This window comes from Castor canadensis, chromosome 6 (genome assembly GCF_047511655.1).
Source record: "Castor canadensis chromosome 6, mCasCan1.hap1v2, whole genome shotgun sequence".
In the NCBI taxonomy this organism is placed as follows: Eukaryota; Metazoa; Chordata; class Mammalia; order Rodentia; family Castoridae; genus Castor; species Castor canadensis.
In genome coordinates this window covers 11,781,658-11,920,101 of record NC_133391.1, presented here as the reverse complement: position 1 = coordinate 11,920,101, position 138,444 = coordinate 11,781,658, and the positions used below count along the sequence as shown (strand labels likewise).

General features: G+C 52.0%; 7 protein-coding genes and 1 non-coding gene across 21 annotated transcripts; 5 read left to right on the top strand and 3 right to left on the bottom strand.

The window, feature by feature from the left end:
- Nucleotides 1-9,986: 9,986 nt before the first annotated feature.
- Nucleotides 9,987-11,443, top strand: Cldn3 (claudin 3). Its single transcript, XM_074075733.1, has one exon. It carries the CDS (start codon nt 10,398-10,400, stop codon nt 11,052-11,054), a length of 657 nt encoding a protein of 218 aa, XP_073931834.1. The 5' UTR covers nt 9,987-10,397; the 3' UTR covers nt 11,055-11,443.
- Nucleotides 11,444-32,689: 21,246 nt separating this feature from the next.
- Abhd11 (abhydrolase domain containing 11) lies at nt 32,690-35,041 on the top strand. Its single transcript, XM_020181354.2, has 6 exons — nt 32,690-32,897; nt 33,059-33,194; nt 33,755-33,928; nt 34,121-34,291; nt 34,393-34,574; nt 34,776-35,041. Exons 1-6 carry the CDS (start codon nt 32,770-32,772, stop codon nt 34,906-34,908), a joined length of 924 nt encoding a protein of 307 aa, XP_020036943.1. The 5' UTR covers nt 32,690-32,769; the 3' UTR covers nt 34,909-35,041.
- Nucleotides 35,042-46,935: 11,894 nt separating this feature from the next.
- Stx1a (syntaxin 1A) lies at nt 46,936-65,088 on the top strand. Of its 3 annotated transcripts, none has more exons than XM_020181350.2 (10): nt 46,936-47,043; nt 55,464-55,541; nt 55,777-55,876; nt 58,693-58,767; nt 59,417-59,490; nt 59,575-59,683; nt 59,799-59,872; nt 61,109-61,246; nt 63,393-63,503; nt 63,802-65,088. In XM_020181350.2, exons 1-10 carry the CDS (start codon nt 47,014-47,016, stop codon nt 63,877-63,879), a joined length of 867 nt encoding a protein of 288 aa, XP_020036939.1. In that variant the 5' UTR covers nt 46,936-47,013; the 3' UTR covers nt 63,880-65,088. The 3 variants fall into 3 exon arrangements, with proteins under 3 accessions (XP_020036939.1, XP_020036938.1, XP_073931833.1); XM_074075732.1 differs by having other exon boundaries at nt 47,025-47,043; nt 55,720-55,876; XM_020181349.2 differs by lacking the exon at nt 63,802-65,088 and having other exon boundaries at nt 63,299-63,430.
- An 879-nt stretch (nt 65,089-65,967) lies between these two features.
- Nucleotides 65,968-77,659, bottom strand: Bud23 (BUD23 rRNA methyltransferase and ribosome maturation factor). 2 transcript variants are annotated; one of them, XM_020181351.2, is made up of 12 exons: nt 77,513-77,659; nt 77,374-77,411; nt 75,181-75,276; nt 75,007-75,089; nt 74,809-74,905; nt 72,651-72,747; nt 71,299-71,349; nt 70,566-70,651; nt 70,395-70,440; nt 70,034-70,092; nt 66,357-66,446; nt 65,968-66,240 (listed from the first exon to the last, which is right to left on the bottom strand). In XM_020181351.2, the coding sequence occupies exons 1-12, from the start codon at nt 77,558-77,560 to the stop codon at nt 66,186-66,188; spliced, it is 846 nt and encodes a 281-aa protein (XP_020036940.1). In that variant the 5' UTR covers nt 77,561-77,659; the 3' UTR covers nt 65,968-66,185. The 2 variants fall into 2 exon arrangements, with proteins under 2 accessions (XP_020036940.1, XP_020036941.1); XM_020181352.2 differs by lacking the exons at nt 77,374-77,411; nt 77,513-77,659 and adding an exon at nt 77,189-77,358.
- LOC141424554 (small Cajal body-specific RNA 20) lies at nt 66,783-66,912 on the bottom strand. Its single transcript, XR_012449455.1, has one exon.
- Nucleotides 77,660-77,763: 104 nt separating the features above from the next.
- Nucleotides 77,764-79,890, top strand: Dnajc30 (DnaJ heat shock protein family (Hsp40) member C30). The gene has a single exon (XM_074075730.1). It carries the CDS (start codon nt 77,771-77,773, stop codon nt 78,449-78,451), a length of 681 nt encoding a protein of 226 aa, XP_073931831.1. The 5' UTR covers nt 77,764-77,770; the 3' UTR covers nt 78,452-79,890.
- Nucleotides 79,891-84,386: 4,496 nt separating this feature from the next.
- Nucleotides 84,387-88,655, bottom strand: Vps37d (VPS37D subunit of ESCRT-I). Its single transcript, XM_020181353.2, has 4 exons — nt 88,482-88,655; nt 87,036-87,207; nt 86,117-86,199; nt 84,387-85,447 (listed from the first exon to the last, which is right to left on the bottom strand). Exons 1-4 carry the CDS (start codon nt 88,617-88,619, stop codon nt 85,088-85,090), a joined length of 753 nt encoding a protein of 250 aa, XP_020036942.2. The 5' UTR covers nt 88,620-88,655; the 3' UTR covers nt 84,387-85,087.
- A 9,391-nt stretch (nt 88,656-98,046) lies between these two features.
- Mlxipl (MLX interacting protein like) lies at nt 98,047-136,549 on the top strand. 11 transcript variants are annotated; one of them, XM_074075723.1, is made up of 19 exons: nt 98,053-98,192; nt 119,852-120,074; nt 120,415-120,521; nt 124,581-124,661; nt 125,076-125,158; nt 125,303-125,392; nt 125,671-125,715; nt 126,163-126,364; nt 126,456-126,536; nt 130,255-130,427; nt 132,396-132,984; nt 133,076-133,143; nt 133,220-133,373; nt 133,514-133,605; nt 133,699-133,818; nt 133,927-134,054; nt 134,354-134,477; nt 135,562-135,691; nt 135,938-136,549. In XM_074075723.1, exons 4-19 carry the CDS (start codon nt 124,601-124,603, stop codon nt 136,060-136,062), a joined length of 2,265 nt encoding a protein of 754 aa, XP_073931824.1. In that variant the 5' UTR covers nt 98,053-98,192; nt 119,852-120,074; nt 120,415-120,521; nt 124,581-124,600; the 3' UTR covers nt 136,063-136,549. The 11 variants fall into 11 exon arrangements, with proteins under 11 accessions (XP_073931825.1, XP_073931824.1, XP_073931822.1 ...); XM_074075722.1 differs by lacking the exon at nt 98,053-98,192 and adding an exon at nt 116,104-116,243; XM_074075725.1 differs by lacking the exon at nt 98,053-98,192 and adding an exon at nt 116,104-116,243 and having other exon boundaries at nt 124,581-124,668.
- The last annotated feature ends 1,895 nt before the right edge of the window (nt 136,550-138,444 follow it).

The following is a 138,444-nucleotide window of genomic DNA, read 5'->3' as shown; positions in this document are numbered from 1 at the left end:
GAAGGCCAGCTGGGCAGCCTAGACTTCCATCCTGACATGGCGGGAGCACAGCACCCCAACACCCCAACAACATGGTGTCAATCCTGCAGCATCCATGGAGACCAGGTGGGAGCTTGGCCTTCCTCGCCCACCAGGTAGTGACAGACCTCTGTGCTGCCTTCACAGGAAGTCACCATTGCTTGGAAACCACCTGCAGCCAGGCCAGCAGTGATGAGGAGCTGCCCCCTCCCCTGTCCCCGTGTCGTTCAAGGCCAAATAGGGAACGTGGACTTGTACTTGTACCTGGCAGTAATGAGGAAACACCTTGCTCTCCTCCTGCCAGAACGATATGCCACAATAAAACGTTGGGCCAGAAGGTGAAATGGGATCAGGAGACTCAGCAGAAAGTGGTAATGGCCAGGATTCAAGTCACACTCAAAGAGGGCTGGGGTGTCACAGCAAAATCCTGGGAGAAAAGGAAGGAAAGAACGAAGGGAGGGCCAGAGGGAATGAAGGAAAGAGAAAAGAGAAAGAAAGAGAGAGAAAGGAGAAAAGGAAAGAAGGAAGGGAGGGAGGGGAAAAGAGAAAGAAAGAGAGGGAGGGAGGGAAGAAATGGATGAGGGAAGAGAAAGAAAGGAAGAAAGAAGAAAAGACAGAAAGAAAAGAAGGAAGGGAGGGAGAGAGGGAGGGAGGGAGAAAATCACTCATTGAACTAAGAACTAGGAGAGCCTCAGAGCAAATGAAAAAAGACAACCAACGACCAACATAGGCCAACACCAGCATGGCAGAAACGCTGGAATTCCCTGGCAAAAACCATTTTAAAATAGCAGTGATGAAAAAAAAATGATGCAATGAGCAACGTGAACACACGGAACAACTAACAGCTAGAATACTTCAACAAGGAAGTAAAGAGATGGAAGACATAAACAACTGATTTTACCAGGAAAATATTACAGTTTGAAATTTGTATGAGCCCAATTTAACAGTATACTATATAAAGAAAAAAATGACAGAACTACAAAGAAGGATAGAAGTCACCATCATTGTGGCTATGCTGAATGAGAGTAGCGAAGGTATTTAAAGATGAAGAACTAGGTCAGAGGACTTGCTCTGTGGCTATCACGTCTTCTTATAAAGCTATAGTAATAACAACAACACGCACTGATTCAAGGATAAACAAATAGTCCAAGGGAAAAAACAGAAAGCCTGGAAATGCTCATTTGAATTTGTTCTTGATGCATTGCAGAGGAGGCACTAAGATAAAGGATGAACTTTCTAGACCATGAATATGCATATGGCAAATGTAATGTGACTGTCACTTTACACAAGACATAAAAATCAATTGCAAAGGGATTAAAAAGCTTACATATGAAAATCCTCTAATGATTTTGGCTGATAACATAGGAGAATATCTTCATGATCTCTGCATAGGAAAGAACTTCATAAATAATACACAAAAACTTGTTTAAGAAAGGATGAGGAAACTAATTGCATTACAATTAAGACTTTATTTAAATCCAAAGCCACTCTGAAAACAATGAAATAAAACAATGGGATAATAAATTACAGCACTGTAAAATTAAAAAAAACAATAATAGTAATAAAAAGGAGAACTGAAAGTGCAATAGTTGGAATAAAAAGCTCAATGGATGGGCTCACTAGCAGGATGGAGAGGACCAAGGAAGGAGTCAAGGAGATGGAAGACAGAATAATACAAATCACCCAATTTGGTGCTGGATGCAGCAGCTCACGTCTGTAATCCTAGCTATTTGGGAGGCTGAGATCAGGAGGATTGAGCTTCAAGACCAACCTGGGCAAACAGTTCTCCAAGCCCCATCTCCAAAATAACCAGCACAAAATGGATGGACTGGAGGAGTGGCTCAAGTGGTAGAGCGCCTGCTTTGCAATTGTGAAACCCTGAGTTCAAACATCAGTCCCTCCAAAAAAAGAAAGAATAATGTCACACAGTCTTCCAGAAAACAGAAGAGCAGGTATCCCCCTGATACCAAAACCAGACAAAGATGTTACAAAACAATTATTAATTGGACTAATATCTCCGTGAATATACACTCGGAAATTCTGGTTTTTTTCCTTTCCTTCTGGGTTTGGTTTTGTTTTGTTTTTAGTGGTGCTAGGGATGGGACCCAGGATTTCACAAATGCTAGACAATTTTTCTACCCCAGCTCTTAGCATCTTTTCTTTTTTTTTTTTTTTTTTTGGCAGTACAGGGAATGGAACTCAGGGTCTACACCCTGAACCACTCCACCAGCCCTTTTCATGATGAGTTTTTTTGAGATAGGGTCTCACAAATATTTGCCCAGGTGAGATTTGAACCACGATCCTCCTGATCTCTGCCTCCTGAGTAGCTGGGATTACAGGCATGAGCACAGTGCCCTGTGCCCTTAGGTTCTTGATATGTAGCTCAGGCTGCCTCAGCCTCCTGAGTGCTGGGATTACAGGTATACAGCACCCCACCTGGTGTAGGTTCAGAATTTCTTTTCTTTGACAGCACTGGGATTTGAACGAGGTCACTGCATTGCCACGCAGGCACTCTACCACTTGAGCCATGCTGCCAGCTCTAACACTGTGTAATGGTCCCCGTAGAATTGGGGCAAAGCAAGAACGGCTGCTCTCCCCCAACTTATCCAACTAGTGTGGTCATGCTAGCCAATCCACTAACACAAGACAAGAAAATGGAGGGTCTGCAGATCCAAAAGGAATGAATAAATCCATCCCCATTTGCAGATGAAATGAGTGCCTTTGTACCAAATCCGAGAAATGTAAAAAAAACTCTTAGAACTGATAAATGAGTTTAGCAAGGTCACAGAATACTAGATAAACAAAAATCCTTTATATATAATCAGAGAGAGAGATGTTGAGATTTGAACTCAGGGTTTTGAACTTGCTAGGCAGGCTCTCTACCACTCAAGTCACACCCTCCAGCCCTTTTTGCTCTGGTTATTTTATTTATTTAATTTTTGGTGGCACTGGGGCCGGAACTCAGGGCCTCAGCCTTGCTAGGCAGGCGCTGTACCACTTGAGCCACACTTCTAGCTCGCTGTGGTTATTTTGGACATAGGGTCTCACTTTATACCTGGGGTGGCCTGGACTGCAGTCCTTCTATTTGTCTTCTCCCAGATAGCTAGGATGACAGGCATGCACCATCAAGCCCAGCCATCAGTTGAGATGGGGTCTCACACACGATTTGCCTGGGCTGGCCTCAAACCACAATCTTCCCACTCTCTAGTGCTTTGCTCTACCACTTGAGCCACACCCCAGTCCTTTTTGCTTTTAGTTTGTTTTTCAGACAGGACCTCACACTTTGGCCCAGGGCTGGCCTGAGACAGCAATTTTCCTACTTCCGAGTAGCTGGGATTACAGAAGGGCACACACTCAGCTTGATGTTTGAGATGGGGTCTCACTAACTTTGGCCCTTCCTGACCTGGAGCCTCAGTCCTCCTCTCTCTGCCTCCCAAGTAGCTGGGATTACAGTTGTGAACCAGCATGCCAGGCTTGGCAGTTCCTCAAAATGGTAAACATACAACTATTCTATAGTCCAGAAATTGTACTCCTAGCACTGATCCCACAAATGAAGAGTTACATTCACACAAAAGTGTGTACATGAATGTTTAGGATCACTTGGGTTTTTTGAGGTTTGTTTTTTTTGCAGTACTGGGGTTCAAACTCATGGCCTTCACCTTGAGCCACTCCACCAGCCCTTTTTGTGATGGGTTTTTTCGAAATAGGGTCTCGTGAACTATTTGCTGGGGCTGGCTTTAGACCTCGATCCTCCTGATCTCTGTTTCCTGAGTAGCTGGGATTACAGGGGTGTGTCACCGTACCCAGTGAGGAATGGACTATTGAGACAGATAGCAATACCTCCTGAGAACCATACAGAGACACCAAGACCAACACCAGGAGCAAGGTCTATGCCATATTCATTCCATGAATATTGCATCCGTGAAATGACAAAGTGTAGACGTGGACAGCAGCTTAGTGGCCGCCAGGGCGAGGAGGGGCTGGGGTCAGGAGGAAGGTGGGTGTGGCAATGTCAGTACCCTGGTTGTGAGGTTGTGTTACAATTTTACAAGATGCTTACCACTCAGCAAAACTGGGCAAAGGGCACAGGATCTCACTGTGTAGCTCGTTTGGTTTTATTTTATTTCTTGGTTTTGTGTGTGTGTGCTCTCCCACTAAGTTACACCCCCCCAGCCCTATGCGATATTTTTTAATTGTATATGAATCTATAGTGATCTCAAAATAAAAATTTTACTTAAAACCAAAAAAAAAAAAAAAAAAAGATAATAACTGCCAGGAGTGGTGGCTCATGCCTGTAATCCCAGCTACTCAGAAGATCAGGTGGATGTTGGTTCCAGGAGCTGATAATCCAGCTAGGATTACAGGCAGAAGCCACTGATGACTGGAATTGAATGCCATAGTTGGATTTTGTCACCTGTCACATACACAGCTAATCACACAGGCACACACACCATTGTCACCCAGAGGCTGCAGCCATGGATGCGTGGAGGGGGGCACCCTGAGCACCTCACTCCTGGGGCTACATTATCTGTCCCCCCAACCAGGGCTCTGGAGCCCCCAAACTCCTCGGAGCCCAAGCTCCTCCCCAGTGTCACTGGCCACAGGCCTAGAGCGTGCAGGGTTGGGATGGCCCTCTCTGGAGGGGAGAGGGGGCTGGGCCAGGAAGAAGGTGAGTGAGCTGCTGTTGCGTCCACAGCGGGGGTCCTGAGGCTAAGTCTTTGGGGGTGCACACTGGTGTGAGGCAGGGAACACGTTGATCTCCTGGCTGTGGGTCCTTGTCTCTCTCTCTGTTCCTGTTTTTCTGTCCTTTGTGCCTTGGAATCTCAGAGGTGTACATCTACCAAAATGCACCTGGTCGCCTCCATCAGCCAACATCTCCTCTACCTGCTCCTACCCATCCTCCTCCTACAGGAAGGCCTCCAGACCAGTTCTACCTCAGAGTAACTGCATCCTGACTCTCACAGGGTCCAGCTGTCCAGCTGTCCCCCCGCCCTTGGATCACGCTTCTGCTTTAAGACAGGAGGTTGGAGGGGCAGGGTGTCCACTACACCTTGAGACTCCAAGGTTCCTCCTCCCCCTCCCCCCCTTCTAAACCTGTCACAGCAACATTCCATTCAAAGACACCTTGTTCCCACACATACTCAGGAAGCACACCTGGGCAGACAGACACAAACTGGGAGCAACCCCCGCAAAGCAGCACAGTGCATTTTGAAAAAAGGGTTTTTTTCTCTTTCTTTCTTTTTTTTGGTGGGACTGGGATTTGAACTCAGAGCTTCACACTTGCAAAGCAGGAGCTCTACCACTTGAGCCACACCTCCAGTCCATTTTGCTCTGGTTATTTTGGAGATCGGGGTCTCAAGAACTATTTGCCTGGGCTGACTTTGAACCGCAATCCTCCTGGTCTCAGCCTCCCAAGTAGCTGGGATTACAGGCATGAGCACCAGCACCTGGCTGAACTGTTTTTTTTTGTCTTGGGTAAGTGTCTAGAGTGGAGTTGCTGAGTCACTTGGTGACAGTAGGTCCAATCTCTTGAGGATCTGTCACGCCGTTTTCTTTTCTTTTTTTCTTTTTCTTTTGCCGAACTTAGGGTCTACACCTGGAAACACTCCACCAACCCTATTTTTGTGATGGGTGTTTTCGAGATAAGGTTTCACAAACTATTTGCCTGGACTGGCTTTGAACCGCAGTCCTCCTGATCTCTGCCTCCTGAGTGGCTGGGATTACAGATGTGAGCCATGGCGCCCGGCTATTCTAGCTTTCTTTGAAATATACAATACATTAGTGTTATCTGTAGTCACCCTACTGTGCAACAGAACATGAGAACTTATTTCTCTCCTGGAATTATAGCTCAGTCCTTGTGGACACGCTCTCCATCTTTCCCTCCCTCCCATCCTCCCCAGCCTCTGGTGACACCAATCTACTTCTATAACACAGAAGTTTTAAACTCCATATGTGAATGAGACCATGCAATATTTGTTCTTTCTAAGTCTGGCATAAGCGGACACCAGAAATCACCTGAAATCCTAGCTACTTGGGAGGCTGAGATGGGGAGGATCGTAGTTCGAGGCCAACCTGGGCAAACAGTTCTCCAGATCCAGCTCCAAAATAACCAGAGCAAAATGGACTGGAGGTGTGGCTCAAGTGGCAGAGCGCCTGCACTGCCAGCACGAAGCCCTGGCCTATTCATTTAGCATAATGTCACCCAGTTACATTCATGTTGTCACACACAACAGGATTTCATGCTTTACAGCTGAGCTGAATTCCACTGTGTATTTTCTTTATTTGTCCATCTGTTGACAGACTGCTGGCTACTGGCTATTGTGCGTAGAGCTGTAATAAACATGGACGTGCAGGTCTGACATACCGGCTTCCTTTCCTTTGGAAATATACCCAGGAGTGAGATTGTTGGATCAGAGTGTTGTTCTAACTTTAGTTTTTATGTTTGTTTGTTTGGTGGGATGGAATTTGAACTCAGGGCCTTTTACTTGCAAAGCAGGTGCTCTACCGCTTTAGCCACACTTCCAGTCCATTTTTTTTTTTGTAGTATTGGACCTTGAACTCAGGGCCTACACCTTGAACCACCACTCCACCAGCCCTTTTTTGTAAAGGGTTTTTTTCAAGATAGGGTCTCTGGAACAATTTCCCCTGGCGGGCTTCGAACCGTGATCTTCCTGATCTCTGCCTTCTGAGTACTCTAGGATTACAGGTGTAAGCCACCGGTGCCGTGCCTGCTCTGGTTATTTTGGAAATGAAATCTCTCGAACTATTTGCCTGGGCTGCCCTTGAACCACGATCCTCCCCATCTCAGCCTCCAAAGTAACCAGGATTACAGGAGTGAGTCACTGGCACCCAGCCCTACTTTTAATATTCTGAGGAGCCTCCATACTGTTTTCCATAACGTCTGTATTAATTTTCATCCACACCAATGGTGTGCAAGTGTCCTTCTTTCTCCACATCTTCACCAGCACTTGTTATCTTTTTCCTTTTTGTAATAACAGTCCTTGTAAGGAGTGAGGTGATATCTTGCTGTGGTTTTGATTTTCCTCATCCAGCTTTCTACTGGTTCTATTATTAATTTATAAGAACCATGACAGATACTGAACTAAAAGCTGATTGGTGCTCTGCTACTTAGAGCCAAAGTGTTATTTGCGAAGTCCCTGAAGTTTGGCCTCTGGGCACTGAGCTCTCTGTCCTGTTTACCTCTTCTCTAGGCAGCCCTGCCCAACAGGTCTCCTTCACCCAGGCTCAAAAACAAGTCACCGCTTCCTGCCCCTCCCCCTGCCCCAGGAATCACTTCTCACAGATGCTAGGCCAGAAAATGACTTGTTCAGGGTCTCACGACCCACGACAATAAAGCTAGCGTTAGATTCAGATCTGTCTGACTCCATGCCACACTGTCTGTCCCAACACAATATTTCTGTACCTTTTCGTGCCCTACCCTGGTTGTTTCTGTGTTACAGGACAATCCCGAATGGTGAGTCATGGAGACACCATTTTTGTTAGCTTACAGGGGAAAAGTAGGTTACAAGAGGAGACATGACTTCAGAAAGTCAGTTTATGACCTCCAACCCTGGCCCAGTTGGCAGATAAGCAAGGTCTCCCTCTCTAACCAAAAGCATATGACCAGCGACAGCCCAAACCCAGGCACACTGCCTGGGGAAGGGGTGTCCACCTTTTTTCTGGTTCAAAGTCACACCCACTAACCTGAAACTCTACCTGGCCAACAGTCTCCAAAGAAGACCTGGGCTATACAAACTTCCTCCAGGGGGCCCCCCTGACCCCCCAGCACCAGCTGGGCCCTCTAGCCAGGCACTCCCAGCCCTACCCAACCTGCCCAGCCCAAGACCTTTGTCCCTGGAAGAAGTAGGACCCTGGCTTCCATAGGCCTCTGGCCCTGCTAACCTTCATCCAGGACTTGGGCTCTTACGGAAAAGTGCACCTCTCAACTTAAGAGGTGGGAGACAATTTCCAGAATCCCTTGGGCCCTGTTCCATGAAGTCCTGAATCTCAGTGGAGGATCCTTGGCTCTGAGCCACAAAACACACAGCAGTACCCCATTTTCCGTCATTTACACAGTGCAGGGGCCCTGGCAGGTGGGGTGGCAGGAGCAATGTCTTCTTGTCACTCAAGTCACTAAATCAAATATCTCTTCAGTACCCAGCACTGTTGTAGGTACTGGGGTTGCAAAAATAAATGAAACAAAGGTCCTTGCCTGTCTTGGAACATTCTGGATGCCCGGTGGAGCTGACAGACTGGAGTAGAGAGAAACAATTAAAAAATAAACAGGCAGGGTGCCAATGACTCACTCCTGTAATCCTAGCTACTTGGGAGGCTGAGATCGGGAGGATCACGGTTCGAAGCCAACCCCGGGCAAATAGTTGAAGAGACTCCCCCCACCCCACCCACTGCCATCTCCAAAATAGCCAGAACAAAAGCTGGACTGGAGGTGTGGTTCAAGCAGTACAGCACCTGCTTTGCTGTAGTTCCTGAGCATGAAGTAATGAGTTCAAATCCCAGTCCCACCACATTAAAAAAGATGGTCCGATACAGCACTAAATGCTAAGGAAAATATAGAAAGAGGCAGGAGAGCAGGATGTGGTAGCATGTGCCTGTAATCCCAGCTACTTAGGAGGCAGAGGCAAGAGGATCCTGGTCTGAAGCCAGCCAGGTGAGACCCTATTTGCAAAACAAAATAAACAGGGCTGAGGGGGTTGGATCAAGTGACAGAGTGCCTCCAAGAGGCCCTGTGTTCAATCCCCAGTATGGGGGGGGAGAACAGGTAGTATGGGCTAGAAGCTTCTGTTTCCCTATGGTCAGGAAAGCCATCATGGGGCACAAAATCTTGATGGGGAAAAGAAGTAGGCCACGTGGACATCTCAGGAGTGTCCCATGAAGTGGCATATGGTTATTTATTTGTGTATTTCTTGACGGGGACTGGGGTTCGAACTCGGAGCTTCACACTTGCAAAGCAGGTGCCTTACTACTTGAGCCACAATTCCAGTCCATTTTGCTCTGATTAGTTTTGGAGATGGGGGGTCTCAAAAACTGTTTTTCTGGGCTGGCCTGGAACCTCGATCTTCCTGATCACAGCCTCACAAATAGCCAGGATTACAGGCGTGAGCCACTGGCGCCCAGCTGCACATGACATATGTAAGCAAATCCAAGCACTGAGAGGAAGACAGGACTCCAAGGCCAACTCTGAAGGGTTCTAAGGGGGAAGCTGGGAGGAAGTACCCAGGCAGGATTTGTAGATGGTTCTGAAAAAAAAAAAACAAAAAAAACTTCTTTTTTTTTTGGCTGGATCAGATCACTCCATTAAGCTGCACTCACTCCAGACTGAAAGGGCGGAAAGACCGGGCTCCAAGAGGGGAGGGGACTTAATGGTGGAAGGCAGCTTCTGCGAGGGGAAGGCAGCTCAGCTTAGGGCCTCCAGACTCAAGGACAATGACTACAGGGAGCTGGAAGAGGCTGGATGGAACTCAGCACTGCTCCCGAGACACGTCTGCATGGTAACCTAGCTTCTGAATCCAGCACCTCCACGGATGGCCAACTCCACCGGCTTGGAGTTGCTGGGCGGGAGCAAGACGTCTGCTGCCTGGGAGACTGGGGGGACCCGGAGCAGGTGCACAGCTTCAACCACCTACTCTGACTCTGACAAGCCCCACCCCCAACCCCTCTGCGCCCTCCCAGTCCCTGTTGTCCCGGGTACTTGGCCGCGCCCCTAGCCCACGCCTCCTGCGCCTGAGACGTGCGGGAAGGCTGCCACAGGGAAGGAGCTCAAGCCCTTTGTGATTTACGCCCTTAAATCCCTGAAAAGCCCCTCCGCTGGCTTGTCCCCGGGAATTCGTTTCTGAGCATTGGGGACAAGGAGCGGGAGGGGGAAAGGAGGGGTGCAGGCCCCGCCTTCATCAGCACACACTCACACACACACACACACACACACGCACACGCACAAACGCACCCTCCGCCCAGGCGTGCACAGCTCCTGACCAAGTCTCCTCCCAGGACGCTCGGTGAAGGTGAGAGGGGAGCCACGTCACTGTCCCCAGGCTGGGGACAACGCAGCTCCGCCCCTCCCGCCCCCGCCGAAGTGCTGGGCACCGAGCTAAGTTTAACCAGCCCCAGCCCAGGGCCAGCCCAGTCGCCTCTGCCTGCCTTCAAAGCCACAGGCAGGTGCCAGGGGCAGCCACGGCGCCAGCGCGCAGAGCGGAGCCGTTAGCGCGCGCCGTCCGTGCGTCTGGCCGTAGGTGGGTCCTTCCATCGGAGCCACTGTCTGTTGGGTCTGCGATCGGCAGCTCCAGCCTAGGCCCAGCGGCCGCGGCCCGTCGACTCCCCAGCACCCGGATCCACCCGGTGGAACCGGCTTTGGCGCAGCAGCCATGTCCATGGGCCTGGAGATCGCCGGCACCTCGATGAGCGTGCTGGGCTGGCTGTGCACCATCTTGAGCTGCGCGCTGCCCATGTGGCGCGTGTCGGCGTTCATCGGTAGCAGCATCATCACCGCACAGATCACCTGGGAGGGCCTGTGGATGAACTGCGTGGTGCAGAGCACCGGCCAGATGCAATGCAAAGTGTACGACTCCCTGCTGGCCTTGCCACAGGACCTACAGGCAGCCCGCGCCCTCATCATCGTGGCCATCCTGGTGGCCGCCTTCGGGCTCTTCGTGGCGGTCGTAGGCGCCCAGTGCACCAACTGCGTGCAGGATGACACGGCCAAAGCCAAGATCACCATCGTGGCAGGGGTGCTTTTCCTGCTGGCCGCCTTGCTCACCCTTGTGCCAGTGTCCTGGTCGGCTAACACCATCATCCGGGAATTCTACAGCTCCCTGGTGCCAGAGGCCCAGAAGCGGGAGTTGGGCGCCGCCCTGTACGTGGGGTGGGCGGCCGCCGCGCTGCAGCTGCTGGGGGGCGCGCTGCTGTGCTGCTCGTGCCCGCCGCGCGAAAAGTACCAGCCCTCCAAGATCCTCTACTCCGCGCCGCGCTCCACCACCGCGCCTGGCGCCACCACCGCCTATGACCGCAAGGACTACGTCTGAGAGAGGCCAGGTGCAGGCAGAGCCCGCCGCCGCCACCACCGCCACGGCCACCACACCAGTCCAGCGTGAAGCCTTGCATCGGAGACCACCCCCAGCCCCCCAGATGCCAGGTGGCCCTCTTGCTGGACTAGGAGAAGCCGGCCCGTCACCCTCCTTCCCCAGTTGCCACCTCCCTCTTTCCCTCCCCCCAACTCCGCGGGTCGGGGATCAACCCGCCTGGACAACGAAACCTCGCCCTTCTTGGAGCGCGGGGCTGGGGGTGACCGCCACTACTACTTGCCAGCCCCGTCGGGCCGTGGCCCCAAAGCCCTCACTGTAGTGTGCAGGGACCCACAGCCACCAAACGGGGCCACTTGATATTTTTCAATAAAAGGTTTTTTCGTTTTGCAGTCGCCGGCGCCTCCTTGTCCTGAGCGATCCGGGCTGGAGTCCCCTCTGTCGCCTGCTGGATGGAGCTTAGAGCAGGACAGAGGTTCAGTAAGGAGAACGTGGGGGTGGAGGGAAGCTGAGCTTGGTGCTCACTGGATGGCCACTTGCCACCGAATCACCCAGAGCCTGTGTGTGCAGCCAGGCCGAGCGCTTCTAGTCGGTTGGCTGGGGAGGCGAGGGGAGGGTGACAGGGACTCTCTTCTCCAGGGTGCACCTGTTGCGCGCGGGTCCTCCGCGCGCTTGGCACATTCACAGGCCTACTGCGGTGTTGAGGAGCACATTTTCATTCTGTGATTTCATGTTCGGAAGGAAAACAAACCTATTGTTTGGCTCAAGCTAGCCAAAATCCGCTCACCTGGAAGATAGATGAGAAAGGGGCCTCACATTTCTCCTGGGACCCTCAAGGGAGGGAGAGTGGGAGGAGTGGGAATATTGGTCTCTAAACAGTTAGACGCAAACAAGGAAACGCACTTGATCTTGGAATTGGGTAAGGGGGACTGAGGCCCCGCCCCCTGAGAGGACGAGAGGGTTCCCAGGCTTAGAAAGGGTGAGAGGTGGGTGGGGGGATCTTAGAAGACGATCTCCAGCCATCACCAGCTGAGATGGTGTTGGCCAGGGGCAGAGGGTGCGGGCAGAACCCCGGGATCTGTTAGAGAAGCGAGATTCGGTGGGGGCGTGGCTCAAGGGTTAGAGCGCTTACGCAGCAAGTGCAGGGCCCTTGGGTTCAGTCCCTTCGTGTGGTGGGGGTGGGTGATCAAGATTCTTAGAACTTTGCTGGGCCTGAAATCCTACTTGGGAGGCAGAGATCAGGAGGATCGCGATACAAAGCCAATCCAGGCAAACAATTCTCGAGACCCTATCTCAAAAAAACTCAACACAAAAAAGGGCCGGTGGAGTGGCACAAGGCGTAGGCCCTGAGTTCAAACTCCAGTACCTCAAAAATAAATAAATAAGAGTCTCAGAACTTTGCTGGATGCTCGTGGTTCTCGCCTGTAATCCTCGCTATTTGAGAGGCTGAGATCTGAGGATAGCTTGGAGACCAGCCCAGACAAACAGTTTGCAAGACCCTATTTCCAAAATAACTAGAGAGAAATGGACTGGAGGCGTGGCTCAAGAAGTAGAGGGCTTGCTGTGCAAGTTCAAAGCCCTGAGTTCAAATCCCTGTCCCACCAAAGACATTTCCCACCTATGTCACTGACAGGATGGTAACATTTACTCAAACAGCAGTACAGGTTTCTGGGGGAAGCTGACAAGTTCCTTTGTGAGTGTACTGAGTTTGATCAACTTCCGGGATGTCCATGTAGGGACATTCATGTAAGAACATCCAGGAAGCAGGTCAGCAAATGCAGGCAAATCTAAGAGTCATTAAGGTACAGATGGAGGTGTCAACAAAACCAGCCAAAGATGAGGTCAGTCTAGGAACTGAAAGGAAAAAAATTTTCAAAGTAGCAGGTATGGGTAAGGGTGTCTCAGGAGGCAGAGGTGGCAGGAGACAGATCTACACCCTGTCTCAAAAAAAAAAAAAGCGGGGTAACTGGTTGGCCTCCAGTGGCTTAAAGGTATCAGGGGTCACACAAACATCTGGAAGTTGGGGACACCTGAACTGAGAAGCGGTGGCATCTCAAATGTTTTTGGCTTCAGCAAAACTAAAGCAAAAAGGTTTCTATTTTATTTTATTTTTATTTGTTTTATTTTCTTTTATTATTTTATTTTATTTGAGAGTGAGACCAGGCTATGTGGTACAGTCTGGCCTTGAACTCGATAAGTCACCCAGGCTGGTTTTGAACTTGTAACCCCACCCACCCAACCATCCACCCCTTCCCCCCAGGCCAACCTCCTAAATGCTGGGATCACAGGTACATGTCAGTGTGCCCAGTGCAGAAAAATAAAATTCTTAGGAGAACAATCCACTTAGTTCCAGAAAATTTCTCCTATTGGATAAGTAATGTCAACACGTCACCAGGATGACCCAAGAAAGAGGAAGTGGGTTGCTATTAATAGTAAGTGTACCCTAGCTTTAGGTCACTCTGATAAGATCCTAGGGAAGGAGGGACTGAGTGTGCAGATGACTCTGGCCCTAGGGGACAGAATCAGGGAGAGAGAAAGCAAATATCAGAGCAGGGAGGTGACTGGTGGAGATAGGTCCTGGAGAGGGTGGGGCTCTGAGGAGGGGTCTTCAGGATGGGAGAGGCTCTGCAAAAAGGAGGAGGCTCAGATAACTAGAGAGCTTAGGGCTGGGAGGGCAGGTGGAGGGGAAGGAGGAGAGGAAGTTCTCTGGTCCTGCCTAGGATTTGGAGAAGAGGACCAAAGGGTTGACTTGCCTCCAGCCCCAGCAGTTCCTGGCCAAGGGAGCCAGGTTGGGCCAAGCGGTAACTGAGAGGAATTGGATGGCCTGTTGGCCCTGGAGCGCCCCAGAGGCAGGCACTGATGGACCACCAGCATCAAGAAGGGTGCCTGGACACCACCCCTCCCAGACACATTGAGACCTAGGGCCAGCATGTCCCCTGTAGCCCACGCCAGTACACAGGCTAGAGGGATGTGACAGGGAAGGGAGACAGCCCTAGTCCTAGGTGGGTGTGAACCGGCCCTGGGGTCCAGACTTTGCCTACTTGGTCTCTCCCCCAGCCTGGAAGTTTAGAGGGGAGGGAGGGCTCCTTAGGTGGTAAGAACAATGAATAAGTACCTTTCGCCAGCCTATACCCTCCCCACATGCACATGCATCCTTTCCAGTTTCAAAAACTGTCCTACCTCGATTTATTTTTGGTGGGATTGCGGTTTGAACTCAGGGCTTCAGGCATATGAAGCAGGTGCTCTTCCTCTTGAGCCACACCTCCAGTCCATTTTTCTCTGCTTATTTTGGAGATGGAGTCTTGAGAACTATTTCCCCAGGTTAGTCTTGAGCCTTGATCCTCCCGATCTCAGCCTCCCGAGTTGCTAGGATTACAGGGTGATCCACCAGCACCCAACTTCTTTTTGTTTCTTTTGTTTCTAAGACATCCTCCTGCCTCTGCCTCCCCAGTGCTGGGACTATAGGCACACGCCATTTCTTTTTAATCCTTTCTGAAGTCTAGCACCTAAGTAGAGGCAGCACACAGACCACAAGCTGAGGACTGTCTCAAGTGAGGGGTCCCAAGAAGTCTTTGGAGGAAAGAATGACAGCAGTGTCAAGAATACACCCTGAAGCCAGGTGCTGGTGGCTCACGCCTGTAATCCTAGCTACTCAAGATGCAGAGATCAGGAGGATCCAGGTTCAAAGCCAGCCCATGGCAAATATGTCTGAAGACCCTATCTTGAAAATACCCAGCAAAAAAAAGGGCTAGAGGAGTGGCTCAAGTGGTAAAGCACCTGCCTAGCAAGTGTAAGGCCCTGAGTTCAAACCCCAGTCCTAACAAAAAAAAAAAGGGAAAGAGTAGGCCTGCTTGCTTTTACAAAGAGCACCTGACACCGTGCTGGGTACACAGTAGGTGCTCAATTAATGTACATTCATATCATTAATGAATCATTAATTTCAGCGAGGCAGAAATGCTGGGACATGAAGACACTGGGTTGGGAGAACCACTTGAGTTTCTTGAAAATTCACAGCCCTGGAGCTGGCCGCCAGGCCCTGGCACTCTCCCACGCTACCTCCTACCTGTGCCTCAGGCCACCTGGGTCTTGCCACACCTGTTCAGCTCTTCCTCCTGCTCACACCAAACGCCAAGTGCTTTTTCAAACAAAAACAGCATTTATTGTGGCTGCCTCAAGGTCTGTGGCAAGCTTGAAAGGACAGACAGTACCTTCCTTTCTCTTTCCCCAGCCAGGGTTCCAGGAAAGGTTGCCTGTGCCAAGTCAAATTCGCCCTGCAGAGCAGGTAAAGAAGCTTGTCTGATGCTCGCTGAGGGACCTTTAGCAGGCCATGTGCCTTCTCCAGCTCTCATCTGTATTTATTTGATCTCTGCAGAGCTGGCATTACACAGAGAGGCCACTGAGGTTTCTGATGTGATGGGACAGGCCTTCAGGGCCCCGCCATACCTCGTCAGTGACCAGCCCCTCACCCCTCAACCTTGCCTGCTTGCTTGGCAGGTGCTCTACTATTTGAGCCATGCCCCCAGCATCTTTTGCTTTTCAGTTTTTTAGATAGGGTCTTGCACTTTTGCCTGAGCTGACCCTGGACTGTGATCCTCCTACCTCCGCCTCCCAAGTAGCTGGGATTACAAGCGTACAGCACCACACCTGATTCCTTCTGGCATTTCTATATGTCTTCACCTCTCTTTTATTCCACTCGCACTGTTATGACTCCAGCTAGATTACCATCCACGTTCTTCCTGTAAACAGCCAAAAGCGGGTCTCAGGGCTCCAGGCTCTCTCCCCATGCCCACCACCCAGCATTTATCTCTCTATAGTCCCAAATCTGACCATGTTGCTTTGCTACTTAAAATCCTTCAGGTCCTGCACCACAGATGGCTCTCAGATTTCCAACCAGACTTCATGACACGCTTTAAAAGCCCCTGAACGGTGAGGCCACACTTGCCTCTCTAGAATACATCACCTCCTCCCCACCCCAGCCACAAAGGCTAACCCTACTAGCCATTCTTCCCTTCCTCCAAACTCCTGTCCCCCCTAGACCCCGGACCACAGCATGAGGGCTCTTCTTCTCCTTTTCCTTCTCCTTCTCCTCCTTCTTCTCCTCCTTCTTCATGGCACTGGGGTTTGATCTCAGGGTCTCACGCTTGCTAAGCAAGTGCTCTACCACTTGAGCCAGTCCTCCAGTCCTTTTTTGTGATTTTTGTTCATTTGTTTTTGTTTTTTTGAGATAGGTTCTCTCAAACTGTTTGCCTGGACTGGTTTCAAACTGTGATCCTCCTGATCTCTGCCTCCTGAATAGCAAGGATTGCAGGTGTGAGCCACCGGCACCCAGTGAGGTCTCTCTTCGTGATAGTTTCCCCAACTTCACCTCTCCCCATAGGGCAAATTTACAGGTCACTTCCTGTCTCAACTGGGAGAAAGTTCTCAGAACCCCATGCATCCCAGACCACAGCATGGCATTTGTCACATGAGTTCACAGTCACCTCTTAGCTTGTCATTCTCCTGTCCCTGCACTGTCAGCTTGGCCAGGGAGGGGACAAGCATCCTGTTGACTTTCAGGTGGCCTGAGCCTCGCTAATGTCCTGCAGTGGGCTGATGTTCAGAAAGGAGAAATAAGGCATTCAGTGCTGATGCAGTTGGAGAAGAAACTTATCATGCCTCGTGAGCAATCAGGAAACAGCCGACTCTCAGGTGATGGTGATGCACGTCTGTAATCCAGTCTCTTGGAAGGCTGAGATTGTGACAATTAAGGTTAGAGGCCAGTCCAGGCAAATAGTTCTCAAGACCCCATCTCCAAAATAATCGGATCAAAATGGGCTGGAGGTGTGGCTCAAGTGGTAGAGTGCCTGCTTTGCCAGCATAAAGTCCTCAGTTTGAATCCCAGTCCCACAAAAAAAAAAGAAAAGAAAGAAAAGAAAAACAACAGACTGGTTGCAGAAGAATTTAAAAGGTGGCAAAGGACTGCCAGTGTCTGGGAAGACTTCCTAGATCAAGTCTTTGGTTTTGGTTTTTGGTTTTTGGTTTTTGGTTTTTTTGGTGGTACTGGGGCTTCAACTCAGGGCCTCACACTTGCTAGGCAGGTTCTATATGACTTGAGCCACTCTGCCAGCCCTTCAATCAAATCTTAGATAAACAGGTTGCAGATGGGCAGAGCCAAGAGGGGATGGCTTTCCAGCAGAAGTCACCAAGTGGACAGCAAGGAGGTGGCACAAAAATGCTGCATGTAATTGTGATCAGAACACCAGCCTGGCAGAAACCTATAATTCATATCTAGGAACCATAGGGAAAAGGTTGAAAAAAGGGAATAACGGGGAGGGGGGTAGGGGTGTAGCACAGTGGCAGAGCACTTGCCTAGCAAGTGCAAAGGCCCTGGATTCCATCCCAGCACCACAAAAACAAAAAACTGCAAGCTACAACTTCATAACCATTAGGATGCCTACTCTTTTTTTTTTCCCCTGTGGTTTGAACTCAGGGCTTCACACTTGCCAAGCAGGCACTCTAGTTCTTGACCACTCCTCCAGTCCATTTTGTTCTGGTTGTTTTGGAGATGGGGTCTCCTGAACTGCCTGGGCTGGCCTCAATCCCCCGATCTCTGCCTCCCAAGTAGCTAGGATTACAGATGTGAGTCACCAGTGCTGGGCCTTACTATTTCAGAAGCACACACAGAGAAATAAGTATTGGCAAGGATGTGAAAGTTTTGGAATCCTTGTGCAAGGTTGGGATGGCAAAATGATGTAATCGTAATGGAATACAGTATGGGAATTCTCCCTAAAGCCAAAAATAAAACTAGCAGCTGGAGGCATGGCTTAAGTGTACAGCACCTGCCTAGCAAGCACAAGGCCCTGAGTTCAAACCTCAGTACTGCAAAAAAAAAAAAAAAAAACTACCCAGCCAAGCACTTACTGGTAGCTCATGCCTATAATCCCAGCTACTCAGGAGGCAGAGATCAGGAGGATAAGGGTTCAAAGCCAGTCCAGGTAAATAGTTCAAAAGACCCTATCTCAAAAAAAAAAAAGGATCCAATGAAACCCATAAGAATAATCTAAAAGAAGAAATACTACAGGTACTCAATGAGAATTTTATAGAGATGATACTGGATAGGGTCAACCAAAATGTACAGGAGACACTCAAGAAATTCCAAGACAACAAAAATAGAGAATTTGAAAAAGCAAAAGAAGAAATAAAGGAAACCATAGAAGCACTGTATAAACACCAAAGTGAAAGAGAGAACATGATTAATAAAGAGCTAAATGAGCTCAGGACAAAAATAGACAACATTAAAGAGGAAACCACCCAGGATATGGAAAACCTCAGAAAAAAGAATGAAACAGAACTGCAAAACAAAATGGAAGGCCACGCCAGCAGAATAGAACAAACAGAAGACAGAATCTCAGAACTTGAAGATGAAATGGTAATTAAAGGAAAAACTGAAGAACTATTAATTAAACAACTCAAGACCTGTGAAAAGAAAATGCAAGAACTCACCAACTCCATCAAAAGACAAAACTTGAGAATCATGGGCATCAAAGAAGGAGAAGAGGTGCAAGCGAAGGGAATGCGTAATATATTCAACAAAATAATAACAGAAAATTTCCCAAATCTAGAGAAAGATATTCCCATACAGATGCAAGAGGCCTCCAGGACACCAAACAGACCAGATCAAAATAGAACTACCCCACGACATATCATCATTAAAACAACAAGTTCAGAAACTAGGGAAAGAATATTGAAGGCTGTAAGAGAGAAAAAACAAGTAACATACAAAGGTAAACCCATCAAAATCACAGCAGACTTCTCAACAGAAACATTAAAAGCAAGAAGAGCATGGGGTGAGATCTTCCGGGCACTGAATGAAAATAACTTCAACCCCAGGATACTCTACCCAGCAAAACTATCATTCAAAATAGATGGAGCAATAAAAGTCTTCCATGATAAGCAGAAACTAAAACAATATGTGACCACAAGGCCACCACTATAAAAGATTCTGCAAGGGATTCTGCACATAGAAAGTGAGACCCAACTTAACCATGAAAAGACAGGCAGCACCAAACCACAGGAAAAGAAAAAGCAAGAAGGTAGAAAGTAACCTCAACTTAGATACACACAATCAAACCTTCAAACAACTAAGACAACTAAATGACAGGAATCCCCACATACCTGTCAGTACTAACGCTTAATGTTAACGGACTTAATTCACCCATCAAAAGGCACCGCTTGATGAAATGGATTAAAAAGGAAGATCCAACAATTTGTTGCTTACAGGAGACCCATCTCACCGACAGAAATAAGCATAGGCTTAGGATGAAAGGCTGGAAGAAGATTTACCAAGCCAATGGCCCCTGAAAACAGGCAGGAGTAGCAATACTTATCTCTGACAAAGTAGACTTCAAACCTACATTGACCAAACGAGATAAAGAAGGACATTCCATACTAATAAAAGGGGAAATAGACCAAAAGGAAATAATAATCATCAATCTGTACGCACCCAATGTCAATGCACCCAATTTCATCAAACATACCCTGAAAGACCTAAAAGCATATATAAACGCCAACACAGTGGTTGTGGGAGACTTTAACACCCCATTATCATCAATAGATAGGTCATCCAAACAAAAAAATCAATAAAGAAATCCAAGATCTAAAATATACAATAGATCAAATGGACCTACTTGATGTCTACAGAACATTTCATCCAACTTCTACACAATATACATTCTTCTCAGCAGCCCATGGAACCTTCTCCAAAATAGATCATATCCTAGGGCACAAAGCAAGTCTCAGCAAATATAAGAAAATAGAAATTATACCGTGCATACTATCTGATCACAATGCAGTAAAAGTAGAACTCAACAACAAAAGTAAAGACAAAAAACATGCAAACAGCTGGAAACTAAATAACTCATTACTTAATGAAGAGTGGGTCATCGATGAAATAAAAGAGGAAATTAAGAAGTTCCTGGAAGTCAATGAAAATGAAAAAACACTACCTACTGGAACCTATGGGACACAGCTAAGGCAGTCCTGAGAGGAAAGTTTATAGTCATGAGTGTATATATTAAAAAGACTGAAAGATCCCAAGTCAATGACCTAATGATACATCTCAAACTCCTAGAAAAACAAGAACAAGCAAATCCCAAAACAAATAGAAGGAGAGAAATAATAAAAATAAGAGCTGAAATCAATGAAATAGAAACCAAAAAAACCATACAAAGAATTAATGAAACAAAAAGTTGGTTCTTTGAAAAAACAAACAAGATTGATAGACCTCTGGCAAACCTGACTAAAATGAGGGGAGAAAAAACCCAAATTAGTAGAATCAGGAATGCAAAAGGGGAGATAACAACAAACACCATGGAAGTCCAGGAAATCATCAGAGACTACTTTGAGAACCTATATTCAAATAAATTCAAAAATCTTAAAGAAATGGACAGATTTCTAGATACATATGATCATCCAAAACTGAACCAAGAGGAAATTAATCACCTGAATAGATCTATAACACAAAATGAAATTGAAGCAGCAATCAAGAGTCTCCCCAAAAAGAAAAGTCCAGGACCTGATGGATTCTCTGCTGAATTCTATCAGACCTTTAAAGAAGAACTGATACCAACCCTCCTTAAACTGTTCCACGAAATAGAAAGGGAAGGAAAACTGCCAAACACATTTTATGAAGCCAGTATTACACTTATCCCAAAATCAGGCAAAGACACCTCCAAAAAGGAGAACTATAGGCCAATCTCCTTAATGAACATTGACGCAAAAATCCTCAACAAAATAATGGCAAACCGAATTCAACAACACATCAAAAAGATCATTCACCACAACCAAGTAGGCTTCATCCCAGGAATGCAGGGGTGGTTCAACATACGAAAATCAATAAACGTAATAAACCACATTAACAGAAGCAAAGACAAAAACCACCTGATCATCTAAATAGATGCAGAAAAAGCCTTTGATAAGATCCAACACCATTTCATGATAAAAGCTCTAAGAAAACTAGGAATAGAAGGAAAGTACCTCAACAGTATAAAAGCAATATATGACAAACCTACAGCCAACATTATACTTAACAGAGAAAAACTGAAACCATTCCAAAATCAGGAACCAGACAAGGATGCCCACTATCTCTGCTCCTATTCAACATAGTACTGGAATTCCTAGCCAGAGCAATTAGGCAAGAAGAAGGAATAAAAGGAATACAAATAGGTAAAGAAACTGTCAAAATATCCCTATTTGCAGACAACATGACCCTATGCCTTAAAGACCCAAAAAACTCTACTCAGAAGCTTCTAGACATCATCAATAGTTATAGCAAGGTAGCAGGATATAAAATCAACATAGAAAAATCATTAGCATTTCTATACACTAACAATGAGCAAAATGAAAAAGAATGTATGAAAACAATTCCATTTACAATAGCCTCCAAAAAAATCAAATACCTAGGTGTAAACCTAACAAAAGATGTGAAAGACCTCTACAAGGAAAACTATACACTTCTGAAGAAAGAGATTGAGGAAGACTATAGAAAGTGGAGAGATCTCCCATGCTCCTGGATTGGTAGAATCAACATAGTAAAAATGTCTATACTCCCAAAAGTAATCTACATGTTTAATGCAATTCCCATCAAAATTCCAATGACATTCATTAAAGAGATTGAAAATCTACCGTTAAATTTATATGGAAACACAAGAGGCCACAACTAGCCAAGGCAACACTCAGTCAAAAGAACAATGCAGGAGGTATCACAATACCTGACTTCAAACTATATTACAAAGAAGTAACAATAAAAACAGCATGGTACTGGCACAAAAACAGACATGAAGACCAGTGGAACAGAATAGAGGACCCAGATATGAAGCCACACAACTATAACCAACTTGTCTTTGACAAAGGCGCTAAAAATATACGATGGAGAAATAGCAGCCTCTTCCACAAAAACTGCTGGCAAAACTGGTTAGCAGTCTGAAAAAAACTGAAACTAGATCCATGTATATCACCCTATACCAATATTAACTCAAAATGGATCAAGGATCTTAATATCAGACCACAAACTCTAAAGGTGATACAGGAAAGAGTAGGAAATACTCTGGAATTAATAGGTATAGGTAAGAACTTTCTCAACGAAACCCCAGCAGCACAGCAACTAAGAGATAGCATAGATAAATGGGACCTCATAAAACTAAAAAGCTTCTGTTCATCAAAAGAAGTGGTCTCTAAACTGAAGAGAACACCCACAGAGTGGGAGAAAATATTTGCCAGCTACACAACAAAGGACTGATAACCAGAATATATAGAGAACTTAAAAAACTAAATTCTCCCAAAACTAATGAACCAATAAAGAAATGGACAAGTGAACTAAACAGAACTTTCTCAAAAGAAGAAATTCAAATGGCCAAAAAACACATGAAAAAATGCTCACCATCTCTAGCAATAAAGGAAATGCAAATTAAAACCACGCTAAGATTCCACCTCACCCCTGTTAGAATAGCCATCATCAGCAACACCACCACCAACAGGTGTTGGCGAGGATGGGGGAAAAAGGAACCCTCTTACACTGCTGGTGGGAATGTAAACTAGTACAACCACTCTGGAAAAAAATTTGGAGGCTACTTAAAAAGCTAGACATTGATCTACCATTTGATCCAGCAATACCACTCTTGGGGATATACCCAAAAGACTGTGACACAGGTTACTCCAGAGGCACCTGCACACCCATGTTTATTGCGCACTATTCACAATAGCCAAGTTATGGAAACAGCCAAGATGCCCCACCACTGACGAATGGATTAAGAAAATGTGGTATCTATACACAATGGAATTTTATGCAGCCATGAAGAAGAACGAAATGTTATCATTTGCTGGTAAATGGATGGAATTGGAGAACATCATTCCGAGTGAGGTTAGCCTGGCCCAAAAGACCAAAAATCATATGTTCTCCCTCATATATGGACATTAGATCAAGGGCAAACACAACAAAGGGATTGGACTTTGATCACATGATAAAAGCGAGAGCACACAAGGGAGTGGTGAGGATAGGTAAGACACCTAAAAAATTAGTTAGCAGTTGTTGCCCTTAATGCAGAGAAACTAAAGCAGATACCTTAAAGCAACTGAGGCCAATAGGAAAAGGGGACCAGGAACTAGAGAAAAGGTAGGTCAAAAAGAATTAACCTAGAAGGTAACACCCACGCACAGGAAATCAATGTGAGTCAATGCCCTGTATAGCTATCCTTATCTCAACCAGCAAAAACCCTTGTTCTTTCTATTATGGCTTATACTCTCTCTACAACAAAATTAGAAATAAGGGCAAAATAGTTTCTGCTGGGTATTGAGGGGGGTGAGAGGGAGGGGGCGGAGTGGGTGGTAAGGGAGGGGGTGGGGTCAGGGGGGAGAAATGACCCAAGCCTTGTATGCACATATGAATAATAAAATTTAAAAAAAATCACAAAAAAGGGCTGGTGAAGTGGCTTAAGGGGTAAGACCTGAGTTCCAAAAAACAACAAAAACTGTTAAGATGGCAAATGTTACACTGGGTTTATTACAACAATAAAAAGATTAGTGTAAAAGGAAAAAATAAATTTCAAAGGTAGGGTTGGTGGAGTGGCTCCAGTAATAAGCACCTGCCTAGCAAGTATGAGACCCTGAGTTCAAACCCCAGAACCACTAATAATAATAATAATAAATCAAGCAAACAAAAAAAACCTAACAGTTTTGGAGAGCAATTGGGTCATTTCTATTAAAAATAAAGTCCCTTAGAACTGGGGGGAGGGGGGTAGGTGATTGAGCACTTGCCTAGCATAGGCAAGACCCTAGATTCAATCCTCAGCACCTCAAAAAATGTTGAAAATAAACTTCTTTGTAAATATAAAAAATACTATGAGACCTTTCAATTCCATCTCTAGGTAACATTTTTCAGAAATACACTACGGGCAAGGATGAGGGCTATTCTTTCTATGCCGTCATAGGTAACTGGGGACCAGCACCAAGGATAACAGCCAATCACGGCTGTCTCTTTCTCTCTACGGTGATTGGTTGAGAGTGGGCACGTGACAGTTCCGGCCAATGAGACAAGAGGGGAGGGGGAGTTAGGTTTCCAGTTGCTAAGCAACAAAGTACTGTTGTTTTCTCTTAGCTATTACATCCTGGGGTGGGAACACCTGAGTTCTAGCATCAACTTGAGCCTCAAAGGAATGAGCCCAAGGATGAAGCCAATGACATACAGTCGTCCAGGACCCTCGGGGAGTCATTCCAGGACCCCACACCAAAATTTAAGATATTCCAGTCCCTCCTATCAAGAAGGGAGAGTGATTGCATAGAACGTGAGCACGTCCTTCTGAAGACGTTAAATCATTTCTAAATTGCTTCTGATACAATGTAAACGCCACGTGAACGGTTTTATACTGTGCTGTTTAGGGAATAAGAACCAAAAAAAAAAAAAAAAAGTACGTACATGTTTGGTGCAAACTATTTTTTCAGGGTTTGTTTGTTTTGGTGGGACTGGGGTTTGAACTCAGGGCTTCATGCTTGCAAAGCAAGTTCTCTACTGCTTGGGCCACACCTCCAGTCCATTTTTCTCTGGTTATTTTGGAGATGGGAGGGGAGGGTCTTTGGAACTATCTGCCTGGGCTGGCCTCTAACCTTGATCCTCCTGATCTCAGCCTCCCAAGTAGCTAGGATTGTAGGGCCACCAGCGCCCAGCTCGCTCTTTCTTTCTTTCTTTTTTTTTTTTTGCAGTACTGGGGTTTGAACTCAGGACCTACCCCTTGAGCCACTCCACCAGTTTTTTTTTTGTGTGTGTGTGTAGTGAGTTTTTTCCAGATAGGGTCTCGTGAACTGTTTCCCCAGGCTGGCTTCAAACCTTGATCCTCCTGATCTCTGCCTCCTGAGTAGCTAGGAGTTCAAGTGTGAGCCACTGGTGCCTGGCCAGCTCTTTCTTTTAAGACAGGGTTTCATTATGTAGTCCAGTCTGGCCTCCAACTCTCAATCCTCCTGCTTCTGCCTCCAGAGCACTGGAATCACAGGCCTGTGTTGTAAGTTCAGACTCAGCCACAGTTTTTGGTTTGGATTTTGTTTTTTGTTTTTTTTTCATTGCTGGGCCTTGTGCATGCTAGGCCAAGTAAGTGCTCTACCCCCCAAGCTACACCCCAGTCTTTGTTTTTGTTTTATGTTTTTTGAGATAGGGTCTCACTATGAGGACTGACCTCAAACTTGCTATGTAGGCCAGACTGACCTGGAACTTTCAATCCTCCTGCTCAATCTAATAAATGCTGGGATTATAGGTATGCACCACCATGCCCAGCCTTGTCTGAATATTTCTGAACTGCAATTGGCTGAATCTGAAGACACAGAACCTCAGAAGCAGACAGCCATCTGTATAAACAGGTTGCAGGTTCCTTTCATCCTGCAAGAGATGTTTCCTTGACTTCACCCCCAACAGAAGCCTCCCCACTTCTCCGAGTGATTGTAGCACACATACCATGTGGCCACTCCTGCCTGCCCCTGCCCACACCCCACCTCCACGCCAAGGGCCACAAACCAATGATCACTCCTTCCCTCTGGAGTTTACTCACTGTCTCAGTGGCATTTAACATGGACTGCTTCATCCTCCACACCACCTTTACCTGTCCGCCCTTTGGGACTCTCCCTGTCTGGCCTCCTCCTTCCTCTGCCTACTCCTCCTTTTCCCTTTCTGGTCTCCTCTCTTCCATTCCCAAGGTCCTCTATCAGGGCCCTTTCTTTACGGTATTCTCTTTGATCACCTCGCTGCTGTGTGACCCTGGGCAGTTAATTAACCTCTCTGAGTCTCTCATCTCTAAAGGGATCTAGCATAGCATGTCCTCTCATAGGTGTTATTGAATGATATAAGCCACTGAGAACAGCGGTTGGCACATGGCAAGCCCCCGATAAATATGACCTACCATGATAACATGATGCCATGTCTCAAACTGAACATAGCCTGAGTAGAACTCTGCGTTCTTCCTCATTAGTTCCCAAGAGATGAAAGCAAAAACAAACAGAAACTTCCCTGTCTCAGTAAATGGAGCTACAACCCACCCACATGGTCAGTCCGCCGACCTGGGACTTGACTTCAGTTTCTTTCTCTCCCTCACCCCCATTCTCCTCCCTACCCAGCCAATGGTTCAAGTCTGCAGACTCTAACTCCAAGATATACCCACAAACTACCTGCCTCCCCCACCCACTTCACAGATACCCCTCTGTCAGAAGTTACCATCAAGGATTCAAGCAGCAGAGCGCCTGCCTAGCAAGCACAAGGTCCTGAGTTCAAATTCCAGTACTGAAAAAAGTCTCACAAACTCAGATAAGCCATGGCATTACTTTGTGTAATTCCCCTTAGGGTCCATTCTCGATGCTTCATTCTGCAAGGGCAGCCACAAACAAATGTAACTTCTATCTGCCTGAGGCTGGCCACAAATCCAGGTCATTCTGCAAGACCAAATTTGGTTGGGGGAGAGGAGGGTTGAACAAAATCTCAGTGGTCCCTTGGGCCCTGTGTCTGCTGAGCTATCCCCTTCCCCAAAGGACTTCAGCTTTGGAAACACAGAACCAGCTGCTGGGGCCAGGCATGGTAGCACACACCTGTGGTCCCAGCTACTCCAGAGGTGGGGGTAGGAGATTCCAGATCCAAAGCAGGCCCAAGCAAGTTTGAGACAATATCTGAAAAATAACTAATGGCAAAAATGGTTGGTGGAGGGGCTCAAATGGTAGAGCACCTGCCTAGCAACCCAGAGGCTGTTAGTTCAAACCCCAGTACCACCAAAAACAAACAAACTACAACAAAAAAAGCAAACAAATAGGTTTTCTGCTCTGAGTGCTGCCACATGCATCCCCGGGGGCCAGAACCTGAGCACAGAAAGAAGAATGTAGAAAGAGCAAAATAAGCCAGGTACCAGTGGCTCACCCCTGTAATCCCAGCTACTCAGGAGGCAGAGATCAGGAGGATCGCAATTCAAAGCCAGCCTGGGCAAATAGTTCTTGAGACCCTATCTCAAAAAAACCCATCACAAAAAAAGGACAGGTGGAGTGGCTCAAGGTGTAGGCCCTGAGTTCAAGACCCAGTACTGCAAAAAAAAAAAAAAAAAAAAAGCAAAATAGGTCAACATGGAAATGTATTCTGTGTTCTGGACAGATCAGATCATGCAGATTACTGACTGTGCACAGAAATGGCTGGAGGGGCCAGAAGGACATGTTCACTGAGAACACTGCTACACGGTGTAGAGAAATCAGAGCCATGGAGAGATGAAATGCAATACACATAGGTGGTGGATTGAATTGGAGAGGCAGGAGACTTAAGGAAAGAGGAAGCATATAGAAAGACTGAAAGCCAGGAGTGGCTCATGCCTGTAATCCCAGCACTCAGAAACCTGAGGCAGGAGCATAGTGAGTTTGAAGCCAGCTGGGGCCACATAGCAAGACTCTGTCTCAATAAGGGGGTGGTGGTGGAGAGGGAGGCAAGGTGACTCACACCTGTAATCTAGCTATTAGGGAGGCAGAGACCAGGTGGACAGAGGTTTGAGGCCAGCCTGGGCAAAACAATTAGAGAGACCCTCCCCCCCATCTCATCCAATAAGCGAGGTGTGATAGAACAAATCTGTAATCCCAGTTACACAGTAGGCATAGATAGAAAGATCTCAGTCTGGGGCCAGCCCAGGGAAAAACTGATACCCTATTCAAAAAAAATTAAAGCAAAAATGACTGGTGGAGTGGTTCAAGTTGTACAGTGTCTGCCTTGCAATGTGAGGTCCTGAGTTCAAATCCCAGTACCGCCAAAAAATACTGCGAAGGTCTGCCTGGGGACCTGAATGGCTTCACTTATGCACATGGTGTGCTGGCTTCTGAAACTCTCTCTTCAGCTGTAGGCCTTCACCTGGACAACTCCTGCTCAGCCCTCAGGTCTTCATTCAGGCGACTCCTCTGCAATGCTGCCTCACGTGCCCAAGGTCAGGTCAGCTTGCTTGGTTTTGCTCTTTTATCATCTCTTACACATTTACTCAGCATACCATTGTACACCCACTAGAATCTGCTGCACCTGAGTTGACTGGGGTCCCTCTTGCTTTGGCCGGCACACAGCAGGTGCTCAGTAAAACAAAAAACAAAAACCCTCCAGCTATGTGATGGTGGCTTACGCCTGTAATCCCAGCTACTCAGGAGGCAGAGATCAGGAAAATCGTGGATTCGAGAGACCCTGTCTTGAAAAACCTCATCGCAAAAAAGGGCTGGTGGAGTGACTGAAGGTGTAGGCTCTGAGTTCAAACTCCTGTACTGCACACACAAAAAAAGCCTCCAAAATGTGAAGACCAGGGGAGACCTGACTGCATCCTGGAAGGAGTGGGGTTGCTAGATTTCTGAAGATGTGCGCTGTCTCCCTCTCTGAGGCAGGCTAGATTAGAGACATTGAGGCATGGGACCCAGGAACCAGGACTAAGGATAAGCACAGTAGTCAGAGGTAAGTTGAATTCTCCCACTGCTCATTTGACTATAGCAGCTGGCTATGATCTTAACCTTGCACTAATGGTTCCCCCGAGCTCTGGATGAACACACTCTGAGTAAATATATCAAGAAAAACATGTGCAAACTCATCCAACGAGTAAAAGGAGGCCTTGTTAAAGGAGAATAAATATCTCCTACTGATGGTCTCTCTCCCCTAAATACACATCTAGAAGAAAACACCTGGTAGATTCTCGAACATATGTCACCTGTGTCAATTAAGGAGCCTGGGGCTCTGGGGATCGGAAAGTTGTTGGTTCTGATAATATGTAAGATGCAATTACAGGAGGGTTGTCCCGCAAGTCATTACCATGAAGTCTGTAGAGAGGCCAGAACCAGAAGCCTCCAGACTGATGTGAGCTTTGTCAACATGCCTGCCATCAAGGACTGCGCGTGTGGCCCGTGTGACCACCTCTCCAGTCTATGGGGACGGCATTGTTTCCTGCCTTGCTGCTTTGCAAAATAAATCTTCTATAAACTCCTCATCTGACTAAACTCATCCTTCAGTTCTTTTCTGTGACGGTGTCATGAACTCAGTATCAGTGCCACCAACACAGCAGCCGGTGTCACAAGCTTTCTGGTAACTTCCCTGGGTTTGAGGCAGTCCTGGCTCCTGTGACCCACCCACCAGTCCCCATCCAGTGCAAAGTGGAAGGTGTCCCCCACCCTGCCTGCTGTGAGAATCTGTGTGTCTGACATGTGCGGATCCCTGGGAGGTGGTGGTGGGGCTCCACAGCAGGACCGTTGGAGGCTCTGAGTACAGGTTCAAGGGGATAAAAACAAGGGATGACTCTGTGGGTCTGGCAGGAAGCCTGGGAGGGGAGGAAGAGACAGGGGGGACATGGAGATGGTAGACAGGGTCCCAAAGATGTTCTTGACACTAGCGCTCAGAGCTGTGGGAGGATTGAGTGCAGAGGGTCACCCCTTCTGTGGATGGTCCTGAAGGGCTACCCTAACCTCTGAAGAAAACAGGTGCTCCATATGAGATGTAATTGTGTGGATCGCTGATTTGCTGCTTGGTCCTTCCACGTGTCCAGGAAGGTGTCTGGCGTGCAGCAGAGGGTACAGATCTCTCAAGAAGAGAATGTTCTCAAAACCGTCAGTGAGTCATGGGAGAGGCCCAGGAGGGTTAATCCGCTGCTATGCGGATTAAACCATAAGGTTTATGGAAGTCCTGGTGGCTTAATCAACTCAGGTTCAAAATATGACAAGAGAGAAGCCAGAACAACAGGGAAACAGGTCGGGAGGAGGTTGAGTGGCAAGTCACACCGGGATCCCAGGAAGGACAGCCCCACAGGAGACTTCCAGGGGTCTACAGTGAGCCCCCCTAGCCCCCTCACAAGCCACGAGCAGCTGACACCCCTGGCTCACCCTCCAGCAGGCAGGAATTTGCCCCCAGTGACCTCCCCAGGCACACTCCTGTCACCATAGCAACTTGCTGCCGAACAAGTGGCCTGATTGTCCCAGCTCAGCAGGGCAGGTGAAACCCTGATCACGTGACCGATACTGGGCCAGGTGCGGTTATGGGACACCCGCCACCTCTCCACCTTAACCCATTAGACGCCACCACCGTCAAGGTGCAGTGTCCCTGCCACCTCGGGCCACACCTCTTTGGCCTTGGTCCCCAGTCAGAAAGGCAGTGACGAAATACAGGAATCCAGCCTGGGTCACAGCTGGCAAGGGTAAAATGACTATGAGGCCTCCTAGGGAAGGCTGGAAAGCTGGAATCACAGACGTCCAAGTGTATTCTAGTAGTGCCCAGAAGGCAGCCCCCGCCCTGGCGTCTTGACACTCACTCCCAAAGGGAAGCCCTCCAACCAACAGCAAGTCCCCTGGCCTGTCCAACAAGCTGGGGAGGGGGTGGGCAGCTGGGGATGACCATTGCCCAACACACATTCCCAGAGTTCTTCTCAAGTAGGGGAGACCCTTCCCCCTGTCCCCACCCACCACTTTCTCTGGAATGTTCACACGGAGACCACAAACCAACTGGCTTTTCTGCTTGCCAGGTTCAGCCCTGACCCACCATGTGACAGGGCTGGGACCTAGGACTCTGACTATGTTAAGGTGCTTCTACTCCCAGACCCAGGGCTCTTTTGGCTCCTGACAGATGATCAAAGGTCACAGGCCAAGCTCATATTACCCAGCTGCCCAGCCAGCTGGTGGGGTGGAGACTGAAAACACCTTTGGAACACTTCATCCTTTTCCCTCCATCTCCAGCTCTAGAAAAAACATCCTCTAAGAACCCCTCCCAGACCTTGGGCCAGCCCCAACCAGGGCTCAGGTGTCCCCATCGATTCTCTAATAACTGCTGGAAATAAATGATCACACCACCTGGGGTGTTTAGAGTCCCTGGTGACTTCAGAGCCCTCCTTGGATTAGAACAAAACACCTGCTGGGTCTCCCTAAGCAAATGGCCCTATAGAGTGAGAACTCAGCCTGCCCTTATGAGGTGGGGGGGGAGGAGCTGTGTGCCCCTGGCTGCCAAGTGTCCTTTGTTGGAAGAGGGCAGTAAACCATCCTTTTCTCAAGCTTCACCTAAGTATTCAAGGGTGCTGTTGAACCTCTCCCCCTTTTTTGTGGTGCTGGGGGATGGAACCCAGGCCTGCTAACATGGTAGGCAAGCATTCTACCCCTAAGCCACATCCCCAGCCCAACAACCTTTGAGACACTAAATGATCTTTCAGTAAAATCACTGTCACATTTTGTGCCAGGCGACCAAAATGTAGTTGGGGTCCTCCAAGAGCCCATGGACTAGGGCAGACACCGTGAGGGTCAATGCTTCAGACTGATGAATGCTTTGAGAATATGTGATGGAAGAGATTCATTTCAACTCAGGAAATAGGAGGAGGTGGCAGTTATCCTGGACTTTAAAAGACAAGTCTGGTGTAGTGGTGCAGGCCTGTAAAAAAGCATTCTGGAGGCTGAGACAGGAGGATCCCGAGTTCAAAGCCAGCTTTGGCTACACAGCAAGACCCTGTCTCAAAAAACAAAATGTATTGGACACACTACCCAGATAGCAGGATGGCAGGCAAAGCAGCCCAGTAAACATCTAAAGATGGGATGTCTGGTAGGAGAGACTAGAGGGAGGATCTACTGGAGGAGGCTACCATATAGTGTCAACGCTCAACTTTACGGACAGGAAGTCCCCAGAGGGCTTTTAAGCAGAAGAGCAGCTACTCTTGTAACAGCTGAAGGGTGGACTGTAATGAAAACTGTAAACAATGTCGCCACCACCGCCGCCGCCGCTGGGAGAGTACTAGCAACAGCCCAGGGTTCCCAAAGGGAAGCGATTTCCAAGCAACATGGGCGAATTCTGGAGGTGAAAGAATTGCTTATTTCTCTGCTGGTAAATGCAAATAAGTTGACGGCGGCCATTGAAAGGAAAATTCAGTAAATGCCCGCAACACTACAAACAGCTGGCCGCGGTTCGACCCTGAGCTCCTATCCTGACTCGCAAAAGGGACAGGTGAGCACGTGGAGATTTTGGTTCTGCTTCTTGGACAAATCATTTATCCTCTGTGGACTTCCACGCCCCTCATCTGTAAAGCGGACAGAAGCGTTGAAGGTAACCTTGGTAAGACCCTCCTTGCGCTGTCTAGAGAGGACTTCAGGATGGATAATGCGCTCATGCTCCGTTGAACCAGCCAGGAGCTTGGAGCATGGCGCCACTAAGCTGGCGCCCGGACAACAAGAGCCACTCCTGGCGCCTCTGGCTCGTGCCGGAGGCACAAAAAGCATGGCATCCACCCAGGGCAGTGCGTGAAGCCAGATGAGCAGGCCAGGTGGGTGCTGGGCACCGGCCAAAGCAAGGCCTCCTGGGTTTGCCAAGGAGCGGCGCAGAGCTCACGCCCAGAACTGAGGACATCTGGACAACGACGACCGGATTCCCAGACTCCAGGGCGGGGACTCGCGCTGCACCGAGAGGGGACGGAGCCAGGGCGGGATTCCCCGCCCTGGGCGGGGCCAGAAGCTGCACTCCAAGAGGGCGGCCCGAGCCTGCGGGGATTACGTAATGGCGCAAGGGGTGGGGCTGTGGGTGGGGCCGGACTCTTCTCTGGGATTACGTAAGGTAACGTGACCAAGGGCGGAGACTCAGTGAGGGAGGGGAGAGAGGCGGAGCTCTAGCTGGAAAGGGGCGGGGCTCCGGGCGTAGGCCGAAGGCGGAGCGTGCGCAGGACGACCACGGCGTGGCGCGCGCTGGGTAGCAGGTGCCGGCATGCACTGCTGGGCCCGAGCCTGGAGGGTCCTCCGTGGGGGGCTCGGTTCCCCAACTCCCAGCTTCTCCAGGGCACCTGTCGCCCTCAGCAGCAGCAGCAGCAGCACACGAGAACACTCCGAGTCGAGGTCAGTGAAGGGCGCCAGGACGGAGACAATCTACCGCTCCTCCTGCTCCCGCCCTGCCCCATGGCCCCTCCTACACCTCCCCTTGGTCCCACCCCCTTCTGAACCCTACCCCTACCTCCATCTCAGACCCTCTCCCATCCTGGCCCCTGCCCGCCCGCCAGGCCTCTGCCACTGTCCTACAAGCTTCTGGACGGGGAGGCGGCCCTCCCGGCTATCGTCTTTCTGCATGGGCTCTTCGGCAGCAAAACCAATTTCGCCTCCATCGCCAAGGCGGTAGCCCAGCAGACAGGCCGAAGGGTGAGCTTCCGGGTGGGGGCGGAGTCTCGTGGGGCGGGGCCTGAGTGGGTGGGGTCAACTTTTTGCCCTCACTTCTGGGCTGATTGCTGAGTAGCGGGTTTCCGCACAAGGTAGAAATGGAAGAAGTCTTTCCACGGATGGAGGCCGCACAGGCATACCCAGACCTTGCATGGACCCCTCTTCATACTCCCTCATGATGGCTTCTGCAGTCCATGTTGATCTCCACCAACACCCCCTCCCCTCCATGAAGGGGCGTGTTCACCAGGAATGACCAGGAGCTCACCACCTCTTAGTGTAGCCCATTCTTCCTAGCTCCGAGCGTGTCTTTCCTGGCTTTCTCTAGGGGATGCCACCTAGCCGTCCCAGACCTGCAGAAAAGTTGTCAGACCCCTTGGGCCTTTCTCTTCTTTGGCACAGTGACCCCAGTTTCTGCATCCTAGCTCTGGGCACTATGTCCTCTCACCATCAGGGTCTATCGCACTGTCATTCTGCAGTCCCTACCAGGCCTTTGGCTATCTACATCTTAGACTAGTGCCCTCCCATCTCACTCCACTCCCCAGGTGCTGACTGTGGATGCTCGGAACCACGGTGACAGCCCCCACAGCCCAGATGCCAGCTACGAGGCCATGAGCCAGGATCTGCAGGACCTCCTGCCCCAACTGGACCTGGTCCCCAGTGTCCTTATTGGCCACAGCATGGGAGGAAAGACGGCCATGCTGCTGGCACTGCAGAGGGTGAGTCACCCCTAGCTAGGACCTCCTCCCATTCAGTATAGACTCCAGGTGTCCAGCAAGTAACCTGGGACTCACAATTCTTGGATGACCAAGTTCAGATTCCGGGGACTGGGGCTGGTGGAGTGGCTCAAGTGGTGGAGTGCCTGCCTGTGCTCACCTTGAGACTGGTTCTAATCCAGTTCTCTCCCACAGCCAGAGCTGGTGGAGCGTCTAATTGCCGTGGACATCAGCCCAGTGGCGACCTCGTCTGTCTCACACTTTGTGACCTTCATAACAGCCATGAAGGCCATAGACATCCCGGATAAGATGCCCCGCTCCCATGCCCGAAAACTGGCGGATGAGCAACTCAGACCCATTGTCCAGGTGACACACCCTAGCCCTCTGATGGTTAGGACTAGTCAAGGCAAGTGTGGTGGGCCCCTGGGCCTCACAGGGAGCCAGCCACAATTGCCAGACTTCCACAGGACTTGACTGTGCGGCAGTTCCTGCTCACCAATCTGGTGGAGGCAGACGGGCACTTTTCATGGAGGGTGAACTTGGATGTCTTGGCCCAGCACCTGGACAAGATCATGGCCTTCCCACAGCAACAGGAACCCTACTCTGGGCCAACCCTCTTCCTCCTCGGTGGAAACTCCCAATATGTACAGTAAGCCAGCCTGAGCATGGGAGGGCCGTGCCTTCTTCGCTCAGCCCCCAGCCTGGGTAGCCTGAGCAGGGGGCAGTTTGGGGTGTGGGTAGGGACTGCCCCAGAGCACCATTGGGCATCTGTCCCCACTCTGCCTCTGTCTGTTTCTCTTTCCATGGTCCCACTTTGACGTCTTCTCAACGTGCTTATCTGCGGTGACAGACCCAGCCACCACTCTGAGATTAGGCGACTTTTTCCTCGGGCCCAGATGCAAACCGTGCCTAATGCTGGCCACTGGGTCCACGCTGACTGCCCACAGGACTTCATGGCTGCCATCCAAGGCTTCTTGGCCTAAGAGTTGCTGTGCCCTCTTCCTGCATCCTGCCCTATGTTCCCACACAGAAGGACTCAGGAGGGTGCTGAGTGGGCACAAAAATGCAGAGGCAGGCAGACTACTAGTTTTAATGAATAAAGACAGTTTTCCCACAGTCTTGCACCCAGTTCTCACCACCATTGCCCCCGCCAACCAGGCGGAAATTGGGCCCAGTGGCTTCTGGCAGCACCAGGGTCCCCATGGGCACTCAGAGCACCCCGGGACTCTGTCTGCAGTTGACTCTGGATCCTTTGTCTCACAAGCTGCTGCATGTCCTCCTGGGAACAGGAAAGCAGATTCAGGGCCAGCGCTGGGACATCTCCTGTGCCTCCCAGGCCCCACTGTCATCCCCACCCCTACCTCCCAGGCCTCCACCTCCTGCCTCAGTCTCAGTTTCTCCTCCAGGACCTCCAGCAGCTGGGCCTCCACCTCACGCAACCTGGCCTTGCACATGTCCAGCTCAGCCTCCACTGCTCTCTTCCTGCAGGCGACAGACAGCAGCCTGAGGCTCTGGGCTCTCGGTGTGGGCAGGTGTGGGTACAGCTCCTTTCTTAGTGACAAACCCAGTATTTTGGTGGCTTGTCTTCAGAAATGCCTGACTTTCCTCTCCCCCTCTTCTAGCAGGACAGGGCCCTGTGGGTGAGCCCCCACCCCCCTCTCACCCCTGGCCAATGGCTCCCTCACTTGGCAATGGCTTCATCTCGCTCCTGGAGGACTTGGTCCAGGGAGGGTTCTGTCCGAATGTCCCCCAGTGTGCTGCTTGGGATTCTGGGCTCTGTTGGAGGGTGACACAGGAGGGGACAGGGATCTGGGGCTTGCCTGAATGAGGGGGCCCACCACCCTGTGCCCTTCCTCCCTGGCCTTGGCCATGCTTCTGGTGCTAGGAGGGGAAAAGGCTCAGGCCTCCAGTGTCTAGCCCCAGCACCTAGTCTCCTGGACCGAGGGAAAATAGAGTAGACAGGGACTTTGGCCATCCTGAGGAGGTGGCACTGTGGCTATGACCTGGCCTAAGGGCCAGCAGAGTGGGCAGGGTGTTTCACTCCCAAGGAGGGAGGAATTCTCACCCAAACCTCAGGGAAAGACAAGGTTAGTAGGTTCGTCAGGGGACACTTACCCCTCAAGGGCCCTGGGCAGAAAGGGTGAGCTGGAGAAGCAAGAGAAGGGCACTGCCCTTTGCCTTGCCTTCCGGCTAAGGCACTCGGCAGGCCCCGCCCCAGCAGGCCAGCCCAGGGCAAGGAGCAAACTGTCCTCCCTGCTCCCACCCCGGAGTCTCCCAGGCTCTCTGCATCCAGCATCGCCTCCCTTCCTTCACCCACAGGGCGCTCAGCCACATCTTGTGGCCCCCCAGGAAGGACAGCCAGGACCTGGCCAGGACTCTCCAGTGCTGAGACCTAAGATGCTGCAGCCCCCAGCCTGAAGGGTTGGGTCCTGGACACTTATTTTTCTTTGTGGTAATTGGGTTTGGACTCAGGACCTTCACCTTGAGCCACTCCACCTGCCCATTTTTGTGATGGGTTTTTTTGAGATAGGGTCTTGTGGAAACTAATTGCCAGGGCTGGCTTCAAACCTCAATCGTCCTGATCTCTGCCTCCTGAGTAGCTGGGATTACAGGTGTGAGCCACAGTGCCCAGCCCAACAGTGTCTTTGATTGGATTCCAGGTGAAGAGGTGGGCTTCAGCTGCACCCCAAAAGTATGCCCCTTTTGTTACAAAGTACTCTTGAGAAGCTGCTCCATGCTGTTACCCACACAGGGATCCTGTTCTCAGGGACATCCAGGGCTAGCAAGAATGAAGTATAGACATGCTGGGATTACAGGTGTGCACCACTACACCTGGCAGCATTTAACTTTTTTTTTTTTATGGTACTGGGGTTTGAACTCAGGGCCTCACACTTGCTAAGCAGGTGCTCTATCATTTGGGCCACTCCCCCAGCCCTTTTTTGTGTTGGGTTTTTTCGAGATATGGTCTTGAGAACTATTTGTGTGGGCTGGCCTCAAACTGCAATCCTCCTGATCTCTGTCACCTGAGTAATTAGGAAAACAGGTGTGAGCCACTGGCACCCAGCTAACTTTTTTTTTTAATCTCAAATCAATTTTACATTGCTCTTCAGTGTCCAAAAAAGCATCCTTTTAAAAAAAATCAAATATGGGGGCTGGCAGAATGGCTCAAGTGATAAGAGCACCTGCCTAGCAAGTGTGAGGACCTGAGTTCAAACCCTAGTGCTGCCAAAAAAAAAAAAGTATAGTATTAAACATTGTGCCCAATTGTGACATGTCTTTGATCTCCCTTAATCCAGAACAATTTACAGCCTTTCTTTGAGTTTCATGCTGGTGGCACTTGTGAAGGTTACATGGAGGTTAGTCTGTAGATGGCCCTTCCCTTTGATTTGGTACAGTCTTTCCTGCTCCTTGGATCACTGTTTCATCTTTTGGGCAGAAACTCCACAGAAATGGTGCTACATTCTCATGCACAGTGTGGATTTTTTTTCGCTTTCCTTTTGGGGGCCCTGGGGTTTGAACTCAGGACTAGTTAGGCAGGTGCTCTATCACTAGAGCCATGGCCCCACCCCTTTTTGCTTTAGGTATTTTTCAGATAGCGTCTCCAGTTTTTGTCCAGACCAACCTCAGACCATGATCCTATCTGTCTCCTACATAATTGGAATTACAGGCACGTACTGCCAAGTCTGGCTTATTTGTTGAGATAGGGTCTCACTTTTTGCCTGAGCTGGCCTCAAACTCCATCCTCCAGATTTCCACCTCCAAAGTAGCTGGGATTACAGGCAAGAACCACCGTTTTTTGTTTTTGGGGGTTTTTTTTTGTTTGTTTTGTTTTGTTCTTGAGATAGGGTCTCACTCTATACCCCAGGTTGGTCTGGAACTCTTGCTCTCCCTGCCTCATCTTCCAGCGTGAGTGCTGAGATTACAGGCACGTACCACCATGCCTGGCTTTGCAATGTGAATTTGAACTTGAAGATACTTAAAAAGTGCCAGGTGCCTGTGGCTCACACCTGTAATCCTAGCTACTTGGGAGGCTAAAATGGGGAAGATCAAAGTTTGAGGCCAGCCCAGGCAAATAGATCTTGACAATCTCCAAAATAATCAGAGCAAAATGGACTGGAGGTGTGGCTCAAGCAGTAGAGTGCCTGCTTTGCAAATGGGAAGCCCTGAGTTCAAACCCCAGTCCCACCAAAAAAAAATCTTTCAGTCATCCGTTGATGTTTCTTGCTGAAATTATCAATACAGCAATTTGATTTATCTATTTCATCATTTATCTATTTCATCATTTCTCCTACACTTGTTAGTATCCTATCATAAAGAACTTTCACTTCCCTCCCACTTATTTGTTCATTTAATTACACAGGTGGTTTCCTGTTTTAGTCACTGGATTTTAATCCATCCCTGTCATTTATTTTGGTGTTCCACATGTCCTAGCTTTGGTCAGTAGGTGTCCCTTCTTGTTTTGGCACCTTCCATCATTCTTGTTAAGCCATCTGTCTGGCTCAACAAGATATTTGAGGCTCAGCTGGGCACAGGTGGTTCGCACACCCGAAATCCCAGCTACTTGGGAGTCAGGGGTCAGGAGGCTTGAGGTTTGGGACCAGCCCTGGCACAGAGTTCTTGAGACCGAATCTCAACCAATAAAAGCTGGGCATGCTGGGAATGCCTGGTATCCCAGAAAACATAAATAGGATCTTTGCCCAGGCTGGCCTGAGCATAAAAAAATGGAGACCTTATTCAAAAAACAATTTAAGCAAAGAGAGCTGGGGGGGGGGGTGTTGTTTAAGTGGTAGAGCACCTGCCTTGCACCACAAGGCCTTGATTTCAAACTGCAGTACCTCCATTAAAAAAATATACATATATATATATATTCCAAGCTCATGTTCTTTTTCCCTGACCCAGCCCTGAGGTTAGCCATGTCTTGAAGGACACCTGGCTCAGTGTAGAAGGAAGGGGTACAGCGGGCCCCTCTGTGTCTGGAGTGTGCATCCAGGATTCAACCAGCCAGGTCAGAAGTACTCAAGAAGGGTTCTGGATGTGGCTGAGAGGTAGAACGCTGGCATAGCATGGTGAGACCCCAAGGTTTGATCCCCAGCATTCAAAAAAAAAAAAAAAGCATCTGTACTGAACGTTTTTCTTTCCATCTCAATACAGCAGAACAAGTATTTACATAGTGGGGTTTGTTTTTTGTTTTTTGCAATACTGGGGTTTGAACTCAGGGTCTACACCTTGAGCCACTCAACCAGCCTTTTTTTTATGAAGGGTTTTTTGAGACAGGGTCTTACGAGCTATTTCCCAAGGCTGGCTTCAAATCTCCATCCTCCTGATCTCTGCCTCCTGAGTGGCTAGGATTACAGTCGTGACCACCAGCACCCGGCTTACAGTGTTTACATTGCATTAGGTTTTTAAAATGAACTTCGAGGCTCAAGGACACATGCCTAGCAAGCACAAGGTCCTGAGTTCAAACTCCAGTACCACCCCTCCCCCCAAAAAAATCATCTAGAGATCTCCAAAATACACAGGAGGATGGCAGGTTCTGTGCAGATAGTACTCCATCTCATACAAGGGACTTGCACAGCCTTGGAGTTTGGCATCCACATCGGTGGGGAGTGGTCCTGGAATCCCCCTGTCTTGAAGCCCAGGGACAACTGTATTTAGAAAGTGCAGTCTGAGTGTTAGGTGTGGTGTGTTGCCGTTGGGGCAGTTGTCCCAGGCCCACTCAGCAGACACGTGTCTACACACCCCAGTAAACATCAGTGTTTACGCCCATGTTCTGTTCTTTGTCAAAATAAAGTACACATTTAGACTTTAAATTTCTGTCCAATGCACAAGTTCATCCAACCTCCCCACCCCACTTTTTGTAGCACTGGGGTTTGAACTCAGGTCCTCACATTTGTTAGTCAGGTGCTGTACCACTTGAGCCACTCCACCAGCCCTTTATTGTATTGTGCTTTTTTGAGGTAGGGTCTAAAGAACTATTTACCCAGGCTGGCTTTGAACTGAGATCCTCCTGATCTCTGCTTCTTGAGTAGCTGGGATTACAGGCGTGAGCCACCAACACCCCATTCCCTTCCCATATTTTTGTTCTCTTCTTCCAACAATGAGAAACCTAGCTCTGATTGTCCTCCATGTATTTCATAATTTGGTCAGTCTCCTAGTATGTAGCTAATCTCTTCACAAAATTAGACTCCTCTCAACTTTTTTTGGAGGGTGGAATTGAACCCATGGCCTTGGGCATGCTAGACCAGCACTCTGCCACTGAACCACACTCCAGCATGGGCTCCCTTCACCCTTGATCCCTCCTATTATGGGCCTGGCTCCCACAGAGCTGCCTCCCACCCCACTCCCATGTCTTCCTCTTGTGTGGCCTGGCTATCCCTGGGCTGTCAAACTTTCCAAATAGTTCGAAAGACCCTATCTTGAAAATATCCAACACAAAGCAGGGCTCAAGTGGTAGAGCATCTGCCTAGCAAATGTGAGTACCTGAGTTTAAACTCCAGTACCATAAAATTAAAACACAAAAAAAAGATGTCTCAAAAAAAAAAGAGGTGCTGTGTTTCCAGACAAATGTGAAGATATGTTCAGGAAAACCGTTAGGAGCCAGGCACCAGTTGCTCATGCCTGTAATCCTAGCTGTTTGGGAGGCTGAGATAGGGAAGGTCATGGTTTGAGGCCAGTCTGGGCAAACAGTTTATGAGACCCCCCACCCCCCCCCGTCTCTAAAATAACCAGAGCAAAATCGACTGGAGGTGTGGCTCAAGCAGTAGAGTGCCTGCTTTGCAAGTGGGAAGCCCTGAGTTCAAACCCATGTCAGCAAAAAAAAGAAAACTACAAAAACCTATTAGAGAGGCCTAGCAATAGCACAGGATTGACAATGACTACCAGAGACAGAAATGCCAGAGAAGGATTTGGATAAACTTTCACAAGCCGAGAGACTAGCCAAGTATTGTTTTGACATAAAATTCTCCTTTGAAAGATGTGATTTTAAATATTTAAATTTTCAATATTTGAACTACTTATTACAGTCGATTATTCATCTCCATCTCTAAAATTTTAAATTAGGCTGAATTTCTTGTCTTTTTGTCTTATTGCTAGGAAAAGGAGGGAATAAATCAATACTCAGGCATATAGTAGATTTCATCCAAAGGACTATCCACACCGGGTACTCCAAGTGTCAGGGCTCATTCCTAACCTGCCCCACCTCAGGATCCCCAGAATGACTAAGCTGAGGCCTTGGGGAAAGCTGGAAGATGGCTCTAGAATAATGGTGGACTGGGGTGAGTGGGGAGAACAAAGGAGAGAGAGAGAGAAAGTCCTCCCCTTTGAACAGAGGACTAAACTGTGGTCAAAACATCTGGGAGGGCAGGACGCTGGTGGCTCACATCTGTAATCCCAGCTACTCAGGAGGCAGAGATCAGGAGGATTGGGGTTTAAGGCCAGCCCAGGCAAATAGACCCCATCTCAAAAAACCCATCACAGAACAGGACTGGTGGAATGGCTCAAGGTGTAGGCTCTGAGTTCAAGCCCCAGTACTGCAAGAAAAAGTCTTGGGAGGGTATGGAGGGGTGTGGTTCAAGTGGTAGAGCACCTGCCTAGCAAGCTCAAGGTCCTGACTTCAAACCGCAGGACTGCCAAAAAAATCAAAACAAAACATCTGGGCAGCTTACAAAGAGTGTATGTCACCCAGCCCTTACGGTGTTGTCTGCGTGTGCCTCCCTGAACCTCGTCCTCATCTGTAAAGAGGGGTGAATTTGGGGGGTGGGGGAGGGACTTCCTGATAGGGCCACAGTAAAATTAAATAAGGCACCAGACACTACGGGCAGAACTTCCCGCAAGAATACCAACCAAGGCGGCAGCAGCAACAACGTGTGGTAATACCGGCCTTGTCCAGCAGGTGGCGGCAGCTCCTAACACCGGGGATGCAACGGGCGGTGGGCGGGCCACGCTCCCAGCCAGTGGAATGGAAACCCCAAAATGACCCAGGGGAGTTGGCAGCTCCCAAATGATCACCCTTTTCCCCAAGCGCTGCTTTATAGAAAAATTGCTCATTCACACGTACAAAGGTTTATCATGAGACCCACTTAGGGGGACACAGCTAGCACCGACCATATGCGTATATGACAGCAAGTTCTATTAGGATAAAAATGAGGTTTTTATATGTCCCTAATAATAGAGGGATGTATACAAGGAGGCCAAAACACATTCGTGGGCATTCCCAGGAAAAGTGTTGCAGGAGGTGATATGCAGGTAGGAAGGAGTAGCCAGCAGTTGTCATGGGGGCAAGGACACAGGGAAGAGATCGCTCCCGGCCCGGGACACTAACGTGGGGCAAGGCCTGAGTGGAGGGCGTGTCGTGGAGTGGGCATTGCTCACAGGATGGCTGGAAGGCAGTTCCAAGAGTGTGACAAGGCCAGATCACAAAGAACAAGGCAAGCCAGGGTGGAGACATCAGGACCTCCCCCTGCCTAGGGCAAGAGGAAAACCTCTACTGCCCTGAACAAGTAGGAGTGGAGACAGGTGCCAGTAGCGGGGTTTGGATACGCCCTTTTGACTGCGGCAGGGATAGGACTTCAGAGAGTGTTTATGCATCAGCTGCATCAAAGAACGGAAGGGGGGCACACACCTGTAAGCACGGCACTTGAGAGGTAGAGGTAGGCCAGCCTGAGATACATAGCTATAAAAACAAGATAAAAAAAGATTGTAAAAATAAATGAATAAATAAATAAAATAAAAAGATTGCGAATTATGGGGATCACCCAGTTCCCATTAAGCCCTTCCTGCTCACATATCCCTGCCTTGGTTCAAAGAATCTTTCTCTCTCCCCACCTGGCCAGTTTTCTTTTCTTTAGTGTTTCTTTGTTTGGTTTGTTTGTTGTTTTTGGTTTTTTGTTTTGTTTTGTGGCACTGGGGTTTGAACTCAGGGCTTCCCACTTGCAAAGCAGCAGCTCTACCACTCGAACCACACCTTCAATCCATTTTGCTCTGGTTATTTTGCAGATGGGGGGGTCTTGTGAACTATTTGCCCAGGTTGGCCTCAAACCTCGATCTTCCCAATCTCAACTTCCCAAGTAGCTAGGATTACAGGCATGAGCCACAGTACTCAGTCCCACTTGGCCACTTTTCAATTTGGACACTGGCACCTCCACCCTGTGAAGAGGTCTCCAACTCCAGGAGCTTGGCTGCTCCTTGCACAGTAGTGCCTAATTCAGCCCCTGCCATGTTTCTGCCTCCTCTGTCTTAATCCTTCATCTGCCAGGAAGCATTCCAGGCTCATCTTCAGGCCTTGTTCTCTTCCTGGGGAGACACACACACACACACACACACACTCTGTACTGTGACCCACAATTTCTACCTCCCGCCAGACTATTCCTGACTCCCAAGTCTCCAGCTGGCACTCCACATTAACTCTGCACAGACCATCTGGGGTTTCCCCCAGGTGTCAGGGTAGAGACCTTGAATAATCCATACGCCAGTCTCTGACACCCAGCCTGCCCCATTCCTGCTCCTCCTCCTGCAAGACCTCAAGACCTTGCCCTAGTTCACAACATCTGTCTATTTTAAGTTGAGCATTGAGGTACACACCTGTAATCCCAGCATTCAGGAGGCAGAGGCAGGAGGATCAAGAGTTCAAGGCCAGCTTGAGCTACATAGTGAGATCCTGCCTCAAAAATAAAAGGGCTTGCCAGGTGCCGGTGGCTCACGCCTGTAATCCTAGCTACTCAGGAGGCAGACATCAGGAAGCTCATGGTTCAAAGCCAGCCCGGCAAATAGTTCACAAGACCCTATCTCAAAAAAAAAAAAAAAAAAAAAACCTTCACAGAAAAGGGCTGATGGAATGGCTCAAGATGCAGGCCCTGAATTCAAATTTCCAACTCTATGACTGTTCCAGGGAGACCTCCTCCCTTGCTGGGGAAACCATCTGTGCTGGTGGCTGCCAGCCTGGACTGAATTCTGGGGGAGCCCTGAATTCTGTCTACTTGCCTCCCATTGGGCTGTCAGGGAAATCCCAGTTTTGGACTAGAAGGCCAGACAGAGCCTTGCTGAAAAGGTAGTATTTGGCTTTTTTTTTTTGTACTGGAGTTTGAACTCAGGTTTTTTTCAAGATAGAGTCTCGAGAACTATTTGCCCAGGTTAGCTTCGAACCTCAATCCTCCTGATCTCTGCCTCCTGAGTAGTTGGAATTACAGGCGTGAGCCACCAGCACCCAACTTGCATCACTGTCTTTGTGAATATTCAGACCAAAAGCCTCACTCTAATCATACAGAGTTCCTCAGTCCTCAGTCCTTTTGCCTCCCTAACTCCATTCTGTTGGTGCCACCTTTAACAGCTATCCAGAGTATGATCATTGTCACCACTGATGTCACCCTTATCCCTCCTCCGTCTTCTCTCTTGCCATATCCAAGTGACCTCCTTGCAGTGTTGGGGATGGAAACCAGGGCCTTGCACGTGCTAGGAGAGCGCTGACCACTGAGCTATTCTCCCAGCTCTCCCCTCTTTTTAAGACAGGATCTCACCATGTAGCCCAGGCTGGCCCTGAATTCTCCATCCTCCTGCCTCAGCCTCCCAAGTGCTGGCATTGCACTCATTCACCAGGTTGGCCCTGAATGGCTTGTTCTTCCCAATCTCCACCTCCTGAATAGCTGGGATTACAGGTGTGAGCCACCACACTCAGCTCCCTGGCCATCTAATTTAAAATTGGAATTTCCCTGAACCCCTGAAGGTTCTCACCCCTTCTTTCTCACTTTATCTTTTTCATAGCGTGTTATCACCACTGTGATGTTATTTCTTTATTTCTCATCTTCTCTGTGTTAGAGCATGAACTCCACCAAGGCAAGGATTTTTGTCTGCATACCCACAGCATCTAGACCAGTCAACACCTACTAGATGTCATTGAAAAGAGTTTTCAAACAAAGCGGTGAAAATTCAGTCCTCAAGTGTCTCCTTGTGGGCAAAATAAAGTTCGGCATTCCAGGTCTCCCTCCCTGACCTCGTCCGCCACCTGTGCCAACATAGGCCCACCTGAGTGCCACAGCAGGTCCTTGAAGTCTCCGATCACAGGACTCTATTTTATTTTATTTTGTAGGACTGGAATTTGAACTCAGGGCTTCGCACTTGCAAAGCAGATGCTCTACCACTTGAGGCAAACTTCCAGTCCATTTTCCTCTGGTTATTTTGGAGATGGGGGTATCACAAACTACTTTCACGGATTGGCCTCATGCCACAGTCCTCCCGCTCTTAGCCTCCTAAGTAGCTAGGATTACAGGCCCAGTTTCTTTCTTCATTTTTCTTGCTACCATTTGGCATGTATTTATGAGTGATTCTTGGCTGTCTGAAGGCAGGAGTTGTGTCTCCCCTCCTTGCCCTCTGTCCCCACAGGGCCAGACCCTGAGCTCCAGGGAGCATCCATGACCCACCCCACCGGCTTCCCCTGCACACAGGAAACTCACGGTACCAGGAGTCAGATAGCCTCTGTTGCTACTGTGTCCTCATAACCCTGGGCAAACCCCTTCAGCCGGCAGGGGGGGACCACCAAGGCCTGCTCTGTAGGCCACTCAAGGTTGGAGGCTGGACAACTGGGGGAGGGTGGCTGTCTGTCTCCCATACCAGGACATTTCCCGCCAGATTTTCCAGAGAAGAAGGGAAGGCTGGCCCAGTGTCCCCAGGCTGCCAGCCAGCTACTCTAACCTGTGCTGGAAGTCTGGGAGAGGTGTCAGGCCCAGACACTCTGGGCAGTAGGGGGCTGGACTTGGTCCAGAGCAATGCTTTGACAGCCCTGGGGAATGGGGGCTGTTGCTTGGCTGGGGTGGGAGGGTCCAGAGGACCTGGACCACTGCACAGAAGAGGCCAGGAGGAGGTAGGATGTCTGTGGGTAAGAGGGGGCTGACTGCATTTGCAACAAATACTGGCAAGGAGCTGAAAGGTCCACCTGCTCCTCACTAGCACCCCATGCCCACCCTCCACAGGTAGTGCTAAGATTCTCGCATTGAAAGGGCCCGCGCTGAGTTGTCTCTAGCCTCTACATAGAAACAGGACCTCAGGCCTGGCTGGGGCTGGAGCTCAGGGCTTGGGACATGGGGAAGACAGGGTGTTGCAATCTTTATCTACCTTTCTCAAAGACAGAGGGATTCCTGCAGCCTGCTGAGGGCCAGGGAACTAAAGGAAAGGGGTGGTTGCCCAGCTTCTGTCTGGATGAGAGGATGGAAGAAGGGGAAGGGTAGGGGTAGAACTCCCGGATGGGGATTTTGTGTGTGTGTGTGTGTGTGTGTGTGTGTGTGTGTGTGTTACTGGGGTTTGAACTCAGGACCTACACCTTGAGTCACTCCCCTAGCCCTTTTTTTGTGATTTTTTTTTTTTTTCTGAGATAGGGTCTCTCCATCTGTTTTGTCAGAGCCTGGCTTTGAACCTGGATCCTCCTGATCTCTGCCTCCTAAGTAGCTAGGATTACAGGCGTGAGCCACCGGCTCTCGGCAGGGGGATTTTGAGAAGGGAATTCCCCTGGGAAGGGAAGGATGTTGGCGGTCCCAAGGCAAGAAAGTCAAGAAGGGAATTCCAGCCAGGCACTGGTGGCTCACGCCTGCAATCCTAGCAACTCAGGAGGCAGAGATCGGGAGGATCGCAGTTTGAAGCCACCCTAGGCAAATAGTTCTAGAGACCCTATCTCGAAAAAAATCCCACCACAAAAAAGGGCTGGTGGAGTGGCTCAAGGTGTAGACCCTGAGTTCAAACCCCAATACGGCAAAAAAAAAAAAAAAAGGAGGGGGGCGGAGTTCCAATCTCCAGCAATTCCCGGGGACGCAGGGGTGCTGAACGGCTGGATGCTGGGGTTGGGAGGGTTGTGAAGGGAGGAACGGGGGCTCTGGAGGCCGATTCCCTGCAGGGATCACAGGTGGAGAAGGTAGAGGGTCACGATCCCGAGGTCTAAATAAAGGGGCGTGGCTCCGGGGGGCGGGGCCGGGCTTGGCCGGCGCTGGGCGGGGCCGGCTTGGGCGGGGCCGGGGCGGGGCCGGGCTGGCGCTGCGCAGCCGCGGGGCGGCCTCCGCGCATGCGGGGCTCACTCGGCTGCAGCCGGCGCCGCTGCCACTCCCGGGAGCATGAAGGACCGAACCCAGGAGCTCCGCACGGTAAGTCCGGCCCGCTGCCGGGCTGCTGAGCGCCAGCGCGCTGCACACTCCAGGTTCGGATCCCGCTGCCATCGATGGGGAGGGAAGGAGGGGGGGACAGTCTGGACATCCCAGCTGGAGCGAAGGTGGCCGTGCGTGCCTGGGGGGACCCTGACCCTCCCTCCGGATAACGCCCCTCCGACCCACTCGGGGTCACGGGCTTGCTGGAGCTCGGCTGAGCTGACCAGTGAGCTGGCAGCTGGAGCCTTGGGGTCCTAGATAAACTTTTCGGGGCCCCCCTGCTTTTTGAGTGGGATCGGAGGATTATTATGGGGGATCGGGGACGGGACAGAAACCTGATCTCTCCCCGGCCTGCCGAGCGGGTCTGGTCTCTGATGCCCCCCCACTTGCCTTGTCCCCGAGTCTCCTGTGTACCCCTCCTCCCTAATCATCACCACCTTCGGTAGAGACAGATGGTGGGGACCGGCCGGGGACGACCCCCTGCCCAAAGCCCCGCTGCGGGGCGCGCTGCGGAAGCCCAGCCGCCGGATGGGGGTGGCTTCCTGAACTGGAGCTGTCTTGGGGTGCCGCGCCCCCGCATCACCTGTGGCTCCCCATCACCTGTGGCTTCCAGTCTGCCCGATCGAGGTCGGGATCCTCCGATCGCTCTGGGTTTGGGAGGTGGGGATCACACCTGCCCTCACCCTCACCCTCACCGCTCCCCCCCACCCCAAGTCCACCTTTGGCGGACTGCCCAGGCTGGCGTTTCCAGACCCTTTCCTGGGTTCCCTGGTCTGACCGCGACCTGAATCTATTTTTCTACCTGTGTCTCCGAGGCCCCTTGGGGTGTGGCTCTTGGGGCGGGGTTTGGAGGGGGTAGGAGGATGCACAAAGGTTCTGAGTTACAGCCCACATACCATCTCCCAGCCCAGACAGAGACCCCAGCCATCAGTTTCTCATCGGTAGGGGTCCTCATCTCCTGGCCTCTGCCTTTTGGGAGGACACAAGGATAATGGCTGGGGGAGGGGCTCATAGTGGAACTGAAGTCTCCCAGTGGGAGGGGGAGTCCAGGCTCTGTACCAGGTTGACTCAACTGATCCTGTGTCTGACCACTGCTGGCAGGCCTTGCCCCACTGATCTGAGAGCCCCCCAGTTCAGTAACCCCCCTCCCCGCCAGAACACTTCCCACTTAGAGCCAGAGCCCTAGGACCCCCGAACAAGAAAGTTTCAAGTGTCCTCAGGGTTTTGACCCTGTAGCTTGAGCTGTCTGGGCAGAAGCTCCCCAAATTTGTGCCTGGGATTCCCCTGCTATTCTACTGGTCTTCTTTCCTGGCTATGGAGTCAGGCCTTGTTCTCTCCTCTGTCTACCAGCTTCTCAGCCTGCCTGCCCCCACCTGCCTGCAGACCTGGGTTATTCCTGGCCCAGAGCCCAGCCCTCTGTAGTAAACCCCAGGAGGTTTCAAAAGATGGTCCCTCAAGTCCCGTATGGTCTCCAAACACGTCCCCTGCCAGCCCTTGTGGTTGCCCTCAAATGTCCTGTGCCACTTGAGTCTGACAGCATGCTGTCCTGGTGATGGATGGCCCTGTGTTACTTGAGGTGCCAGGTAAAGAAACTGGATGGTTGGGAAACAAGGTTCTTTCCATCTGCTGGCAGCCTTTCCACAGGAGGGGAAACTGAGGTACCGAGGAATAACTGCAGCTTGTTTGGTAGAATGGGGGCTAGTAGAGAGGGGGCTTTACCTAGTCTCTGAAGATGGTCAGACTTAGGCTTGGCTGGAACTGGGGACCCCAAGGAGAGCTTGGGTTGTGAGGAACTTGACCCAGGATTTTGATCCAACTGGCCTTGAACCTTCGATCCTCCTGAGTATCGGGATTACGAGTGTGCACCATCAGACCAGGCTCTGGCTTTGCCATGAATTGCCTGAGGCTCCCTCTCAAAGCACACCACCTCACCCAGGGCATTCAGAGCCCCGTGACTGTGGCCATGCCCCGTGACGGAGGGCTTCTAGCTGCCTTCGGCAGCTGGCAGACCACACTGGCTGGGGTGGAATAGTCAGTCTTGGGGACTTTGCCTTTCCTACATAAACTGTTTTATTTTAACAGTTTTTTGCCAGGTGCTGGTGGCTCACGCCTGTAATCCCAGCTACTCAGGAGGCAGAGATCAGGAGGATCATGGTTCGAAGCCAGCCTGGGCAAATAGCTGTTTAGAGACCCTATTTCAAAAAAACCTTCAGAAAAAAGGGCTGGTAGAGTGGCTCATGGTGTAGACCCTGAGTTCAAGCTCCAGTACCACAAAAAAAAGTCTTCTTTTTTGCAGCACTGGGATTTTGAACTCAGGGCCTTACATTTGCTAGGTAGGTGCTCTACCACTTTAGCCTTCCACCAGCTCTCTGTCTTTCCTAGAAAGTCCTTTTTGGGCCTGGGGCTCCCATCTGTGAAGCAGAAAGAGGACAACCTAGAACTCAGATTCTCAGGCTGTGGGGTATGGCCCCAGGTCTCCTGACTTAGGCTCCACATTTGGGGGAGTCAGACTTTGCAGCTCAGATCCCCCAGGAGTGAAGAAGCCAGGGCTGGCCAGCCTGGCCAGACATGGGCTCAGGACAGCAGCTGTACACGGTTCCCAGCCCTCCCTCTCTCCCTCTCTTCCTCCTCCTCCTCCTTCTCCTCCCCCACCCAGCGCCACCACATTTGGAAAGAAGGGAGCTTATTTATAAAAGTCACACTTGGGGAAGGAGCTGGCGTGCTTCCTCAGCGCTCTGCAGGCCCGGCCCAGCCCTTCAGCCTCCTCCAGCCCCCACCTTTCACCGAGCCACTTCTCCCAGTTCTGCAGAGGGGCAGTATAGAGGATCATGGGTCCAGCGTGAGGCCTCAGCATGGTAGGCAGACCCTGGGGGTCAGTTAACTCCCCAGGGTGCAGGTGGATCATGGGGACCCAGAGGGGCAAAGACAGGACCATATCACCCACTGAGGAGAGACTTTTAGGGTAAACATCTCCTTGGTGTGGAGCTGCCCAAGCCCCCCTGATTTTCTTTCTGGGGACTTCCTGGGCTGTTCATGTCCATTCTGAGCCAGCAGCACACATGAAACCTGCAGGAAGGAGAAGATGGGCAGGGTGGCCCAAATGGAGGATTTGGTCCTCATAGGAGGAGACAGGGTGACCCAGAAGGAGGGACCAGCTCAGGTGAAAGCAAAGAGTAGAAACAAAACAAGAAAGAGCAGGGGTCCTGACTCCCAGCCTCCAGGGTCCCCTGAGGTCCAGACAGGTCCAGCTCACTGAAAGCAGAAGCCAAGGTACCCCTTGTGCCCACCTAACCTCTCTGCTCATCTCCTTATCTGTAGACCTGAACTGGTGTCACCTGAGACAGGAAGAGGCCCAAGTCAGGGTCTCCCTCCATCCCTCCTTTCCTTAGAGAGAGTTCTCAGACTAAACAATGGGTTTGGGTCCATTTTTATCTGGGATGCATCTGGGGAATGGTTTTGGTTTTGGCTGTACTGGGGATGGAACCCAAGGTCTCACGCTTGCTGGGCAAGCACTCCTACCTGTATTACACAGCCCAGCACTGAAGATCAGAGACGGCTAGGGTTTATTCAAGGTCATGCAGCAGAGCTCAGCCTCTTTCCAGGGCTTCCCTGAGCTCTCTGGAGCCCTATGAAGGGGATGATCTGGTGTGGGAGGCAGGGAGGACACAGCTCCAGAGGTGGAGAAATGGCAAAGGGGCCCAGACTGTGAGCTCGCCTTCCTGGAAACCAGCCTGGCCTCTCGCACACCCCTGACTCGGCTCAGGGCCTCTCTGCACTAGTGATATTGACTTTGATTAGCCATTAAAAAGAGGAAGGGAAAAAAATAGCCCTCAAGGCAGACAACAGCCCTGGCTTGGCTCAGTGGTGATGAATCAACCCTGCTGGCTGGCCTGATGCCATCACCTGGGACGGGCCTGGAGGCCGCCCAGCCTCTTGGAGCAATGAGACTTTTGTTTCTGGGAAGGTGTCCTGGAATCCCGGACTCTTCCAGGAAGACCACCAGGGCTGCCTGACACTCACCAGGGACAGCTCGGCTTTCTGCTCACAGTGGCACTGGCCAGGTCTTCTTCCTGACCCGTTAGCTGGAGCAGCATTCCAGCCTCCCGGCATGCTCAGGCTGAAGGCCTGAGCTGGGATAGCCAGCCAGAAGCGGGGAGGCCAGATAAGGGCCTTCTTGAGATAGAGGGCACCTTTTATTTTTGTAGTGCTAGGGATGGAACCCAGCAACTCTCCATCCTTCTGTCTCTGCTTCACAAGTGCTGGGATTACAAGCCCACACCACCATATCCAGCCTGGGGGGAGGCTTTTATAACCTAAACCTTGTCAAGTGTGGCAGCTCACACCTGTAATCCCAGCTACTTGGGAGAGAGCTGTAGGGAGCTACATCAAGTCCAGCTGTGATCCCAGCTGCAAGGGAGATGTAGGTAGGAGAAGCTTGGTCTAAGGCCCCAGCAAACATGAGACCCTATCTGAAAAAAAGAATTAAAGCAGAAAGAGCTGAGGGTGTGGCTCAAGTGATAGAGTACCTGCCTAGCAAGTGCAGGTGCCTGAGTTCAAACCCCAGAACTACAAAACCAAAAAAAAAAAAAAATCCTGAGCCTCACCAACCCAACCCCCTTAAACTCTTAAACTCCCATTCAGCCTGCGGTGGGGGGGGGAATTGGTTTTTTTAAGTCTCCCATGGGGTTCTGGAGCTAGACTAGGGTTGAAAACCTCAGAACAAGGAGCATGAAACCCTAGGACAAATTGGATGTTAGAGGGACCGAGAAAGGGAGAAGTATTGTGGATGCCCAGGCTTCTGGCTTGGGGGTCCTGAGGCACAGGGGAGCTGAGCTGGGGAGTTTGAGGAGGGGTTCTGGAGAACAATGGAGCCAGGCATCGTGAGCCAGGGAAGGTGCCCATGTGGTGCCTGGGCATGTCTGACCAGAGGGCATTTGGGCCTTTAAGCTTATAACTGCCCTGTGGCTCTCGCTGCCACACCACGCAAGGCTTCCCACGACCCTAACTCCCATCCCAGCCCCTTCTCCAGGGCTTTGGCTGCGCTGGTGACCCCCTCGTCACTCCACAAATGCCTGGGTATATGTGTACGATGCCTAACCTTGGCAAGACACCAGGAAGACAGACAGCATGGCAGGCTAGCCGCCATGCTAGTTCTATTTTGGTCACAAATGTGTCTGAGCATGGTGGTGCACACTTATAATCCAGCACTCAGGAGGCAGAAGCAGGGGTATCTGGAGTTCAAGGCCAGCTTAGACTACATAGCCAGATGCTGGGAGACCCAAAGGGGCCTGCCTCTGATATTCTACATCCTTGTTTAACTCAGTGTCCAATGACAACTGATTAAAGATTTGAGTTAATAGGGGGTATTTCCAGCAAGGTGCCACAGGCCTCTGGCTTGTAAGAGGATGAGGTTGTGGTGGGGCAACAGAGTGAGGAATCATTAGGCTCTCACCAACCAAAAGGAAGATCAGAACAAATGAAGAAATGAAACAGGAAAAAGGTTCTTCACTTGAACCCAAAATCCAACCACAGAGACCACGGTGGGGGAAGGGCTTGGGCTTTCTTACTACACGATCATCTGTAGCCACATTAATAGAGGTAGACCAGCTAGAAGGAGGGAGGGGATGGATGGGCCCTTTGGCACTGCTCAGACACAATCAGATTCAGTCTGTGTGCTGTGCTGCAGGAGAAGACAGAGGCAGAACGGAACCAGGGAGGGGCCCCTGGGGAGTGGAAGCAATGCTTAACTCAGAAAGAGAAAGCCAGGCAGGATATGGGTGCTGTGTTCAGCTCTCTGGCAGGGTTGTTCTGGGGAGAAGGCACAGGCTTTTTATGGCCTGGAGCCAAACAGCAGGAAAGGGAAGGACTTGCTCACGGCTGAGGCTATCCGAGGTGGGCAGAGCTGCCTGGGAAGCCAGTGATGGTCAAAGAAAGTGAACAGTGTGGACAGTCAGACAAGCAAGAAACTGGTGAGGAGAGAAGCTTCCAGAAGAAAGAGGTACTTAATGAGGAGGGGTTAGTGGGCCTCATGGGATCAGTGAGCCCTTCCATGCTGAGGGCAGCTGGCAGAGAGCACCAGGAGTGGACTCTGGTGAGTCTTGCCTCACTCGGAGCAGTGGATGGAGTGGACGGTGGGCTGAGACATCCAGCCATCCCAGAAGGAGGCAGGGGTCCTGGAGAGAAAGGCCCCTTGGTCACCTGTGGGTTTCGCCGGGAGCTTCAGCTGGGTTGATCTTGGCTATGAGGTCAAGCCCCAAACTGTCTCATTCCCTTTGGGGTCACGCTGAATCAGACCCTGGCCCTTGGTCTCTGCTTCCCAGCTCCGCCCTAACAAGAGGGAGGTCCTGGGTTTGTTCCTACCTGCCCTTTCTGGAAGAATCTTCTAGGTCCAGCTTCACCCCTCTGGGCAGGGGGAGTGGAGGTGACCACACACCTGGAGAAGACAGGTCCCTGTTTGACAAATGGCAGGCTCAGGTCCACGGGGGTCTCAGAGGGCAGGGCAGGTGGCTCTGCAGGCCTGGCATTAACCCTCACCTCAGACACTTTTGTTTTTTTTTGCGGTTACTGGGATTTGAACTCAGGGCCTACACCTTGAGGCACTCCACCAGCCCTTTTTTTGTGATGGATTTTTTTGAGAGGGTCTCACGAACTATTTGCCCAGGCTGTCTTTGAACTACGAAGCTCCAGATCTCTGCCTCCAGAGCAGCTGGGATTACAGGCGTGAGCCACTTGATACTCCTCTTGCTAGAGGAGTAACTAGAATATTCTCTTTCCATCCTTTCCCGGCCTCCCTGGCCTTTGGTGCAGGACATGGAATGACAATACTCTGTGGTCCTCCAGGACCCACTTCCCAAACTGTGTGACTGCCCCAGATAGGCATCTGGGACCCTGTAGGCTCCCTGTGCCTCAGTTTTCCTAGAGAGTGCTCCTCTGACTCAACTTCTGGGCCTGACATGGTCCAAAAGTGTGGCAATGGCTCTCAGCTTCCCTGTGGCTATGGGGTGGGCTTGGAGTGGGGGAGGGGCTGCCACCTGGCAGCCGCCACAGATGCTAGGGAGAGGGAAGGGGTTATTTTAGCTGGCGGGGGAGGAGGTGTGATTTTAGATAGAAGGAGCCCCTCTGAGCCGCCTCCAGCCACCCCACACTCTCTCTCAGTGGGACCCACTTTGGCGGGGTGCTGGGGCTGTGTACGCCTCTGCTGCCTCTCCATTCTCTGCCCCTCCCTCCCCTCGGCCAAACATCATTGTCCGCATTCCACAGAAGGCCATCTGAACCAGAGGGAGGACCCTCAGCCCCTGCCCTAGGTCCCCCTGGCTATCCTTGCCTTGCTATGCAGAGGGAGGCTGGCCTTGGCAGCAGAATGGGCTGACCCTGGCCATCTCCAGGTGTGGGCGGACAGTAATAACTCTGAGCAACACTCTGGGAAGGTAACAGAATGGTCCCCAGCCCAGGACAGTGGCTTTTGTTACAGTTGCTCCTGGAGCCGTGGAGGGTGGGAGAACACCCCTGTCTGTGGCTGAGAACTAAGACAGGCCTCCAGCCAGTGACAATTCGTCCTGCCCCTTGCACCTGCTGGGCCAGCTCTGGGGTTGGAAGGAAGGAGCATCAGGTCCAAGGTCAAGACTGGCAAGGGAGAGATGACCAGTAAGGCCTTCTAGGGCCAAGCTGATGCTCAGCAAGCCCGACACGGACAGCCTGTCAAGCCTGGCTGCGAGTGTATGGGTCTCCCCGCGTCTTGGGGCAGGTTCAGTGGGCCTGGGATGGAGCAGCAGACCTCCCCCTTACAGGGCCCCCTGAAAAGGGTGCTTGGGAACTCGGTGCACGCCGACACAGGGAGGCTGACACAGGAGGATGGAGAGTTCAAGGCCAGCTTATGCTACACAGTGAGACCTTGTCTCAGAAAAGAAAGAGAAGCCAGTGGGCCTGAAGAATAGACAACGTGGCCTATAGGCTGACTGTCTCAGGCAAAGCCTGTGACGTGAAGTAGTCAGACAGGCCAAGCTAACTTGCACACATACCAGTCCACCAGCTGGCCTCAGTCTTGGGGAACACTGACTGGGAGGTGGGGGCACCAAGCCTCGAGGCTGGATGGCTCCCTATGGCAGGGCCTCCCTAGCTGTCAGGAGGAGACAGGCAGCTAGGCTGGGGAGAGGGTTGCTGCCACACCTGACAGGCAAGGCCCCTGTCCTTGTGCTACATGCCCAGGACTTCCCCAGGTCTCGCTGTGGCGGGAGCTGAAGGCACAGGCAGGTCTGTCCCTGTCTCTGCCCAGATCCTCCAGGAGGGAGGGGCGGTTCCGGCGGTGGGGCTTCCCCCTGCATGGGTTTGTGCATACAAATACCGTGCAATGTGGGATCCTGGTCCAGCAGGGCCCAGGGGTCCTAACAGCAGGTCCGCTCACTGTACACAATCCTGTGCAGGCCAAGGACAGCGATGACGATGACGATGTCACTGTCACTGTGGACCGAGACCGCTTCATGGATGAGTTCTTCGAGCAGGTAGGGCAGCCACTGATCTCTCCTGCTGTACCTGGGGGCCACCTCTGAGCCATGCCCAGGGTTGTCGCCCACTTGTGCCTGGCTCCACAGCCCTTGGGCTCCCCCAAATGAACCTTTTTGGAGGGTGGATAGAGCAAAATTATGGATGGGAATTTCACACACCTTTCCACCCCTCTAGAAGGACCTGTGGGAGTAGCCAGCCCCTCTTGACCTTGACCTTGACCTTGGTACCCAGGTGGAGGAAATCCGGGGCTTCATTGACAAGATTGCAGAGAACGTGGACGAGGTGAAACGGAAGCACAGTGCTATCCTGGCCTCCCCCAACCCCGATGAGAGTGAGTGGGGGGGCACCCACGCCTGCCAGGGGACTGGGCTTAGGGTACGGTGTGCTAGCCAGGCTGGGGAGGAGGGTTCTATAGGACTGTCCAGGACTGGACAACTGGACCCTGCTTCCATGCAAAGACTCGGGGACACCAGGCGCCAGTGGCTCACGCCTGTAATCCCAGCTACTCAGGAGACACAGATCAGGAGGATCTGGGTTCAAAGCCAGCCCAGGCAAATAGTTCTACGAGACCCTATCTCAAAAAACCCTTCACAAAAATAGGGATAGTGGAGTGGCTCAGCCTCAAAAAAAAAAAAGACTTGGGGGACTGGACCAGGTATAGTGGTGCATAGCTGTAATCCCAGATACTCAGAAGGCAGAGGTAGGAGGATCTCCAGGGAAAAGTGTGAGACCCTATCTAAAAAACCAAATCAAAAAGGACTGGGGGCATGGTTCAAATGGTAAAGCACTTGCCTAGCAAGTGTTGTGCCCTAAGTTCAAACCTCAGTACTGCCAAAAAACAAACTAACAAAAAAACCAAAAACAAACTTGGGGGTGGTGAGGTGCTCTCCTGGGGCCTGGGTAGGGTCAGGCAGCCAATGTGACCCTCCCACAGTACCTGACTTTTCTAAGGCCACAGGGCTGGCTGCAGCCTGGGGTTCTGGGAAGGAAAGAGCTGGCTCTGATCAATTGGAGGCCGCCCCGCCTGGCCCCTCCCTGTCCCGCCTCCCCAGGGAGCAGATGGTGGCTCTGAGGCAGCAGTGGTAGCACTGTGGGAGGGCTGGCCGGCCAAGAAAGCAGAGCTTCCGGCAAGAGCTGGCAGCCCTGGCACCCAGCCACTTGGTACCCTGGAGCCAGGCATTCTCAGGGCTCCAGGAAGTAACCTCTCTCCTTCTACACAGAGAGCCTGCATGAGTCTGGACCCCACTCTGTCCCTAGACAGGGTCCTCTGATCCAGCCTTACATCCTGTTGACATGGGTGACCACACCAATATGTGCCAGGCTGCCACACCCAGGCCCCACCTCGGGCCCTCTTCCCTAGCCACAGACCCAAGGAGGCAGTGATGGGCTCCCTGAGGCATCTGCATGGGGAAAGAGCAGGCCACTGGGTCAAGCTTGCTCACCTTCTGTATTTTCAGCCCCTCTGGGAGACTCTAGCCACATAAACGCCCAAGGAAGTCCGAGAGATGACTTGGGGGACAGCTGGTGCCATGGGGTGGATTTTCTGGTCTCCAGCATGGCCCCCTGTCCGGGGCCCCTCACCCCCAGCTCACTGGTGTCGTTGAGCCAAAATAATGTTCTCCCGTGTCAGAGCACATTTGAACTGAGGCCTGTGCCAACAATTGTTTCCAGGGCTGGAGAGACGCCCCAGAGAGACATTTGCCCAGGATGGTGGCATGTGTGCATCTGGGTGTCCTGGGTGGTCAGGAAGTGGTAACTGGGGGCGGGGGGGTGTGTGAGAAGTGAGTACTCTGAAGAACTGGGGAGGGGGACCTCAGCTGCTGGGATTAGGGTAGGCCTGGGGTGACAGTCATTCCATCTCCTCTCCTGGGGCCCCCTGTACCACTGTCCACACTTCTCCCCCTGTGGCTGCACAGTGGGGACAATGTCTGTGAGCTGAGCAGCAAGACCTAGTGGAGCCTCGGACACTCACCATGGGGAGGGGGTGCCACATTAGGGCTCTAGGGCAGAGCAGAGCTGAGGAGGAGGAAGGCTGGCAGCGGGTGGGGGACTTTCCTGGCCCAGGCTGCTCTGCCTCCTAGGGGGGCTGCCATCCGGCTGGGCTATTTTGGGTCTGAGCAAAAGAGGCTGAAACGTCAGAGCAGCTGGTAACCGAGTTTGCCTTTGTTCGTGTGAACGAGGCACCACCCTCCACTCCACGGAACCCCCCCACTCCAGCCCACTCACGCTGCACTTGGGAGGTGGCTGTCCGGATACACCACTGTCCACACCTCTCCCCAACCCCCTTGGGAGAAACTCAGTTGAGGTGACTGCCAGGAACCCCAGGCCTGGCTTTGAAGGGCATCATAGGGACCACCTGTGGCTTCAGTGTTGCCAGGAGCACCCCAGGGGGGAGGCAGCTAACCGCCTTCTAGGGAAGGGACAAACTGGGCACCCCCATGGCTCTGCCAGCTTAGGGAAATGGTTCTAGTTGGAACAAGAACTGGAAACACCAGGCTGCTGGCCTTCCCCACCTTGACCTTCATGGCTACCCACCACCTCTGGGGACTCTGTCCCTCAGGGTCACCTCTTTGAACTTCTCCATCACTCCCACCCAAGCTAGGCATCTCCTGTACCCTAGCACTCCACAGAGCTCAGCACCTTTGTGAGGACAAAGTGCCCCACCACTGGGCACTTGTGGCTGCCACTAAGGGAACAGGAGGGGATTGGGGGTGGTGGTAGCTGTGACTTTGGCCCCCATTATCCTTCTGAGTCACCAGGTAAGGCCAGGTGAGCCTAGCACAGCCCAGCTCAGGCCAGCTCAAGTATCCACCCTTAGTGCCAACTCCAGCCTCACCAGCTGCTCGACAATTATCCCTGTCTTAAATTTAGACCCATCTGTTATCTGCAGGGGGTAGGGAAGCCAACGAAGGAGGAAGGAGGCTCCTTGCAAGGAGCGAGGTGGGGGATGGGGGGGCGCTGCAGCTGGTGTGGCCCTGGCCCAGAACTGGGGCTGTACACAGAGCCTTAGCCAAGGTAAGAGGGGAGAGACCCAAGACTCCGGCCTGCCCACAGTCCCCATCCGGCCCTGGTACAGGAGGCAGAGCCTGACCATCAGGCAGTGGGGAAGTAGGGGTGCCTACACCCCCATCCCTTCTACCTCCCCAGAGACGAAAGAGGAGCTGGAAGAACTCATGACAGATATAAAGAAGACCGCCAACAAAGTTCGTTCCAAGTTAAAGAGTGAGTGCCGCTTCCACTGGGCCGAAGCGCTCACCTAGGCTAGACTGCTTCCGCTGACTGGAGGGCACCCGGGTCTTGTTCTCCCATAGGACGGTGGCACCCTGCGCTCCTTCACACCCGACCATGGCCGCAGGTCCTTAAGCCAATGTTGAGGGTGTGCTACCTTCTGGTCACTGTCCCGCACTTCTGCTACAAAGAGCTAAAAAAGTGACGGGAAAGCTGGGGGCGCGGCTCAGTGGTAGAGCACTTGCCTAGCACGCACCAGGCCCCAGGTTCCATCCCCAGCCCCGCAAATAACAGTAACAGTGCTGAGGACATGGTGGACTTCAGGAGTGGCCGCAGCGCTGGCATTTTACTACACAAGGTCATGATGTCAGGTGGTCAGCGCCTTCTGGTCCCATGGACACCACAGCCTCTGCGCCACCTGCTCCACATTCAGGGCATGACCCTTGTGCACAGGTCGCTCCGGGCCACCAGACCCAGCACACAGTAGGTGCAGACACCTGCCTCCCACCATTGCTGCATCTCGACTCTCCCGAGTGACTCCATCCCTTAGGTCTCCCCCGGGGAGAGGGGAGCCCCATGGGGCGGGTGTGGGGGGAGGTGATGGCTCAGAAGCCACCTGCTCCCCTGCCCCCCGCCGCCGCAGGCATAGAGCAGAGCATCGAGCAGGAGGAGGGCCTGAACCGCTCGTCCGCAGACCTGAGGATCCGGAAGACACAGGTGTGCAGGACACTGGGGTGGGCACGCACCTGGGACTCGGGCCCGGAGGGTCCTGACACCCGCACCCCTCTCCCGGGCTCCCAGCACTCCACACTGTCCCGGAAGTTTGTGGAGGTCATGTCCGAGTACAACGCCACGCAGTCCGACTACCGCGAGCGCTGCAAGGGCCGCATCCAGAGGCAGCTGGAGATCAGTGAGCTGAAAGGGCGGGGCCTGCGGCTGGTGGGCGGGGCTTGGGCCGGCGGGGCGGGGCCAAAGTCCTAGAGCTCCCTAAGAGGGCGGTGCGCTCAGTGTGACCCCGCCCCCAGCCGGCAGGACCACGACCAGTGAGGAGTTGGAGGACATGCTGGAGAGTGGGAACCCTGCCATCTTTGCCTCTGGGGTGAGTGTGGATCCCACCCCTTAACCGTGCCCCACTAACCATCCTTGTCCCCGCCCCCACCGAGACCACAGTGTGCGTGCAAAGTCCTGGGTCAGGGTAGTTCGTGGGCACAGCCATCCAGTGACACAGGTTTTAGTCTCAGAGAAGGGAAGGGACCAGGCTGAGGTCATATAAATGTTAGTGACAAAGGTGGAATCAAGACCTATGTCCCTGGGCTGGCGGAGTGGCTCAGGTGGTTAGAGCATCTGCCTAGCAGGCTTGAGACCCTGAGTTCAAACCCCAGTACCCCAAAACAAAACAAAGCAAAACCTTTAAATCTCTGGTGCCTCCCAGACTGATTCACTTCCTTGCTGTCCCTGGTCATTTATAAGGGCCAGAGTCTCCTGTTGTCTTTGGGGTCTTTCCCCTCCTGAAAGACATCTCCGCTTTCCAGGGAAGCAGCACGCTCTGCGGAACAGAAGGCACCATTTTTTTAAATTTTTTCCACCTTTGTGTTTTTGAGACGGGGTCTTGGCTGTGTAGCCCAGGCTAGCCTCAAACTAGCAATCCTCCTGCCTGAGGCTCCCAACTGCTCAGATTACAGGTGTGCACCACCATGCCCAGCTAGAAGGTGGCACACAGGTGGGAGAGGCAGGTGTGGGAGTGGGGGTTCCAGGAGGAGACAGGGAGGGGCAGTCACATTCAGTGAGGAGATAAGCAGCGAGAGGCAGTTCAAGGCCTGCGCCCCATGGGACAGTGAACTTGGGCTCTAAAACGCTGGTGCTAAGAACTGACACTTTAAACCGGGAGCCGGTGGCTCACGCCTGTAATCCTAGCTACTCAGGAGGCAGAGATAAGGAGGATCACAGTTCAAAGTCAGCCTGGACAAATAGTTCTCGAGACCCTATCTCAAAAAAAACCCTTCACAAAAAAAAAAAAAAGGGCTGGTGGAGTGGCTCAAGATGTAGGCCCTGAGTCCAAACCCCATTACCGCAAAAAAAAAAAAAAAAAACTGACACTACTTGTGGCAGACACAGGGCAGGGGTGAGTATTACAAGTAGGTAGGAAATTGGGCCACCCAGAAATCAGGTGACAACTGATGGAGCTAAACAGGAAGGTGGGGGGGGGCTGTGCCTGTTGCTTCTGAAAGAATGCTGTCCAGCCCAGCTAGCTGCCTGCCACCTTGGCCTTCTGCCTACCTGGTCCTGCCTGCCCCTGGCCAGGCCTCGGGTCCCAGCTTCCTGCTCCACCCCCCAGATCATCATGGACTCCAGCATCTCGAAGCAGGCGCTGAGCGAGATTGAGACCCGGCATAGTGAGATCATCAAACTGGAGAACAGCATCCGGGAGCTACACGACATGTTCACGGATATGGCCATGCTTGTGGAGAGCCAGGTGAGCACCTGAGTCCCTGCTGTCCCCACCACCCCCAGCTGCACCCAGGGCCGCACTAACTGTGCCCTTTCTGCCCAACACGCTGCCCAACCTGGGAGGGACTGAGTCCTCAGGTAACCACGCACCTGCCTGCCCAAAGGACCCTCTCTGCATGGCTCTGCTTGGCCCTGCATGGCCCCCCCACCTCCCCACCCCATCCTGTCTTTTTCACCAGCTGTTTATAAGGGATCTCTGTGTAGGAACTGGGGGTGTAGCAGTGAGCAAGACAGCTGAGGGGCCTAAAACAAAGGCAGCTTCAGTAAAGAACAAATGGAGATCAGGAGTGGTGATTCATGCCTGTAATCCCAGCTACTCAGAAGGCAGAGGCAGGAGGATCGCAGTTCCAGACTAGCGTGGGCAAAGTTAGCAAGATTCTATCTGAAAAACAAAATACAAGGTGGGGCACAGTGGTTCAAGCCTGTAATCCTAGCTACTTGGGAGGTGGAGATCCCAGAGTCCAGCCCAAGCAAAAATGTTCACAACACCCCATCTCAACAGTGGCTGGATGCAGTGGTTTAGGCCTGTCATCCCAACTACACAGGGGAAGCACAAATAGAAGCATCACAGTCCAGGCCAGCTCAGTCATAAAGTGAGATCCTGCCTCAAAAATAACCAATGAAAAAGAGCTGGTGGAGTCACTCAAGTGGTAGAGCTCCTGCCTAGCAGTGAGGCCCTGAGTTCAAACCTCAAGTACTGCCAAAAACAAACAAAACAAAATGGCTGGGGACCTGGCTGAAGTGGTAGAGCACTTGGCTAACAAACTCGAGGCCGAGTTTAATCCCCAGTATCACAAAAAAACAAACAAACCCAAATGGAAGTCTCTGGGGTGCCGATGGCTCTGAGGACCACACTTGAATAACACTGTGACAGAGTGACCAAGGTGGCCACTTTGCACTGGTACCAAAGAGGTGAAAAAGAGCCAGCTATGAAGACTTCCCAGGGACAGTGAAGAGCTGGCCCTAGGCAGAGGGACATGAGCTGGACTTACTTGAAGAGCAGAAGGAAGGTCCGTGTGATGCCTGGCCAGCGACACTGAGCACCTGGAAGCTCTTGGTTATTATTATTATTTTTGGCTTTGTGAAACAGAATCTCACTGGATAGCCCGGGCTGGTCTGGGACTCTCAGTCCTCCTGCCTCCTCCTACTGAGTGCTGAATTACAGGTGTGCACCAGCAGGCCCAGCTTGACTTGGGGGTTTTGGGTATGGGAGTAGTGTTAACCTTAGGAGGTAGGGAGGCTTTGAGGAAGCTGCTGCCGCATCCAGTGACCATGGCGACCTGGACACCAGCAAAGGCATTGAGCTTGCAAAGGAACGCGCACCTCTTGTGGAAGTTTTGTGGGACAGTGCCATGGTCACATTGCCCCCTGGGAGGAGCATGGGATCAAAGTGTAAGGCATAGAACAGCTGCGGGAATCTTAGGGTTGAAATGGAGACAGCCAGAACTGGATGGGACTATTGTGCCTGAATCGGATGGGCGGGGACTTAACTGTGGTCACTTCATAAACTGTGGCCACAGCCCGCTTTTTTTTCTTTTTGCGGTGCTGGGTTTGAACTCAGGACCTTCACCTTGAGCCACTCCACCAGCCCTATTTTTGTGATGGGTTTTTTGGGTTTTTTTCTTCTTTTTTTTTTGGGATGGGTTTGTTTTTGTTTTTGTTTGAGATAGGGTCTTGCAAACTACTTGCCCAAGCTGGCTCCAAGCCTCGATCCTCCTGACCTCTGCCTCCTGAGTAGCTGGGATTATAGGCATGAGCCACAGCCCCCAGCATCAGTCCACTTACTCTTGCTCCTGCCTTCCTCTGTGTGGCATTTGCCCTCTGCCAGCACTGGGGGTCAGATCCCCAGCTGGACATCCTTTTGCATGGTCCCCACTTTGGCTGAGCCTGCATGGCCAGTGTCACCCCGGATGGCTGCTCTATGCTGTGTGGGAGCTGGCCCAGGAGCCTCCAGTGGCCAGGCACAGGTGAGAAGCTGCAGTCCACCCTCCTCACTCTGTCTTTCTCCCGACTTCAGGGTGCTGTCCAGGAGACCCTGCCCTGAGCCCCTCCCGAACTCAACCCTAACCCTGAGGGATAAGCCCTGGAGCCCTGGTGCCCTGGCCCTGCAGGGGGAAATGATCGACAGGATTGAGTACAATGTGGAGCACGCCGTGGATTATGTAGAGAGAGCCGTGTCTGACACCAAGAAAGCCGTCAAGTACCAGAGCAAAGCACGCCGGGTCAGTAGCCAGCTCTGCCAAGCCCTCGCCTGCCAGAGCCCCCAGACCACTTCACACCCCTTCCCATCCATGGGAACCTTCTCCTTCCCGTCACAGTCTGACCCCTGGTTGTCCCCAAACCCTGACCCTCCAGCCCTCAGCCTTCATCTTACTGCACAGTGCAGAGATGGAATCCAGGGCCCTGCCTATGTCAGATGAATGCTCTGCCACTGAGCTCCTTCCCCAGCCCAGCCCTTATTTCTGCCCCTCCCCCGCACCCCTCCCTGCCCCCTCTGACTGAGGCCCCTCCTCCTTGCAGAAGAAGATCGTGATTATCATCTGCTGTGTGATTTTGGGCATCGTCATTGCCTCCACCTTTGGAGGCATCTTTGGATAGAGGCCACCTGCCTGCCACTCCACCTTGGATGGGTCACCCTGAGAAGGCACCCCTGGCCCCCGGTTGCCACCGCCTGGCTGGGTTGCTCTCCCTACTCCTGCCTTCTGGCTCCGAGCACCCTCCCTCCCACCCCACACTGCTCCTCTCTGCCGTGGGCCCATGTCCCCACCCTGCCCTGAGCCGTGTCGTGTGCATGATTTTGTGACAGTGTGTGTCTGTGCAGAGGAGGCAGCGGGGAAAAGGGCCGGAAACAGCCAGGGGACCTGGGGGTGACTTCCATGCAGGGAGGGCTCAGGCCCCCAGCCCGGGCTGCCCCACCCTGACCAGGAAGGGCTGTTCGGGTAGCAAACGCTATCCTTCCAGGCTTGGGGTCCACCGTGCCCTGGCACCCAGGCTCTCTCTGGATCCCAACATCACCTCCGTTGACCTGCCCTTTAGCCTCCCCAGCTGTCCCCCCAGCCGAGCCCTCTGAAGGGCAGGACTCGGCTAGCCACCTGGTGCTGCTTTTCAGGCTGGGGAGGGGTGGCTCTGAGGGACAGCCCCAGCAGCAAGCCTCTGTTAGCTGAGCACTGCCAGGGCTGTGGCTGCTGGGCTGTCAGAACAAGACCTCTTTCCCCACCTGAGGTAAAGCCATGGTCTCCCTCCCTACAGCCCCAGGACCAACCCCTCTGGGCGAGCCTGAGCCCATGAGATCATCTGAAAGAGGCTGCATGGTGCCCAGGCTGCAGCCAGGCCTCTGCCCGGGGAAGGCTGTAGCCTGGGCCAGTGTCCCTGACAAGGCCTCGGCTGGGTCTGCAGGACACTGCTCCCAGGTGCACTCCAGGCCTGCAGGCTCCCCGTACCCTTGCTGTCTATGTTGATGTACCACATGGTGTCAGGTGTCCCGGATGCAGTATTCAGCAGCCAGCCAGGGAGGGCCTCCCCCAACCCTTGCCATCGTGGGGCTTCTCCAGTCCAAACGTGCCGCCCCCCCAAGACCCCTTTCTCGTTGACAGGCAAGGAGTGTGCATGCGAGCGCACGCAGTGGGGACGGGGCCGTGTCTGTGGGTCCCACCTTCCTCAGCTTTGCTCCTGCCCAGTGACTGTGACCACTGTCCGTGTTGCCTTTTTCCACAGCGACTTCTCCCTCTACCCCCTCACCAAAGGTCTTGGTACAACCAGCTGCCCATTTTGTGAGATTTTTATGTAGAATAAACATTTGTATCTGTAGCAGCCTCTGCTTTGCACTTTTTTTTTTTTGTGGTATAGGCATTTGAACTCGGCTACACCCTGAGCCACTGCACCAGCCCTTTTTTGTGATGGGTTTTTTTGAGATAGGGTCTTGTGAACTATTTGCCCAGGCTGGCTTCAAACCGAAATCCTCCTGATCTCTGCCTCCTGAGTAGTTGGGATTACAGACGTGAGCTTAGTGGCGCCCTGCTGCTTTACACTTATATCTGCAGCACCTGAGGACTTGGGGACGATGTGTGGGGCACAGAGGGGAAGGGGCTCCAAGACAGAGGATCTCAACCTTCTCAACACACCCTCAACCACCACTGATTAGCCAGCAAGTGACACCCAGGCCTGAGGTCCACCCTCACCAACCCTGGGCCCCTCCCTGCACCATGTCCAGTTCTACTTTCTTCCGTAGCCTGGCCCACCCCCAGACTTCTTGGCCTACTAGACAGGCCACCATCCCCGAGCAGGACCCCCTCCCCCTTTCTGAGCACTTATGATGAGACAGGAGACAGTCCCTGAAGCGACCAAATGCCGAGGTGGGGGTGGCCTACAGTGGTGACCTCAGGTCAGTGGGTACCACTGACACAGGTATGCCTGACACCCTTCCCGTCCAGCACAATCAGTGCAGTGTATGCCAAGGTCACATGGCAACAAGCCCTGGACCCTGCCTGCAAGGCAGTTGTTTATCCACTTCGTTGTCTGTCAGGAGACAGGCTTTCACTACATAGCCCAAGCTGGCCTCAGTCCTCCTGCCTCTGCTTCCTGGCTCACCATACTCTTAAAAACCACTTTAATTCTTTAAACCCGATTCCTTTGTCAACAAAGGGACCTGAGACACTGGATTACAATCAGAGCTGGGAGAGGCCAGAGTCACAGGTCCCCACAAAGTCATTTATTCCTTTCACAAAATAAAATGTCCTTGGAAATTTGTAGTGGAAAAGATACTTTGGGGACTTTAGAACTTCTCTAAAGTACCACAGAAGCATCAACACAGAAGAGTCCCTAGAGGCAGGAACCTGGGCGGGACGGCACAGCTCCCATCCTGGGGTGACTGTAGGGCTGTCCCACTGGACTGGACACGGCTCGGCTCAGAAGCGGGGCTTGCGCTTGCGGCCAGTATACTGAGTGTCGGGTCTGACCTCCCTGTGGAAGACACAGTGGTAGTCTCAGAGCACAACACAGTGCAGTGAGATCTCCACCCTGCAGGGCAGTGAGCACCAGTGTCACAGCACCCCGCACTGCCCCCGCCTGGCACTCACTTGCCCTGGCGCCTGCGCCGCTCCTTCTTCTCCAGCACCCACTCGCGGCTCTTCCTCACCACACTCCGTCGCGCCCTCTTGTATGGAACTCTGTACCAGAGACAGCCATGAGCTCCAAGGGGGTCTCAGATGCCCCTACTTGCAAGAGTTCCCTCTTCCCTTCTACAAGTCCCTACTCTGGACCCCTCTGTCCTGGTACGACCACTGGGGCTCTATAGTCCTGTCACACACAGACCTTGCCCTGGGCAGGTGACCCCATGTTAAGTGTGCATCCATCCTGCCTGTGGGAGCCACACTGCTGGGGGGCAGCCGAGGCCAGAAATAGCCCACCAGAGACTGGCAGTGGCTGAGGAGAGCCCAGTGCGGCCACTCAGGTCAAGTCTAGCTTTGGCATCAGCTCTCCTGGGGGTCTCCTGGAGACCCTACAAATGTGTGAGGGAGGAAAACAGGGCTGCTTGGCTAGAAGCAGTCCTGACGATGGTCCTCAAGGCTGATCTTGGCCTCCTGCCCTAGCTGAGGAGAAAAATAACCCCCACAGCCTAATGGGAGAGAGGGCCTGGGAAGATGGGGCTGAGTCCCCCAAAGCCACCCTCTTTTCCCCTGATCCCCAGCAGCTGGGACCAGTTTCCAGCACAGCTCATGAGGGCTCCTCGCCACCTGAGCATCAGCATTTCCTGGGCTCCTGCAGCCATGGTCTGCTGGCACTCACCGGGGCCGTGAACCAGCCTTGCCCTACAACAGCCCTGACTGTGCTGGGCAGAGACCACTCTCCCCCTGCAGAGAGAATGCAGAGGTCTGAGGGCTGCTCAGAGTGTCAGAAAGATGGGCAAGGAGAAGGGCTGGACTCCCCAGCAGAGCTGGGCAAAGGAGCAGCAGCCAGCCAGCCTGGCCAGGCAAGGGAAGCAGACACTGCAGGAGGACCCAAGGGCACTGCGGGAGGTCTGGGTGCTAGCAAAAAGCGTGTTCTTCCGCCAGCGGGAACCAGTGACGTTTCTCCATGCAGCAACTCACTATCACTCAGACCTCAGGGTGTACAGAGAGTAATTCCTGAGAGACCTGGGATGGTCGAAACGGGCAGAAGACAGGGAGGGCATGAAGGCACTGAAGAAAAGGAAGAGGACTGGAACAGCCCAGAAGACCCTGGCCAGTGCAGAGCACTGCGGTGAGCCATGAGCAGCAGGACGCAGCTGCAAACACAACAGGATGGGGCCCAGGATGCCCAAGACAGAGGACAGCCAGCACTGAGAGAGATCAGGGAATCCATGAAGCCACTGCAGGGGAACAGCCCAAACCACAGATGTGGAGAGCAGCAGCAGTGGCAGAACTGCACAAGCCTTCCAAGGAGCAGTTTAGAGCAGTGGGAGGGTGGAGGTCAGGCAGCAAGAGCGAAATGCACCAGCAGAATAAAGTGAACAAAAAAATGGAGCATAGGAGCTGGGTGCCAGTGGCTCACACCTGTAATCCCAGCTACTCAGGAAGCAGGGATCAGGAGGATTGTGGTTTGAAGCCAGCCTGGGCAAATAGTTCACAAGACCCTATCTTGAAAAAACTTCACAAAAAAGGGCTGGTGGAGCGGTTCAAGGTGTATATGCCCTGAGTTCAAACCTCAGTACTACAAAAAAAAAATTCTTTCCTTGCAGGACTGAGGACTGAATCCAGGTTCTCGCTGTGCAGTCCAGGCTGGCCTCACACTCTAGGTCCTCCCACCTCTGCCTCCTGAGTGCTGGGATTACAGACTTGCACCACCATGCCTGGCTTCATCATCGCCCTTGTAAACAGGTAGGGGGTGGACACTCAGGCCACTCAACTTTCCCCAGCATACAGTAAGGACATGTCACCACAGACATCAGCATGAGGACTAGATGGATTGTAGTTCCACAACAAGGACTTCCTCTGAAAAGGGAGATTGGCCACTGACTGGGAGAAAGTAACAGGCACCTTAGCACAGAAGCATCTAGAAGAGCTCCAAGGCTCCAAGCAGAATGAGTTGGGGAAGAAATGGTGTGGAGGGTCAGGGGTCAGACGGCACAAGCCTGTCACGGACAGTTTTCACCACTGGGGAGCCTGCCAAACTCACTCCTTCTCAGTCCACCTTCCCTCTTAAATGTCTTCAAGATCTCAATACCTCACACTCACATCATGCAGAACCAAGAAATGACCTCCTCCTTTGCAACTTGATAATCAATTACTCATTCAACAAACATTAAGCAACCTTTACTAACAAGACACTATTCCTGACATTAGGGACACAATACCAGTCCTACCAAGGTTTCATTCTAGTTGGGGATACAAATAATGACGAAGTAAACAAAAATATGTAATGCAGAGCAGTGAGATGTGTAAAGGGGCAGAACAGTGGATGCAAGAGCAAGACAGAAGGAAAGGCTGTCTTGCTGCTGCCCAGAAAGTGAACTGAAAGATGCAGAGGACAGCAGCAGGGAGCAGCTGGCGGCTATTTAGTAATGACAGCAGGGTGTGGTGACAGTTCAGTGGGGCACACACTGAGGGGAGGGATGGAGGAAAGAGGGGAAGGGTGACATGGCAAAGGATGGGGAGGAAGTGGCAAGGCCCAGGGCTTTGCACCTGAGTCCAGGCATGGACACGGCAGCTGCTGGGAAGTCAGAGGTGGGGCCGAGACTCAAGATAGAACTTTGGTGCTGGTTCACACCTGTAATCCCAGCTACTCAGGAGGCAGAAATCAGGAGGATTGTGGTTCAAAGCCAGCCTGGGTAAAAAGTGCTTGAGACCCTAGCTTGAAAAAAACCCACCACAAAAATAAATAAATAAATACATACATACGTACATACATAAATAAATAAAAAGAATTAGGAGCTTCCATTTGCCTTTTATCAGTGGTGGCACTGGGGAGGAAGCCAGGGCCTCACACGTGCTGGGCAAGCTCTCTCACTGATACTTAAAGACCACAGAGAAGGAAGGAGCCAGGTTGGGCTGCACAGCACTCCAAACAGGAGTCAGAGTACCCTGGGAAGGGGAGGCAGCCAGGTGAGGAGGAGACCAGGACTGTGGGAGGAAGGCGAGAAGGAGAACAAAGTGCTAAGGAGGTCGCTGACTCAGACCCGGCTGAGCAAGTAGGGAAAGGCAAGGATGGCAGAGAAGGAAGAACCCAGAAGTCAGCACAGAGCTGGTGAGAGGGCAACTGGGGGTGACCCTGACAGGACAGTCTGTAAGGAGACACACTGGCTAGAAAAACAGACTGGGAGAACCAGGCAGAGGAGGCAAGTACCAGGAGCAGCTGTTATGGGGAAGCAGTCAAGCTTCCTGGGTGGCCCAGGTAGATTCCCAGGTGACTGTTGGGGCACTGTGCTGGGCTTAGGACAGGACCTTTCCTGACACAGGAGAAACGATGAGTGCTACTGGAAGGAGCCCAGAGCAAAGAGGAGGATACAGGAAAGGGCAGCTTCAGGGAGGATGGCATGGCAAGAGGAAGAAGCATGTGCAGGTTCACCAGGGGAACCACGGCAGCATGGCATGGATGGCTGCCAGAAGGGCCTCAGGCCTCAGCCCAAGGTGGAAGCAAGACCAGTCCAGGAGGAGTTCTGTTCTACCAGCACCCTGGGCCACCGTGGTGCCTCACCCCGGGTTTGTGAGGCGGACAGAACTGTCCGCAGCCCTGGTGGCAGTTACCCCAACTTCCACGCAGCTGGCAACAGCCTTACCTCTCATTAGTGAATGGAGACTCAGTGGCCTGCTTTGCATCCTGATTTTCAGTCAGCCCCTGCAGGAAGCAAAGTTCTTAGGTCGCCCTGGAATGCTCTCAGGTCTGTCCCTGTGCAGAGGCCTGGGCACCAGGCCTGAGCCCCACTGACAGGCACGTCTGCTCCCATTCAAAGGCCTGTGCACCAGGCTTCAGCCCACCGACAGGCAAGAGGCCCAGCCTCCAGATCTCATAGGACTCGGTGTGCTGGGCTCTGCAGCTCGCAGCACCCTCACCACCAGTTCTCTCAGCATGCTCCTCGGCCTCAGCCCCACCACAAGAAATCCAAGACAGGAGGCTGCAAATAATCCGGGGCCCCTCACCTTTGGAAGAAAGGTCGAAGGCCCAGAAAACAGGCAGAGGTAGAACCTGAAACAAGAGTGCAGCATGGAGCCCCGTTCATAGCCTCCAGGGAGGGACAGACCTTAGTCCGCCTCCTGTTCGGCCCTTGCCCACCCTCTCCCCTTGCTGCAGGCAGCCCTGGCAGTACTCACTTCTTTGCTTTGGCACTATTGGGGTAGTCCACCACCACACCACCAGTGAAGCCAGCCCTGGTGGCTTGGGTCGTGATCAGCTCCAACTGCAGAGAGAAGAATGGGAAGTTGGCCAGAGAGAATGGAGGGACAGAAGCTTTGCTCTCCAAGCAGCCAGGCTGTACCCCAACCCCTAGAGCTGCATCTTGCCTGGACATGAAATCCTTCACAACCAGACCTTTCAAACTGAAGCCCCAAAAGCCAGGAGAGCACAGATGACACTCAGTCACCACACAACCCTCTACTGGGGGAGCTACAGAACACAGCAACTACCAGGGACCCATCTCTACTCAAGTCTCAGGAAATGAACAGCCACCACTGGGCTCAGGCATCACTTGTCACTTGTCTACCTGGGCCCACACTTCCTAATTTCTAACCCACATCACATAGGACAGATATTGCTCGTGTCCTCTTGCCCCTCCCTTCCCATTTATTTACTGAGTGATGGAAATGAGCCACAGCCTAGCACATTACCTATAATACCACCTAACCTATCAAGGCAAGATGACACCCTACCCCTCCCAGACGCCATCCCTCTCGGGGCCACCAGAGCCCATAGGGCCACTCTTTTCCACCAGTCAGCATGAGCTTCCTTGTGTGCCACCTCCCAACAGCATTGCAGGTGAGTGAGGAACAGGATAGCTTCCCAGCTTGGGGGTCCCCTTTCTGTACCTCCAGCAGCCAAGAGCCTCACCTGCTCTGAGTTTTCAGGATACAGCTGCAGGACAGCTCGGGCCCCTTGGACCTGCAAGCAACAAAGCGTTACAGCCTCCCTCGTCCAGGACCAGAATCACACACTCCTTCACACTCTCCTTCACTCACTAAATATTTATGGAGTCCCCGTTTCAGGCAAGCTCTGCCCCTGAGGCTGGGGTTACTGTCACAGCCCTGAGCTGCTGGAGCGCACATTTTGGTGGAGGGCAGGCAACTTCCAGCAGTGAGACGTGCAAGGCAGAAGAGTAGGCAGAGTAGCACAGACTGCTGAGTTATCTTTGGTTCATGGCAGTCTCTCTAAGGGACACTTGAGCAGACCTGAGGACAGTGGGAGCTGGTAAGTTAAGGGTGTGAGGGGGAGCACTACAAAGAAGAGCAATGCAAGGCACCTAGACCTTCAGGATCAACCCCAGTGCTAGGGGAGAAACCAAGCCATGCACCCAGAAAGACCGTGCACCGTGAGAAGGCCAGGGTGAGGTGGGGGGACTTCAAAATGCAACAGGACCCGTTTTCAGGACTTAAAATGTCAAGCCATCATCTGAGCTGAGTGAGCAACTGATATCAAGGCTAGCCCAGATGTAAAACAGAAGAAAGCTTATTAATAAAGTCTCCCTTGGAGCTAGGAACCATCCCGGCCTCCCACTTGAGAAACACTGGAAGGGAGGAGGGAAGAGAGGAATTGGAGGATGTGGGTATTTTGGACAGTGTCCCCTGTGGGCTGGACAGGATGATTCTGTCCTCACTCTGCTCAGTCTATGCCCCAAACTTCTGATTAAAACGAAGCCAGGGATGCCAGGTACAGTGGGCACACCTGTAATCCCAGCACTCTCAAGGCTGAGGATTATGAGTTCCAGGTTAGTTTGGCCTATATAATGAGACTCTGTCTCAAAACAAAAAAAAAAAAACCTGGTGTCAGGGCGCACACCTGTGATTCCAGCACTTGGGAGGCTGAGGCATGAGGATCTGGAGTTTGAGTTTGAGGCCAGCCTTGAACTCAAGGTCAAAACCCTGTCTCAAAAAAACCCAAAAACAAACAGACGAAAAGTAGCAGGAGACCCAGGAACTGCGGTCTTCAGAAGCAGCTATTTACTATTCCAGCTTAGTAACTGCAGGCAGACATTGACATCAGCATCTTCCAGGTTTGATCGGAACATTGGCCCATTGAGCCTGGACTTCAGTTTAGGCTGATCCCTGCGCAAGATCCACAGCAAGTTCCCACCACCCTGTGCAGTCCTATCCAAGTGGCCTTCCCACCATGGAACCCTCCACTTTACTCAACCTCAGGGCAAGGGATGGACCAGCAGCCGGCCCAGGTGGGGACCTCATACTCACAAGAGCGGAATAAAGAGAAGAAAAAAAGCAGTAGAGGCGCTTGGCAGGGATGTCGGATTTCCTGTTGGCATTACAGAGCCACTGGACAGCAGAGATGCTAAAAAGGAGAGGATCTGATCAGGAAAGGCACCGATCTCTTCCCCTCCTCCCTCTCACAGCCACCACCCACCACCAATCTCCTGCCTGTGGGTCCCTCTTCACAAACAGTACCCAGGAGGGCTGCACTCCTTCAGCCAGTGCTTGTTTCCTATGTACCTCACCTGGGTGCCAAACCCATCTCTGCCACCTGCCCCTTCCTGGGGCTTGAACCAGGGCCTACAACTTGAGCCACTCCACCAGCCCCTTTTGTGTGTGTGTGTGTGTGATGAGTTCTTTTCAAGATAGGGTCTCTCCTTTTTTTTCTTTTTGGTGGTGCTGGGAGTTGAACTCAGGGCCTCGTGCATGCCAGGCAAGCACTCTACCACTGAGCTATATCTCCAGCCCCCGATATGGGGGTCTCTCTTGAACTATTTGCCCAGGCTGGCTTCAAACCACAATCCTCCTGATCTCTGTCTCCTGAGTAGCCAGGATTATAGGCGTGCCCCTTCCTTCCATTCAGTCAACCAAAAACACTCACATACAGCCGCTCACCCGCGTCCTGTCACTTCTTCCCATTGTCTGTCTGAAGACTCAGAGGCACAAACCTCCAGTAATCTGTCCTTCTCTCTGGCACTCTCACCCCAGAACCCACCCCACCCACCCCACCCACCCCACTGGCTGGTCCACCTGCCACTCTCAGCTTTCGCCCTCCCCACCATCCCAGCCCTTGCCACCTTCTCTGACACTTTGCCAGTCTCCCTTCACTTTGCAGTTCCACCTGAAAATAACACTCCTAAACAGTTTGGATGCCCTAGCTCCCCAGCTCCCAACTGTCTACTGAATACAGCCCCAGTAACTAGGACACACCTCAAAGCCTTCTGGGAAGCAATCCTGACTCCCGTGGACTTGCACACTCACCAGATTCCTTCCTATGCACGCCTGTGCCTTTGCTCACTGTTCCTTCACTCAGAGACCTCCCTGACTCCCAGATTCCACTTCCCCTCTACTTCTCAAAGCCGCCCTGGCCAGGCCTGTCCCTCCTCATGACTTTGGCAGGTCCTGCAGTGCAGACACCACACTCAGCCTGGAGTGCTCTCAGGTCTGTCCCTGTGCAGAAGCCTGGGAACTAGGCCTGAGCCCCACTGACAGGCACGTCTGCTCCCATTCAAAGGCCTGTGCACCAGGCTTCAGCCCACAAAATAAAATAACTGCTACCTTTGAGCTTTCCTCCCTGCCCCAGCCCCAGCCTTACTTCTGCATGTAGTAAAAAAACTCAAATCTAAGTGTCTCCATCTTCACCAGATCCCTCCACTCACCAAGACCAAAGGTTTCCCCACAATGATTCATAGCTTCCTCCCCTATTCCCTACCTCCACTCTTCCAGCAGAACACTATCCCAGTACTAAGCAGAATTTCACACAGAAGCCAAAGACAAACTTATTTCCAACAGCAATTTCATTGTTCTAAGACCTGTTATCAAAGTACTGTGCATGTGCTCAAATCCTGACCTCAACAACCAAGAAGGAAATCAACAGCTGACAAAGAAACTGGCGTGGTCCCAGGTACTCTACTAGAGTTGCCTGAAAAAGAAGAAAACACCAAGCTGGCTGCTGGTGGCTCATGCCTGTAATCTTGGCTACTCAGGAGGCAGAGATCAGGAGGATCACTATTCAAAGCCAGCCTGGGCACATAGTTCAAGAAACCCTATCTCAGAAAAAATACCTTCACAAAAAAGGGCTGGTGGAGTAGCTCAAGGTGTAGGCCCTGAGTTCAAGCTCGAGTACCACAAAAAAGAAAACAATGTGGCTGCTGGGGCCCTAGATGCTCAAAGACCACCCCCTTGTCCCAGCATACACAAAACAGACACAGAATCCACCCCAGGAGTGCCTGAACTCACCAGTGTAAGATGATCTCAGAAGTAGAGCTTTGAAATGTAAAAACACATGTATTTTTGAGCCTTCTCTGACCTTATAAATCTGAGCATCTCAGGAGATAGGCATTTTTAAGCATCCTGTGACTGCCCAGCCAGGTTTGAGAAGCACTGGTCCACAAGATTAAAAGCAGGAAGTGAAGACCCTTACCTGATACAACCATCAAAGGAACCTGGTCTAAAAGGGATTCCCTGGCCCATGTCCCCCAGAAGCAGGTCTCCCTCTGTGTCACGGTCCAAGGCTGCATCTGCATCACAAAAAAAAAACAGGAAGGAAAGAATGTCAGTACAGTTCCTTCATACTCCTGAGGGCAGCACACCCTGGTACAAAACAGGGCTACTTACTTACCTAGCATGGCCGGGCTGATGTCAATGCCCACCCAATAGTGCCCCTCCTCCGAGAGATAATCTCCACTCAGTCCAGACCCACAGCTGAAAGACACAATCAAACGGGACCCCAGTGGTGAGCGGCCAAGACCCTCCACCACTACCCAGATGACCTGAACCAGGCCCCAGGACTCACCCAATATCCAACAGATAGCAGGGCTGACCCTCAGGAAGACAAAGGAGCTCTAAGGCTCGCCCCGTCATCTTGGTCTGGATATCAATCATCCGTGAGCTGGGAAGGCAAAAACACCAGCAAATGGTAAAGCACTCCTGGGCCAGGTGCTGGTGCTCACACTTGTAATCCCAGCTACTCAGGAGGCAGACATCAGGAGGACTGCAGTTCAAAGACAGCCCAGGCAAATAGTTTCTGAGACTCTTTCTCTAAAAAAAACACAGGACTGGTGGAGTGGCTCAAGATGTAGACCCTGAGTTCAAATCCAGTCAGCTGGAGGTACTTTTTCCTGATCCTCTTACCTTGTAATTCTAACTCGAGATCAACAAACAGCTATGACTATTCAGAAGTGGTCCCAAATGCCTACATGATATAGCAACAAGTTATTTTATTGTGACACAGTTATTATTTGTTTTAGTTTTGTGACACAATGTACTGGCTGCAAAGCATATATAAACGGGTTACTTAGATAATGACCAACCAGGGACAATATGCAATGCTCTCAGGCCTTGATGCTTTAGTACTCAGGAACAAATTTCCTGAAATAATTATCCACCATAGTCACTCTCATAAAAAAGATCATAATACATAACAAAAACCAAGAACAGCAGCTGGAGATATAGCTCAGCGATAGAGCACCAGGTCCTGGCTTCCATCCCCAGCACCCCAAAATGAAAAAAAAAAAAAAGAGCACTGCTGTCTTTGAGAAAAAATAAGGCAAGTATCAAATGACTTCCAAGAAGCCACATTTAAGAAGAAATAGGAGCCGGGCCCCCATGGCTCCCGCCTGTAATCCTAGCCACTCAGGAAGCAATCAGAAGGATAGTGGTTCGAGGCCAGTCCAGGCAAGACCCTATCTTGAAAATACCACTCACAAAAAAGGGCTGGTGGAGTGACTCAAGTGGTAGAGTGAGCACCTGTCTAGGAAGCCCAAGGCCCTGAGTTCAAACTCCAGTACAGCAAAAAAAAAAAAAAAAAAAGGAAAACAACTATAAAAGATCCATTTAGCCCCATATACCAAATAAAATTTTATTTAAACCAATTTGTCCCAAGTATTATTTCAACATAGAAAAAAACTCTAAGATATTTTACATTTCTCCATTCCAAATCATTCTGACTAGCAGCTATCATGCTGAACAGAACAGATCTGTATTTGGCCTTGCCAAAACCAAGGTCAAGAATCACACAATAGTTATCAAAAACACCTAACACAGGGCTCTACAGCTAGAAGAAAAGTCTGTATTTGATTCAAAAAGACGACTGGACGGAAGAGTTTTGTTGAGCTTCTGTATTATACTCCCATTTGAATGGAAAGGAGAGACTGATTTCTGCACAAGTTTCTACAGAGCAGTGTTCGAGCCCTTACCTGTCAAGTGGCTTTGTAGTTACACAAATAACTGGGAAATTCAGACAACACGCCTACTGCTGCCGTTAAAATTTAGAGCCTTAATCTAAGTAGGGGATACATGAATATTAGTTACTCCCTCCCAATAATATGGACCCCTCACTCGTATCCTGGCTACTGCCTATTTTATCACACTGTTTTGGGAGGGCGTAATTACTGGGGAATTGAACCCAGGGGAAGCTCTAGGCAAGCGGTTTGCTACTTGAGCCACGCCCCCAACCCCGATTTGACTGCATTCTTCCGCTTGAGCCACGCCTCCAGCCCCATTCTTTGACTATACTCTTAAAACAAACTGTCACACTAAACTTTTTTTTTCTGGTGGGACTGGGGTTTGAAGTCAGGGCTTCATGCTCGCAAAGCAACTGCTCTACCGCTTGAGCCATACCTCCATTTTGCTCTGGCTATTTTGGAGATGGGGATCTCCTGAACTATTTGCACGGGGCGGCCTCAAACCGTGCTCCTCCCGATCTCAGCCTCCCAAGTAGCTGGGATTACAGGCGTGAACCGCTGCACCAGGCTTGTCAAACTAAACTTTGAAAACCACCTAGGTAAAGCAGAGATGCTCACACCCTACTTGACTGCTCGGCTCTCCGGTTCAAAGCTCCTTAACCAGGGGCAGAAAGAACATTAGTCCAGGTCCCTCCTTTGGCCCAACACCAATTTCTACATGCTTTCCATGCTAAGTGCCCGCAATCGGAGTAACTTGCGGGTTCCCGTCCCCCGATGCCGCGCAATATCCAGGCTCTGCTCACTTGCGAACGTATTTCCGGGCTTCATTCTGGTCGTAAAACTACGGGGAAGACAAAGAGAAATGGCAGGTAGAGGGAAGAATCCAGACGCAGGAATCCCCAAAGCGGGGAAAGGGGTGTCAGCAGGCCACAGGGCTCTCACCAGCTCCGGGGGACCGCTGTGCTCCGGTCTCCGGCTGCGACACGCCATTCTCGGGGCTGAGCAGCACGCCGGTCAGCGACGTCTTCGGGTGCCAGGCTTTTATGTCATCAGCGCTGCGACGGCTGTACTGTAGTACGCATGCTCCACCCATCTGCCCGCCTTTCCTTTTACATGATTGGCTACAGGGCATACATGGGCGGAGAACAGCCAGAGGCTCCTATTGGTCGGTTCCTCTTGTACCGCCCACTTCCATTCAAGATGGCAGCTGCACGCGGTCCGAGGTGGCGGCGGTTGTTTCTATGGGGGTTGTGGAAGGTCTGGAGATATCCACAAAATTCGTCACCCGGCCTGGGTCTGCCGCGGAGGACTTACTCCCTGGGTGACGGCCCATATTCGCGCACGGCGCTCTATGATCTGCTCGGCGTCCCCTCTACGGCCACCCAGGCGCAAATCAAGGCGGCTTACTACCGGCAGTGCTTCCTCTACCATCCAGATCGCAACTCGGGGAGCACCGAGGCTGCCGAGCGCTTCACGCGCATCTCCCAAGCCTACCTAGTGCTGGGCAGTGCCACCCTCCGTCGCAAGTATGATCGCGGACTGCTGAGCGACGAGGATCTGCGTGGACCTGGTGTTCGACCCTCCAGGACACCAGCGGCTGATCCCAGTCCCCCCTGCACACGGCGGGCAACCCATGCCACCCACCCTGGCGCTCGGGCCGCTCCAGGCGACAATCGCACCATGTTCGACTTTGATGCCTTCTACCAGGCTCACTATGGAGAACAACTGGAGCGCGAACGGCGCCTCCGAGCCCGGCGGGAGGCCCTTCGCAAAAAGCAGGAGGACCAGGACAAGAAAGGGTTCCGCTGGGACGAGACCCGAGACATGACTTTCGTTTTCCTTTTCCTCACTATCTTCACCATCGTCGGCTTTCGTGTTTAATCGGAGAAAAAGGGGAAGGAGAGCCACCCCAGCCAGCTTTTTTTTTTTTTTTCTCGGAACCACTGACCTTCCATTAATCTACCTCTTGCTGGGGTCCGAAGGAACTGCACCCGCCTAGCCCAGCCGATGACCCCCGCATCCCTTTCCCATGGTCCAGCAAGGAGACTTTCCCATGCCCAAGAAAGAGATTTCAGAGGGACAATCCTGAAAGCCTGATGGTGAAAGGGTTTTTCTTTTTCCCTCAGCCCTTGGACTGCCTGCTTCTAAAGGTCGCCTTCCTGATGTTATCAACTACCAGAACGCTTGCTCTGGCTTTCTTGGAAAGCCCCGAGCAAGATCTGACCTGTCTCACCCCACATTGGTACATTGGTGCCGCTCCTCTGTTAACCGTGAATGTGCAATATGACCCATTGTTGGCTGCTAAAAGAAAATCCCCAGGGTTGTTCGAAACTTGCCTTTCTGATTGTTCTCTAAGCCACAGGTGAGACCTGATCCAGGGTAATGTGGTCTTGCCATTTTCTGGGGGTCAGTCACACACCCTCCCCCCTTCTGTTGGTCGCATGTAGGAATAGGAAAACAAGGTCATGAAGCATGAGGAGTGTGCATTCCTCCATCCATGTTTATCTTGTGTATGAGAGAGAGTGTGTGTGACCTTGGAGAAGTTACTCAGGGCATGACAGCGGAGGTTAACCTTGAGGCCTGTCATCCTTTGTTATCCATAGTTCTAATCAGCAGTGCAGTGATTTATATATGGTAATGCTAGGAGGGCCAAGCTCATCTTGGAACAGTGTGCCTGTCACCTGTTACCTACCAGCCCCTTCTCTGTGCAGTCTGTGATACACCTGTAGTTCCAGCACCGGGGAGGTTAAGGCAGAAGGATGGAGAGTTCCTGACCAGCCTGGGCTAGGGAGGAATGAAGAAAGGAAAGGAAGGAAAAGGAAAGAAAAAGAAACAGCCTTAGAGTTCAAGTGTGCCCCATGCTCCTGTTTAACTTTCAGTAACTGTCACAAGCCACACCCTTACAACGAGGCTACAGCTACGAGGCTACACAACCAGGAGTCTTGTGGTCCAGGTAGAGACTGGGTTCCTTAGGCAGTGCTGGCTGAAGGGTAATTTTGGGTTTGGGTGTTTTGTTTTTCTCATTCGTGCTGAGTAGTTAGGTGCTGGTGGCTTGGGGAGAGCTGTGGTAGCCACATGCCTCCTTAACTCACTCCCCATGGCAAGTGGGGAATGGGCTGGCCATGACATTGTAGTGCTGGAGTGTTTGCACACTGGGGTGGCAAGTAGAGCTATGCAGGAGGAAGCCCCTTGGAGAGGTCAACTGCAAGGACAGGGGCCCAAGTCCAGAGTCTCAACAAAGTCAGAGGTGTTTGATGTGTTAGTTGCAATTCCTCTGTTGATACTACACACTGTCCTTGCATAAATGAGATAAACCCTCACCTAGTCCAGCTTGGTCTTTTGAAAATCATTTGCTCAGTAAACCTTGGTTTGCAGGGAGGAAAGACATTTACATGTTTAAAATAACATTTGTTATTATGTTTCATGTTTGGAAAACAAGAGGATAGTTTGTTTCTTTTAAATAGAAATTAGGGGAGGGGAGTTTAGTAAGTAGTACAGATGTTAGAGATTTCTCAACCAAGAAAGTAAGGTGGGTCCCTGTAATCCTAGAACTTGAGAGGCTGAGGCAGAAGAATCTCAAGTTCCAGACCAGCCTGGACTATAAAATAAAGTGCAGGATGGGCACTGTGGCTCACACCTGTAATCACAGCTGCTTGGGAGGCAGAGATCAGGAGGATCACAGTTCAAGGCCAGCCCTGGCAGAAAGTTCTCAAGACCCCCATCTCAACCAGTGGCTGGGCATACTGGTGCATGCCTGTCATTCCAGTTATGGGAAGCACAAATAGGATCGCAGTCCAGGCCAGCCCTGGACATAAAGTAAGACTCTATCTCAAAAATAACCAAAGCAGGACTGGGAACGTGACTCAATTAGTAGAGCACTTGCCCTAGCAATACCCAGTACCACCAAAAACAAATAACCAAAGCAAAACCGGCTACAGTATGGTTCAAGTGGTAGAGCTCCTGCCTAGCCAAGTTCAAGGCACTAAGCTCAAGCCCTAGCACCGCAAAAAAAAAAACCAAAAACCAAAACAAACCAATGCAGGTTGCGTTCTTTTGTTTTAGGTTTGTAAAAGCACTAGTGGTCTATAATACCACGGAGCCACTGCAGAGACCTTCAAGTCTGCTGTCTTGGTGAAGACCACAACTAAGAATGTTCCTTGTGACCCTAGAACCTGTAGGTATCTAGAAAGTTCCAGAAAGTTTAGACTGAGGCTTCCCCCAGACTAAGTGAAACTTTGAGACCATTCCATAAATTCCATACAAGTCTAAGTAGGGGAGTCTATAAGTTTATGAAGGACTTAGGCCTCTTCCACAGCCCAGAAACTAACTAGGCCCATTCCATCAACTAAAGTCAAACCACAGCCAAACTCCAACCTTTGCCCTTCCCAAAATTGAGAGAGCCTGAGATCTTCACAGGATGGGAGATGTGTGGGAGGCTTTCTGAAGGACCCCATCCACTGGTTTCCATGGTAACATCTGTCCCTCTTGATGTCTTGAGTCTGTCCTTTCTCCACTTCTGTCTGCTATGCAAGGAGAGTAAAAAGGCCACAGAAGGCACTGCCTTCTGGGGGCTGCTCCCCAATTCCTGGTAGTAGAGGGGAGGGGGTACAAGTACAGTATGTGGTTGAGTGGGCAGCAGGCAGGGTCCCAAGTGAGGAGGCCCAGGCAACAAGACGGGACCAGACAAGGCAGGTGCACCTGGACAGCTGTGGCTTTGGTTTTGGATGGACCGGTACTTTATTCCTCCTGAGCTGGACTTTTCCCCTCCTGGCTCTTTCATTTATTGCTGGGTAGCATGACCCCTTCACGTCCCCAAGTTGATGGCATGGGATCTCTTCCTCTCTGCTTCGCGCTGCAATCCTGGCACGTCACTCACTGAGCACATCTGTGGCCTCTGTCCTGGTCCCAGTATGAGTCAGGATAATGAAGACTAGTTGGCTCAAAGGTCCTTATGGCACTGAGTGGCCACCAGCGCTCGTTGATGGAAATGGGAGAGGCCTGTGGGTTTCCCAGGTCTCCAGAGTCCATGAAAACTGAGAGAAGGGACAGGGAGACAGTTGGCAAGTGATGGGACTCCTTCAAACCACTCTTGAATGGATGAGGACGGAGGAAAGTGGGCTTTACCTGGTCTTCGCCTGCTCTTAGTTTGACAGTCTTGTAATCGTCACACGCTGCCATCCACCCAGGATCAAGATCGTGGGGGGAATACCTGTCGCCTGCCCTCCACGGCTCAGACTTGGGGGCTGCACACAGCAACTGAGGTCCAGTGTCAATGCGTTAAAAATCATAGTGAGATCCGGGTCTGGACCATGACCTTGGTGTACATCAAGAACACCCAGTGCCCTCACCGGTGCAGAGTTCCTCTCTCCCCAGTTGTCCTGAGGCCATGTCACTATGAATCTAGCCATCACTGACCCTGGGGTCCTGTCACTAGCCTCTCACGTTCTATCCCCTCAGCCCTGGTAGGGACTGCTGTTATACAGAAGAAGTCCTGTTTGAGGAGGACCAAGGGCAGACAAACAGATTCATGGTTCATGGGCCACAGCCAACCTTTTTCACTAGGACATACCCTAAAATAACTTTAGCCAACATTCAAAATTTGACTGCTGGGCTGGGTACCAGTGGGTCACTTTCCTGGCCCCTATAGAGTTTGCAAATTCCTGGTTGCTACAAGAGCCCCACTGCAAACAGATGGTCAGTCCATACTTTTTTTTGGCCACACTGGAGTTTGAACTCAGGGCCTCACACTTGCCAGGCCCAGGCTGGCCTGGAACTTGAGATCGCCTGTCTCTTCTTCCCAAGGGCTGTGATTACAGTGTGTACCACAACACCTGGCTGTGAGAGGCCTTTCAAAGGAGCCCATCTGGTTCCCAACATAACTTTTATTTTGCGGGGGGGGGGAGTAGGGTTTTGAACTCAGGACCTCATACTTGCTAGGCAGGCACTCTACCATTTGAGCCACTCCACCAGCCTGTTTTTGTGATGTTTTTTTTTTTTTTTTCGAGATAGGGTCTCTCGAACTATTTCTTCAGGCTGGCTTTGAACCTCGATCTTTCTGATCTCTGCCTCCTGAGTAGCTGGGATTACAGGTGTGAGCACCAGCACTCAGCCTGTTGTTATTATCATTATTTATTTTTGCAATGCTGGGCCGGGAACCCAGGGCCTCACACATGCCGGCAAGCCCCTTTGAACTGCCCCCAGCCCACAGGTGTAAATCTTATTTCCCTTGTGGGACAAAAAATAATCTTTTGAGAGGTCTACAGCAATGTCAAAGGCTTAGACAAAAATTTTTTTTAAAGTCTTTTGGTACAGTGACACCAACTCCTCTACTCAGCCTTGTATGCAAAATCCTTGTATAGTTTGAGAGAAACCCACAGCAAATCCCCCCAAGTTGTTCTCTAGAGGGAATTCCCTTGATTCCCTCTCCAAGGTCAGGGGCAAGCTCTCAGCCAGAGCTTTGCAAAAACCACACTGAGATTCCAGCCTGCTTGGCTCAGGGAACCAGAGTGACAAAAGGCACGCTAATGTCATTACGTTCCATATCTGGAAGACAAGAGGGGGAAGCTTAGGCAAACAGGTATTAAGAGATTCCCGAAGGAAGAGAAACAGAAACTCTTTATCCAAAAGGGGATTTATGGGATGGGTTTGTAAGAACACTAGTAATCCATAGTACGGAGGACCTTTCTCAGGTGCCTCTGGTCTCTCACACATAGGGTCACAGCCAGCATCATTCCCTGGGGCCCTAGAACATTTCAGGCAAGGGGAAGGGCCCAGACTGCTTGGAATCTTCCAGAACCTTCCATGTACCTACCTACCTTCAAGTAAGGAGCTTGGTGAAGCTTTTCAACCATCCAACGCAAAACCTTTGCAGGCCGCTTCACTCTGGTGGTGTCCATCCTGCCTGGGGTCTTTCAGGTTGGGACTGTACATGGAAGGACCTAACTCTCTCTACAGCTGGGCCTCTCTCATCTCTTTGTGGAAGATGAGGTGTAGGAGAGACCTTTGTGGTTGTTGTTGGAGACTTGGGGACAGAGCCCAAGTTAGCCTGGAACTCAAGATTCTCCTCTCTGTCTCCCGAGGGCTGTGATTACAGCATGTGCCATCCATCTGACTGTGAGAGGTCTTTTGAAGGACCCCATCTAGTTCCCACAAATAAATTCTTTTTGGGGCAGTACTGGGGTTTGAACATAGGCCTCACACTTGCTAAACAGGCACTCTACCACTTGAGCCACTCCACCAGCCCTTTTTTGTGTATTGGGTTTTTTCAAGATAGGGTTTCTTGAACTATTTCCCCAGGCTGGCTTTGAACCTTGATCCTCCTGATCTCTGCCTCCTGAGTAGCTGGTATTATAGGTGTGAGCCACTGGCGCTCAATGCTTACCCATCTTCTTGCCCTACACTGCTCAGTCACCCAGTGTTCCCCTAGCCAAGGACGGATTCTTTCTGTCATGTCCTACAGAACCTCAGTGGTGATGACCATTGGGCAGGCCAGAGAGTGAGCGGTACCTTCATGGTTGGGCTGGCAAGTGACCCTGGAAAAGGTGCACACTGGTGAGATAAACGGAGACAGTGATACAGTGGAGTATACTTCTGGCCCGAAGTGCTGGGAGGTAAGATTAAGAAAGGCTGTCATTCGTTGGTAATCAGAGAGGGCTTCACGGAGGAGGCAGCAGCGGCACTGGACCTGAAGGACAGCTGGGCTTTGCATGAGCAGAGGAAAAGAGGGTATCATAAGAGTAGGAAGGGCAGGAGCTGAGGTGTGGAGGCTTCGTCCCACAGAGCGGCAGAGAGGAGTCGGGCAGCAAGGTCATGGCCATCCTTATCATCACATTTATTGACAGGCCCCTAGGAGGCGGGGCTGGGGACAGAACATACAAAGACAAGGACCTGCCCTCAAAAAGCTTCCATTCTAAGGAGACAGGGACAGAAAAAATACAGATCGTCTTTCCTGGGGGACAGCCCGCTCTCACCTGTGCAGGTCAGAAGCCCCCGGCCTACCTTACCCCAGGGTCTGGAGCCTGGGTAGGACTCACAGTAGCCCTGATCTCCCTGGCCCCACACCTGGGGCCTGACCACCTGGCTCCTAGGCGGTGGGCCCCAGAATTGGGGGCAAGGTAGGCTCAGAACAAGATGGAAAGCAATCCTGTTGGCCTTGACTTTGAACTTGTTTGGAGTCCTAGGCAGGGCCCAGGGGAAATGGGCACCTTCCCGGGCACCGGGCATCAGTGAGTAAAGTCCCTTCACGGGGCTGGCCCATCATCACCCTGGAGACCCCAGCCGGGGAGACAAAAAAAGGCAGTTTCCTCAGCTCCAGAGGCCCAACCCGGCCCACCCCACCCCCAGCCCTCTCTGGGCCTCTTGGGGAGACCCTCCTCCCCAGCTCAGCCTCCAGGGCCAGGGCCTGCCTGAGGCCAGGGAGAGGGGCCTGCCCCTCCCCCCACCCAGGCAGTGGGGGAGGAGGAGGAGCCAGGAATCAAGTTTGTCTAGGCCCCCCAACTGGGGGCCACACCCTGGATCCTACCGATGGGGGGGCTCTGGCTGCAAGGGGCGAGGGCTCAGCAGAGGGGCTGGGCCCAGGGGGCACCCGGGGGAGCCCTTCAGTGGGGGCACTGGGCGGGAGTCCAAGGGGGGCAGGCTCCGGGGCACGGCTGGAGGCCCCCGTGTAGCCCCAGTAGGCAGGACGGCTGCAGCCGGGAAGGGTTTGGGGGGCTCCGTAGGAGTGGGGGCCGGCTGAGCAGAGCGTTCTCGACGCTGCAGCATCTCCTGCAGCTTCTCAGCCTGGGTTCGCCTCAGGTGTGCCAGGGCCCGGCCGCGCTGGAAGGCGGGCAGGAAGGCCTCCAGGCTTTGCTCTCCCAGTAATAGCTGCTCCATCTGCACCTGGGCCAGGAGGGAAGGGAAAGCTTGGGAGACTGGGGGCTGCTCCTTTCTCCACTCCCCAACCCCACCACCAGCCATGCACAGCTGGACCTGCCTCTGGGGACCAATGTCCTCCTGACTTCCAAAATGAGGTGCCATCACCAGACCTGCCAGGTCAGAGAGGAGGCAGTATCAGAGATGGGGGCAGACTGATTGTCTCATCAGGACACCCAGGCAGAGAGCCAGATGTGGTGGTGCATGCCTGTAATCCCAGCTCAGGAGACAGAAATCTGGAGGATATCAGTTTGAGGTGGGCCCAGGCAAAAAGTACAAGACCCTGCCTGAGAACTAACAAGCAAAAAGTGCTGGCTCAAGTGGTAGAGCACTTGCGTAGCAAGCACAAGGCCCTGAGTTCAAATCCCAGCACCACGAAAATAATAATAAAGACACCAAAACAGGACCTAGGTCCCCACACCTTCAACTTTTCCAACCCAGCCCTGAGGATGGACCCAGTCTTCTGCTGCCCTGGGATATTTCTAAAGAGAGTCATAACTGAGGACAGTGAACCCTGCTGTCTAGGGCTGGTCAGTATGACAGGCACTCTGGGCTCTTGCATGGGCAGGCAGTCAAGGCAGGCTTCCTGGAGGGGGAGCACCCAAGTAGGACAGGCCCAGCCACCTCTCCCCTCACCTCAGCCTCCTGCTCAGCCTCTTCCAGTTCCGCTTGCAGCCAGCCCAGTGCACAGTGAGGGCTCCAGCGATGCATACTCTCCTCTGAGGACCACAGAGGGACAGAGTGACAGGCCAGGAGAGACCAGAGCCCAAGGACTGTGCCTCTCCCATTGATCCTATGTGATTCTGTTTCCCTTCTCTCTGGAGTCTCCATCTCCTCAACTGTATGATACTAATCACATGGGCTCTGTCCAGTGACAAATGTCCCTACTTCCAAAATGAATGTGCTGTCAGCAGATCTGCCAGGTTGGAGATGAGGCAGGCCCCACCAATGTTCTGCCCCCAGTCTGCGTGCAAAAGAGAAAGCAGGGCTGCCGGGCACAGTGGCTCATCTCTGTAATCCCAGCTACTTGGTAGGTATACAGATCGTGGTTTGAGGCCTGCCCAGGCAAAAAGTTAATGAGACCCCGTTTCAGTAAACAAACCAGGTGTGGTGGTACAGGTTATAATCTCAGCTATGCAGGAGGAAGAGGTAGGAGGATCGAGGTCTAAGGAAAACTCCAGGCAAAACACAAGAAAAATAACTAAAGCAAACCAGGGCTGGGGGCGTGGCTCAAATGGTAGAGCACCTGCCTAGCAAACGCAAGGCACTGGGTTCAATCCCCAGTACTGCCCAATAAAACAAAACCGGGCACTTTGACCCCTCAAACACCTCAAGCATCTCCATTTCTCCCACTGCCCTTCGGAACTCTCCCAACTCAGCTCTACCCACCCACAGCCCCTCTTTCCAGGAGGGCAGCACCCCTCAAGTTTCTCAAGTTTGCCCAGGAGTAGGAGTGCCCAAGTTCCACCCTTCAGAGCCTGGCCCATGCCAAGGCCAACTGGTCAGAAGGCCAATAGCAGCCCACCCCAGGCGGTCCTCCCCACTGTCCCCTCACCCAGTCGCTGCAGCTTGTCCGCACAGTTCTCGGCTACCTCCCGGAGCTCCTGGTATTTGATGGCCAGGGCGGCCCGGCCCATTTCCAGGCGGGGACGCAGGGCCAGGTTCTCCTTGGCCAGAGCATAGTTTGAGGCCAGGCACGCCTCCCGCTCCAGCTGCAGGCCTTGGAACTGCCCAGGTGGGAGAAAAGCCAGAAGATGCCCCGCTCAGGTGGCCACCCTGTGCGACAGTCCCCACACTGGCCCAAGCCAAGGGTACCTGCAAGGCCTCAACCTGAAGGACCAGGCTTGGCCTTGAACTCCCGATGTCTGAGCCTCAGTTTCCTCTTCCTGCATGCAAAGTTACAAATGCTCACCTTGTGGGAGCCGTAAAGTGAGCAAAACTATGAACACCTTTACAAATGTTAGTTAATTTAAAAATTTTCAATTAATATGTCTACCCGGTCCCGACGGACCTCTCCCTCCTTCTCTGTCCCACTTTTCATGCATGGACAGATTTCCTGTTTCCAGGCCTTTGTTTCCTTCCTCCAGGCAACAACAAGCCCACCCCAGCTTCACTCCCGAGTGATGTCTGCACTCTGTCCCTTCCCAGTGCCCCCTTCAGGTCGCCCTATCTCCCCTCCCACCCCCTTCTGGGCCCTCCAGCGGAATCCCCACACCCCCACAAATACACACCCCCTTTTCCTCCCAGGTCCCCAGCGCCTGCTTCCTGTCTCCTTGGCTTGTAGAAGACACCAGCCCTGCCTGGCCCTGGAGAAGCCTTGTCCCCTGGTTCCAACAGGGCCAAGCCTGGGTCCCTCCTGCCCCTGGTGTTCGCTCTCCCCTCCATCTGTCCCCCCGACTGTGGGGTGCACCTGCCCCTCCTGTCTGACACACAGTTTCCCTTTCTGCCCCCCGCCTCACGGGCAAGCAGCCCGGGCCTATCCCCCTGAAACAGACAACTTTCTCTATGGTGACCCAGGGAATTCACAGCACCCTCTGGGTACCCCTCCCCAGCGGCAAGCACAAAAGCCCCCCACACTTTGGCCCTCCCCAGAATGCGTAGCCCCCCGACGCCCCCCAGGTGTCCAGCAGGCCCTACAGAAGGCGCCTCCCCTTTCTGGCCCTCCAGGATGTGGGTGTGCAAGCCAGGGCCCCCCACCCCAGCACGCAGCACCCCCCAGCCCCCCGGAACACACCTCCCCGAGCATCCGCCGTAGGACACGCCTCGCGGTCATCGGGGTGCACGGGCGCCTCCCCAGCATCCTCCCCCACCCCCGCGCACCCCAAGCCCAGCTCCGGGCCCCCCTCCCTTGGGGTCTCCCCCCTCGGACGTGCAAGGCTGGGTGCACCCCCCACCCCACATCTAAGGCCCAGGCCCCCATGCGACCCTCGAGCGGCCCGGTAGGTCCGGCAGGCCGCGGTCCGGCCCCCCGCGCCCCCCGCCCGTGCCCCCCGCAATATACCTTCCTGCTGAGCCGCACGATCCGGTCCAGTTTAGGCTCATCTTGAAGCAGATCCCGGAGCTGCCCGGTACTAAGGATCCCAAAGCGCCCCGGGCTGCCGGGCTCCGGCCCCGCCCGCGCCGCCCGGGCCCGGTACATGCCGCCCGCCCGCGCCCCCAGCTCGGCTGCTGGCTCGGCCCGATCGGCCCCGCTCCGCCCCGGCTCCGCTCCGGTTCCGCTCCGGCTCCGGGATCCGGATCCGGCTCCGGCCGCGCGCGCGCGCGCGCGCCGCTCTGCCGCCAGGGGGCGCGCCACCCGCTCTTAAAGGGGCCGCGCCGCCCCGGGGCTGGGGGATGGGGGGGCAAGGAGGGGGGGGCGGGCCGCACCCCTGGCTGCCGCGCGCGCTGCAGGAACCGGTCCTCCCCCACCACCACCCCAAAACCTGAACCTGCCTCTCTCTCTCTCTCTCTCTCTCTCTCTCTCCCCTTCACATGCATAGGACTCTCCCACCCCAGGCATCTATAACCCCCCAACACACACACCTTGCATTTTTACAATTCTTCTGAGTTTGGTTGGGCGTGCTGCTAACTTGAACTGAGCTACTCTCACCCTCCCCGTGCCTCGGTGTTCTCTTCTGTGCAATGGGTCCATGGTGCAGCCTGCGCGTTCTTGGTAGTCAAATGTGGAGGGCTTTGCACACAGTAGGTATGTGCAACTCACCTCATGGTGTGAGTCCCTGTCATTTTAGAAGTGAGGGACATTGCAAAGGATGGGGTGTAGTTCAGTGGGCAGCGTTTGGCTTGTATGTGCAAAGCCTCAAGTTCTATCCCCAGCACTAAAAAAAAAAACCTCAGAGATGACGTCACCTTCCCAAAGTCACATTACAGGTAAATGACAGACAATCCCACTTGCTTCCCTTTTGTGCAGTGTCCACAGTGCACTTGATGGTTCTCTGTGCAGGACAGTGAGCTACCTACGCTGTGAGGGGACATTTTCCCTGCTCTCAGGGACAGGTTGCTCACGGATGAGGCAGAGTCACCTGGAGGCATTCCCACTTTATCCTAACTCTAGGATAAAGACTGAATGGCAGGTGTCACCCTTCAGTGGCTTCTGATCCACTTGTGATGCCAGATATGTCCCCTCTATAACTCAGCTCTGCCAGTGTCACCATCTCCATCTCAGGAAACAGACACTGACAGATTAACTTCCCAGTGTTAAATCAAATGGCAATGAGTGAGTTTCTGCTTCACGAGATCACTGAAAAAGCACAGACATGGGACCAGGGTAATCAAAGAGGCTTACAAGAGGAGGTGACATTGATGCAGGTTTCAAAGGTTGAATAGGAGTTCTGAAGTTTAAGGAGAAAATAATGGGACCAAAGAGAAGTCCATAAGCCAAGCCACAGGGGCTGGAAAAGCCCAACAAGACAGCCCAACAAGGAATCTTTCAGTCCAGCCAGACTTGGTAGCCCAGGCTGACTCTGATGCTTTCCAGAGTGCTGGAATTACAGATGCATGCTACCATCCCTGGCTCCTTCTTCCACAGATTTATGATCACTGAAAATTGACTCATCTGGACTCTCACTTCCTCCAGGAAGCCCTCTCAGAATGCACACAGCCCCTTCTCTCCCTCCACCTCAGTCCCCAGTGTTATTAACTGTCCTTCTACAATTCCCAATATCCCAGCCAGAAGCCCATCTTCCCTGCTCTGCTTCCTAGGACCTACTATTTCCAGTACACTTTTGGGGATCTCCTCATCTGCTGGACTCTTCCTTGGTCCCTCCCACACTGGGCTAGCAGCCTCCTTCCTCCTAGAGCTGCAGGTAAGATCTGATGGCGGCCCTGCCCCTTCTTGCCGGGTTCACTCAGCCCCAATATCCTGCACCAGTGTTGGCCATGTACCCACCTCAGGAGTTAAGTCCACTGCCCATCCTATGAAGAAGCCTCCTTGGCCCTGGCCCTGCCTGTTTGGATGCTCTTTGCCCTTGACCTTGGCCCTGCTTCCCTCCTGCCTCCTGGAAGGGCAGCTTCTCTTCCTCCTAAGGTGGATGCAGGCAGCCTGGCTCTGGGGCTGACCTCCACCTGCCTCCTCTGAGATGCCTGCCCCACTCCATTCACTGGCTCTCTTTCCCTCTGTGCTTTCTTTCTTTCTTTCTTTTCTCTTTGTGGTACTGGGATTTGAACTCAGGACCTACACTTTGAGCCCCTCCACCAGCCCTTTTTTGTGTGATGGGTTTTGTCAAGATGGGATCTCTCAAACTATTTCCTGGGGCTGGCTTTGAACTGCAATCCTCCTGATCTCTGCCTCCTGAGTTGCTAGGATTACACTGGTGCTCAGCCCTCAGCCTCTTTGACCTTCAATTTCTGCCTTTACACTGGCACCTCCCTTTCACCCCATCCCTAAGATGTTTTATTTTTCGGTGCTGGGGATGGAACCCAGGGTCTTGCGAATTCCAGGCAAGTGCTCTACCCCTGAACTACATTCCCGCACTTGTTTTTGTTTTGTTTTGTTTCGTTTGTTTTGAGACACGGTCTCACGGTGTAACCAGTCTAGCCTCAAACTTATGACCCTCTTGCCTCCTGAGTGCTGGGATTACAGGTGTGCACCACAATGTCCAGCTCACACCCCAAGGAGTTTAAAGTACCTATGTGTACTTTCTGATCCATCTCTTACCACTTTAAGGGCACCTCTCTAGTCAGTCAATTTCTTACAGCCAGGCCCCTCTTTTGCACATTTCACACCATGAGACATCCTCTTTGTTGACCACGTAGCCACCAGAGCCCAGGCATTTCATAGCTGTCAGGTTGGCAGAAATTAAAAGGTCACATTGCATCCAGTGTTGGTGAGGATGAGAAGCAGCAGGAAACACCTACCTGCTGGCCAGAGAAGAATCGATTCACCAAGAAGATCAGTTGGCAAATTAGTCATTCACATCCACTTGGAAGATGGAGGCAGGTGAATCAGGAGTTCAAGGCCAGCCTGGATTGCACAGGGAGACTCTGTCTCAAACAACAAAACAAAACCAAAGATACTCATAGCAACCACTCCCAGAAAACAATACCCGCTCCCAAAGAAAGTGGTCCAGACAGAGCATGGTGCTGCATGTCTGTAATCCCAACTACTCAGGAGGTGGAGGTAGGACAATCTCTATTTGAGGGGTGCCCAAGCCAAACCACAAGTCTTTGTCCGAAAAAACAAACTAAAACCAAAAGGACTGGAGGCGTGGCTCAAGTGGTAGTGCACCTGACCAGCACTAAGCCCTGAGTTCAAATCCTAGTACTACCAAATTTTTTTTCTTAAAACTCAGAAAAGTCAAAGCTGCATTTTGCTTGGAGAAAAGAACAGAGTGAAGTGTGGGGGAATCAAACACCAAGTTCAAGAGTGTGGCCATTGGGTAGAATGGGCGTGGAATTGGGGCAGAGGTGGTGGACATTTAGGATAAGGATGGTTTGATATCTTAAGCTGGGTGCAGCCTTGTACAGAAGAGCACTGTATTGTTCTCATCTTACTTTTTGCTTTGGTTATTTTTCAGAAAGGGTCTTGAGTTTATGCCCAACTCAAGACCCCTGGCCTTGGACCAAGATCCTCCCTATTTATGCCTCCCATGTAGCTGGGATGACAGGTACATACCACCATACCCGGTTTGTTGGTTGAGATGGGGGTCTTGCTAACTTTTTTCCCCTGGGGCTGGCCTTGAATGTCAATCCTCTCAATCTCTGCCTCCCAAGTAGCTGGGATTACAGATGTGAGCTCCCATGCCCATCCTGTATTTTTTGGTAAGTCCAAAGACTTTTTTTTTTTTAATACAAAATTCAGAGTTTTTAGGCCCTATTTTTAGACCCTACCTTTGGAGTCAGGCAGATTTGGGTCCCCTTCTGAGCATTGCCACTCCCTGACTATGACCAAGATAAATTGCTGGTGTCCTGGAGCCTTGGTTACGTCATCTGTAAAGCACATCAATGAAAGTGCTGAGCGTGACACCTGGTACTTAGTGCTCCACGAATAGGAGCCATTCTGGGTTTCCCTTTCTGGAAGTTTCCCTCTGTTTTTAATCGATGAAGCACCAACCTACCAAGGTGTGCTAGGGAGAAACCATGACCTCGTGGTTCTGCTGCCTGGTTCATTCTTGTCATGACTTTTGCTCTGTTTGTTTGTTTACTTGTTTAGAAAGGGTCTCACTTTCCAAGAGTCCAGGCCGGTCTGAAACCTCTGGGCTCAAGCAATCCTCCCCCCACAGCCTCTGAAATACCTGGGACCATGGGTGCACACTCGGAGTCACTCTAAGTACAGTGTTCGCTGAGGGTGCAGCCCAAGTGATAGAGCAAGCGCAAAGCCCAGGGTTCAAACCCCAGCACCTCTTAAAAAATTAAAATAAAATGAATTCTGAGCTGGGTGCTGGTGGCTCCCACCTGTAATCCCAGATACTCAAGAGGCAGAGATCAGGAGGATCGAGATTCAAGGCCAGCCTGGGCAAATAGTTCATGAGACCCTATCTCAAAAAAACCCTTCACAAAAATGGGCTGATGGAGTGGCTCAAGCAATAAGAGCACCGCCTAGCAAGTACAAGGCTCTGAGTTCAAGTCCCAGTACTGTCAATAAATTAATAACTATAGCTGGTCTGGCATTTGTGTACAAGTGTTTGTGTGCACGCACGCTTTCATTCCTCTCAACTAAAGTCCTGGAGTTGTGGCTGTCAGGTGGCTGGTGTGTGATTTTTGTTGCTTTTCTTGTGGGTTTGTTGCTTTTTGAGACAGGGTCTCACTCTGTAGCCCAAGCTGGCCTCAAACTAATGAGCCTCCTGCCTCTGCCTCTGCCTCTGCCTCCTGGGAAGTCTGGCAGTGTTTTAAGAAACTGCCAATAGTTTTCCAAAGTGTTTGAACATCTCACCCAGTGATATGAGTTTCAGTTACTCCATACTCTTGCCACCACTTTATTTGGTCACTTTTCATTTTAACCATTCTTTTTTTTGGGGGGGGACACTGGGGTTTGAACTCAGGGCCTCACGCTTGTTAGGCAGGTGCTCTACCACTTGAGCCACTCCTCCAGCCCCAGTGTGATATTTTCAATACTTGTACACAATGTGTAAAATCAGATCAGGTAATTGACATATTCAACACCTCAAACATTTGTGTTGGGAACATTCAAAATCCTCTTTTCTACCTTTTTTTTTTTTTTTTGGTGCTACTGAGGTTAGAATTCAGGGCTTTGCACTTGCAAAGCAGACACTCTACCACTTGAGGGTTTTTTGTTTTGTTTTGTTTTGTTTTTCTGAGGTTGTTTTGTTCTGTACTTTTTTTTTTTTTGACAGAGGGTCTCACTATGTAGCAAGACCTTGAACTCTCAATCCTCCTGCCTCTGCTTCTGGAGTAGCTAGGATTACAGGCATGCACTACTATGCCCAGCAGTTATCTTTCTGCCAAAATAGCATCCTCCTACCACACTATGGTCCTGCTCACACCAGCACTGGGCTAGGCATGCAGGAGCTTGATACAGGCTGGAGAAGCCTGCGGCTGGACACTCTTAGCCCTCTCAGACTCCACCATCTCCCTTGTCAGAGTCTTGTACCTTACCAGTGTCTGAGGACACCGCTTCCCATGGTGGCCTCTTCAGTGTGGTGTCTCCCGCTGTGCCCACAATTATCCCAATATTTGGTTTAGAGGCAGAGGAAGTGTCTTGCTTGGTGCTTAGGCTCCAGCCAGGAAAAAATTTCCCCAGCCCTCAACCTTCCACTTACCTCCAAATTGCCTTCATGCACTTTTTTTTTTTTTTTTTTTTTTTTGCAGTACTGGGGTTTGAACTCAGGTCTACACCTCAAGCCACTCCGCCAGCCCTTTTTTATGATTTTTTTTTCCAGCTCGGATCTCACAATCTATTTGCCTGGGGTGGCTTTAGACTGTGGTCCTCCTGATCGCTGTCTCCTGAGTAGCTGGGATTACAGATGTGAGCCACCAGCACCTGGCTGACCCCAGGCCCTTGGAGAATCAGTTGCAAAAGCAAGGGCAGCATGCATGCCCGTCCCCCCGGGCATCTGGCCACAACCCCAGCCCAGGTCAGGCAGTCCTAGCACCCCAGGTCTGAAGCACCCGCCCAGTGAGGGTCCTTAGGCACCCCACACACAGCACATCCCCCTTGCTGCAGCCCCTGCAAACAGGGCAAGGGGGTCATAGCTCTCCTCCTTGGCTTCCTATCCTCCGAATGGAATTTGATCTGGGGAGGGCAGTACTGAGGATTGAATCCAGGGCCTCAAGTGCTAGGTAAGTGCTCTACCATTCAAGCCACACCACCAGCCCTTTTGTTTGCATTTTGTTTTTGAGATGGGGGTCTCCTAACTTTGCCCAGGCTGGCCTTGAACTCACCATCCTCCTGCCTCTGACTCCTGAGTAGCTGGAATTACAGGCAGGAGCCACCATGCTGGTTAACATGTCTTTATTTGGCATCTGTGTTCTTTCACTATACTCTTCAGTTTTTCTTTCCCTGAGTTCTTGCTTGATTGCAGGTCTGCCTCCAGCCAAGCCCGACTGTGGACGACTCCCCAGTCCTACACTGAATTTCCACACCTCTTCCGCCGTTACTCAAGGTGGCTCCCTTCCTGATGCCCTTCCTCCCCAGGCGTCATTCTAAAGCTGAGGTTGCTAAAGGAGGGATCCCTGGCCTATCGTTTCCCTCCTCCTCTCTTTAGGCTGGGCTGCATCCTTCCTTCCTGGCACCCTTTGTCACATCCCTAGCCTTGCCGGATCTGTACCCCTCTTTTTTAGGGCAATACTGGAATTTGAACTCAGGGCCTCACACTTGCTAAGCAGATGCTCTACAACCAACACTACGCACCAGTCTTTTTTTTTCAGGTAGAGTCTGGTTTTTTTCCCCCAGGCTAGCTTCAAACTTGATCTTCCTACCTAAGATCTCCAGAATAGCTGGGATTATAGGCGCCCACCACCACACCTAGCTCTGAATCAGAGTCATTTAAGACTCACCTGTCCCCTGAGAGCAGGGACATTTACGTCTTATCACCAGTCTCTGACCCTGGCACAGGATCCATACACTGCATGGGAAGACCCATCACCCGCCATCTACCCTCTAAAGAACCCCAGACAAGGCTGGACTTTGTGGCCCATGTCTGTAATCCCAGCCTTTTGGGAGACAGAAGTAGGAGGTTCACAGTCTGAGGCCAGCCTGGGCAAAAGCACAATACCCTGTCTGAAAAACAAAGGGAAGTAGAAAGGGCTGGCAGAGTGGCTTAAGTGGTAGAGCACCTGCCTCACAAGCACAAGGTCCTGAGTTCAAACCCCAGTGCCACCAAAATCAATCAAGTCAATCAATAAATAATCAGGACAAGTATGTGCTACAAGCATAGTATTAGGAATCTCTGTATGACAACTTCTTTTCTTTTCTTTCTTTTTTTGCAATTCTGGGGCCCTTTTTTGTGATGGGTTTTTCAACACAGAGTCTTTTGAACTATTTCCCTAGGCTGACTTCGAACCACAATCCTCCTGATCTCTGCCTCCTGAGTGGCTAGGATTACAGGCATGAGCTTCCACGCCCAGTTTACATTTGAGATTTGGGTGAGCATAATGAATAATCTTTTAGTGTAAGTAAATATTTCAGGACACATGCTTATTTCTCATAAATCATTGTTTATATGAAAGTGAAATTTAACTGGACATCTTGGGGTTTTATTTGCCGAGTCTGATAATCCTAGGTACAAGGAAACTGAGGCACAAGGAGATGGCAGGAGTACCTTGTCTGGTTGCACAGCCAGACAATGGCAAGGGCAGGGATGTACCCCAGGACTGCTCATGCCCTGGCTGAAGTTCACATATGTGATAGACACACAGTCTCTGATTTCCTGCCTTGGGTCCTGGCTCTGGCTTTAAAGCAGGTGTCCATCCAAAATAGCAGGACCGAGTCCCCAGCAGTGAGAGACCATGTGATAATCCCAGCTACTCAGGAAGCAGACATCAGGAGCATCAGAGTTCCAGGCCTGCCCAGGCAAAAAGTTAGCAAGACCCCCATCTCAATCAACAAGCCAGGCATGATGGAGTACCACTGTGATCCCAGCTACTTGGGAGGCAGAGGTAGGAAAATGGAAAATTTGAGGCCAGTCCAGGCAAAGTTAGAGCAAGATCCTATTTGAAAAACAAACTAAAAGCAAAAGGAATGGGAGCAGCTGCCCCGAAAGTGCAAAGCCCTGAGTTCAAACTCCAGTCCTGCCAAAAAATATTAACTAAAAAAAAGAAGATATGAGTGTCAGAGAAGACAGGAAGGAGTGGCGTGGAGTGGAGTTCCTCTGCTTTGTTATTCAGGACATCTCCCCACCACCCCCTGCAGCAAGGCGGCCTCTGACCTCCACCCATGTCCTCTGCACGTCTCCTCCACCTGTGCCGCCCCCTCCTGCAGGAGAGAACAGGGAGGAAACTCCTGGGGCAGGAGGAAGCCGCTCCATGGCTGGACAGCTCTGCCATAGGTCCCCCCTACTGTCCACCCCAGACTGCCTGCTCTGGGCCATCCCCACCCTGTCCCTTGTCCCCTGACCGCAGCCCCTCTGAGCTGGCCAATGAGTTGGGGCCCTGACTTCCTCTCACAGGTGGAGCCCACTTTGACAACAGAGCCTAAGAGGATGTCCCATTGCTGGACTTCGAGGGGCCACCATAGTGAAGCTGTTCCTGACTTCCATTTATTTGTGTATTTATTTATTTATTTTGTGGTACCAGAATTTGAACTCAGAGCCTGCACCTTGAGCCACTCCATCAGCCCTTTTTTTGTAATGGCTTTTTCCAAGATAGGGTCTTGAAAACTATTTGCTCATGTTGGCTTCAACCTGCGATCCTCCTGATCTCTGCCTCCTGAGTAGCAGGAATTACAGGCCTGAGCACCAGTGCCTAGCCCTGTCCTTGCTTTGCACTACCTGGCTGACTGCCTTTGAAAGTTTCTGGAACAAATGAAAGGGTCCCAAGGAGCCACACAAAGGCGACCCTGGAGACAGCAGGCTACAGAGAGGGGGTTGGGGGAGGAACACTGAGGGGAACAGAGGATCAAGGATAAGTCTGGAGGAGGGGACCAGCCTCAGAGCATCAGAGGAAGCTAAGGAGGAAGCAGGGGCTGGCGAGGGAAAGGGAGCATTCCAGAAGAGGCTGGGCCCCCTAGAGAGAGTAGAGGGCCTCGGAAAAGGTGAGGGGCTGCTCCAGGTTGGCAGAGAGGGAGCAGAGGAGGGGCCGCAGCAGGGGGACAGAGAAGAGAAGTGGCCTTGGGTGCAAAAATGGGCTTCATGCACCTTCAGAGCCTGGGATGAAGCTCCCAGAGGGGTTGGAGCTGGGTCCCACACCTGTAGCTCCACCCATCTCACACCCAGCCTAGGTTCGGGGACAGGCCCCAAATCCCAGGGGAGAGAGGGGGAGGTTAAAGGTGAGTTTGGGGCACGAGCCAAAGGCAGCCAGGGATTGGCAGGTGCCAGATCTCACGGCTCGGGCCATGGCTGTGCCACAGGCTTGCAGCCTGCGGGGCGGCTGCCACCCACGTGCTAAGGAGAGAAGGAGGCACCAGATCAAGGGGCAAAGGACACTGCAGAGAGGGCGGGCGGGGAACCAGCAGTGTCCACGTCCACACCCGCGGCGAAAAGCCTGGCCTCGCTGCTGTGCAGGGCTAGGAGAACACAGGCTGAGCATCCCAGGGTCCCGACCAGTCCAGACATACAGACCCAAGGTCTTGACCTGGCCCGGCAGATCGCACGGAGTCTAGGTGAGCAGTGGAGCCCCTTTGGGGATCAGGTCACAGGACACAGGTGCCTCGCCCAAGAGAAACTGATCCTGCACTGGGCCTCAGTTTCCCTACCTGTGAGACGAGGAGGGGTGCACCTATGGTTCAGCTGGACCTGAGGGGTTCCCAGTCTTGGACTCAGCTGCCAAAGGGGAAGGAGGTAAAGCTGTACCCCAGAGAGGATTCTGGATCAAAAATCCGAGTCCATCTTGTGTGCCCTTCCAGGAGCAAGGTGGTGACACACACAGGTTCCTGTTGCCTTCTGGGTCCCACTGGCTGGGCTGGGATTGAATCATAACTCAGGGGATTCTCTTTGGAGCCGACCAGGGGACCCAGGGAGGCAGGAGGAAGGGCCAGATGTCAGGGTGGGGCATGTGGATTGCAGGCCACCAAGCTCGCCAACACAACCGGTAGGGGCTAGGGAGGTGGTGGTGTGCCTGCCCACTGGTCTGGCTTAGAAGGGTCTGGAAGGGCCTTCTTCTGACTCCCAGCCATCCTGTCCCCACCCTTAGGCCTCCAGAGACCACTCTGTTGGAGAGGGGACCGTGTGGTCAGGTCTGATCTGAGCCTGGCGGCTTTGGTTTCTCGTCGGTGTCTGGCTGTATGATCTTGGACAATTTTTTTCCCTTTTCTGGGCCTGGCACTTCCTCTGGGACAGGTGACTGGTTCCAGGGCCACTCATATGGAGCTATGGACAGAATAAAATAGGATACCAGGATGTCTTGGAGGACAGCACCACCCACTCCAGCCAAGGTCCCTCTGGCCCTTCACAAGGGTTGTTGTAGATCTAACCAGGGCGTCTAGCCCCGGCTGCCATCTGGTCTGAGAAATCCTCTTGTTCTCAGCAACTGGCCTGTCTGTTCCTGTGTAGGCCCCCAGATCTAGAGTATGGCCTAGAACAGGGGTCCAGGAATCTCAGGCCCAACCCAGGGAGGCCCCACTCCTCAGCCTCAGAGCAAGGACAGCTTCAGAAAGAAGGAGGTTCCACTGGAGGAGTTCTGAACTCTGGCTACAGGACATCCCCTTCTTGAGAAGGTGACCCTCTGACTTCTGCCACAAACCTCCCTAAGGACACAGTCTTACAGGGCTCAGTTTAGAAGTGAGGTCTGGGCTCGGGCTGTGGGGCCCAGGCAGGAAAGCCACTGACAGCCAGGATCAGGGACCCACCTGGAGACTTGGAATCTTGTCACTGAAATCATCAGGCGAGGGCTTGGCACAGGTGGAGGTGACATGTGTAAACTGAGGTGGAGGGAGAGTGTCAGGAACTGCAGAGTGGATGGGAGGAGTGGACACGGAAGAAGCTGTGTTCTTGAGGCTCTGGGGCCCGCACCTGCCCAGGTAGACCCCTCCCTGGGTTGTCTTCCTGCGGTTGCTCTTGGCTTTGGTCTGGCCCTGTGGTGGGTCAGGGTAGGGGTCGGGACCACCAGGGGCTGCAAGACGCTCTGGTCAGGGCCAAGGAAGGGGCTTGGACCTGGATGTGAAGTATACAGGGGCTGCCTCCCACTCGGTACAGCCATTCCACCTGGGGACAGAGGTACAGAAATTTGCTGTGCACCGTCTGTGAGCCAGGCACCGTGTGGAGCTTTTCTGGTGCTGTTTCCTTCTTCCTGGTAACTGAAACAGGGAAAGAATTTATCTCCATTTTGTGGATGAGGAAGCAGAGGCCCAAGGAGGTCAAGGCCCTGGTTCAAGGTCATGTAGCCTAGAGGTAGCAGAGCTGGGATGCAAACCCAGGCAGCCTGGTTCCAAAGCGCTCGCTCTTTCCTTCTTTTTCTTTCTTTCTTTCTTTCTTTCTTTCTTTCTTTCTTTCTTTCTTTCTTTCTTTCTTTCTTTCTCTCTCTCTCTCTCTCTCTCTCTCTCTCTCTCTCTCTCTCTCTCTCTCTCTCTCTTTTTCTCTCTTCCTTCCTTCCTTCCTTCTTTTCTTTCTCCCTCCCTCCTTTTTTCTTTTTGGAGGAACTGGGGTTTGAACTCAGGAGCTCTACCACTTGAGCCACTCCACCAGCCCTTTTTTTGTGGTGGTTTTTTTTGAGAGAGGCTCTTGAGAACTATTTGTCCCAGCTGGTTTTGAACCTCGATCCTCCTGATCTCTGCTTCCAGAGTAGCTGGGATTATAGCTGTGAACCACAGGTGCCTGGCTCTTCCGTCTTTTCCTTTCTTCCTTCCTTCCTTCCTTCCTTTCTCTTTCTTCCTTTCTTTCCGTTTTTTCCTTCCCTCCTTCCCTTGCTTCCTTCCTTCCCTCCCTCCTCCTTTCTTCCTTCCCTTTTTTTTCTTTTCTGTTTTTTTAACACAAAGTCTGTTGATGTAACCAAGACTGGCCTGGAACTCTCCATGTAGCCTGGGTTGTCTTCAAACTAGCCATTCTCCTGCCTCAGACTCCTAAGTGCTGAGATTACAGGTTTACGCCACCATTCCTGGCTCGAAGTTCTGTTTTCTGTCCCCACCTGCCATGTGGCTTTTGCTAACCCTGTGGTTTTCCAGGCCTCATTCTCCCCATCTGTCACCTGGGGTAGAGCAGCCATGGCAGAGGTGTGCTCTGCACTCAGGGTCTGTGTTGGCTGCTCCTTGGCCTTCTAGGTCAGTTCCTGGGTGACACGGCCTGTGCCCACCTCCCTCACCTCACCCACCTCCCCTCCATTCTTTCCTGTGCCTAAGACTCTGGCAAGATGGCTCATGTCTGCCTTTCCTAGTTGAGGCTGGTTAATGTGACCTTAGAGAAGAGCAGGACCGGCCCATTGGGGCAGGAAAGAACAGAATATTCCCAGGGCAGGAGCTGGCCGTGATAAAGAGTGACACATCTTGACTGGCCCAAGTCACACAGATAGGCTGGTGACAGACAGCATCTGCCCTTCCTAGAGTCCCCAGGCCTCCTGCTTGATGACTTTGCAAGACAGGTCATACCAACTCTTGTCACACACTCAGCCCCTCCAGCTGTGTGACTCTGGGTGACAGATAGGTCCCCTGGGATCCTCTTTTTCATCTTGGCCCAGGGGTCTGAGGCCCTCATAGGGCTGATGGGGACCACTTATTCAGCAGGGGGCAGACCAGGGGGACTCCTGGGCCACGTGGCTTGAGAAGTCTTTTCCACCCCTGAGTCCCCCGGAGGAGGTTGTCCCTCCATCTCCTATGTCGTACAGCACCAGGTTCTTTCAGTGCATGCTTGGAGGTGTTAGGGGAAGAAGACAGGGAAAGAAGGGGCCCCACGTTGTCAGGTACACCGGCTCCCACTTTGCATAAAGTAAATATCATGTCACATTGCCATTGTCACCATGAGGACAAGAAAACCAGCCAGGCATGGTGGTGCACACCTGGGAGGTTGACCAGAAGCATTGCAAGTTCAAGGCAGCCTGAACTCATAGCAAGACCCTACTGCCCCCCCAAAACAAGATGAGAATCCTGACCCTCAAGTCCACTGTACCATTCCCTCGTTGTGTGGGGTCTCCTTTGTTCAAAAGAGCCTAAAGTCGTGAAATAGGGACGATCTTGAGTGCCACAGCCCACGCCCTGCACCGCACGCTTCTGTGCCCAGGAGCTCCAGAGGGAGAGACATCTACTTGTACATTGGTGTGTCTGACCCTGATCCTCCGCAGGAGGACAGAGTCTGGGATGGGGGCAACCTTCACAATGATCTCACCCCCCAAGTACCCTCTTTGCTCTCGGCAATGTGTGCAGACCCCACCTAGCATATTAGAGTGACCTAAAATAACGGCGTCCAGGCCCAAGAAGGGATGCTGCTCCCCTGGGCACATCTGCCCACTGGCCTCTGTTTCTTCATCTGGAAAATGGGTACATTGTCACTGTAGTACCTGTCCTATGAATTCTGTCTGGATCTCCCTCCCTCCCACCCTCCTTCTCTCTCCCCGCTCTCTTCCCCTCTCTTCCTCCCTCTCCTGACAATGCAGAGAATTGACTTAGCTTGTGATCACAAGGTGTCTACTATGTGCAGCTCACTCTGAACTGCAGTATGCGCCTGCAGTTTACCTCAGCAGGTGGGCTCACCTGGCATGTGCTTTCTGGGAGAGGAAGCCTAAGGGACAGGTCAGCCTTCAGGTCCTCCAAGCAGCCCTGTGCACCGAGACACTTGGGCTCTGCCGTCAGATGTGACTGGGTTCAAATCTGAGGTGCAGTATTTATTAACTGTGTGGCATGACTGTCCTATGACAAGATAGTCAGACAAACAGACAAGGCCTGGCAGCCCACTGGAATGGCCTGTGGTACAATAGCAAATATATTTTTGGTCTTTGTCTCTAGTTCCCCGTTCATTAAAACCCTTGGAATTTTTGAACTGATAAGAGTATCTTTTGTATGCTAATAAGATAACCAGTGGCCTGAAACCTCTAGATCTTTTCAGGATGAGTGCTGGTCACCAAGACATATTTAGAGTTGGAACTTTCAGTCTCAACACCTAACTTGCTATCTCTAAGGAGGAGAAAATGGCGGAGGTTGATTGAGTTCAATCACTGTATTAATCAGCTTTTCGTTGCTGTAACAAAATCCCCCAAGGCAGCTAATGTCATAAAGAAAAGAGTGTTATTTAGCTCACAGTTCTGGAGGTTCAAGAGCTTGTTCTAGAGGTTCTCAGGCTGGCAGAGTGGTAGAGCATCTGCTTAGCACATGTGAGACCATGAGTTCAAATCCCAGTTCCTCCAAAAAGAAAGAAAGAGGGAGGGAGGGAGGGAGGGAGGGAGGGAGAAAAAGAGAGAGAGATTGAGGAGAGAGAGAGAGAGAGGGAGAGAGAAATAGAGATGACTTCTTGCTGGCAGAGTCTTAGCACAGATCATCACTTTTAGCAAGAGGTAGGAATTGCACTTGCCTCTGTCTGTGTGTCTGGTTTCCATCCCTCTTCTGTAAAGCCAGCAAGGTACAGTCATGGGGCTCCACCCTAATGGTCTTATCCCAAATGCCCCACCTCTGAACGCCATAGTTGCATCCAGGTTCCACCCTCTCAACAGCATTCACATGTGACATTAAGAACTCAATCCCTACACAATTTCAGGGGACAAAACTTAACGGGTCACCAGTGGTCATTGACTTAAACAATCGTGTCTACGTAACACAACTTCCATAACCCTCCTGAACAATTGGGGTTCGAGGAGCTCCCCTGTGGATAATCACAAGTTCCAGAAATGGCAGGGAACACCAGAGCACTCTTCCCCATGCTTGGTCCTGTGCAAAAACCTAACCCAGTCCAGCCGGGCACCAGTGGCTCACGCCTGTAATCCCAGCTACTCAGGAGGAGAGATCAGGAGGATTCTGGTTCAAAGCCAGCCCAGGCAAATAGTTCTCAAGACCCCATCTCCAAAATAACCAGAGCAAAATAGACTGGAGGAGTGGCTCAAGTGGTAGAACACCTCCTTTGCAAGTGTGAAGCCCTGAGTTCAAATCCCAGTCACACCAAAAAAAAAAAATGAAGAGAGGGCCATGGGAGCCCTGGTTATAGCTTAGATACGTACCAGTGGCATCCTGAGATCTGGGACTGTGTCTGAAGTGGGGGCTGTTCTGGGATGGAGTCCCTAACTCAAGATAAGATAGCATCACAATGGAGCTGAATTGCTGGTGATGGGGAGCTTTTTTTTTCCAGCATTTGGGAGTGAACCCAGGACCTTGCACAAAAACTACCACCTGAGCCATGCCCCAGCCCTTTTGCTTTTATTTTGCTTTTGAGCTAGGGTTGCTAACTGTGCCTGGGGTTGGCCTCAAACTTGCTATTTTCCTTTGTCTGCAACCCAAGTAGCTGGGATTACAGGTGTTCAACACCACGCCCGGCTACCATCAGCATTTTTACAGACCAACAGATTCTTGGCATAATGGCTCATCTTGGTGAAACACCCACTATAGGGTCACCCTGTCCCCTGTCCCCTGGACTGTTGTGACACCAGAAGTGCACTGTCCTGCCCTGGCTCTTCACTCTACACCCAGCCCAGGAGGCTGGGATGCCTCATGGCATTACTGGAAGGTGGCATCCTGATGGGCTCCACAGGTCTCTGATGACTCAGCCACCTGGGCCTTGAGCACCAAATAAAAGAGCCCTCGATGGGGTCCTTGGGCCTCACACTGAGAAGCGAGTGGCTGGCAGGCCCGGAGGGTGTGCCCCACTTTCTGGTGTCTGGTCGGGGCAGAGTCTTCTTTGCACTGATATTTAGATAGAAAGCCTCCCTCCTTCCTCCTTCCTCCCTCCTTTCTCCTTTCTCCTTCCTCCTTCCTCCCTCCTCCTTCCTCCTTCCTCCCTCCTTCCTCCTTCCTTCCTCCTTCCTCCTTCCTTCCTTCCTCCTTCCTCCTTCCTCCCTTTCTCCTTCCTCCCTCCTTCCTCCTTCCTCCCTCCTCCTTCCTCCTTCCTCCCTCCTTCCTCCTTCCTTCCTTCCTTCTCTCCTTCCCTCCCCCTTTCTCTCTTTTTTGTTTTCTTCTCTCCCTTTTCTTCCCCCCTCCCTCCCTCCCTTCTTTCTTTCTTTCCCTGGAGATTGAAGCCATGGGCTCACAAGTGCCACACAGTGCTCTGCCCCTGCACCACACCCATGTTTTTAATCCCCTGTATGTACATGTATGCAAGTCAAAATCTAAATTAATAACTAGAAGTATTAAAGTTGCTGGAAGAGTGGCTGAAGCAGTAGAGCACCTGCCGATGCAAGTGTGAGGCCCTGAGTTCAAACTCCAGCACTGCCAAAAAAACAAAAGCAAAAATAGAAATACTGAAGTGAGGAATGCACAAAGCACGACCCAGTTTATTGCTATAATATTCAGCAGACATACGATTCCTCTACTAACTGGCCTAAGGGTTCTCCCAGTTTAAGTGTTCACCTGTGGTAAAGGGACCACCTTGAGCCATGGTCCAACAACCACTTGTTCGGCTTTTGTTTTCGTTGCGGTACTGGGGTTTGAACTCAGGGTCTACACCTTGAGCCACTGCACCAGGCCTTTTTTTGTGATTTTTTTTTTCGAGATAGGGTCTCACTAACTATTTGCCCAGGCTGGCTTTGAACCATGATGCTCCTGATCTCTGCCTCCTGAGTAGCTGGGATTACAGGTGTGAGCCACCCACCCGCCACTTTTTTGGTTTAAAATGGTGGTGCTGGGGTGGAGCCCAGGACCTCATACTCCCAATGTTGGGTAAGTGCTCTACACTGAGCTGCATCCCCAGCCCCAGGGCCACACTGAGGTATGTGGTCCAGAAGCCTCCATGCCTTCTGGAACCAGGCTTAGAAACAGGGCTCAGGTGGCTGCCTTTCCCTGTTCCTGTTTTCACTGCAGCCCAGTGACTGACTGACCACTCTGTTTTGGGTTTTTTTTTTTTTTTCAGTACTGAGTTTTGAACTCAGAGCTTCATGCTTGCTAAGCAGGAGCACTGCCACTTGAGCCACACACACAACCCTTTGACCCCTAACTCTGGCTTCCCAGCCCTGGCCTTTGTCCCAGCTGTTCCCTCCCAGAGCACCTTCTCCCTTCTCTGCAGTCTACTTCCCACTTTGTTTTTTTTTTGCAGTACTGGGGTTTGAACTCAGGGCCTTCACCTTGAGCCACTCCACCAGCCCTTTTTTGTGTTAGGTATTTTCGAGATAGGGTCTCACAAACTATTTGCCTGGGCTGGCTTCCAGCCACGATCCTCCTGATCTCTGCCTCCTGAGTAGCTAAGATTACAGGCGTGAGCCACCGGCGCCGGCTCCACTTTGGCTTTCTTTTTTTGAGTTAGGGTCTTGCTATGTGGCCCAAGTTGGCTTTGAACGTAAGATCCTCCTGCCTCATCATCCCAAGTGCTGGGATTACAGGGTCTACCACACGTGTCTCCATGTTGTCTTTTGAGGCCCACCTCAAGCACACTTTCCTCTAAAGAGCCTTGCCCGGCCCCATGGAACTTGAGCGGACTTGGGCGCCGTTTGTGCACCTCTCCGAGTCTCTGCTGGGCTCACTCTGTGTACTGAGCCACAAGCAGGCGGGAGTCACGTACAGTCTCTGATCAGCCTCCCCATCCCCGCTTCACAGAGGGCCGGACAGCAGCAGGTAGCTGACAGGTGTGCTGAGTGGGTGGATGAGTGGGGAAAGTTTGGGTAGCTGAATGGATGAAGAAACAAATAGATGATATATACATGGAAAGATGGATGGACAGACAGACAGAGTGGTAGGAGATGATGGATGAGTGGGTGGAGGCAGGTGAACAGACAGATGGGGAGAGAGATTGATCCACTAAGGGATAGATAGGTAAATGACAAGATGGACTGACAGATGGACAGATGAATGGGTGGGTGGGTGGATGGGCGAGATGGATAGACAGATGCACAGATGGAGAGATGGATGGATGGATGGAGGCAGGTGAACAGATGGACAGATTGATGATAGATGAGTAGATGGATGGATGAATGGATGGACAGATGGACACTCATTTGAACTCTACCCTACTGTTTTCTCCACTTCCTTTCCTCCTCTATTCTTTGTTTTTATTTATTTGTTTGTTTGTTTATCTATTTATTTACTTACTTATTGAGACAATGTCTCACTGTGCAACCCAGGCTGGCCTTGAACTCAAGATCTTCCTGTTTCAGCCTCCTAGATGCTGGGATTACAGTCATGACTAACACTCCCAGCTTCCTCGTCTACTTTTTTTCTGGCAGTATGGGGGTTTGAACTGAATGCCTTTTGGTTGGTAGGCAGGTGCTCTACCACTTGAGCCACACCCACTGTCCATTTTGCTCTGATTATTAATTTTTTTATTTTTGCAGTACTGGGGTTTGAACTCAGAGCCTACACCTTGACCCACTCCACCAGCCCTTTCTGTCATGTTTTTTTTTTTCTTTTTTCCAGATAGGGTCTCATGGAACTATTTGCTTGGGCTAGCTTTGAACCCTGATCCTCCTGATCTCTGCCTCTGGAATAGCTGGGATTACAGACATGAGCTACCAGCACCCAGCTCCTCTGGTTATTTTGGAGATGGGGTCTCATTTCTATTTGCCTGGACTTTCCTCAAACTGAGATCCTCCTGATCTCAGCCTCCTCAGTAGATAGGATTACAGGCATGAGCCACTGGTGCCAATCTGGCATTTTCACAATTTCAAAATGTCTGAGCACTATAATTGCTATGTATATATCACTAAGCACAAATACAGAAGCACTGCAGAGACCCATATTTCCGTGTGTGCTAAGGCAAGTGCTCTGCCACTGCTGTGTCACACTGCTGCGTCTCTAGCCCCTAGCTTGTTGAGACAGGGTCTTTCTGTGTAACCCAGGGTGGCCTCAAACTCAAGATCCTTCTGTCTCTGCCTCCCAAGTGCTGGGATTACAGATGTGTGCTGCCGTGCCTGGAAGAATCTCAGATTTCTTGATAGAACAACTAAGTATGCTTGTGTTATGAAAATTAATTATTCTGACTTCCTTACTTTAATATAGTCATCTTTATCAATTTTCCTTCATGGCTTGTTTACCCATCTTACAGATGCAGAAAGTGGAACCCAGGCAGGCAAGTGAATGACTTTCCAATTTATTGTCAGTTAGAGACATAATGAAGACTCCTTTCCTTCCTCCCTTCCTTCTCTTCCTTCCTTCCTTCCTTTCATTCTTTCTTTCTGTCTCTGGTACTGGGGATTGAACCTACTACCTTGCATTCAAGGCACTCTACCACTCGAGCCATGCCTCCAGCCCTTTTGTTTCTACTTTGTTTTTGCCCAAGCTGGCCTCAAATTTGAGATCCTCCCACTTGTACCTACTGAGTAGCTGGGATTACAGGCATGCCCACCACACCTGGTGACTTTCTTGCTCTTATCTGTCTCGCCACCCTCTGCTTCCTCAACTCACCAATAATGTCCCCTTTGCCAAGTCCTCCTCTGAGCCTGATCCACATTTCCTCCACACACGATGCCCACCCCACCCGCTGCCAGGGCAACTCTCGGCGAGGCGTCCTGCACGTCCAACCTGGTAGAAGGAGCCAAGGGGCCGGTGAGAAGAGGCAGAGGTCCTGTTCCTGACTGTGGGGTGCTCACACCAGGGAGGGCACTGTCACCACTCAGAGGAGACCGGCAAGAGGAAGGGGCAGCCAGGGAGGGGAGCAGGGCTGGGGCCTGGTCCTGCACCAGGACAGGAGTGTAGGTGACGTGTGGAGGAAAATAATCCGTGCTTACCAGGAAGGTGACTTAGGAGGTAAAATGGCTGATATTGAGTGCACATGCGTACAAACTCGGTTCCTTTTTCTTTTAGTTTCTCTCTCTCTCTGTTTTTTTTTCTTTAGCTTTTTTCCTTTTTTATTGAGCAGGGTGGGGGTACATTGTAGCATTTATAAAAGTCCTTACAATATATCGTAATTAAATTCATTCCCCTCCATCATTTTCCTTCATCCCCCACCCCTCACCCCCCACCCCCAGTTCCTTTTTTAAAACACTTTTTTTTATAGTACTATTTCCTTTCTTATTTATTTATTTGTGGTACTGGGGTTTGAACTCAGGGCCTTCACCTTGAGCCACCCCACAAGCCAGTTTTTGTGAAGGGTTTTTTTTGAGATAGGGTCTCTCGAACTATTTGCCCAGGCTTTGAACCACAGTCCTACTGATCTTTGCCTCCTGAGTAGCTGGGATTGCAGACGTGGGCCGCTGTTGCCTGGACAGTACTGGGTTTTGAACTCACGGCCTCCTCCATAGCAGACAGGTGCTGCACTACTTGGACCATCCCTCCAAGCCCTTGTTGCTTTAGTTGTTTTTTTTTTTAGTAGGGGCTCAAGTTTATGCCTAGGGACCTTTTTTGAAGATTCCCCTGTAACTGGGATGACAGGTGTGTGCCACCATGCCCGGTTTTTTAAAAGTTGAGATGGGGTCTTGCAAACCTTTTGCCAGGGCTGTCCTCAAACCTTGATCCTCCAGATATTCTCCTCCAGAGTAGTGAGGACCACTGGTGTGAGCCATCATGCCTGACTTTGTTTTTGAATGAAGGTCTCACTAACTTTTCCCAGGCTGCTCTCGACTCGCAATCCTCCTGTCTCTGCCTTTCAAGTAGCTGGGGTTACAGGTGTGCACTTCCATGCCTGGCTTTAAACACTTTTAGGTCAAATTATGTTTTAAAAGTTCACATCTAAATTCTGAGTTCAAACCCCAGTGCCACAAAACATGAAGTGCACACAAGTATCCAGCTCAATGAATTTTCACAGAGAACACACCCATGTAATCTGGACCTAGATAAAGAAACAAAGTGTAGGCAGGGTGTGGTGGTCCACGCCTGTAACCCCAGCACTCAGGAGGTGGAGCAATAGGATCACAAGTTCAAGATCAGCCTGGATTAGATGGCAAGGTCTTATTTAAAAAAAAAAAAGATGCACAAAATGTAGGCTGGGTGTGGTGTTACACACCTGTAATCCCAGCTTCTTAGTAGGATTGTGAGTTTGAGACCAGCACAGGCAACTTAGCAAGACCCTCATCTCAAAATAAAAATATGAAAAGGGCTGTGTGTAAGTCAGTGGTAGAGCACTTGCCTAGCGTGTGCCAGGCTCTTGGTTGGGTCCCTGCACAGCAGAAAGAACAAAAGGAAGGGAGGGAGGGAGGGAGGGAGGAAAAGAGAAAGGAAGGGAGGAAGGGAGGGAGGAAGGAAGGAGGGAGAAGGGAGAAAGGGAGAAATGGAGGAGAGCTGGGTGCCAGTGGCTCACACCTGTAATCCCAGCTACTCAAGAGACAGAGATCAGGAAGATCATAGTTTGAAGCCAGCCCTGGGCAAATAGTTCTTGAGACCCTATCTCAAAAATACCCAGCAGAGAAAAAGAGCTGGTGGAGTGGCTCAAGTGGTAGAGCACCTGTCTAGCAAGGGTGAGGCCCTGAGTTCAAACCCCCATGTCAGAAAAAAAAAGAAAGAAAGAAGAAGCCAAGTGTGGTGGCCCATGCCTGTAATCCTAGCTACTTGGGAGGCTGAGATTGGGAGGATTGAGGTTTGAGTTTAGCCCAGGCAAGTAGTTTTTGTGAGCGCTCCATCTCCAAAGTAACCAGAGTAAAATGGACTGAAAGGGTGGCTCAAGCGGTAGACTGCCTGCTTTGCAAGTGAGAAGCCAAGTTCAAATCCCAATTCCACAAAAAAAGAGGGGGAGGAAGGAACGGAAGGAGGGAGGGAGGGAGCAAGGGAGGGAGGGAAGGAGGGAAAGAAAATGTTAGCAGCACCCCAGAAAGTCACTGGAAGATTAAACATACCTCTGATTACTAACCCCACAGGGCAGTCTTTGGGGCGCATTACATAAACAAGATCTGTGGTGTACACACTTCTATCTCAGGCTTTTCTTGCTAGCGTATTGTCAGTGAGAGTCACCCGTGTGGTTGCATTTACACACAGCGATCACAGTCACGTGACTGTACAGTAGGATAGGTGTCTGTTGGCTGTTGATAGACTTTTGGATTGTTTCCAATACTGGGCTAATAAGAACAGTGCTGGACCAGGCATGGTGGTGCACACCTGGAATTCCAGCCCTTGGGAGGCTGAGGTAGGAAGATTGACTTTGAGGCCAGCCTGGGCTACCTAGCAAGACCCTGTCTCGAAAAACAAAACAACAGGTTGGGCACAGTGGATCATGCCTGTAATCCTAACTACTTGGAAGGTGGAGATTGAGGTAGTTCTGGCTAAAAGTTTGCAAAACCCCATCACAGCCATTAAAGATGAGTGTGGTGAGATGAGCCTGTAATCCCAGCTACTCAGGAGGCAGAGATCAGGAGGACTGAGGTTTGAAGCCAGCCCAGGCTAATAGCTGGACAGACCCTATTTTAAAGCTACCCATCACAAAAAGGGCTGGTGGAGTGGCTCAAGGTGTAAGTTCAAACCCCAGCACCGCTAATAAAAATAGTAATAGCAACTGAAGCGAAAAGGGCTGGGATGCACTTCAAGTGGTAGAGTGTCTGCCTAGCAAGATAGTACTGCCAAAACCCAAAACCCAAAACCAAAGCACTCACTGCTTAGTGAGCGGCGTTGGCGTGTCACTTGACACACACCTTTGTGGAGCTGCTGGCTCAGAGGGTGTGGATGCCCTGCTGCACTGGGCATTACCAAAAACACCGCCAAAGCCGTTGGGTCAAGGCGTACAGGCAGCGTCCGGGGCTGAAGCTGGCTCACACCCGTCCCCCTGAGTGACCGCCAGTCCTTTGGACCTGACAAGCCCAGCTCCTGTGGAGCAGGCGGGCATGACGCTGCCTGAGTTTGAGTCCTCAGTGGGTGATCTTCAGAGATGGAGGCACAGCTCAGTCTGAGTCCCTTGGGATCGATCTCCAGCACTTAAAAAAATATGACCTTCACCAAAGCCTGTTTCCTGGTCTGCAAAATGGGCTTAGAGGCGAGGCTCTAGAGACATGGCTTAGGTTGTAGAGCACCCATGTCACAAGCGCCAAGCCCTGAGTTCAAACCCCAGCGCTGCCAAAAAAAGTCACCAGGCAGCAGGACACGGTGGTGAAGGCCTAGGATCCCAGCGCCTGGAGATTGAGTCAGGGGGATCTTGACGTAGCCTGGGCTACGTAGTGAGACCCTGCATATATAATAATAATAATTAATAATAATAATAATAAAATAGTGCTAATAAAATCACTAGCTACCATGAATGTCCTGATCACCTGTGGCTCATGAGTGGTAGCTAGTTCTCATGACAACACTGTGGACCATTTCAATTCTTTGTGCCTCAGTTTCCCCTTTTGAAAATACTAACACACCCACACTGTGGGTACACAGTTGAGAGGATCACCAAAACATGGAATTATTTATAAAAGTACCTTTTTGTTTTTGGCAGTACTGAGGCTTGAACTCAGGGCTTTGCACTTGCAAAGCAGGCGCTCTACCCCTTGAGCCACACCTCCAGTCCATTTTGCTCTGGTTATTTTGGAGACAGGGTCTCAAGAACTATTTGCTCGGGCTGGCCTTGAACTTTGATCTTCCTGACCTCTGCCTCCTGAGTAGCTGGGATTACACACATGAGCCACCAGTGCCCCACTACAATTAAAATATTATAAATTATGTATTTTTATAAATCATGTAGTATAATTAATACATTATAAAGTTGGTCCTTATTCAGTGGTTCTTGGTGTACATGGAGTTGTATAACACTCCAAGACATGTGCCATCAAAAAATTCCACAAGTGTTATCTCTACAGAAAGGAATCCCATACCCATCAGCCATCATTCCCCCTCCCTCATTCCCAGATCCTAATACTTAATTTATCTTTTTTTATTATTATTATTTTTGGCGGCACTGGGATTTGAACTCAGGGCCTCACGCTTGCTAGGCAGGCACTCTGCTGCTTGAGCCATGCCCCAGGCCCAGCTCTTGGCAATTGCTATCTACTTTCTATCTCTGTGGATCCCAAAGTGGCAAGCAATTGCTTTTCTAAATTTTTTTTAACTTTTGCAAAAGTAAAAATTAAACGTTCCAATGTATCACTTCTAGTCTGTACAACAAAATCCAGAGTTGTTGGTCAATTAATGTTGAGACGCGTCTCTCTAAAAAAACTAAACGCTTAGCACCGAGACAGGTACGTAAGAGACACTTTTATTTGAGGCAGGGTCTCGCTATGTAGTCCAGGTTGGCCTTGAACCCAAGGTGTTCCTGCTTCAGCCTCCCCAGTGCTGGGATTCAGGTGTGCTCTGCTACACCCAGCGTTTTATGTTTGTTTGGTTTTTGATTTTTTTGAGACAGCATCCCTCTCTGCAGCCCAAGCCAGCCTTGAAATCATGATCCTGGTGCCTCGGCCTCCCCAGTGCTGGGATTATAGGTCTGTGCCACTGGGCCTGACCATAATATGCACTTACTAATTTTTTTCAACCAGAAACCTGTGGCTCACACCTGTAATCCCAGCTACTCAGGAGGCAGAGATCAGGAGGATCATGGTTCAAAGCCCACCTGGGCAAATAGTTCTCGAGACCCTATCTCGAAAAGCCCATCACCAGAAAGGGCTGTGCAGTGGCTCAAGGTGTAGCCCTGAGTTCAAGCCCCAATACCATACACATAAAAAAAGTTAATAATTTTTTTTCTCTGTATGCAGGAGTGCTTATGGATAGATGAAGGAGATGAAGAATGGCTAAATGGATAAATAGAAGGGCAGAGTTAGCCTAATAGATAGGTGTAATATAAACACATTCATTCAACAAACACTTATTTACACATTCGCATTTGAGGGAAAATTGGGTTGCAGAAGGGATAAGATGTGATTCTTGCTTTCTGAAAATTTTAGTGGGAAAGAGGCCTTGCCACACCTGAAAAGGAAATCAGACTGGTAACTGATTGGATATTAACCTGGAGAACTCAGGGAAAATGCCCTTTCCTGGCTGGGCGTGTGGCTCAGTGTGCAAGGCCCCAGCACTGGAAAAAAAAAAAAAAGAAAAAGGCCAGAGGTGGCCCTTGAAAGATGGGCAAGGAGGAGCAGTGTGGGGAAGGAATCCTGAGAGCCAAGACTGGGAGGCAGGGAGGACATGGTGTCGGGAGGGGCCGCTTGTTGGTCCCACACCTCTGTGGACCATGAACCAGACTTGTTTATTTGTGAGGCTGTGACCTTGGGGCGGCCAAGTTCGTAGGACACGTGGGGAATATGGTGAGAGGTGAGCCAGGCCAGCTAGCACCAATCCTGTGCTGCCCGACATCTGGGCAAGCTACTCTGAGCAGGCTGTGTCATGTGTCACCATGCGAGAGATTAGAATTTGGGGACATCTTCAGTGCTGGTGTGAATTTCACAGGCAGGACTTGTGTTTTCAGTGCTGAGTTCTCCAAAGGCCCCAGGAAGGGCAGAAGAGGTCAAAGTGGCTGCTGAGGGGCTGACGATGGCTGGGGAAGGACTGCCATGAGGGAGAGAAGTTCTTGGGACTTCTTCCACCTCACCCACTCAGATCCAACTCAGAAAAGTCTCTGGGACAGATGAAGATATGGCTGAGGCTTTTCTCCTGGGGACTGGAGGCCTGGGGGGGAGTATGCTGGGGACTTGGGGATGCTGTTAGCAGAGACTTTGAGCCAAGGGTGGTGGAAGTAGCTGGGACCCTAAGAAATCACTTCTATAAGTGGCAAGACAGAGTCCCAGTGGGACCAAGTCACAGCAAGGATCAATTAGACCACAAAAGCACTCTCCCTGAACTAGGACCCCAAGAGAAAGCAGGAAATGGAAACCCTCTTTCCTGTCCAGCCCCACAATGACCCACAGCTTTTCTTAGCATCATGGCCCATCCCCCAAGGCCCTGAGTGGGGGTCCAAAGACCCTAGGACATAGTTCTGAAGCAGGGACTGGCCTCCAACTATGACCCTCCCAATCTGCACCTCCCTAGTAGCTGGGATTACAGGCATGAGCCACAGCCTCCAGCCTGTTTTGTTTGTTTGAAACAGGGTCTCAATATGTACTCTGGGCTGGTCTGGAACTCGAGATCCTACTGCCTCAGCCTCCCAAGTGCTAGGGCTGCAGTCCTGAGCAAACATGCCCAGTCTTAGGGTGGGCTCTTGGGGCCCCCTCCAAATGTGTCAGGGACAGTCAGGGAGAATGCATTCCCAACAGAGATTAGCAGAGGACTAGAATAGGAGAGGCCCTGGTGGCCCTTGGAATGCAAGGTGACAGAGGGTACCCAGCTAAGGGAGGTGAGCAGAAGGGCTAACTTGTGAGTGAACAGTCTCAACGAATTATTTCATTCCTTCAGCCAGTTCCTGGGGGTACTGCCAAGTGTCTTCCTGGGCTGTGTAACCCCGCCACAGGCTCTAAGAAAGTGCTGTGTGTGGCCAGATGTGTGGCTCAAGTGGTAGAGTGCCTGCCTAGCAAGGGTGAATCCCCAAGTCCAATCCCCAGTACTGCCAAGGCAGTACCACTCTTAAAAGGCCACCTCCATGGCTCCAACACAACCCGCTCCTGTTTCTCTCGTGATCACACACAAGAAGCACCCACGGGCCAAAGCAAGCGAAGTTAGCATTTGTCCCAACCTTCTCCCACTAGGGACAGCCCTGGGTGGAGTGTGGAAATCTAAACCAGGACCTGAGATACTTGGGTGTGTTTTCACTCTTGTGTACCTCTGAACCTCACCTTCGAGGACTGTTAAAGACTCCGGTGAGAATGAAGTGACAACTGTGAATGTCTCATCCTAGTTTCTGGCGCTGGGGGGTCAGTGAGAGAAGCAGAGGGCCTGACTGGGGTGATAGCCAGGGGAGGGTGACCAAGTCTCCACCTGCCGGTCAGCCAGCTGTCACCACTGGTGACAGTCCCTCAGCGCCTCTCAGGATTCACACTCAGGACCACACCTGAAACTCTGCACATAGCATAGCAATAATATAGGTTACTGTAAGTGCTAACAACTTCTCACCAGCCAGGCCTTGGCGGGCATCGCCAATGCCACCTGCGTAAGACTCCTGAAAAGATGGGGGTTTCCAGCTGGGTGGATGACCAAGAGGAGGTTAATGTAAACAGAGCAACAGGGGAAGGCAGGAAGAAGTTAGATGAGGGGAAAAGCGACCCCAGACCACAGCCATTGATGCGCTTTTTAGGCTCAGGGGTGACAGGAGACCCTTCTTTGGGGCGAAGCAAGGGCGGGTCCATCAGGACTCCAAGAGGTCACAGCAGAAGGGAAGGTGGGAAGGGACCTGAGGGGTGGGCGGCCCGCAGGCTCACACCCGGCTCATTGATTATGCAAGCGAAAGCCCCGCCCTGTCGGCGCCCGCGCCCAGGGAGTGAAGAGTCCCCGCCCACTCTAATGACCTATCAAGAATCAGGGGGCGTGGTTATGTTAATAAGGCACAGCTGGCCACTTTGAACGCTCATGTAGTTCTCCCAGCGCAGGCGAGGCAGCGTCGCAAGTGGCCATGGCCCGGGCGCTGGCAGGTCTGGCCGCGGGCTTGCAGGTCCCCCGGGCCGTCCCCAGCCCGGACTCGGATTCGGACACAGACTCAGAGGATCCGAGTCCCCGGCGCAACGCGGGTGGCCTGCTCCGATCGCAGGTCATCCACAGTGGACACTTCATGGTATCATCACCGCACAGCGACTCGCTGACCCGGCGGCGCGACCAGGAAGGGCCTGTAGGGGTTTCCGACTTCGGGCCACGCAGCATCGACCCCACTCTCACCCGGCTCTTCGAGTGCTTGAGCCTGGCCTACAGGTGAGGGTTGCTTGGGAACCCGACGGTCCCGGTTCTCGGTGGCGGGACCGCGCGCTTGGTGCTCCGGACACTCCCCACGCGAACTTGGTCCCCCGCTGCTCCCGGCCACAACCTTGTCTTTCATCCCCATCCTCCAACCCTGAGTGTCCTCGGACCCTGGCCCAACCCACTGACACCCCCCCATGGATATGTGCCTTCCTCGGCACCATCCTCCCCTCCCCCTAGGGCGCACCTAGCCTGCCCAAGACCTCTACCCTATCGGGCCTCTCTCCCTGGTTCCAGCTCCTTTGCCCCCCTAAGAAGTGCCTGGTGTACCTCGCACTCCCTGGACCCTAGACCATCCCCCTCATCCCCCCGCCCCCTGCCCCGTTCCCTCGCTATTCCACCCAACCACTTGCGGCCCTCCACTCCGTCCCCAGCAACCCCAGCCACCCCAGCCGAACCCCACTCGATCCCTTCATCCTGCAATACTCCTAGCGCCCAGGGTTGTCCCAATTCAGGGGACCTGTCTCTCATCCATCTCTCCACCCCCCCCCCACCCTCAGTTGCCAGGACACCTCTTCTTGACTTGCTAGGTCAAGGGTGGTGGAAGGATGGTGTGTCCCAGACTGACCCAGAGAGGCACTGCCTGCAGAGGGTTCCCGGCCCAGGCCTGGTAGAGGGTTCCAGGGGCGGCGCAGGGCTGGGGCGAACCGGGTCACCTCGGGCGACCGCGCACCTAACGCAGCCCTGGGACTCTCGGCGTTGCGCGTCGCGTTGCAGAGTGCGCAGGCCGCACCCGACTCCAGCTCCACACCCGTGTCCCCGAGGAGGGGTCCTGGCCCAGTGCCTAGAGCAAAGTTCCCGGGAACGGAGGGGCCAGGATAAATTATCAACCGAAAACAGTAGGGGAGAAAGGGGGATCGGCCGGCCTTGATCTTTTGATGTGCAAATATTCCTTCTTCTCCGCGGCGCCTCCTCTTCTTCAGAGAACCGTTGGTTGCAGACAGGCACCTGTGGCCCGGTAGGGGAGCGGGTGGGGTTCGCGGACTAGCGTGGCCTGCCTAGAGGCCACCAAGCCATGCGACCCCATTGGCTAGAAGCAAAGTAACCTTGGCCCACTTGTTCTGGCCTCGGGCCCAGGTCATGTTGCAACCTGATCGTCCAGGGCGCCTGACTGATGTGGAAAGTTCAAATTCCCGTCTCTTTTCTCCCTCCCCCGCCCCTGGACATCACGAGACAGCCTGGGAACCGGGGCATCTAAGGTCCTGGTACACTGGATGTGCCCCCCAAGGTCTCCCAAGGTTCTCCCATTTCCTATCCACTCCCAACTTTGGCTTTCTGCATTACACTACACATCGCTCCTATTGGCTGAGCCACCTCCGCCTTCCACTCCGGAGGATGGCCAAAAGGGGAGGTTATAGGAAGGTGGCAAAGTGAGGGACAGAAAGGGAAACTGCTCCCCTAAAAGGCTGATTGGAGGTTGAAATAACCCTGATTGGAGGTAGCTAGGATAGAGAGGGCTGTGTTTTGTCCCCAAAACCCCAAAATGTTAAGTCTCCCTGGCTGGTCCTGGGTTGGGGTCCCGTACTAGGGACAGGAGAGGAGCCTTTAGGTTTGCACATCTAGTGAAGAAAATAACTGAAGCCCAGACTGGGGCACTGTTTTAGCCCTCAAAGCTGGGTGCTGGTGGTCCTTCCTGTAATCCCAGCTACTCAGGAAGCAGAGATCATGAGGATCGCTGTTCGAAGCCAGCCAGGGCAAATATTTCTCAAGACCATATCTCGAAAATAAGACATTACAGAAAATGGCTGGTTGGTGGAGTGGCTCAAGATGTAGACCCTGAGTTCAAACCCCATTCCGGCAAAAAAAATAAATAAATAAACCTCCCCTCCCCCCAGTTATAGGGATTCCCTAGAGGAGTGAGGGTTTTGGAAGCCAAGGGTTCCAGGGGAGTGACAGGACAGGAAGAAACCAGCCAGGCAGACTTAGAGGGTGATGGGTAGAACTGGTCATCTTGACAGGGAGGACAACCTGTAGAGGTCTGATCACCTCCCACCCTCCTCAGGGCAGTGTGGGCACAGAGAGGACTTATCTAGAAGCCTATGTTCCTGGTTCTGGTTGTGGAAGCCCCAGGGAGGGAGAGTGCAGACTTCCAAGAAAGCACTTGTTCATGGTCAGAGGTGGCCTTGGGGATGTGGGGGAGCAAACAGGACCTGATTAGGGGTACACTAAAGGGAATTCCTGCGTGTGGGAACTAAGTGCTAATGTTTGTCCCATTCCAGCCAGGGCTCGGTGGTACACACCTGTAATCCCAGCACTTGGGAGGCTTAGGCAGGAGGATCTTGAGTTCAAGGGCAGCCTGGGCTACACAGTGAGACTCTGTCTCAGAAAAGAAAAAAAAAAAAGAAACTCCCCATCACAGAAAGCTCTTGAACTTTGGCCTCAGGTTTTTTTTTTGCAGCAGGCTAGGCTCCTCTCCACATACCTGAGTAACCAAGTCCTTTCCTTGGGGCTTGGATATTGTCACTGTCTCATCCTCCCTCCCCTCCAGTCCTGTTTAGGCCACAAGCCTCAGCAGGGAGATGGAGGAGAGGGGGCAAACAGATGAGGGGTGGGACACTGGATGATCAGAGTAGGCTGAGAGGTTGCTGGGATACAGACAGAGACAACAAATCCAGGAGTTCCCCCTTAGGTGCCACAAGAGAAGCTGGCCCAGGAGGGGTCAGAGTCCCTACCCTCCCTTGGGTCCCCCGAATGTCTCCTTACTGGACAGATGGTGTTTATCTAAGTAATGCACCCTGTTTGGGTAATGAGGCCTGGATGACTGCCCTTCCCCTTACCTGGCAGCCACCACCACCCCAAAGCAAACACAGGAGCTTGGAGACCAGAGAGAAGAGGACCCAATGGCCTCTGCTTCAAGACACTTAAAGGAAAATCAAAGTGCTACCCACCCCTCACCCCCAGGATGCAAGAGGGGGCCCCTGCAGAGGGCAGGCCTGGCTTTCTGGAAGGCTCAGCCTTGGGAGCCTCCCCATCTAAGCAGCAGTGAGAGGTGGGCCAGAGAGGCTTGTCGACAGACTAGCTTATAGACCATGGGGAGGGCGAGCAGCAAAGGCAGGGGTCTAACTCCCTGAGCATTTTGGCCTGATAGGTCAGCTTCTCAGTAGTGACAGACCTGGCCTGTGTCCAACAAGACCCCAAGAGTCAAGCTGTCACCTGTGTAGAGCCCCTTCATTCTATGGGCTTGGTGGACAGCTCCACTGCCGTCCTTTGGGCCCTGATGGCACGCCGTGTTTTGACACCTGTATTTCCCATTGAGCCCATCATGAGCCATTGTGGGATTGTGGACAGCAGAGACCAAAGGGACAGTGAAAAGCAAAGATCAGATGCATGAAGGCCATCCCTGGGGCCATCCCTTGGATCTAATCGACACCAGTGAGACTGATGGAAAAAAAGTCACAGGGCTCACCTAAGTCCTTACACGTGACTTGTACAAGTCTCATAAACACCATTCCTTTCAGTGAGGGTGGCACTGGGATTTGAACGCACGATCTTGTGCTTGCTAGGCAGGCACTCTAGCACTTGAGCCATGCCTCCAGCTCTTTTTGCTTTATTTTATTTTTCAGATAAGGTCTTGGGCTTTTGCCCAGGCTGGCCTCAGACCACAGTCCTCCTACCTCTGCCTCCCAAGAAGCTGAGCTCACAGGCACACATGATCATGCTCAACTCGTTTGTTGAGATGGAATATTGCTAACACTTTTGCCTGCGCTGGCCTGGAACCTCCATCCTCTTGATCTCCGTCTCCCAAGTAGCTGGGATTATAGGCACACACCACCTTCCTCTCCTGAAGTAAGAAAAGGGTCTGAGAATTCTCCCCAGCAGGCCTACAAGACTCTGTCCTGTGAGGCCACAGGACATGGTTACATTGTTCTGAAGACTGACCTGATAAACAAGTGCCTGGCTTTGGCCCTGGTAGTAAATTAACGAGCAGGCCTCTTCAGAGAACACAGGACAGGGGCCTGGAGGGCATCTTCAGGGACAGGGTAGGAATTTCAGGCAGGGGAGATGAAGGGAAGGATTTGGGGACCCTCAAATTCCAGCCACAGATGAATGCTTTGTGTGTGGGAAGCATGAGGTGGGGTCCTTACAGAAGTCCCCCTGTCTTCCCCTTCCCTGCCCCCCCCAACAGTGGGAAGCTGGTCTCCCCCAAGTGGAAGAACTTCAAAGGCCTCAAGTTACTCTGCAGAGACAAGATCCGTCTGAACAACGCCATTTGGAGAGCCTGGTACCTGCAGTGTGAGTGGGTCTTGCCCCAGCCAGAGGATCCCGTGTGGGGGAGCGGGGCTGGAGGGGTCAAAGTCAGGGCCAGGGCCAGCAGAATATTGCTGACCTTATAGGGAGACCAGGCACCCAGCACTAGGACCCCTGAATGGCTTCTGAGCTTCCAGAGGGTCTTGGGGAGAAGACGCCACCCTGGGAAGTACTAAGGTGCTTAGTGCTTAGTGCTGAGGGATCAGCTCAAGATCCATTGTGCATTCCGAATGCCATAATGAGGGGATTTTGAACACCATCTGAGCTGGGCGCCAGTGGCTCATGCCTGTAATCCCAGCTACTCAGGAAGTGATCAGAGGGATCATGGTTCAAAGCCAGCCCAGGCAAATAGTTTGCAAAACCCTATCTCAAAAAACAAAAAGGGCTGGTGGAGTGGCTCCAAGGTGTAGGCCCTGAGTTCAAACCCCAGTACCACAGAAATAAACAAAAAAATCTGGAGAAACTGAGGAAAATCTTTTCTGAACACTCAGCAGGTGCCCACCATGAAGATTTGGGTAGAAAGGGCTCAGGAAGCCCTGTGAAGGAACTGGGGATATAACTCAGTGGTAGAGATCATCCCAAGCCCCACAAAACAAATAATAAAATAAAATAATTAAGAAGAAGCCATGTGGTATAGCAGAAAAGACCCTGGACTTAGAGGTTTCCCAATCTGTCTCTGCCCCCTTGCTGGCTGTGTGACTTCAGGCAAGCTGCCTAACCTCTCTGAACCTTTTTCTTTATCTCTCAAGTGAGGTCAGTAGTCCTACCTTTCACAGGTAAATGATATACCCCAGGAGGTCACACTCATTCACTTGGGAACAGTTCCTTCTGCAGCAGGGTGAAGCTGAGGGGACTTGGACCAATCTGCCTGGAGCTAAGGGACTGTTCCCAATCAGTGAGGCCCGGCTGCAGGATCAAAGGCTTCACTGAGCTGGGGACACACAGCCCAGGAGGGACACCAAGGTATTCATACAAACCAGCCCCAACTGGATCCCAGCCAAGAAGAAAGTGTTGCTTGACGGTCTGTATGTCAGGCACTTGCATAAATCATGCCATTCGAGGCTTCCGAGCCCCCATTTATGGAGGGGCGCCAGAGGCTCAGGAAGGCGAGTGACTCATTCAGGCAAGTGAAAGGTTGCAGAGCTGCGCTGGCTGGAAGCACAGAGGTCCCAATTCTGGGATCCAGATGGCTTCCAGGTCTCTCCTGAGAACGTGCAGGTCACCCCTAGACAGAGCCTGAGGTTTTCAGGACAGTGGGAGCTAGGAGCCTTTTGGATATCTTCTCTGGATTCCTGTCCTTTGTCCCCACTAAACTAGGAAACTGAGAAGCCAGGGAGGCACGGGTGGGGGGGTATCTCCCCACTCCGGGTTTCTCCTTCCCACCAAAGCTGGATGGGTGCAAACTTTTCACTCTACAGAAGTTTCTTTCTTTTTTTCTGGGGGAGAGGGCAGGGAGGGTTTGAACTCAAGGCCTCACACTTGCTGGGCAGGTGCTCTACCACTTGAGCACCTCCGCCAGTCCTTTTATCTGTTGTGTATTTTTGAGATAGGGTCTCTTTAACTATTTGCCAGGACTGGTTTCGAACCTCGATCCTCCTGATCTCTGCCTCCTGAGTAGCTGGGATTACAGGCATAAGCCACTGGTGCCTGGCCAGAAGTTTCTGATGACAACTGAGGTGTGCTGCACGCCCCCCCCCACACACACACCCTGTCCTCACCTAGACAGACTCTGGTCTCCAGCTACTGCAGAAGTTGTTACTGCTGGGAAAGATTGGGGGCATGGCTCAAATGGTAGCGTGCCTGCCTAGCAAGCATGAGGCCATGAGTTCAAACCTCAGTACTACCAAAACAAACAAAAAAAGTTGCCAGAGGGACCAGAGGTCCTTCACACACCCTGGATGAGCTGAGGCCCACTTATCCGTAAAACTGGAACCATAATAGGTGCCATGTCAAACCTGGTGCATTCTCTAAGATGGCCGAAGTCTCAGCACAGAGCCTGGTGCTTGGAGGTTCCCTGGCCATGGGCAGCTGGGGTTGACCATTATTATTGTGACACAGTGGCAGCATGTGGCTGGTTCTTAACAAACATCAGCCCTCCCCATCCCCCAGCACCAAAGGGTTGAAGGTGGTCCTGCAGGATGTCTCACCTGAGCTTCAACCATCATGGCCCCTGCCACCCCTCTGCTGTCACCTGCTCCTTTTCCTCTCCTGACTGCCATGTGCTCTGTCATCCTCTGGGTTTCCTGTGGGCTCCCAGGGCACTTTGCACCTCTCCTGGGGCAAGAAGGACTTTCTACCTAGCATTACCTGCCAGGTCTTTGTTTGCCTTCCTTATCTCTCTGCTGTTCTGTGAGCAGCTCTGATGCTGTCCCCTGTCCCAGCATCCATTCCTCAAAGGTGCAAAGGGTCAGGCAACCAATGACTGACTGCATGGAGGAACCTCCCTTTGTTAAACAAAGCCTGCCTCAGCTGGGTTGTCACAGCCCTCTGTCCAGAGCACCGGGTTTCTGGACTGGGTAGGGGACAGCCAGACTCAGCCCACTGAGCCTCTGTGTCGTTCCTATGTCTGTCCTGGGGTGCTCTTGTCCAAATATGGGAAGCCAGGTGACGTGTCCACACCCAAGGGTGGGTCCCTTTGTTTTCAGTCCCCACCAGGCTCAGCAATCAGGACCAAACCTCTCCTCTGATCCCCCGAGAGTGTTTCTTTTGGAGAATGTCGTTTACAGCGAGACTTTGGGACTGATGAAAAAGTCCTACCCAACTTCACGTTCCAGTGGTCTCCCTCCACTGTCTCATCATTTGAAGATACAGGAAGAAAGCTTCTAGGTCCTCATGGACTGTCCCCTTCATCAGGGTTGCCTCTTTTTTCTTGGGGGTAGGGGAGGGATCCTGGAGCCTTATGCATGCTAGGCCAGCTCTCCAACCTTGAGCTACAGCCAAAGCCTAGGATTGCCTCTAATGAAGGCCTACTGTAAGCCAGGCACTGGCGGTTCATGCCTGTAATCCCAGCTACTCAGGCGGCAGAGATAAAGAGATAAAGACTGGTTCAAAGCCAGTCCTGGAACAAATAGTTTGGAGACCCTATCTCAAAAATACCCATCGCAGAAAAGGGCTGGTGGTCAAGTGGTAAGAGTAACTGCCTAGCAAGTGTGAGGCCCTGAGTTCAAACCCCAGTGCTGCCAAAAAAAAAAAGAGAGAGAGACCAGAGGTGGACTGGGTGGCTTCAGGGTAGGGTATGTGAACGAGACAGGAAGGTGGGAGAAGCAGGGGTGGCCGGGTCACACAGGAGCTTGGAATTCAGCTGAGGAGTTGGGTCCTTATCCTGGAGGCTATAGGGAAGCCATGGGGGGGTTAGACCTGCAGCAGGGAGGTGGGCTGCTGGGTGTGAGACCTGACTCCTAGATGCCCAAGTAAGACTGCAGATTAGGAGGTGACTAAGAGAGGGGATTAGGGAGGATGTAACAGGTCAGATGGAACTGAGACATGGATTAGACAGGGAGTACTGGTAGTTGGTGGGAATTTTTTGGTGGGCACCTGGGATATGGGCTGGAGCTGGAACAGGACAGCACCGGAGTGGTTGCGAGTCAGTGCAAAGAGGTCAGGCAGCAGAAGAACGGGGAGAGAGATCCTGGGACTTCAGGAGGTGGACACTGTGCTCTGGGGTCTGGAAGGACGGAGTAGGTAAAGGGGCAGAAGCTGAGTTTCAGGAGGCAAAGTAAGTGTGGAGGTGGAGGCCAAGTGACAATTCCTGTTTGGGGACAAAGTGAAGGGGCTCAGAGAACAGGGAAGGGAAAGGGGCTTGGGAGGTTAGATAGAGCCTGGAATTGTAATTCCATGTACTTGGGAGGCTGAGGCAGGAGGATCACAAGTTTGAGGCCAGCCTGGGCAACTTAACAGGACCCTTTCTCAAAAGTTAAAAAAAAAAAAAAAAAAGGCGAGGATGTAGCTCAGTGGTAGAGCTTGCTTAGCAAACACAAAGCCCTGGGTTCGATCACTAGTACTGCACAAAAAACAAACAAAAAAAGGCTTCAATTCTGATTTAAGGACCAAAACAAAGAAGCCTCATGAGCGGTCAGGATTGGAGCCAAGAAAGGCATGGAGGGAGCAGCACAAGAGCTCAAGCAGGTGACAGGTGGGAAGTGGACCAGGGCTGGACCTCTGGGGTGGAAGTAGGAATGCCAAGGAGCCTGAAGCAAGGGACCCAAGCTGAGACCCTCTGGCCCCAAAATCCATACAGCAAGCCCTTCCTGCACACCTGCTGGGCTCCCAAAGGAGGTGCAGGGTATAGGAGAGGATGATGGGGAAGGTCAGAGCAGGCAGGAAGGCTTCCTGGAGGAAGTAGCTGTATTTAAATCTGAGTACCAAAAGCCAGGTGGAGATGGTGTGGTGGTTCACGCTTGTAATTCCAGCATTTGGGAGGCAGAGGCAGTAGAATCTCAAGTTCAAGGCCAGCCTGGGCTACATAATGAGGGTCTGTATTTAAAAAGGAAAAGGAGAATGAGGGATCTAGGTACCGCTAACCTGGCCCCCTTCTCTCAGATGTGGAGCGGAGGAAGAGCCCCGTGTGTGGCTTCGTGACCCCCCTGCAGGGACCTGAGGCTGATGAGCACAGGAAACCAGAGGTAACTGGGGGTGCGGTCCCCACCGCCCTGGATACTCACGGAGCAAGCTGGGTGGGAGGGGCTGCATTGGGTGAGGGGTGGGATGTGAGGGACAGGGTTCTGGTGCCACACTCCCCACTGATCCCTATCGCCCCTCCTCCCCAGGCTGTCGTCCTGGAGGGGAATTACTGGAAGCGGCGTATCGAGGTGGTGATGCGTGAATATCACAAGTGGCGAATCTACTACAAGAAGCGGGTCAGTAGGAGCTCACGGGGTCCCCAGAGTTTTCCCCTGAGGTTGCCGGGCCACCAGAAGAGCCCTGGAGTGAATCCCTGGGACCCCATCCCAGTCCGCCCCCTCGGACCCTCCGTTAAGTCCCAAGCCGACAGCGCCACCGTGTGGCCACAGTATCTCATCGCAACCTGCTCACCTCCCAGGGCCGGCGGGGCTGGGACCAAATGAGGGGTCCTATGGAATTGGGGGCTGATGGGGAGGGAGCAAGGGGTTCAATGTCTAACTCTGTGTCTCCACAGCTCCGTAAATCCAGCAGGGAAGGAGATCTCCTGGCCCCCAAGCAGGTGGGTGCTCGTGAAGTCCAGCAGGCAAGGGGACTAGCAGAATTGACACCCGGCTGGCCAGGGCAGCGTCTGAGGCCGAGGGTGGGATGCCAGGGGCATGGGAGGGGCCTCCACCCTCTGGGCGAATTAGTTGAGTCTTCTCCCCGTGGGGGACCCCAGGCCACTGAGCAGGTGGGTGATAGGAGGCATAGGGAGATGGGGCCGTATTGGAGAAGTGTCCCCAGCAGGAAAAAGGGACCCTTATAAGGGTGGTAGTCATTTTGATCCACCACCTAGGGGAAGTTGTTAGAGGCCAATGGGGTGACCAAGGCCTTCCAGGCAGCAAACCAGGTCCACCAGGGAAAGGTGAAGTGGGGGGGCACTTGGCCGGGCGGTGGTAGGGGCACTTCATCCCCAGGCAGGGGTTGATGTGGTAGGACTAGGGCAGTGACCGCTCTGTCTCACTAGGCCGAAGAGGGGTGGCCGCCACCAGAGCGATGGTGCGAGCAGCTTTTCTCCAGTGTGGTGCCCGTGCTGCTGGGGGGCCCCGAGGAGGAGCCCAGTGGGCGGCAGCTCCTGGACTTGGATTCCTTTTTGTCCGATATCTCTGACACCCTCTTCACCATGACACAGCCTGGCCCCCCCCCTCTGCAGCTGCCCCCTGAGGATGGTGAGGGCCTGCATCCGGGAAGGAGGCAGGGGAGGAAGATTTAGGTCTGTGACAATCTGGGCAGCTCCTGATGTCACCATTGCCTCCCCAGCCTATGTCGGTAATGCAGACATGATCCAGCCAGACCTGACGCCCCTGCAGCCCAGCTTGGATGATTTCATGGAGATTTCAGGTGACGCAGTCCCTTCCCGGGGTCAGAGAAGGGAACACAGGCAGAGTCAGTTGGAGGAAAGTCTGAGTGACAAAGAAACTCAGACCAGTGCCAGGCTCCACTGGGAGAGTGGATGGTCTGGATCACTTTGGTCCACCTTTGTCCAGCTTTGAATGCAGTCAGGTGCATTCAAAAAAAGGGCAAAGGGACAGATACAAGACCAGGGAACTTTTAGGGTTCAAGTACCAAGTGCTTCCAGGAAAGCTGTGAATGCTGGGATTCCATTCTTTTGAGGTACTGAGAATTGAATTTAGGGCCTCTCACTTGCTAGACAAGTGCTCTCCCACTTGAGCCCAGCCCTTTTTGCTTTTACTTTGTTTTTTAAATAGGGTCTTACACTTTTGTCTGGAGCCAGCCTCAGACCTTCTTCCTATCTCCACCTCCCGAGTAGCTGAGATTACAGGCGTGAGCCACTATGCCCTATCCATATGCATTTTTAAAACTATGTGTTAGCCACGTGTGGTGGTTCATCCCTGTAATCCCAGCTACTCGGGGCAGAGGCAGGAGGATCACAATTTCAGAGCCAGCCCTGGCATAGTTAACAAGACTCCATCTCAAAAACAAAACAAAAATGAAAGGGCTGGGGGTGTGAACAGTGGTAGAACATGGGTGAGGCCCTGAGTTCAATACCCCCCAGTACAGCCAAAAAAAAAAAAAAAGTACGTATTAAAGAACGTTTCAACATACACACAAGTAGAGAGTGAGTAGATTGATAAAGATTGATAAACTTCATGTCACTGACTTAACATTTCTGGCCAGAGGTTCATCTAGATGGCAGCACCCTTCCTCCTTTTTATTTTGGGGGCTGGGGGCAGTACTGGGGTTTGAACTCAGGGCTTTGTGCATAGTAGGCTCAAACTCTACTGCTTGAGCCGTGCCTCCAGCCCTTTTTGCTCTGGTTGGTTATTTTAGAGATAGGGTATCATATTTTGCCCAGTTCAGTCTGGACCTCAGTCCTTCTATTTTACACTTCCTGTTTGTCACTGGGATGGCAGGCGCCCACCATCACGCCCAGCTTTTTTCCATTGAGATAAGGTCTCCCCAACTTTTTTTTGCCCGGGCTGGCTTTGAACCATGATCCTCCTGATCTCAGCCTCCCATGTAGCTAGGATTATAGACTTGTACCACCAGCGCCCACCCCCTCACCATTTTTAAGAGAATCCCAGGCATTGGCTCTTGTAGAGAATTTTGGATAGTCGTAATTTTCCCTCTCTCCTGATCCAAGGCTACCAAGTTACTGGTTTCCTAGTGTCCTCCGGGGACCCCCATGTCCTGGACTCCTCCTGGACAAATGTCTCTTTTCATTTTCACACGGCCCCTTCCCCCATGTTGCCTTCCATCACTGAATCCCAGATCTTGCAGGCTGCTCCCATATGTATGCATTTAGGAGGTCCGAGCCATGCTGGGTGCCAGTGGGCATCAGGACTCAGCCTGTTGGCATGGCCCAGAGCACAGAAAGGAGAGGCTTAGTTACAGTGACACCCCCCCAGCTTCTTCTCCATAGGGTCCTGGGCCTGTCAATCAAGAGATGGAGGCCTATGGGGCGGGGACTAGGGAATGAGGAACCACCCCCAGCCCTGGGCGGGTGGGGGCTGCAGGGGCAGAAGTACTGATGGCAATGCCCTGGGAGCAGACCAGCCCAGGAGGGCAGCGGCCCCACCAGGGCACACTAAACCCCACCACAGGTAGGAGCCCGGTTGCGCCCATCCGCGCTCTGGCCAAAACTCAAACTGGGGCTGGGTGGTGGTCTTTTAATCCAGGGTGGGGACTGGATAGGGGCAAGCGTGTGTCTGGCAGAGAAGGTGGCAAATGTGCCCTTCTCGTGTGCTCCATACAATGGGCCACCAGGACTTCCACTCTGACTGTCCCCAAAAACCTCTCCCTAAAGAGGGGTCAGAACATCATGGAGGTGGGGAGCTGGTTTAGGGCAGGTGTAGGGAGACAGCCAGAGGGACAGGGACTCTAGAGAGACCAGAGGCCAGGGAGGGACTGGGATTCAGTGGGACACCGGAATCTGGAACCAGCTTTTCTTGAGGCAAGGTGGGGAAAGTGTGGGCGGTTCGTGGTAAAGGAATGGCTGGTGACTCAGGGATCAGAGGGGCTTGTCACTCCAGACCCCTGCCTGAGCCTTCGGGGTGCCAGCAGCAGAGTAGGGAGATGGAGGCAGATTTGGCTGGTTCTAAAACCCAGGTCTCGGGCTGATGGAGTGGCTCAAGTGGTAGAGCACCTGCCTAGTAAACCTAGGCACCGTGAAGCCCTGAGTTCAAAACCCAGTGCCACCAACAACAATTTAAAAAAATAATAAAAGACCCCAGGCCTCAAGTGATTGAGTCTGTGGTCCCTGAGCGACACAGGGACACAGGAGGATCAGTGACCACCACCTGCTCCCTTGGCCTTTTTATTAAAGGAGAAGCCTCAGGACAGCAAGAAGCCACCTTGTAACTGATGCTGGGAGAGACATAGGCGTGGGGAGAGACATAGGCATGGGGAGAGCAAATGTCACAGCAAGGCAGGTTCACATGGACTCAGATCAACAGATGTAGGGACAGACACCCAGAGACACAGTTAGACGCTTCACATAGACCCCATATCTTCTGGCAAAGCAGTCACCCAAAACACACACATACACAAACACACACACCGGGAGACAGACAGACACACACCTTCTCTACCCTTATCTCCCAAGAGGGCACTGTGTGGAGTGGCCTGCCCAGCTGTCCTAGCAGGGGCATCTGTGGAGGAAAGAATGGGGGGGCTGGGCCCACCCCAGGCCTGAGGGGAGCTGCCACAGTGGAGCTGGGTTTGCCCAGCCCAGGAGGCCTTGGGAGTTGGCACAGATCGCAGGCTGATCAGGGTCAGAGAAAGGTGCCCGGAAGGGAGCGGGTGGCCAGGCGGCGCCCAGGCCCGGGATGTGGTTAGGCCCCAGGCAGCTGCTTCCCAAAACCAGAATAGCCCAGGGCTTACACAACCCGCACCCCAATCTGGCAGCCCTGTGCTCCCCCCAGCTTTTCAGGCTCCCCAGCCCCTCTCACTCCTGCCCGTACTCTGAGCCCACCTTTTGGCCATGGATTGTCACCCCATTGGCCCTCCACCCCCCTCCTAGCTCTGCTCTTATAGCCCCACCTATTAGCCTTCCAACACACCACAGACCTACTGACCTCCTCACCCTCATCACCCCTGACTCACCCTTGAACTCCTGCCACACTGGGAGTGCCTCCTAGCATCCCCACCCTTTTTCCTCCCAGCTCCTCTCAAGCACTTTTTTCCCCTGGTACTGAGACTTGAACTCAGAACCTCACACTTGCAAGGCAGGCGCTCTACCACATGAGCCACTCCACCAGCCCTGAGGTGTTTTCTGTGATCCCCCTTTTGTAGACCACCAGCAGAGTTGGTAGAGGGAGAAGATAAAGGGACCAGGAAGAAAGGGGCCCCTATGAGCCAAGTGTGGGGCTCAAAGGGTGGGATACTTCCTGGGGTCCCTGCTGTCTCCCCTCAGGTCCCACACCCCAGCCTCTGCTGCTGCTTCCCTGAACAAGACAGAAAAATCTCAATTTCACAATCTCCTGGCAGAAGCCACCTCTCCCCTGCCGGCCCCCATCCCACCCCCACCCAGTCTGGGGACAGAGCCCAAGGCCCAGCCCGAGCTCTCACTGCTGTCCCCTGTGTGTCTCAATTACAGATTTCTTCAGCAACTACCGCCCCCCACAGATGCCTACGTCTTCAAACTTCCCAGAGCCACCCAGCTTCGGCCCCATGGCTGACTCCCTCTTTGGCAGTGGAATCCTTGGTCCAGAAGTGACATCTCCCACCTCCTCTGGCATGAGCCACCTCTCAGGACTTAACCGCCAGCAGGTGAACTCACCCAGCCTGCTCGGGTCACCTGAGAGCTGGCTCTGGCCTCTTGTGCCCAAGAGGTACCCAGGCACATCCTAACAGCCTAGCATCAAGTTTGGCCAACCAAGGAAGGTGCCAGGAGGATGAGTGGGCTGGTGGATGCGTCTGTGGATAGTTTGAGGGACTGATGAATGAGCTGGTGAGTTGACAAGTGACTGGTGAATGTACAGATGATGGATGGATAGATGGATGGATGGATGGATGGATGGATAGGTGGATGGTTGGAGGATGGATGGATAGATAAGTGGGTGGGTGGATGGATGATTGAATGGATGGATGGACAGGTGGATGAATGAATGAATAGGTGGATGGATGGATGGATGGATGGATGGGTGGATGGATTGGATGGATGGGCTGATGAGTGAATAAAGGAAGTATAAAAGACTGGACCGATTGAAGAATGGCTTACTACCCGGTAGGCTGGTGAGTTAATCAGACTTTCTGTTGCTGTAATAAATCATGAGAAAAACAGTTTAAGGAAAGAAAGATTTATTCTGGCTCACAGTGTCAGAGGTTTCAGTTCATTGTGATGGGAGGATGTGGCACAGAAGCTAGCATCATGGTGCCCAGGAAGCAGGTAGGCTGGTGTTGAGATAAGTAGAGATTAGAGAATTGATGAATGGATAGAAGATGGATGAATGGATGAATGATGAATGAACAGATAGATTGGTGGCTGAGTTAGTGGATGGATGGGTGGATGGATAGGTGGGTGGGTGGATGGATGGATGGGTGGATGGATAGGTGGGTGGGTGGGTGGATGGATGGGTGGATGGATAGGTGGTGAATGGGTGGATGGATGGGTGGATGGATAGGTGGGTGGGTGGATGGGTGGATGGGTGGATAGGTGGTGAATGGGTGGATGGATGGGTGGATGGATAGGTGGATGGATGGATGGATGGATGGGTGGATAGGTGGTGAATGGGTGGATGGGTGGGTGGATGGATAGGTGGGTGGGTGGATGGATGGGTGGATAGGTGAGTGGGTGGATGGATGGATGGATGGGTGGATAGGTGGGTGGGTGGATGGGTGGGTGGATGGATAGGTGGGTGGGTGGATGGATGGATGGGTGGATAGGTGGTGAATGGGTGGATGGATGGGTGGATGGATAGGTGGTGAATGGGTGGATGGATGGGTGGATGGATAGGTGGGTGGGTGGATGGATGGGTGGATAGGTGAGTGGGTGGATGGATGGATGGATGGGTGGATAGGTGGGTGGGTGGATGGGTGGATGGGTGGATAGGTGGTGAATGGGTGGATGGATGGGTGGATGGATAGGTGGTGAATGGGTGGATGGATGGGTGGATGGATAGGTGGGTGGGTGGATGGATGGGTGGATGGATAGGTGGGTGGGTGGATGGATGGGTGGGTGGATGGATAGGTGGGTGGGTGGATGGATGGATGGGTGGATAGGTGGTGAATGGGTGGATGGATGGGTGGATGGATAGGTGGGTGGGTGGATGGATGGATGGATGGGTGGATAGGTGAGTGGGTGGATGGATGGATGGATGGATGGGTAGGTGGATGGTTAGCGGATGGACAGATAGATGATAGATGGATGGGTGGGTGGGTGGTTGGATGGACTGGTAGATGAGTTAGTGGATGAATAAATGAAGAATGGGTGAATGGACAGATACACTGGAGGAGGGTTAGCAGATGCATGAAGAGTGAATTAGTAGATGGATGGACAAATGGATGGATAGACAGAAAGATTGATGCAGTTCATCACGCCTAGTTCGTACATAAAGGGATTCCACTCTCTCTGCTCCTTAGACTACAATTTCCCCCATGTGCGCATGTGCACACCCTGGAAGGTAGGAACTGTTTCTCTTATCTCTCCCCAGGGCCCAGTGCAGAGCTGGGCCAGGGCAGGAAGCTGCCTGGGTGGCAGCAAGAGAGCAGCCCCCTCCCCTCTGTCTCCCCTACTAGGCTCGAAGCAACTGTCCTGGCCCCATGGACTCCAGTGCCTTCCTGAGCTCTGATTTCCTCCTTCCTGAAGGCTCCAAGCTCAAACTTCCACCCCCTCCTCCACCCCTGCCCCTCCTCCCATACCCTACCCCAACTAAAGGGCTGCCAGAACCCTGCACGCCATCCTCCTTCCCTCCCATGGCTCCACCCCCAGCTTTGGTGCCAGAAGAGCCTCTCTTCTCTGCCAGGTTTCCCTTCCCCACAGTCCCTCCTGCCCCAGAAGTGTCCCCGCTGGCAGCTCCAGCAGCCTTCTCTCCCACCCTACAGCCTGCCCCAGGTCCTGCCCCCACTGCCTTCACCCCCTTCCCCATAGACCCTCTGCCTTCGGGGTACCCGGAGCCAGCCTTTGGGCCTCACTTCGCAGTGTCTCAGGGTATACACCCCAGAGGCAAACTGCCCACCCCATGTCCTAGGGGACGGAAAGCCAGTCCCCCTACCTTGGCCCCTGCCACCGCCAGTCCCAGCAACCCCTGCCTCACACAGCTGCTCAGATCAGGTGAGACAGAGAGGGTGAGGACCAGCCCTGGAAGGGGAGCCATGGGAACAGAGGGTGAGGATGGGCTTGGGGGAGGCGGGAGGGGGTCTTGAGCAATGATGAGGTTGGACCAGCCCAGCAGCCTCACAGTCCTGCCTGTGCACAGGCAAGCCTGAGCAAGCTTTGGACCCACTGCATGTGCCCAGCGCCCTCCTCCGGTCCCCAGGGTCTCCGGTAAGACGTTGGGCCCTGGGAGGTTGGGGCTGAGCCCAGGGCCTTCACCCCAACTCTCTGCCATTCTCCACTCTAGCAGGAGACAGTCCCTGAATTCTCTCGTGCCTTCTTTTCCCCAACTCCGGCCCCTGCACCACCTGGGCCACCTCCCCCCAGCCCGGTCACTCTGGCTCCTCCCAGGCCCTTGGTTGTTCCCAAAGCTGAACGCCTCTCACCGCCAGCACCCAGCGGTAAAAAGGGGTTACAGGAGATGGAGGGAGGAGAAGGAAGAAGGGGGACGGTGTCTGGGGCCAGGATAAGAGGGTCAGGGCAATGGGACCCTCTCTTCTGTGTGTTGGTCTGTCTGTGGGTCTGTCTGTCCCTGCCACAGGCAGTGAGCAGCGGCCGTCAGGGGATGTCAACTCCATCCCAAGCCCCGGGGCACTGAGCACCCTAAGCCGGGGCCGTCAGGACAACAACAAGGTGGGCACCATCACCCACCCCAAAACCAGTTTGCATCCCCTAGACCCTCCCGGGCTCCGTCCTAGCTCACTCCACCTTCTGCCGCTCCCCAAGACCGAGAATCGGCGCATCACACACATCTCAGCCGAGCAGAAGAGGCGTTTCAACATCAAGTTGGGATTTGACACCCTCCATGGGCTTGTGAGCACACTCAGCGCCCAGCCCAGTCTCAAGGTGAGCCCCCAGCCCAGGCTGCACCCCCAGAGCCCCTTCCTGGACCTCCCCCCAAGACCAGATGCCAGGGCCTTTTGGCACTTAGGCCCACACTGGTGGCACCCACAGGTGAGCAAGGCCACCACGCTGCAGAAGACGGCAGAATACATCGTAATGCTGCAGCAGGAACGGGCAGCCATGCAGGAGGAAGCCCAGCAGCTGCGGGACGAGATAGAGGAGCTCAATGCTGCCATCAAGTAGGAAGGGGCAGCTGGGTGCTGTGGCTCACGCCTGTAATCCCGGCTACTCAGGAGCCAGAGATCAGGAGGATGGAGTTTCGAAGCCAGCCTGAGCAAATAGTTCATGAGACCCTATCTTAAAAAACCCTATCACAAAAAAAAAAAAAAGGGCTGGTAGAGTGGCTCAAGGTGAAGACCCTGAGTTCAAACCCCAGTACTGCGGGAAAAAGAAAAAAAGTAGGAAGGGGCAGGCAGGGGCAGGGGCAAGGGGAGCCTGCGGTCCTCAGACTCCCCAGCCCTGACCTGCTGTCCCCCAGCCGGTGCCAGCAGCAACTGCCAGCCACAGGCGTGCCCATCACACATCAGCGCTTTGACCAGATGCGAGACATGTTTGATGACTACGTCCGGACCCGCACACTGCACAATTGGAAGTTCTGGGTAGTATCCTTGCTCGGGTCAGTGGCCTGGGGCCGTGGAGGTGGGCAGTGGGTGGTGAGCGCTGCAGCTAGATCAAGCTATGCCTGAAGCTGTAGGCTTAGCTCCACTGACCCAGGGAGAGACTCTAGTCTGCTGCCTGCTACCAGGCTCTAGGCCAACAGGATTGCCTAGAGATGGGCTGGAAACAAAGAGGGACTGGGGGAAGGGCCTGGGGCAAGGGGAGCAAGGGGAGCAAGATAGCCCTGGGGCAAGATAGCCCTGCTATCGGGAGGCTTGGAAGAAGCTGAATGCTGAGTGGTATGAGTCTAAATAAAGCATGGAAGCCGGGCACAATAGCCTCGCCTGTAATCCTAGCCGCTTGGGAGGCTGAGATTGGGAGGATCATAGTTCGCAAGGCCAACCTGGGCAAATAGTTTGTGAGATTCCCCTCTCCAAAATAACCACAGCAAAATGGACTGAGAGGCTTTGCTGAAGTGGTAGAGTGCCTGCTTTCCAAGTGCCTAGGCCCTAAGTTCAAAACCTAGTCCCACCAAAAAAAATAAAAATAAAAAAACGTGGAGTCCACTTTCTTACCTGACTGTGGTGTCAAGCTCTTGTTTAGTTGGCTGGTACTAGTGTTTGAACTCAGGGTCTTGTACTTTCTGGGCAAGCACTCTACTACTTGAGCCATGCCTTCAGTCCCTTTCCTTTTAGTTTGCTTTTGAGATAGAGTCTCAAAGGCTTTTGCCCACACTGGCCTTGGACTGTGCTCTTCCTACCTCTGCCTCCCACATAGCTGGGATTGCAGCAATGCACCACCACACCCAGCTCAAGGTCAAGCTTTTAACTGAACCAGTGCAAGGACTCCAGGGAGGGAGGCCATCTAGCATAGAATAAGGGCTGCAGAGGAACCAAAAGGAAGGGGCTTCAGACTAGAGATTTGCACAGCTCTTGGCGGGACAGGTGGAGGTGTAGCTGGAGTTCTTAGGGCTCAAGGTTAGGCAGTGGCAGGCCCTTCCTTCCCCTGGTTTGTGCCAGGCGTCAAGGCTCTATGTGAGGTGGTAGGGTACAGTGTGGACCACAGGTCTGCTCCTTGACCCCTGCCCAGTTCAGCATCCTTATCCGGCCTTTGTTTGAGTCCTTCAATGGAATGGTGTCCACTGCAAGCTTGCACAGCCTCCGCCAGACCTCACTGGCCTGGCTGGACCAGTACTGCTCCCTGCCTGCTCTCCGGCCAAGTACGTGAGCCAGCTGCCTGTCCATTGCAGTGGCAACCCTGCTTGGCCCCCAGGTCCAGCTTTGCTTTCAACACAGCCTGGGGTTTGGGGTCACTCCACCATGCCCCCCGGATGGTCCTGCAGAGAACGCCTGCCAACTGAGGTCCTGGAGGGGCTGACCAACTACTGTGTTTCCTCCCAAGCCTTTGACGTTAGCCTTGACCTCAGAGAGGTTCTCTCTCTCTCGCTCTCTCTCTCTCTCTCCAGCTGTCTTGAACTCCCTCCGCCAGCTGAGTGCCTGCACCAGCATCCTGACCGACCCAAGCCGCATGCCTGAGCAAGCCACACGGGCAGTCACCGAGGGCACCCTGGGCAGACCCCGACCGTTATAGTCCTGGCAGACCCTCCCAAGGTTCATGGATGTCTTCTGGGCACTTCCTTTCTGTCCCTTTACAAAGGGTTAAAGAGCCACACTCCCGTCCCTGCTCTGCCACTAACACTGTGACGCTGGGCAACGTGTACCCCATCTTTTGACCTCCATTTCCCAGTCAGCAAAATGGGAGCAGGGGAGGAGGCTCCAGCAACAGAGGACCCAAGGCCTTCAGTTGCTGTGTCACTGTAGACGTAAGCAGGACACTCAGGGAACTCAGAAAAGGGAAGAAGATGAGCCTTTTTCCCTGTCCCTTCTGCCTGGGGGCAGAGAAGGAGGTCCGTGCTGTCCATTCCTGTGCTGTGCTGTGAAGGCTGCATGGTGGCTTCCCCGGGTGAGCCCAGGGAGGTCTGTCACCTGGAAAGACCAGGACAGGCATCTTGCGTGTGTGTGGATGTGTGTGCGTGAATTTTGTAAAGAATTCTTGACCAATAAAAGTAAAAACTGTGTGCTGCTGTGTGATTGTGGAAGGTGGCTTTGTACAAGGCTCTGCAGGACACAAAATCATCTTTGCTTTTACTTTGAGATGGATGGAAAGTGCTGGAAGGTTTTGGGTGGAGATGGGACAAGACTAGATGAAAAATTTTTGTCTGATCATGTTTTTGAAATGGGATTTCACTATGTATCTCGGGCTGGCCCCAAGCTCACTATGTAGCCCAAGCTGGACTTGAACTTGTAATCTTCCTGCCTCAGCCTCCCAAGTGCTGAATTACAGTCATGTGCCACCACACCCAACTACATTAACTCATTTACTCCTCACAACACCTGCCTCATCAGCCTATTGCAAGGATTTAAGAATAAATATAAACCAGGCATAGTGGTGACCCATATAGCCCCAGCCACTCAGGATGCTGACACAGGAGGATCACTTGAGCCCAGGAGTTCAAGGACAGTCTGGGCATACTGCAAGACCCCATCTCCCCTCTATCTGTCTGTCTCTCTCTTTCTCTCTGCAACACTGGGGATGGAACCCAGGGCCTCACACATGCTAGGTAAGCGCTCTATCACTGAGCCACACCCACTTTTGATTCTGAGACAAGGTCTTACTGTGTAGCCCACACTGGTCTCCAACTTGCAACCAACCCTCCTGCATAAACTTCCAGAGTAGCTGGGATTACATGTGTGTGCCAGCATGCCCAGCTGAGACTCTGCCTCTGAAAGGAAAGAGTAAGTGTGTATAAGGTACTTAGACCTAGTGAGTCACTATGTGTCATTATTCTCATTCTGCAGATGAAAAATAGAGGCACAAATCTGTCAAATAACATGTCGTCAGGGGCATGGTAAGTGGCTCAGAGGTGCACCAAAGACTGCCTGCCTCCTGTCTCAGCTTTTAGCCTCTTCTCTGCTGGGGGGAGGCAGGTGTGCTCCTGCAGAGAGGCTTCACGTGGCTCTGTGAAAGGGAACATGCTGGTGGTTTGAATGCTGCTCTGTTTTTGTCCACTCACCCCTGCCAGAAAGTTCCCCATAAAACTTGTCCAGTGTGGTGGTGCATGCCTATAATCTCAGTACTAGGGAGGCTGAGGCAGGAGAATTTTGAGAGTTCAAGGCTGCCTGAGCTACCCATCCAGGCCCTGTCTCAACAAGCAAGAAGCAAGGGCTGGGAGGGTGGCTCAAGTGGTAGAGCACCTGTCTAGCAAATGCAAGGCCTTCAGTTCAAACCCCAGTACCACCAAAAAAGAAAAAAAAAGAAGCAGCCCAAAATTCTCTTTACCCTGAGTTCCCTTCCAGATTCTTCTTCCCTTGAGTGTCTATACTAGCTCACTCTCTTTTCCCTTTACACTTTAGCTTTATTTATTTTTTTTGCAGTACTGGGGCTTGAACTCACGGCCTTCACACTTGCTAGACAGGGACTCTACCACTTGAGCCACTCCACCAGCCCTGGGGCAGGGCTTCAGAATGTAAGTTGTTAATGCTACTGGTCCAGGAACCACACTTTGAGGACCACTTAAACAATGAGGAAGATGGTTGGCTCATCTAATGTAGAGATGCCAGAGGTAGGGAGGGCATCAAAGTAAGTCGAGCCCCGTGTGCTCTTTTTGTTTTATGGAAGGCAGGGCCTTGAACTTGCTAGGCAAGTGTTCTACCACTTCAGCTATGCCCCCCAACCCTGTTGTTATTTTTTGAGACAGGGTCTCACTAAGTTCTTGCCTCGGTTGGCCTGGAACCTTGATTCTCCTATGTCAGCCCTCCAAGAAGTTGGGGTTACAGGCATAAGCCACCATGCCTGGCTCTTCCGTTGCTTTTTTGGCTCTTGCGTCAGCTAAAGCCAGCTTCTGAGCCTGGTGTTTTGTGATTAGGCCCTGCTACTCCTCTTACTGCTCCCCACTTTGCAATCCAAGAAATC

Excerpts from the sequence above, each read along its gene's own strand:
- Dnajc30 (XM_074075730.1), top strand. The coding sequence starts at position 77,771 with ATGGCAGCTGCACGCGGTCCGAGGTGGCGGCGGTTGTTTCTATGGGGG.
- Vps37d (XM_020181353.2), bottom strand. The coding sequence starts at position 88,619 with ATGTACCGGGCCCGGGCGGCGCGGGCGGGGCCGGAGCCCGGCAGCCCG. Across the intron at positions 87,208-88,481 it reads TCGTGCGGCTCAGCAGGAAG|TTCCAAGGCCTGCAGCTGGA; the intron begins GTATATTGCGGG and ends CCACCTGGGCAG. Across the intron at positions 85,448-86,116 it reads AGGCTGAGCAGGAGGCTGAG|GTGCAGATGGAGCAGCTATT; the intron begins GTGAGGGGAGAG and ends CTCCTGGCCCAG.
- Cldn3 (XM_074075733.1), top strand. The coding sequence starts at position 10,398 with ATGTCCATGGGCCTGGAGATCGCCGGCACCTCGATGAGCGTGCTGGGC.
- Bud23 (XM_020181351.2), bottom strand. The coding sequence starts at position 77,560 with ATGGCGTGTCGCAGCCGGAGACCGGAGCACAGCGGTCCCCCGGAGCTG. Across the intron at positions 72,748-74,808 it reads TCCTTTGATGGTTGTATCAG|CATCTCTGCTGTCCAGTGGC; the intron begins GTAAGGGTCTTC and ends TCTCCTTTTTAG. Across the intron at positions 66,447-70,033 it reads TCTCCATTCACTAATGAGAG|AGTTCCATACAAGAGGGCGC; the intron begins GTAAGGCTGTTG and ends TCTCTGGTACAG.
- Abhd11 (XM_020181354.2), top strand. The coding sequence starts at position 32,770 with ATGCACTGCTGGGCCCGAGCCTGGAGGGTCCTCCGTGGGGGGCTCGGT. Across the intron at positions 33,195-33,754 it reads CCCAGCAGACAGGCCGAAGG|GTGCTGACTGTGGATGCTCG; the intron begins GTGAGCTTCCGG and ends TCCACTCCCCAG. Across the intron at positions 34,292-34,392 it reads AACTCAGACCCATTGTCCAG|GACTTGACTGTGCGGCAGTT; the intron begins GTGACACACCCT and ends AGACTTCCACAG.
- Mlxipl (XM_074075716.1), top strand. The coding sequence starts at position 115,951 with ATGGCCCGGGCGCTGGCAGGTCTGGCCGCGGGCTTGCAGGTCCCCCGG. Across the intron at positions 120,522-125,075 it reads GAGAGCCTGGTACCTGCAGT|ATGTGGAGCGGAGGAAGAGC; the intron begins GTGAGTGGGTCT and ends CCCTTCTCTCAG. Across the intron at positions 126,537-130,254 it reads TGATTTCATGGAGATTTCAG|ATTTCTTCAGCAACTACCGC; the intron begins GTGACGCAGTCC and ends TCTCAATTACAG.
- Stx1a (XM_020181350.2), top strand. The coding sequence starts at position 47,014 with ATGAAGGACCGAACCCAGGAGCTCCGCACG. Across the intron at positions 59,491-59,574 it reads TGAGGATCCGGAAGACACAG|CACTCCACACTGTCCCGGAA; the intron begins GTGTGCAGGACA and ends CCGGGCTCCCAG. Across the intron at positions 59,684-59,798 it reads CCAGAGGCAGCTGGAGATCA|CCGGCAGGACCACGACCAGT; the intron begins GTGAGCTGAAAG and ends CCCCGCCCCCAG.